At 46.5% G+C, this 121,896-nt stretch overlaps 9 protein-coding genes across 12 annotated transcripts; 6 read left to right on the top strand and 3 right to left on the bottom strand.

Annotated features, from left to right (window-relative positions):
- Positions 1-620: 620 nt before the first annotated feature.
- On the top strand, positions 621-4,592 carry UBC (ubiquitin C). 2 transcript variants are annotated; one of them, XM_054394483.1, is made up of 2 exons: positions 621-702; positions 2,930-4,591. In XM_054394483.1, the coding sequence occupies exon 2, from the start codon at positions 2,936-2,938 to the stop codon at positions 4,307-4,309; it is 1,374 nt and encodes a 457-aa protein (XP_054250458.1). In that variant the 5' UTR covers positions 621-702; positions 2,930-2,935; the 3' UTR covers positions 4,310-4,591. The 2 variants fall into 2 exon arrangements, with proteins under 2 accessions (XP_054250458.1, XP_054250457.1); XM_054394482.1 differs by lacking the exon at positions 621-702 and adding an exon at positions 756-890 and having other exon boundaries at positions 2,930-4,592.
- Positions 4,593-11,429: 6,837 nt separating this feature from the next.
- Positions 11,430-23,279, top strand: LOC128977074 (transient receptor potential cation channel subfamily V member 2-like). The gene is made up of 16 exons (XM_054394543.1): positions 11,430-11,516; positions 12,841-13,130; positions 13,785-13,918; positions 14,267-14,419; positions 15,045-15,185; positions 15,662-15,960; positions 16,394-16,570; positions 16,980-17,138; positions 17,269-17,364; positions 17,899-17,969; positions 19,312-19,477; positions 20,243-20,309; positions 20,397-20,704; positions 21,339-21,457; positions 22,221-22,315; positions 23,076-23,279. The coding sequence occupies exons 1-16, from the start codon at positions 11,430-11,432 to the stop codon at positions 23,204-23,206; spliced, it is 2,493 nt and encodes an 830-aa protein (XP_054250518.1). The 3' UTR covers positions 23,207-23,279.
- A 29,653-nt stretch (positions 23,280-52,932) lies between these two features.
- On the bottom strand, positions 52,933-55,521 carry HASPIN (histone H3 associated protein kinase). Its single transcript, XM_054394542.1, has one exon. The coding sequence runs from the start codon at positions 55,519-55,521 to the stop codon at positions 52,933-52,935; it is 2,589 nt and encodes an 862-aa protein (XP_054250517.1).
- A 9,706-nt stretch (positions 55,522-65,227) lies between these two features.
- P2RX5 (purinergic receptor P2X 5) lies at positions 65,228-76,593 on the top strand. Of its 2 annotated transcripts, XM_054394484.1 has the most exons (10): positions 65,228-65,364; positions 67,557-67,707; positions 69,972-70,043; positions 72,295-72,370; positions 72,704-72,800; positions 73,150-73,230; positions 74,008-74,146; positions 74,957-75,093; positions 75,521-75,614; positions 76,507-76,593. In XM_054394484.1, the coding sequence occupies exons 1-10, from the start codon at positions 65,228-65,230 to the stop codon at positions 76,591-76,593; spliced, it is 1,071 nt and encodes a 356-aa protein (XP_054250459.1). The 2 variants fall into 2 exon arrangements, with proteins under 2 accessions (XP_054250459.1, XP_054250460.1); XM_054394485.1 differs by lacking the exon at positions 69,972-70,043.
- A 3,495-nt stretch (positions 76,594-80,088) lies between these two features.
- Positions 80,089-81,091, bottom strand: EMC6 (ER membrane protein complex subunit 6). Its single transcript, XM_054394489.1, has 3 exons — positions 81,053-81,091; positions 80,910-80,976; positions 80,089-80,647 (listed from the first exon to the last, which is right to left on the bottom strand). Exon 3 carries the CDS (start codon positions 80,603-80,605, stop codon positions 80,273-80,275), a length of 333 nt encoding a protein of 110 aa, XP_054250464.1. The 5' UTR covers positions 80,606-80,647; positions 80,910-80,976; positions 81,053-81,091; the 3' UTR covers positions 80,089-80,272.
- Positions 81,092-81,258: 167 nt separating this feature from the next.
- On the top strand, positions 81,259-84,884 carry TAX1BP3 (Tax1 binding protein 3). Of its 2 annotated transcripts, XM_054394487.1 has the most exons (4): positions 81,259-81,301; positions 82,690-82,809; positions 83,086-83,163; positions 83,388-84,884. In XM_054394487.1, the coding sequence occupies exons 1-4, from the start codon at positions 81,263-81,265 to the stop codon at positions 83,523-83,525; spliced, it is 375 nt and encodes a 124-aa protein (XP_054250462.1). In that variant the 5' UTR covers positions 81,259-81,262; the 3' UTR covers positions 83,526-84,884. The 2 variants fall into 2 exon arrangements, with proteins under 2 accessions (XP_054250462.1, XP_054250463.1); XM_054394488.1 differs by lacking the exon at positions 83,086-83,163.
- Positions 84,885-86,069: 1,185 nt separating this feature from the next.
- Positions 86,070-92,281, bottom strand: CTNS (cystinosin, lysosomal cystine transporter). Its single transcript, XM_054394541.1, is given in 10 exon segments — positions 86,070-86,200; positions 86,508-86,625; positions 86,799-86,969; positions 87,595-87,714; positions 87,806-87,905; positions 88,410-88,541; positions 89,507-89,610; positions 89,699-89,783; positions 91,626-91,699; positions 92,171-92,281. Coding segments are annotated over 10 exon segments (1,146 nt in total).
- Positions 92,282-92,727: 446 nt separating this feature from the next.
- On the top strand, positions 92,728-101,141 carry SHPK (sedoheptulokinase). Its single transcript, XM_054394540.1, has 7 exons — positions 92,728-92,904; positions 94,129-94,270; positions 96,705-96,888; positions 98,090-98,242; positions 99,393-99,568; positions 99,676-99,876; positions 100,747-101,141. The coding sequence occupies exons 1-7, from the start codon at positions 92,728-92,730 to the stop codon at positions 101,139-101,141; spliced, it is 1,428 nt and encodes a 475-aa protein (XP_054250515.1).
- A 4,834-nt stretch (positions 101,142-105,975) lies between these two features.
- TRPV1 (transient receptor potential cation channel subfamily V member 1) lies at positions 105,976-115,401 on the top strand. The gene is made up of 15 exons (XM_054394481.1): positions 105,976-106,277; positions 106,831-106,997; positions 107,315-107,467; positions 107,852-107,992; positions 108,449-108,747; positions 109,362-109,538; positions 109,752-109,916; positions 110,182-110,277; positions 110,828-110,898; positions 111,563-111,728; positions 112,454-112,520; positions 113,297-113,613; positions 114,192-114,319; positions 114,553-114,668; positions 115,235-115,401. The coding sequence occupies exons 1-15, from the start codon at positions 105,976-105,978 to the stop codon at positions 115,399-115,401; spliced, it is 2,532 nt and encodes an 843-aa protein (XP_054250456.1).
- Positions 115,402-121,896: the final 6,495 nt, after the last annotated feature.

Raw genomic sequence — 121,896 nt, 5'->3', positions numbered from 1 at the left:
CCCGTTTCTAAAGGACAGCTTTTTCCTTCCAGCTCTGCCAACTCACTTCTGTGCTTCCCGGCTTTTGCACACAGGCCAGGACTAACCTTGCAGACTATCCCAGGCTCTGCCACAAACGCCTCAGGCCACGGCCCTAGAGGTCAGGCAGCACACCAGTACCAACGCGGGTCAGCGACAAGCTGGCACCGACGGTAATCCCTCCCTCTCCAGGGCATTCTAGCTCATGCCAGGCTGTTGGGCATTGCCTGAGGCTCAGAGAGAGGCTAAATAAGTGCCCCAGCGCCATCGCCATCCCCATGTCCACAGGGGCGGGATGCAGACCCCCAGCCTTCGCCCACCGCGCGCATGCGCATCGCACCCGCCCCACGAAAAATCTGCCTGCGCAAGGCGGCTCCCCCCCAGCAACAGCGCTGACCTCACCGCGCGCCAATCAGCGCCGAGCAGCGCCGAATCTTCCAGAGCTTTCCTCATAACCGCCCTCTCCCCCATGCTCCGCCTTCTCCCCCATCAACCAATCAACGTCCGTCCTTCTTACTGCTGCACCAATCATGCCGGGCTTCCCGACCTTTCTAGTAACTGTACTAACGCACTTCCAGATCCATCCGCACCGTCAGAAATTCCAGATTTTTTAAGGTTTGAGGTCCCACGCTAAGACTCGAGGACCCTTTTGACCCCTGGAAGAGCGAGTGGAGAGGGAGAAAGGCGAGTATTCTCATAACTGTAATCTTTTACTTGGGACTACTTTGCGAGGCGGACGGGCACGTCACAGAATGTGGGCGGGGTCAGCCTATCAGGAATCCTATAAATTGGGCTGGGGTTGCGGCTGTCGGCAGATTTCTGCTGGAGTAGAAGTGTACGTGTGCTCTTTATACCGCGCGGGGCCGAAGGACGTGAGTTGAGCAGCGGGAGCGTCTGGGGAACGGGAAGGGGTGAAACCCGGGAGCTTCTCTGGGCAGAAAGGCAGGGGTGGGCGCTTGCAGGCCGTATATTTTGTCGGGAGTGGGCGAGAAAGAATCGCGCACGGGCTCGGCTTACACCGAGTAGTGCGTCGAGAAGTGGGGCGGGCGGGGCGGAGGGTGGTGGGTGGTGATACCCTGTCCTTAGGACAACGAGGCAGCGTTGCGATCGCAATGGCGGAGGCTGCACTTGCCTTCCGCGGAAGGGGCTTGCTGAGTCACTGCCTGAGGGAAGCAGCTCTGCGCTTGTGTCGCAGTTGGTCACCGGGAGGGCTGCGGTGACGCCTCCCAGAGCCGCAGTGCTGCAGTAGGGATGGGCATCTGGGCTGGTAAGAGGCAATGGCAACCCATAGAATACGGAGCCACAAAAAAACAAGTGAATCAAGAGGGGGGGAACGGTTGTAGAAAATGTTAAAAACGCGAAAATAAAAATTCCAGCTAGTATGTACTTATGTAGTGAGAAATAACAGCAGTAGTCCCTTTATTTATAAGTCGTTCGACTTGTACGTGACTAAGTAGCTGAAACTGGAATTCTTGGGTGTTTTGTACTTCAGTGTGCAGCTCATCCGAAAGATGGCCGTGCCCGCAGGCGCATCACAAGATGGAGGGTTGGTTCCTGGTTGGTGTAGTCAGACAGGGTGCGACCATCTTGCAGCTGCTTGCCATCAGATAGCAGCCGCTGCTGAATTTCCTGTTCTGTATCTTGGCTTTCACATTCTTAATCCTGTTATTTCTATAATCATTCTTCCTCCCTTGACTCACTGATACCTTGTGAGGCTCGGCATTCCGTGGTTCTTTTAAGATTAATCGCATTGTCTCTCAGCAGCCAGCTCACCGCCGCCCGCCCCCCCCCACCCCGCCCCGCCCCAGCACTGCGGCAGTGGGATGGACCCACCGCAGTCTCCGCCCTCCTGCCAGGCTGCCGCAGGACTTCCCGCTGGTTAACTCGGGAAGTGACTCAGCAACCTGCTGCCAGCAAAAAGCTACCTTCTCTGAAGTGCAACCTCCTCGTTAGGAAGCAGTTAGATTTCGCCCTCAATAACATGGTTCAGAGTAAAAACACGCTGCACGATTTTTCTGTGCTGCCTTCCCACCCTTTTTCCCAAATAGTGCTAGAGATGCATCCACTTCAACATTCCAGCCTAGAAAAACTGTTCTTTTCCCGTTCCAACATGTAACTTTCTAATCACTTCCACTGCTTACCTCTGTGTCCATCTGCCTCCCAAAGTAGTTCTGAGCAGCAGGTCACTGCTGTGAAACAGCAGAAGCATCCTCAGTGTCCTAATGTGGGACCTCAGACCCTTATTGGAATTTACTGAGGGTGCGAATGGATGTGGAGGAGGGGTATAGTTGTCTTTAACTGATCTTCTATTTAGGACTCTCTTGGGGACAGATGGAAGTGCCTACTTAGGAGGCTGGGGCTTGTTTGGCAGGAACTGCATAAATAGAGGTGGGGTTATCAGTTGATTGCAGCTGCAGTGGAACAGGGAGGAGGCAGATGAGCAACAAAGTGGAGACAAGCAGTGGGAGTGTGCAGGTGGCTGGAAGCGGGGAGGGGAAGGACAGTTCTGGGCAGGGAGGTATAGGTGGATGAAAGGCTGGGGATTTTTATTTTGGGCAGGGGGTCAGGGAGAAATTGTGCAGGATCTCTGAGCCGTGTTGCTGGGAACTGAGGTGGGAGGGGAAGATGACAGGCTGTGCCTGTCTTCCCCAGAAAGCTGTTTGCTGAGTCACTGTCTGGGACCACAGAACTGTGCTGTTGTCATTGCTGCTGCTGGCAAGTCCTTTGTCGGGTGGAAGAGAGACTGCAGTGATGCAGGGTGTGGGTGGTCTGGGCACTGGCTACTGAGAGGCAATGTCAGGAATGTTATAGGGACGCTTAATACAGAGGCATAAAAAGGGGTTGGTTGATAAAGTGCTAGAGATTATACATCAATAAGCAGCTAAAGCTGGAAGTTTTGTATGTTTTGCAGATCAACATGCAGATCTTTGTGAAGACCCTGACTGGCAAGACCATCACCCTGGAGGTGGAGCCCAGTGACACCATTGAAAATGTGAAGGCCAAGATCCAGGACAAGGAAGGCATTCCCCCAGATCAGCAGAGGCTGATCTTTGCTGGCAAGCAGCTGGAGGATGGTCGCACTCTCTCTGACTACAACATCCAGAAGGAGTCCACCCTGCATCTTGTGCTGCGCTTGAGAGGTGGCATGCAGATTTTTGTGAAGACCCTGACTGGCAAGACCATCACCCTGGAAGTGGAGCCCAGTGACACCATTGAGAATGTGAAGGCCAAGATCCAGGACAAGGAAGGCATTCCCCCAGATCAGCAGAGGCTGATCTTTGCTGGCAAGCAGCTGGAGGATGGTCGCACTCTCTCTGACTACAACATCCAGAAGGAGTCCACCCTGCATCTTGTGCTGCGCTTGAGAGGTGGCATGCAGATTTTTGTGAAGACCCTGACTGGCAAGACCATCACCCTGGAAGTGGAGCCCAGTGACACCATTGAGAATGTGAAGGCCAAGATCCAGGACAAGGAAGGCATTCCCCCAGATCAGCAGAGGCTGATCTTTGCTGGCAAGCAGCTGGAGGATGGTCGCACCCTTTCCGACTACAACATCCAGAAGGAGTCCACCCTGCATCTTGTGCTGCGCTTGAGAGGTGGCATGCAGATTTTTGTGAAGACCCTGACTGGCAAGACCATCACCCTGGAAGTGGAGCCCAGTGACACCATTGAGAATGTGAAGGCCAAGATCCAGGACAAGGAAGGCATTCCTCCAGATCAGCAGAGGCTGATCTTTGCTGGCAAGCAGCTGGAGGATGGTCGCACCCTTTCTGACTACAACATCCAGAAGGAGTCCACCCTCCACCTTGTGCTGCGCCTGAGGGGAGGCATGCAGATCTTTGTGAAGACCCTGACTGGCAAGACCATCACCCTGGAAGTGGAGCCCAGTGACACCATTGAGAATGTGAAGGCCAAGATCCAGGACAAGGAAGGCATTCCCCCAGATCAGCAGAGGCTGATCTTTGCTGGCAAGCAGCTGGAGGATGGTCGCACCCTTTCCGACTACAACATCCAGAAGGAGTCCACCCTCCACCTTGTGCTGCGCCTGAGGGGAGGCATGCAGATCTTTGTGAAGACCCTGACTGGCAAGACCATCACCCTGGAAGTGGAGCCCAGTGACACCATTGAGAATGTGAAGGCCAAGATCCAGGACAAGGAAGGCATTCCCCCAGATCAGCAGAGGCTGATCTTTGCTGGCAAGCAGCTGGAGGATGGTCGCACCCTTTCTGACTACAACATCCAGAAGGAGTCCACCCTGCATCTTGTGCTGCGCCTGAGGGGTGGCTGTTAAGTTGCTGTGTCTTGCTTGAGAAGAATGCTGCCAGCACTCGTGTTTGCACTGTAGCTCTTTGATGTCTTAAGTTAAATGCCAGGTTACTGCAAGCTGGAGCAGCTGCTGAACAGCTCTGTTGAAATGCTAATAAAGTTTTCTGTTGCACATCACAACCTGTGGTTGGTCTCTCTCTTTGAAGTAGTAAATCTGTATTTAAGTGACGTGCTTACTTGGGCTTCTTCTATTGCATTTTAAGCCTCTTTGCATGTATAATGAGGACCTTGTGGATGAAACACATCTGGATTAAAGGCTTAATTTAAGCACTAACACCCTGTGATTTCTTCCTTGACTTTATCACTGCTCCATTCCAGGAAGCATAATATGTTCTCTTAAAAGGCCCCCAGAAAGCCCCAAACTGAGTAAAGGGAGGTGGGATTGTCAGTGCAGTGGGGTGGGCTTTGCTGCAACTTGTCAACTTGAGTGTTGAGATTGACTCCTCTGGTCCTGAGAGGCCAGCGAGGACGGTGTTGCTACCATGAAGTGATGACCTTCACTTAACAGCACCTTCAGGGTGCTTTCAAGGGGCTGTGTAAGCAGAGAGGAGCAGCTCTGTAGTGAAGGGGCTGAGCTGCTGTCCTAATGAATTCTGTCGGTGGGGTTGTTGAGGGTCTGGGTGGCTGCATTATGTTGGGGATGTGTGGGCAGGGATGGGAGGCCTGCTGGTGTGGGTGGGACAGCTCTGGTGAGAACTGCCTTAAACTGGAGAGTTCTTTTCCACAGTCAATGCCAACAGCTGGGGCCTTCCCACTGATGCTTGGGTGTCCTTAATGGGGTGGGTTCAGGACACCTGCCTAAAGAGGAGGGGTTTCAGCTGTGTGGGTGGTTGGTCTTAAGAAGTGGATGTAGTCATTCAGGTTTGATAGCTGCTGAGCTTGAAATGGCCTTCATGTGTAGCTATGTTGTTCTGGTTTTAACTCAGCTGGCAGCTTAGTCCTGGCAGTCCAGTTACAACAGAGGGGTTTCCCTCTTCTACCCTCTGGGTGCAAAAGGAGGAAAGAAGCTGGGAAAGCCAAAATGGCAATTGAGATTAGGACAGTTTCCTACTCTTGGATGGGGATGCAAATTATACAAAGGGAAAACTCTCGAACAGGAAATCATACAAACTATAAATCCCAGCCAACCCCTTTCCTGTCACAGAGAGAGCATGGTGTAGAATATAGGATCCAGCCTGCTCCATACCACTGCATGGGGTGTAGCCCTCTCCCCCATTCCTTGTCCCTCTTAGTGGGGCCACTCAGCTTAAACCATACATTCTCTGCCCCTTACTACCATCTACATCATGCTCAGCAGCAATCAAAACCATACAACATAAATTATTTGCTGTCCTCACCCAAAGTTGAGGGCACCTGATGGGACGCAACAAACTTCTCCATCCTGCATTACCTACCAGGTCCATCCAGGTCCCCAGGCAAAAGCAATCCACAGGTGGGTTTGCCTCGACCTGAAGTACAACCAACACAGACCTTTCTCCCTAGGGTATTCATGTGTATCACCTTCTACAGTGCATGGTAGTTTGGACTGGGCAGGGCCAGCTCAATTAGTAGATCCACTGGTGGTAACCAGCCAAGTGGCTTGTGCTAAATGTGCACCCCAGTTTTTAAACTCCTCCTCCCATTCCACTCAGGGTGGTTTTGAGTAGGCTGTTTTAATGTTTGACTTTCCAAGCAGCTGGTGCGTAATAGGTGTGCTGGTTTGAGGCCAGACAGATCCTCTCTTGCCCCAAGAGGGACAAAGGAATGACACAAATGGATTGGAGAGTGATGGAAAGTTTAAATGGAAAAGCAATTGGTGAAACTACAAAACTACAAGCATAGTGGCAAAGATATCCCAAAGCATGCACATCCTTTAGCTCCCGAAGACCTTCCAAGTCTTCCCTTCTCCGCATCTGAGGGTCTACCCAAAACCCCCAGGGCTCTTTCTTCCTCCCTTCTCCCTCCTCCCCCCCTCCCCTAGGCTAGTCTCAGGCTGGCCAGGTCTGAGACTGCCCCCTCCCCCCCTTCTGCCCCTGGCATTAGGCCTAGACAGATTTAAGAGGCCTTGAGATACTCCCCTCCTGTTACCCGATAGGAAGCATCTCCCACGGGAGCAGAGAGGGAAGAAAGAGAGAATGACTGAGATGGGTTTGTAGGGCACAGGATGTATGGGTAGAAATACGCCCGTTTCCTGTGTCCACCTTACTGGGTTGGACATTCAGGACACCGGAGGGTTAGCTCATGTGGCAGTAACAGGAGGCACCCAGCCTAAACTGCCACACTAGATGTGATGCACCCACTCAGTGCCATTAGGTGTGTCTGTAAGGTTTTTCAAAAATGAGTGCCATTATCTGACTCAGTTCTTTCTGGGGTGCCATGTCACCACAGGACTTGTTTTTCAAGGCCCAGGATGGTGTTCTGAGCAGTGGCATGGGGCACTGGGTATGTTTCCAGCCATCCAGTGGTTGCTTCTACCATTGTAAGCACACAGGGTTTGCCTTGGCAGGTCTGTGGCAGTGATGGAACCAAGCTGCCAGGCTTCCCCATGTTTGTATTGCAGCCAGCCCCCCCTGCCCCGTAGCACAGAGGCTTTACCCACTTGGTCTGTTTGGTTGTAGCAGACATTTCACACTTATGGATAACCTGTGCTACAGTGTCCATGGTTAACACCACCCCTCTATCTTGAGCCCATCCTGCCACATCCCTTCTTTGGTGGCCTGAGGTAGTGGGGACACATTGAGGTAGAAATAATTCACCCTTATGTGGCTGGCCCAGATCCACCTGAGCCACTTGAATCTTAGCAGCTTGATCCACCTGCTGGTTGCTGTGATGTTCTTCAGTGGCTCAACTCTTAGGTACATGGACATCCACATTTGGGGAAGAAACACACACACACAAAAAAAAAAACACAACAGGAAACTTTACAAGCTACAGGATGTATTACAAGGCCCATAAACTCTGGCCAACCCTTTCCTGCCCCACAGTAAGCATGGTGTAGAACATACTACCCAGCCTGCTCTGGTACTCTGTGCCACTGGTGGGGGGAGTAGCCCTGTCCCCCATCCTCCATCCCTTGTCCCTCCTCTTTGGGCCAGTCAGCTTAAACCAGTACACTAACTTTGGATATATTTAGTGTTTTGCACCATTAGCAACTGTCCCCAAATATAATCACAGAGGGAAAGTGAGGGTTAAAGCAGAGAAACTCTGGGAATACTTTAGGGGGTTTGCAGTCTATCCCTGATTCACAGGCCATCACATGGCAGCTGTGGTCACAGCTCCTTGGCTACCCAGTTTTTATATTTATGGAACATTGGTGCATCATCAAACCCAGCCTTATTTGGAACTTGGAATTTTTAAATTAGACGAGTTTCTTTTAACTGAGTGAATGGCTGCAATTCTCACAAGGATTTGCTTGCAACTCTTTTCTTGCAACTGGTTTTGAAGCATTTCCTATTGAAGCTGTTTTCATAGGCAGCAGGAATTCAGGATTCTTTCCTGGCCTCTGCGTGTCGTGGCCACTGGATGTCACTGTTTGTCCACAAAAGTGTTTTTCTGCCATTACCGCTGGATTTCCTATCTTGCTGCTCTTTGATTGTCAGTGGAGCATTCCTTCAGGCTGTAATCCGGCAGAAAGGGATACACCAAGTTGAAAGATATTTCCATTTAAGGAATGAGAGAGCTGGATGGTTCCTTCAAAGGTCTGAGAAGTATATAGATAGGAGCCTTTAAATATTATGATGTAAGGTTAGTAGTTGCAGAAATAGTCATGTAAATTAAATTGAGTCCCCTGGGCTGCCAGATAAGGAGTTATATTTAAGAATATTTGGGGTTTTTCTTAACTATGTGGCTTTTCTGGGGTCTGGTCTGTTGTTTTGGAGAGAATTGTAATGGGTCACCCTTGCATGCTGTGATTACAGTGCTCCCTCCTGCAAAGATGATTTTGAGCTGCTGCTCCTTAGAGTGGATCAATGCTCTAATTTAATTACAGGCACATGTAAGTGGCTTTGATCTTCCATTTACAGCACACAGAAACAGGATATTAATCATAAGACTATTATGTTTTTCAGTACTTGGTAAAAATGGGCACTTAAGGGAAGAGAGAATATGAATTTAAGGAAATGTATTTGTGTTAGTCTTTTCCAAATGCCATCTTCCTCATGCTTACTTTTGCCTTCTGCTTAAGCAGGTTTCAGTCACTGCTTTTTCTGCCATAAATTACTGTGCTGTTTCGTGTATAATCATAATTATGAATAAATTTGATAATAGCATTACATGAAAATTCCTGATTTGAGTTAAAATTTCACTTTATAGGTAAGAATTTGACTTCTCTCTTCCCTGATTTAAGGTTTCCACAAAAGGAGAAGCTTAGCACCATGAGACACATCAAAAAGCAAGAGGATCACATGTTTCTCTTGAAAACTCAGGCTGGCAGAAAGGTGAAATTAAGTTGTTGGTTTTATTCTCCCTGCATGCTGCTTTGGGTGGCTTCCTTCTGAGTCCTAACAGCTGTGAGGGTTTTGAGTTTGGGTGGCAAGATGCTTGTTAAGCATCATAACCAGCTCAGCTGGCGAGGGCACAGCAGTGACATAATCCTGGCACTGCCCTCAGAATGCTGTCACTGGAAATGCACATCTGGGCAGATTCTTGTCTCTTTTTCTTGCCCTGCTGCTCCCTTCTCTGTGATGGAAGCACAAGTGCTTGCCCTGGTGTGCTCTGTGATGCGTGTGCGCATGTGTGTGCACATACCAGTGCCTCTGTGTTCCCCCAGCAGCTCTGTGTTTCTCTTTTGCTGTGGTGACCTCTCAGCTGGCAGCAGTTCCTTTCCCAGCAAGCTGCACATTCTCCTTCCTCTGTGTAAGCTATTGAAACCAGATGTGCAGAAGGAGTTCTGTTATGATGCAGTTCTGCTGACTGAATTCATTCCATGGCTAGAGTGGTCGGGCTGGCTCCCATGAAAGCTGGGGGGACAGCCTAAGAGGATTTAAACCTGCAAATCTGAGCTAACCTGCTGGGCCTGAGTCTATGTCTGTGATACCACAGCAAATTCAGTGAACACAACCAAAGCAAGCCAAAAGAAATCAGTGTGAGGTTGGGATGAGGGACAGGAGAGATGAGATCTAGTCTTACATTTATCTCCAGATGTTTGTTCTTTATAGGCTGTTCTGTGGCTCCTGCTAAATCATTATGCCTGGAAAGAATAAGAAGCTTGGTGTTGTTTCTGCATCAGCTTAATTTTGAAACACAAGAATGTGAGAAATAAGTTTGTGATCTCATGCAAAACCATGAAAGAGGAAAAGGCAGCCTGCCATTTAATGGGTGTATTTATAGGAAGGTCATCTCACAGCCTGCATCTGACTCAAAGCAGAAGCCATCTGGGAATGTTTCTATGGGTGACGATCACATTCCAGGAAGCCTCACATCATCCTGCAGTCCTGTCAGATGGGGATTGCTTTAAGCTCTCTTTTGGCTCCTGGTGGGTTTGGAAGAAGTTCAGTGTGCTAGAGTTCAGTGTGTCATGATGTGACACCCCTTCATGATGTTTATGGACCAATGGTTAACTAAACTTCTGAGATTTCTCATGGAATGTGTGCCTGTTATCAAGCTGTCAGCTAGAAGAGCTCTTTCTGATTTTGTTAGGTTCTCTAGATGACAGAAATGGCTTTGTGAACCTCTGCAGAGTACAGATGAGACTTGCTCTGCAGTAGCTGGAGAAGGCTATTGAGACCATGGGTGCTGGAGGTTATCCTGCAGAGATGCTGTGGGAAATAATTATCATGATGCCTCCTTGGGCCTCAGTTCTGTCAGGAATGGGAGAGAAAGAACTAAGTCACTTGGTGTGAGCTGATGTCCTGTTTCCCAGAGTCCTGTTTTGTGAGTAGTAAGTGGTGTTAGTGTGTGTATGTTCTCAATGAACAGTCAGTTGTTTAGGGATGGCTCCCAGAAGCAGCCTCTCCAAGACTTGCACTCCTTTGGAGAACCAGCCCATTATGAAATGGGCACTATTGGCACATCAAGCAACCAGTGGCCTAAATGTTTTGCAGCTGGGGCTGCTTTGTGCTTGTGATGAGCAGTTGATGTTGTAGGGTAGCATTCAGGTTAGTTTGTTGTCCCATACATTTTGCACTGCCTCCTAACTGGGTGTGTGAAGTTGTGTGAGGAGAGCTGGCTTCCCACAGCAACAGTTGGCTGCAGATGTTTTGATGAGTGCCTGCTTCTCCTGGGGCTAAGTGAGGGAGCCTTGTGACAAACCTCACAACTCAATCACAGGCTCTAGCCCTGTCAGGGTCACATCAGCTGCCTCCCTTGAGATGTGAGTGGGCTGTTGTGGGAAGCCATGAGGTGTTGCCTCTATCCGTGCAGGCAGGGGTTAAGCATTATGAATTTGCAGTAGCCAGCCAGCTTTCCCATATAAGAGCACTGCACTCATTGGCTCTCTCTTTTACTGAGAAATCTATCTAGTCATTTCCTGTGCAAGCCTTTCTTCACTTTGCAAAAAAAACTGTACAGTTGAGTAAATAACAATAATCCGTGGTTATTCCTTCTCACAGGAATCACTTTTGGATTCTCTAATGGACCACCACCAACCAGGAGTTCAACGTTGTGCCATTAACAGGCTGCTAATATGAGTGTGATCTTCTCTGCAGAAGAAGAGGACTCCCACCCATGGATGTAAATAATTTGGGGTCTGCTTTCATGCTTATTGATGCTTGTTGGCATTTGACTTGGTTTCCACCGAGAGATTATTTACCCTCTGAAAGATCGGTTGGGACTCCTTGTCAGATCAGTTCTTGGGTGGAGCTTGCAGCAACTTGGGGTAAGTGCTGAGCTCTTCCTCTTTTGACAGCAGGGCTTTTTTGTGCTGCGCTACTCAAAACGGCTTGGGAGAGTCACAGGAAGAAACAACTCAGTTCTTGAGTAGAGACGTGAAGTTGAGCTGGCAGAGAGTGCTCTCTGTGTTTGCTAGGGACACACAGAGTGCATGTGTGGCTTTTAGGGTCCTTTTTTTGTAAGACCATTTTGCTTTTAAACCAGAAGGTCTGTCTGGACAAGGCTGACAATAAATAAGTCTCTCAGCGCTGTGGAGAGATGGAAACTGCAGCTGAGAAATGATTTTGGGGAAAGGAAGACAGACAAGGAGGAGCAAACTATTGTGGAAGTACAAACAGCCCTGTAAAGGATCGGCAGATGTACCAGTAAGTGTTTTGGGGGAGGAAATAAGCCTGAAAGGGGATTACAGGGTGTGTGCCTGTGTCTGCAGAGGAATGTTTGCCTTTAGAATGCAGACTAAACTGAATGGCTGAATTATCATAATGGTTCAATTTGAAAGCAGCCCTTGGATTACTTGCTGTGAGCTGCATGAAGATGTTTCTTGGCGTTTTCTGCCTGGAACTGTTTCTCTACATCCCAATCTAAGGCAGAATTCTTATGCTATGTCAATTTACCTCTCTGCTGGTACAGGCTATGGAGTCTGGCTGTAGTCCCAGCAAAGGGAGACTTCTCTTCAGAGCAAACCTGTTAACCATTTGGAGGGAGTGCATGTGAATAAGACAGAGTTATTTTAAAAAGCTCTGCCTCAGGTTGGTAATCATGGATGTGCCCTTGCTGCCTCACAAACTGTGTGTGAGTCTGCAGTTATGTGCTGAATACAGATATCTGGATTGGGTGTGGATCTGAGATGCATCCAGGCAGGTATGAAAAGACGTGTCAAAAAGAGTAAGAAAGGAATACAGGACAGATCAGATGAGAGAAGTGGGCTGGATGGGTGCTCTGGTGAATACTGATGAATACTGATGCAGATCTTTATCCAGATTTTCTCTTGGGAGAGCTGTGCCCTGTTCAGGCTCCGAGGGCTGTGAGTGTCCACATGGCAGCTGGGGTGTGTGTTTACCTGAGCTGTGGAGCTGGAAGTTCAAAGCCTGTGCTCACATAGATGACCAACAGCTCCAAACACTGGGGAGATGCCACTCATTTTGCCTCTGGATGAAATGTGAGAGTGCAGCAGGGGAACATAACTGGTGGATGTGTTTTTCCCTGCAGAAGCAGCATAATGCTTACCAACAGCGGACGTGGACAAACCTATCGCTGTTCCCAAGGTGGCCTGCAGTTAGTCTTATCTTTTTGGCCACTTGGTGGGTAGCCTGTATTTGCTGCAGTGAAACAAGAACAATGATCATAGCCTCTTAAAGATCCACTTTCTTTGCCTTTTATGTAAGGAACCTGTGCTGCTGCCAACAGGTGAGGTCATCTCACAAAGGGGCTTCAGATGTTCTGCAGACAAGTTGCCTGTATTTCATGAACTGCTTTTGAACTTCTTCTCCAGTGGTACCTTATTTAAGGCCTTGATCCTTTATTCAAACACTCCTGTTGTGCAGAGTTTTATTGAATCTCTCTCGAGGAAGCCACAGTCAACTGCAGGAATGTTGGAGCTGGAAACACATTTCCTCTCTGTGCCACACCAAACTCATCCTAGGTTTATGAACAAACTGTGGAGATTCTTCCTCTCCCTTGCAGGTTTAGTGTCCCAGTGGGGAACATCTTTGGTGGTCTGCAAAACCATCTCTACTAGAAATGGCTAACTTCACAAATGGGCAGCCCAGCCCAGGTCACAGGAACAGGTTGATGGGATTGCTAGAAACAGATGACAGTATCCAGGAGGATAAACCTGCATCTAGTAAGAAGGAAGAAAGATCAGGACATGGCAAGAAAGGAGAGACACGACCCTTGGAGACGCCTTATCAGAAGGAGAGCAGTGACTTTTCTCCTAAAGTCAAGATTAATCTGAACTACCGGCCAGGACTTGTCAGCAAGTGAGTAACTGTTGGTTGTTTGTTAGAGGTGTGATCCCTGTTGCCCTGTACTGATCCTGCTGGTAGGGACCTATAGACTTTACAAAGTTTAAACTAAAAGTGACCATGTGAGACTATTACAGATGTGTGGGGTGGTGATTAAAAACAGAAAGGAGGTTTGTTAGCCCTTTCCATAGGAGGTGTGTGTATGGGGTGTGTTGTGTGTTGTGGGTATGTCTGAACTAACACTGAAGAAGCCAAGTTGGGTGTAAGAGCAGCTTAGAACTATACAACCAAACTGTTTTTGCCAGGGTGGGGTGTAAACCAGCTCATGGAGTGCTTTACACCATGTGATGGGACTGACTCTGGTCCTGCAGCTATCTTGGGCTTCTCTGTCTTTGTGCTCTGGATACGTTCCAGGGGTACACATCAGACTGGATCTGGGAAGAGCTCCAGCTGATGGAAAGAGCAGACACATAAGAGGATTCTGGGAAATGACTGTCTCTATTTTTCCCTTGACTCAAAAATAAAAGACGTGGTTTTGTTGGGTTTTTTTCCTTTTCCTGACAAACATTTCTGTTTCCCTCCTTTCTCTACACTGTCCCACTGGAACTTATTGCACACTCTTGACTTCCACTCTCCAGAACTTCTTAACACTTTGCATTTCTTCCGTAGCCAAAAGGACCCAAATCGCTTTGACAGGGACAGGCTCTTCAGCGCAGTCTCCAGGGGCAGCCCCGAGGCACTGGATGGTTTACTTGAGTACCTAAGGAGGACCTCCAAATTTCTCACCAATTCTGAGTACACAGGTAGATTCCTGCTCAGCACTCCATGGACAGGCTTGGCAGAGGCAGTGTTTGTTAATGTAGGAGGGAATTTGTTTGTTTGTTAATCTGCTTGAGGGAAGCAGAGCAACCTGCCCATGGTTCTTCACTTTCTCCAGCCTTCTGCCCATTCTTTTATTTTCCTAGTGTCCACCTGAGGATTGTATGATATAATTATACCCTAAGGCTTTTGCCTCTATTGCAGGCTAAAAGTAAGAAAGACCTTTGAAATAATTATTGTATGTGGTCCTACAGTGACAGTTAATTTCTTAATCAGGTAGCACAGATGTGTGCAAAGTACTTGCACAACTCTCAATACTCTTTTTCTACTAGATGCAAAGACTGGCAAGACCTGCTTAATGAAAGCCCTGTTGAACTTAAAAAATGGGAAGAATGACACAATCCCACTTCTGCTGGAAATAGACCGAAAGACACAGAATCCCAGGCCACTTGTCAACGTCTCATGCTCCGACTCTGACTATGGAGGTAAGGTTTCTGTTCTGATGCTGTGGCAGAGCAGCTTCTCCATTAGAAAGGTGAGATGTCCAAATACAAGGGAGAAGAGGAGATCCAGAGCTCATGCAGCACTGCAGCTGCAGAGCTCTGGGGCACTTACAGTAAGTGCTGATTCTGGCACTGCATCTTCTTCAGCCTTGAATTACACAGTCCTGAAACTATGAAACCGAAATAATACATATTTAATGACCCAAGAATATGAGAGGGTTTGCTCAGGAAAGCTTAAAAAGTGTGTCTGAAGGTGACAAAGCAATACTATATTGCTGTTAAAGCATGACTTCTGCTGTTTGGGTTATTTTTTTTAATAGCAGTTGTCTTTATCCTCTCAGAGATGCTTAGAATCTTTGAGCCAGGGAGGGCTAGTTGCCTGGTCTTGTGTTCAATTTCTGATAGTCTTGAGCCTTGTTTTGTGACTCAGTGTTTGCAAGGTGCTTTTCCACTGAAAGTTGTGAAAAGTCATCAGCTGCCACCCACTCCCTGCCCAGCACTGAGAGAGACTGCAGGATTGCTCTGCAGAGCATACAGTGATTGCAGAGTCCTTTGCCTGTCCTCTCTGATAGTGGCACTCAGTGACAGGCTCTGCCTGTTTCCTCAGGACAGACAGCACTCCATATTGCCATAGAGAAAAGGAGCCTGGATTTAGTGAAAATTCTAGTAGAGAATGGAGCTGATGTCCATGCCAGAGCCCATGGGGAATTCTTCAGGAAGAAGAAAGAAGGAGTTTACTTTTATTTTGGTGAGTCAGTGTGGAACATCTTCCTTTGCTTTTTTTTATTGCCTTAGTACTGTGTGTGATGCCACTAATTCTTAGCTGGGTTCACCTCTCTCTGTGTGTTTTGCCATCTCTACTGTGCTGTAATCAGTCTCTCAACTTATTTGAATGGCAGCATCCTGTCACAGCCTGAGGTGTTCAGTGAGCATTTGCCATCATCTTTGAGTTTGTGTTTAATCTCATCTGAGGGGCCTCAGACACAAATACTTGGTTAGTTTAGCCAAGTTAGGAGTCTTGGAAAGTGTTTCAGCTGCCCTCACAGACAAGGAGTAATTGCTTACTGCAGAACACTTTCTGAGTCTAGAGACACTGAGAAATAATTTGTTGTGTTCCAGTGGTAAAACTATGTGCTGTTTTCCTAGAATTGCTTTCTTTTTCTCCCTTTAATTCTTTTTCACCCCTTTATGTTTCTCCTCCACATACTGTCCTAATCTCTTCAGGCGAACTCCCCCTCTCCTTGGCTGCTTGTACCAACCAGTTTAATGTGGTGGAATACCTTCTAAACAATCCTCACCAGAAAGCCAGGATCCAGGAGCAGGATACACAGGGCAACACAGTCCTCCATGCCCTGGTGATGATTGCAGATGACACTGAGGAGAACACCAAGTTTGTGAGCACAACATACGTTGAGATCTTGAAGGCAGGCGTGAAGGTTGACCCAACGTGTAAGCTGGAGGAGATAGTGAATTATGATGGATTAAATCCTCTGCAGCTCGCAGCCAAGACAGGCAAAGTGGAGGTAAAGACAACTAGATGGAGTCTCTGGGGTCACTGAGAAACAAGGAAGGCTGTAATGTGCATTCTCAGCAAAGCAGTGGGGTTTGACAAAGGAGACTCTTGCACCCAACCCTTAATAATGATGCTGAGAGTGGCAGCACCACGGGAGACAATAAAGAAGGCCTTCTCCAGGCCATTCCAGTTAGTGTCCCACAGCCAAGACAGCTGGTCTGGGCCAAAATTGGTTCTACTCCTGGAACTGCTGATACAAAATGTAGTTAGATTGCCTCTTTTTACCCAGATGGTTTGGTGTTTGGCTATATTGAAGTGTGTAATGCAGAAAGGCAAACATCTATTAGAATTGGGTGTGATTTGGGAGTGATTGGGTGTGATTTGGGTGTGCTTGTGTCATCCTACACCTTCATCACATCCACATCTTTCTGGTTTCTCTGCAGATTTTCAGGCACATCATCCAAAGAGAGATCAAAGACCCAGTGTACAGGCACCTGTCACGCAAGTTCACTGAGTGGACCTATGGCCCCATCCATGTGTCTCTCTATGACTTGTCCTCTATAGACAGCTTTGAGGAGAACTCTGTGCTGGAGATTCTGGCATACAGCAGTGACACACCAGTGAGTGCTTTTACTAGAAGTCAGAGACAGCAACATTTCTTTCTGCCTTTCTGTAGTGTTGCTGTGTAATCATGCAAATCACGAATGTGGTGTTTCACCTGATTGTCCTTCTGGGAGAGGAAAGCATGATGGAAGCATTTGCATGTTTTATTGTTTATAGCCTCTGACAAATGGAGAGAAATTTGTGATCCTTTAGTTGTTCTAACCTGGGTGTGTCCAAATTCCATGATGAAGCCAAGCAGAAATAGCTTCTTGTGGGATGGTTGATTTCTTTCACGCTGAAAGGGCTGATGGAATCAACCCTTAGCAATCACCCCACTGAACTCCAACCCTGACAAAGAGAGTCCTCTGGTGAATCTGCATTCTGCTTGACACATAGGTACAGGTTTTATTGTTTGTTTTTCCATAGAATCGTTACAAGATGGTGGTTTTGGAGCCACTGAACAAACTGCTTCAGCAAAAATGGGAAACGTTTGCTTCCAAGAGATTCTACTTCAGTTTTGTCTCATACTTGTCATTCATGATCATCTTTACAGCCATTGCCTACTATCAACCCTTACGGGTCAAGGTAGGGCCAACCTTCTTTTATCTGGGAAGGCCTGGATGGATGGGGCTGAGTTGAAAAGGTGCAGGGTGGTTCTCCTCACTGCCTCTGCCTGTCTAACAGTGAATTTGGGGTTTCTGCTTTTATCTTGCAGCCTTCATTTCCAGTGGAGTTCACAGCTGGAGGCTTCCTGTGGGTCTCTGGACTGATCATTATCTTGCTGGGAGGCATTTATCTAATCTTTGCTCAGGTATGGGGATCTCCTGTCTAGTTTCATTGTAATAAAGGAAGAGAAGGAAACTATCAGTGACATGGAGGCAACAAATTCAGTTCTCCTGACCTTAGGATATGTATGAGTGGATGGCAGGAGGGAATCCTGCTCCAAGACACTGGGAATGTCAGTGGGACCTAGCAGTGAGAGGGGGGAGACACAAGCCAGGTTGCTGGGCAAAAGGAGGAATAGATTCACAACAGCAAATGATTAAGGGAGACTTCTGTGATTTATGGTACTGAAATGCATCCTTGGCATTTAATGCAGCCTATTAATAAAGACATGGGGCTAAGCCATGATTCAGCCTTTGTTTATTCTTTCTTGTTATAACTAAGGCCCTTTTTGAATCTTGGAAGGATGGCTGGCTGAAATTTGGGATCTTAAAAATTAAAGCATGAAGAGGAGCTTATGGAGCAAACCTTTCCCCTGAGCAATAGGCTATGCTGGGCAGGAATCAATCTCTGGCACAGCCTGGGGTTTGATGAATGGCTACCATTGATTTCTCTCTATCAGAGTCTGTACTTGCGGAGGAGACGCCAGTCCCTGAAGACTATGTGTTCTGACAGCTGCATTGAGATCTTGATGTATGTCTCTTGAGCTTTTTACACAATCAAAGCATGGGTGAAATTGGTTCTCCTCTGTGTGCAGCTAAGTTGCCCTAACACTGCTAGAGAGATGGTGAGCAGAAAAGGAAAGACTGATTCTCTGCTGCTGTCTCCTCTTTCCATCCCTTCCCTGCTTGCTTCTCCTACCTGCTGCATATTGTCCTAAACCTACGTTGGGTTTGCTGGGTAGGCTCAGTCCTTGGATTTGTAGCAGGATAGAGTGAAGGTCAGACCCTCACTCATGCCACAGTTAAGAACATGTGCTTGTTAGAAAAGGAACTCTGGTTCATAATCATGCTGCCACTGTGGCTCAGAGCTGGTTGAAAGGAAAAGAACTCGGTTTGCTGAGGGGAAGTGTGTAGAGATCCATCTGTGTGCATGTCTGTGTGCATGTCTGAGTCTGTGTGCATGTCTGCGTGTGCATGTCTGTGTGCGTGTGTGTCCATGTCTGTGTCTGTGTGCATGTGCTTGTCTGTGTGTGCATGTCTGTGCGTGTCTGCCTGTGTGCATGTCTGTATGCATGTGCATGTCTCTATATGTGTGTATCTCTGTGTGTGCATGACTGTGTGTGCACGTCTGTCTGCATGTCTGTTTGCATGTGCATATCTGTATGCATGTGTGTGTGCATGTCTGTGTACACGTGTGTGCATGTCTGTATGCATGTGCTTGTCTGTGCATGTGTGTGTCTGTGTGTGCATCTCTGTATGCATGTGTGTGTGTGCATGTCTGTCTGCATGTGCATATCTGTATGCACGTGTGGGTGCATGTCTGTGTACATGTGTGTGCATGTTTGTATGCATGTGTGTGTGTACATGTCTGTCTGCACGTGCATATCTGTATGCATGTGTGTGCGCATGTGTGTGCTGTGTGCGCATGTCTGTGTGCACATGTGTACATGTCTGTATGCATGTGCTTGTCTGTGTGTGCATGTCTGTGTCTGTGTGCATGTCTGCATGCATGTGTGTGTCTGTGTGTGCATGTCTCTGTGTGTGTGCATGCGTGTGTCTGTGTGCATGTCTGTGTGCACGTGTTCCTAAGTGTTAACGTTTTTTTCCATGTAATACCAGTTAGGTGAGTTGCATCAAGCAGCTCAGAGTTTCCATGCTGTGAGATGAATCTGTTCATAACAAAGCTGCAGCAGTTTGTGTGTCTGGTTACAGCAGGATTTGCTTATATAAACTGTGCCTGATTAACTGCCACTTTACATGCTCCATGTAGCCTCATAAAATGTCTTTGCTTGTCCTTGCAAAACAGAACAGATCTGCAAATGGGCCTTTTTGATGAGGTGAGTCATTGTGTCACTCATTCTATCTCTCTCCAGCTTCATCCAGGCTTTCTCATTGCTGCTGTCAGCAGTCCTGTATGGTGCAAGTTCAGAAAACTACTTGGTGGTGATGGTGGTCTCCCTGCTTTTGGGGTGGGTGAACACACTGTACTACACCCGGGGCTTCCAGCGCACTGGCATCTACAGTGTCATGATACAGAAGGTCAGTACTTGGGTAGAACTGTGTATGAAAAGCTTTTGGGTGTGAGGAAATGTAACAGTGTGACAGTTTTAAACCATCACAGGAAATAACAGAAGTCCTGCAGTTTATTCTCTGAAGACCGTGAAAACCATAAATGGAATCGATGTGCTGACTATGAAAGCAAAGACATTGCAGGAGGATGTTAGATCAGTGTCTTCAAGGGATACAGTTGTGGCACACCACTAGTTTGCTGTCCTTGAATATAGCAAGTGACAGCAGCTGACACCTGTTTGTCATAAAACAACTCATATCTGGAAGTCAAAATCAGTGCCAGTTCTGTTGTTGTGTTTCCAAACCCATAGAGGAGTGTGGGACTAGAAAGCCAAGACAAAGCAGAGGTGAAATGAGGTGCCAGGAAAGAATTCTGCTCACCACTTGTGTGAAACCCAATGGAGGGTGAAAAGGAAGAGATAGGGGTGATGAAACAATTTAAAACCATCCATACTGTTATTTATTATGATATTTCTTTCTTTCCAAGAGCCTATTCATAGAAACATAACATCAAACTTGTTCATGTAGTACTCGCAGATTAAGATACCAATGATGTTACTTACCTGAGAAAGCAATATAACATGTACTAGTAGTTTAAGAAGCTGGATAAAAGCATTTTCCAGCTTCATTTCAGTGCTGTTGCTGGGGGTTGGTTTATGATGTGTACAACAGGAGATCCTCCTGGTGATTTCATGTGAGACAAAGAATGGCAACTCCTCCTCATCTGTGTTTCAGATTATCTTGAGAGATCTGCTGCGTTTCCTCCTGGTTTATATGATCTTCCTCTTTGGCTTTGCTGCAGGTAAGGACCTTCTCAGCATTATGTTGTAGGCTGGGCTGCAAGAATTGCATTTTTCTGAGGAAGATTCAAATCCTGTTTTTCTCCTAGCTCTGGTTACACTGATGGGGGATGCTCCTTCGGTCTCTCACAACAAGTCACTTGCTCATCTGGAAAGCACTGGCAGCCATGCTATGTATGGTGGGCTGCTGAGTGTCTCCCTGGAGCTCTTCAAGATCACCATTGGGATGGGTGACCTGGATTTCCAGGAACACACCAGATTCAGATACTTTGTCACGTTCCTGCTGCTTCTCTTCGTGACCTTCACTTACATTCTTCTGCTCAACATGCTGATTGCGCTGATGAGTGAGACTGTCACAGATATTTCTGGTGACAGCAAAAGTGTCTGGAAGCTGCAGGTGAGGAATGGAGAGGCTCAGCAGTTAGGTCATGGCCCAGGCTCCTACTTGAGTCTCATAGCATAGAATCATTAAGGTTGGAAAAGACCTCTAAGATCAAGGCCAGCCACCAACCCAACACCACTGTGCCCACTAAATCATGTCCCAAGGTGCCATGCCTACATGTTTTTTGAACACCTTCAGGGATGGTGACTGCACCACTTCTCTGGGCAACCTGGTCCAATGCCTGACCACCCTTTCAATAAAGAACTGTTTCCTGATGTCCAGCCTAAACCTCCCCTGGTACAACTCGAGGCCATTTCCTCTTGTCCTAATCAGAGAAGAGAGTGCCTGTCTTGGACCTAAGCCTCAGCTGTACATGAATTTGCCACTCTGGGGGTAAATCTTGACATTGTTTTCAGATGTATTTAAAACTGATGCTGTTTGCATGGCCACCAGCCAGTCCAGACCCACATGCATAAGGAACTTGGGAGGGTAACTGACTGGTGCTATTACACTAAGGAGCACTTTGAGACTGGGTTCCAACATGATTTTCCAAGTCTAAGTAGTTTCTGTCTGGGGCAGATTTAGTCCAAAGAGAGGGTCTGGGCTGTGTGTGCTTTGTTTTCTCCCTGACATGGGCATCTTCTTTCAGAGGGCTATTGCTATCCTAGAAATAGAGAAGGCTTGGCTGTGGCGCCAAGGTGGGAAGAGGAGATCTGGCTGCTTGGTGTCAGTGGGCCTCAATAAGAAAGATGAGAGGTGGTGTTTCAGGTAAGAGGGAGGTACCATTGCCCCTTGTAATGCCTAGTAATCCCAGGATTCACAAGGTGGTATCCCTGGACCACCAGACGGAATTTCAGCAGTGACTCAACAGAGTGACTCGACCACGTGTTGCTGGCTACATGCAAGTTGGTTGGTGACTGCAATGATGGAAGTGTGAGAGCTGGCTGAGCCACTGGCATTGTCACCAAGACATGCTGTCACCAAAAGATGTCCTGTGCAAGTGGTTATGGTGCCAGGGTGTCTGCAATGATGCCTTCTTGCTGCTGCCAGTGTAGCTGTGCCCAGAGCAGGCTGTGGTGGGAGGGATGCAGGCTGGTGGCTCCTATTCTCAGGAACATGCAAGACAAGGGAGCAGCACCCTTCCTCACATACAGGGGCTAGGAGAGCAGGTGAACCTTTCTCCACCCAATGAACCCAGCTAGAGGCAGCACTTCTGTAACTCTAAGATGTTAGGGAGCACATATAGAAAGTAGAACCTAGGAGCCTCCTCTGTGTTAAGCACGTTCCTTGGGAGGAACTGAAGTATTTCAAACAAATAACAGAGACCAGCACACAATATGCAGGAGGTGAAGATACTTAGGCTATAGAAGATCTGTACTCAAAGAAAAGCTCTGTAGGAAGTTGTTGCTGCAGCCAAACCATTAGGATTGTGTTGGCAGGATGAGCTGGGTTGGCATGCTGCAGGACAACGAGGTATGGCCTGAAAAGCTGTGCTCTGTGCATCAATGTCTGTTCCATTTTATCTCTCCAGAGTAGAGGAAATTAAATGGACAAACTGGGCAAAGGACGTGGGAGTTCTTAAGGAAGAGCCTGGAAACACCAATGATTCAGAAATAAATCCAGAAGGTAAATTAAATAAGGGAGATGGAAAAAAATATTCAGGATCCTTTCAGCTTCCTGCTCAGCAACTACTCCTGGCATGTTACTGTGCTTTGGATAACAGAAATTTTAAGCAGGCTAACCTGCAGATGAAATTGCTTCCACACAGCATCCCTCAGTGGTAGCAGCAGCACTTGTGAGCTGAGAAAATAAAGAACCAGAGTAGGTATGGACTTGGTCAGTGTTTGGGAATGACTGATGAGAACAAAGGAGATGCCATTCCTACTTACCTCTGGTAGAAATGGGCAGGAAAAGCTGCTGAGAAAAGCAAGGGCTGTGCTTCCCTGTGACTCAGCAGCACAAGTGCTTGGTGGCTTTTCTAGGAAAAGTGAAATTGAGGCCCACTCATACTGAAAGTGTCAAAACCACAGGGCTTTGCTAGCACAACCAGGGCACTGGCAACTTTGTCAGATCCTGCCTAAGATAATTGTGTTTGCTTCCCTTGTTACACCTGGCAAGGAAATCTGTGGAAAATAGAGAGCTGCTGCTTTCTCTAGAAATACTTTTTCAGCCTGGCAGAGCTTGGGCAGAAGCTCCACCAACTTTAACCACAGCCCTCAGTTCTTCAGCATAGATGGCAGTTTTGTAGGAGTGGGGAGGTTGCAACACTTGAAATACTACCTGTTGTATCTTGGGTTTTCCCTAAACCTGCACCCTTCTGAAAACTGAATCCCTTTGTCAGCTTCCTGCTGACAGGGGGCTGCTGTTTTTATGTCTCCTGCTGCAGAGACAAGATCATGGAAACGGATGCCACAGAAACAACTGAGATCAGCTGCCTCAGAGGAGCAGTCACTATTGCAGTCCCAGCTGTCAGCAACTGAGATGATGCCTCTAGAGGGACAAAGCAGAAATCTTTAGCAGGTTTTCTGAATTGCAGTCTTGCTTCCATCCTCAAAGGAGTAGTTCTTCCTATAGCAGCTGGAAGAATTGAAGGCATTATCAGTATTAAAGTGCATTTCATTGAAGACTCTGGTTCAGCCTGTGGCTTTAAATATTTTCATGCACTTTATTCCTTAATTTCTGCTGAAGAAACTATTTTTACTCAACTTTCTCTGCCTGACACTTTCTTATTAGTATGTCTAAAGGTACAGGAGCAAGATCCCAGGGGCAGTGGGGAGTGGTCTTTGGGAAGGCAGTGCTTTGAGCTGTATAGAAACAATGCTGTTTGCCATAGAGAAGCAAAAGATGGAGTGACCCAGCTAAGAATGGGTCAACCTGTGTTGCTTTTGTCACAAGAGACTGCACTGGAATGCTTTGGAATAAAGAGTGTTGTAGAGGCATCAAAAGTTGCTAAGGATGGAGTTGGCTTCTGGGCAAAACACGTCAGTGAGTGATGGGAGTGGACAAACACTCAGTCTTCAAGAGCCACACTGAGTCTGTCAGCACCTGCAGTGCTGAGTGTTTAGCCCCCATCAGAATTCCCATTTTACACTGTTACAATGAAATCATTTCCACAATGTGCACATTTGCTTAAGAGCACATTAATGATGTGGATTTCCTCGACCTGTAACTTCACATGGTGAAGTTCTGAAGCATCTGCCTCTCACAGGTTACTTTGTAGGGAAGAGCAGCAGAATCCTGCAGGTGGCTTCTGAGAGGCAGATGGGCCAAAATGTGCTTAATGTTTCCTGTCAGCTCTAGTGGGCACCATCCTGTCTTGCTGTAAACAATTGCAAGGAGCTCATTGCTTTGTGTGATGTGCACACTGCCTCAGGCAGGGTGGGGAGCATTCGTTAAACTTTGTGGAAAGAAGATAAAAATGGGTTGTCTGCCTCTCAGCCCATCCTGAAAAATCCCAGCATGCAGCATTTCTCTGAACTGTCAATGCCTCATCTTTCCTTAACTGAAAATCTTCATCCTTGGATATATTTTCGGAGCTTCATCCTCTCTCCAAAAGGAAGAGATGTGATCAGTGTGGAATATAAGATCACATTCCTGATTATATTTCCCCCAGCACTGTGCTGACCTCACTGCTGTGCAAGTTAACTCTCTGCTTTTCATGGCCTCATGTCAGTTTATGCAGCCACATCTGAAAATGTCACAGCTGATGTTGCACTGGGTGCAGCTTTCATGCAGGGAATGGCAAGGGACAACCCTGAGCAAACTGCAGGCTACAGATGTTGACAGCACCTTTCCTTCAGTAAGATAAACTCTGCAACTCAAGATCTCCTGTCTCTGATTTCTGCTCTGAGCTAGTGGAAGTAGGAGGTTTGTCTTTTGGAGACAATCATCTTAGTCCTGTTGCCTACCTCATGCACATGGCTGGCAGCAAAAGCTCTGCTTTTAAAACCTACTCCCTGTCACCTCAGACAGGTTCTTCCCTCGTGCTGGATAATTCCTCTGCAGCCTCTCTGCACTGAGTCTTTGAATTGTAATTAACTTTTCTCACTCTGCTTCTGCTTTGCGAAGCATTCAGCTGCTTTTTCCATCTATGGCTTTGTCCTAAGTGTTCCCAAGATTTGGCAAGGTGCTCATATTGCACAAAGGGATCATCTGGCATATGGTAATCTATTGCTGTGCTTGGTGCTTTGCTGTGGTAGGGACAGTCTGAGATTCTCAAGAAATGCAGAGTCAGATCTGCCATCCCTGCCTGGAATCTTAATACTCAACAAAGGAGAAATCTGGCTTTCCAGAAATGTTTTTGATAGCTGTGACAGCTTGCTTTCAAGATAAACTGCCTCAAGCCATTCCTTGAACCTGCTTCTCTTTAAATCCCTCTCTTAAGCTTGCAGTATTAATTTTATCTTTTGACCTGCATCAAGAATGTTCTTAAACATCTACTGTCTGCTGTAAAGCAGGGCTGTGGCATTCCTGGTGCTTCACAGTCATGGCACAGACCACCAGTCCCAGTCCTCTTTAAGCTCATGAGCAAAGGATGCTGGACACCAGACAGGGAAAAGCACATGCAGCAGACAGATATGTCAGGTTGGTCAGAAGGTTTAGAAGTGGCCATGCTGTTGGACAGCACATTTGATGTGCTATGAAAAAATGGAAACTTTTGAAGAGTTAAAACTTCTGTGCAGTGAGAGGTGAGGCAGCACCATGGAGATTTGTATCAGTAACCTTCCAGGTTTCTCTATCCTTAATGCACGCAAGGCTTCTCTTGGGTGTCCCCATCTGAACCACTTCCCATTTTGGTCATGTTACAAACAGGACATTGGTCTGGGATCTATTCTGAGGGGTGTCTGTGGTTCCTTACAAGACAAAAGACTTAGGTGCTGCTTCATAGCTTTGGAGGCCAAACAGGATTTTTAGGATCTTCATATCCTAATATTTTGTCAGGGAACAGTTCAGTCATTTACTCAAGAAATTATCAGGAGATGAGGTGGCCTCTCCCTTCTGCCTCTTGTGACAGGCAAACTCATCTGCAAGTGAACCCACCCTATGCAAATGGAGAGGCTTTGCAGGACTCTCATCTGAGAGAACAGAAAGCTCGCACAACTGTCAGTGAAGAAGCAGCTGCAGTTTCTGTCCTCTATCTGCTCTGTAAGTATGAGCCACAGAGACTCTGAAGGCCCAGCCATGTCATGAAGAAAAGACAGCAGCAGCTCTGGTTACTTCCCATGCAGAGTTATGGATGCTCAAACCCTCCTCACGGTGGCTGGGTCAAAGCTGCTTGGTTCCTGTTAGGGTTGGGAGATGAATGAAGACCTTGTTGCTTCTAAACTTCTGCTCTAGTCAAGCACACTTTGCTTGGCCATTGCTCCCTGTGGCCTCTCTGCTGGCCTCCAAATGCTTCCTGCTCCACAGTGATCTCTCTCACCACTTAGCTGTGCAGTTCTCTTAATAGAAACTTCATGTGTGGTTTGTGTGGTCCCAAATCCTCTCCAAGACCATTTTCATCATGGGTGTAGGTGGAAGCAAGACTCTCTTGTTGATTGAATGCTTTGCACAGTTTATTGTTGTGGGTTTTTTCCCACTCTGCTTTGTTCAAAGCATGCTCTGGGGCTGAAGGTAGCATGAGAAGTGTGTCTGTGTCTCTCTTGATTCCCTGGGAACTCTCTTCATCTCCTTGTGACCCCACTTGCAACTAAGCATACTTTCCATTGCCTCTGCAGCTAGCAAAAGGAGTCTTTGAAATGTGACAAGCAAAAGGGCTCAGACAGAAAACAGATGCTTTATGTAAGTCCACACAAGCTGCAAAGAGCTATTTCTGAAGCCATGCAGACAGCAGATTTCTTAGCTGGACTGTTTTGGGGCTAGCCTTCAGTTTGATTCTTCTTTGCTGTGTTATCAAATTCCTTTTTTTTTTTTTTTCCCTCTGTGTCTAAAAGAAATATAAAATTGGGGGGGAAAAAGCCATTTAAAAATAAAACTTCCACTTTGCAACCTCACATCTGCTTTAGCAGCAGGAAGGAAGTGGAGCCAGACAGGACTACACAAAGCCTCAGTAAGGTGTGGCTGTGGCTGCTTCAAGGCTGGCACCCAAGTGTTAGTAAAATCTGAGTGTGAAGAGAGTTTTCTTCACTTCCTCTTTTGACATAATATTTGTTTTTCCAGTTTGAATTCATGATGTGTGGGGTGCTACAGCACTTCTGGACTGTGAGGATGGTTCTCAAGTGTTGTTAAACACAGGGACTCTAAAAGAAGCGAGTTTCAGGCAGCTAGGAAGTGCACTCTTTTCTGAGAATGCCTGGGAAATTTACACTTCTAGGCAAAGAATCACATTTCTGGAATGGCTCTCTTCCCTCTCACCACCTTCCAGAAGGATTCTCTGTGCAATTAACTCTTCTGATTGCTCAGCATTTGCTATTTCACCTCATTTAACACTTGTAACCACCCCACACTGCATCTAAAGAGTGCTTGCTACACAGCACTCTGATAGCATGAACTATCTGGGAGTAATCCTGTGCTAGGCTGACCCAGACTGGGGTCAACATTCCAGAGAAACAAGGGATCAACAGAAACCAAGGAATTGTTAGTGGAGGGGAGAAGAGACGTGCAGAGTCCCTGAACATACCCTGGGCATCCTGCCACGAAATGTCAATGTTTCTGACACCAGCAATACACAAAATAAAAGGGGAACACCAAGTGCTCTGTGTGCCTGTGTGTGAGGGCAGGAGGAGAACCTCTTGCATAAAAACATTGCTATGAGGAGCATCTGAGAGCTGACATCTCTCTTAAATCCCTGCTGTGAGTTGACTTGAGTCAAGCTGTTGGCACATCTCAAAGTAATGTGCCATGTCCATGGAGCAGGCACGAAAGGACAGTGTGGACAATGCAAACACAGACCCTGGTGGCTTTTCCAGATAGATCCTGTTGCTCTTGGTGTACTAAAGGTGTTGATGGACAGAAATGGAGATACTGCTAGAAATGCCTTTTAGTAGCAAGAGTTTAGCTTTCAGTGGGTCTTTGCATCTGCAGTTTGATTGAAATGCTCACCTTGAAACCTCAGCTAGGGAATGCACAGCAGAGTCTCAGCAAACACAGAGAAGTGCAGACCTGGGGGAATCAACAGAGGTAGAGAGCAGCTTTTGCCTGGTCCCTCCAGTCCTTCTCCTTCCTTCACCTTGAAGCTGGGAATGATGAGATTGCTGCTGTATCTGCTCTTCCTGATGAGTGAGTCTTTGCTCTCTATTTACATATATTAGAAAATAAAAGCTGTAGGCTGAAAATAAAATAATTTCTGGAGATTCAGATTGGTCCCTTAATGTAGAAGGTTCAGGATGTTGTGGAAAGTCTGCAATGTTTTTTTCTACTGTTTCAGCAGAACTCATATGTGTGGGGTTTTGTGGTTTGGGGGTTTTTTGTTTGTTTGCTTGGTTGGTTTTTTTTGACAGAGTTTTATTGTTCAACCTTAGGAGGAGAAAAGTAGCTGCCAGGTGAAATGAGTCTTCTAAAACATCCCAAAATACTCCCAAGTACAAAATTACAAGATACATTTGGCCTTTTATATTTGTTATTTGTTTATCTGTTTGCTCATAGTTAGGGGATAGTAGACTGTAGGTCAGATTTTTTTATGTTCTTCCCTTTCTAGCATCATATTTCAAACACACCTTGGCTTAAGCCTTGAGCAACCTGGTCTAGTGGGAGGTGCCCTCTCCATGGCAGGGGGGTTGGAACTGGTTGATTTTTGGTGTCCCTTCCAAGCCAAACTATTCCATGTATCTACAAATAAATGCTCCTTTGGTTCCACATGATAGAATTTCTGTTTGCCTATTCCCCTTTCAAAGGTGTCAGTGCTCCATGTGCTTACTCCAGCTGTATGGAAAGAGCATTACCCCTGAAGTATTCATTTCATGCTCTGATCAGCCTCACACACTTCCTGACAAGCTTAGTGCTTCCAGTGTGTTTGGGGAAAACTTGTGATGAATGTTATTCTTTTAATGAGATGCCCATCAAAGTTCTCTGCAGCTTGCTTTGCTGGGATTTTAGGCTTAGCAGCAAGATTTATGCTCTGCTGCTTGCCTTATTTGGTTTTGACTTCTGCATGATGTATGACGATGTCTTACTTCTGCTCCTAGCTTGGTTCTCATGTTTGTCATTCCACTGAGTAACTCCCAGCTTTGTAAACACATAAATAACAATAATAAAGAGTAAATAAATGCCCACAGAAGTTACTGATATGTTTCCAAATCTTGATGGTTCTTGATTTGGCTCATGCAGAACTGAGGTGGAATCATTGCTGAGGCTCCTATCCTTGTGTGCTTCTGTAGAGCTTTCCTAGTGCAGCCTCTTTTTTTTTTTTTTTTTAATTTGTGGGTTTCACTGATGAAAGTGGCAGTGCAGAAAAATGTAGCTGTCTCACCTGGCAGATCTTGATTATTCTTAGAATGAATCTGACAGATCTGTGCTGAGCATCTGAACTCGAGAGGGAATTTATCTGCAGGGTTGGCTGTTGGCTACCCGGCACCATTTGTTTTATTTCTTCTCTCAGTTTAAGTAGAGTGCACTTAATTTCAATAACTAAAGTGCACTCTGAGTCATCTCTGTTGGAAATCCCTGTCAGAAGGGAGCCAGGAGCAAAAAGTTGAGCTAACTGGGCTTTGCAGGGTGGCAGCAGCAGAACTCTGGCAGGGTTGAGCATCCTCTGGTTCCCAGGACAAGCACCTGAGCGAGGTTAGGTCCCTGCCCAGAATTTTGCTTTTTTGCTGCCTGCTTGAGAATTGTCCCTCACTTCCCAACCAGATGAATTTTCCAGGGAGCTTGTTTGGACATATCTGAAATTCTGGTTTTGTTTTAAAGGAAGTTTGCTGGAAGCCTTTATAAACGTGTGTTATGGTTAGGTTGATACAGCAGAGACACACAGAGCACCTCTGAGGGAATTTGGCCATTTGAAGTGGGGAACTGGGATTGGCAAAGCAAGGCAGTAGTGCAGGGTAATCTGCCTACACCCTGAAAGGGCTCCATACCTTGTGCTTGGGTATGGCACATTTCAGGAGTCAGAAGCAAAGACCAAAAGCTCCCACTGTTTGCATGTTTCATGTCATTGCTCCAGTTGTGGCATTTCCCAGCCAGGCTGGGAAAAGACATAGAATCATAGAATCAGTCAGGGTTGGAAGGGACCACAAGGATCATCCAGTTCCAACCCCCCTGCCATGGGCAGGGACACCTCACACTACAGCAGGCTGGCCAGAGCCTCATCCAGCCTGGCCTTAAACACCTCCAGGGATGGGACCCCAACCACCTCCCTGCACAACCCATTCCAGGCTCTCACCACTCTCATGGTGAAGAACTTCTTCCTCACATCCAGTCTGAATCTCCCCACTTCCAGCTTTATTCCATTCCCCCCAGTCCTGTCACTACCTGATAGCCTAAAAAGTCCCTCCCCAGCTTTCTTGTAGCCCCCTTCAGATATTGGAAGGCCACAATAAGGTCACCTCAGAGCCTTCTCTTCTCCAGACTGAACAGCCCCAACTCTCTCAGTCTGTCCTAATAGGAGAGGAGGAACATGGAATTGATTGCATTAAAAACTAGAGTCAGGAAATACTCTGGATGGAACAAGGGCAGAATTGGACCTCCTGTTAGTACATCAGAGGTTATATAAAAATGCTGGACTGTGTGCTTAGATACAGACTCAACCCACAGCTTCTGCAGCTGGACTCTGGGCACTCCAAACAAGGATTTTAGGTTGGAGTAACTCATAAAATCCAGATTTTGTACTTTTTCTAGTTGTTCTAGTTTCCAACAGAGACAAAGTTTGTGATTGGAGTCACTTGGGCTTGCTCCTGAGATCAGTGTGAAGTTGCCAAACTTATAATTTGGTTGTCAGAGGGTTGGTGATGAAGTGGAGCACAGCTCAGTGCTTGGATTTACAGCATTTGTCATAGCTGCTTGCCTTTCGTGCATCCTACTCTGTGACATTTGCAGTCTGTCACTTAGATTCAAGTATATTTATCTTCCCAGCCTGTGCTTTTACTGAAGTGTTAACACATATACAGAAATCAAGAGCTGAGGTGTGAACAGCAATAAGGGCTGGCTTGCCACAGAGTCTTGCCACAGCTAGAGGACCAATACCAGGCCCTGTTTTTGTGGGGCTGCCTTTAAGTGCACCTGTGGCAAAAATGAAGAACTGACCTTTGGGATGCTAATTCAGTTGCAGCTCTGTGAATAATCAATAGAAGTTTTTCCTTTTTTCTTTTTTGATGGCTGTTTTATATCTATTTTGAGAAGTTATTAGATTTGTAGCAAAGCTGCATCCTCAACAGAGTATCCATTGCATTTGGCACCAGTTTGCTCCCTCACTGCCAAGCTTTGAGCTTTTTGTTATCATCCCTCCTATTCAATGTTCTCCTCTTCTTACCAGGTTTATGTCAGTGCTGCTACTGGGGGGAACAATTCCTGCTGCTACCTAAACTGCTGCTTCTTTAACCTAATGGGGTTCAGTGTCCTGGTCTGTCGAGTATCAACTTCACAAGCAGCAAATCCACTGGTGCCACCCTGAAGTGACACACCACTTGCACAAGCCCTGGAGTTTTGTTTCCTCTCCTGCCTAAACACAGGCTTGTGAGCTTCAGCTAGTGGCAATGTTTTGTGATGGCCAGGATGGACTTCCACAACACAACAGCAGGACTTGTGTTACTTGACTTTTCAGTAGGCTGGGCAAGAAAATCCTCTGATAATTGAAATCAGTAAAATCTCCATCTTCCCTCCTGCCAAGTGCTGCTGCTGTTGTGGTGGGTAGGGTTCAGGGGTAGCTGTTGACTGTGACTCTACAGATTAAAATCTGCACTCATTTATTTATTTGTTTTCAGTGGTCAAGTCCTTGAGCAGCTTTAATGTTGACACTGGCAAGACATAGAACACCCCACACACAACCTCTTTGTTGTGCCCACGGGTCATCAGCACTCAGATGGGAACACAACCATGTGAGGAACAGAAGAAAAACATAAACAGCCTTCCCAAGTCTTTCTGAATGTGTGTGGCCAGAGGTCACTTAGCTTCTCACTTTCTACAACTGTTAGCACAGATTCCCTTGTTGGGGACCCAGAATTGTTCCTTGTTTCTCAGGGGCTGATGAGTGGTGTTTGAGCTTCACTGGTGTGAGGTGTACCTTGTCAGCCTGTGATTCTTCACGATGCTTGTCCCCTCACCCACAGCTAGGCTGTGGCACCGTACAGGAAGGATGTTGCTCATTTAACCAGATATCAGAATCAAGTGGCTGGGGTTTTGCAGTACTTCCTGATATTCTGCATCATTTCTGGGGCTGCAGCAGCCATGGTACCCACCAGTTGTCAAGAGTTATGTTGTCAGCTTGGTCTGAAGCCCATAAAGAGCTGGAAACTGCTGTATGCTGACTATTGGGTCTCTAAGGGAAGAGAAATGGATGGCTAGGCTGGTGAACAGAAGGCAACCACCAGTGGTTGCTATAGAGATAACCTACATCATGCTGAGCAGATTGCCCAGGCTGTGTGGCAGACAGTGTATTTTAAGTTTCAGAGTTAAAAAGAAACTTCTCTACCCCCTGAGCAGAAACTCAAAGAACAGTCTCCATTTCATACAGCAGTGCAGCCATTTCCTAGTTTGGTGGTTGGACTGTCTCACTGCACCTCCAGCCTCCCTTTATCTTCAGCATTTTATGGGCAAGTCACTTCCAGATCTCTACCTCAGTCTAGCACATCTCTCCTGAATTCACTATTCAGATAGTGGGAAGGATGGGGATTTGTAGGAGAAAAAAAAGTTGTTCGGAGGCTGATTCAGCTGCAAACCACACTGGAATCCAGCTAATTAGGAGACATTGTGAGAATGGGTGGGTGGCCACCCTGGCACTCAGATAGGGCTTTTGCACTGCCCTGCCAAAGGACTCTGCCTCATTGTGCCACATGTTCAATCTTCCTGTCTGGTGGCTTTTCTGCCTAGATTGGAGAGTTCATCAGCAACCAGTGGGCCCCAGAAGACCTACAGAAAGTTAGAGGTGACTGCCACAGCTGGTTTCCTGAATGAATCTAAAGAAGAAGCCAAAAATGCAAAATACAGTTACCTAGGTAATCAGCTTACCCCTCTCTGTGACCAGCTGCAACCTGACTGCAGTTTTGCTTCAGCATTCAGCTGAAGAAGGCCACCTCCAGCAGCATCTTACTGGATTTTCAATATTTTCTCTAGCAGGGAGAGAAATTCTGATGAAAACACGCTCTGTCTCCTCATTTGGAGGAAAATAGGACTTGTTTTCTCCTCTGAGTTATGGTTCCTTGTGGCATTATTCTGTTAACACATGCCATCTGGTTCCTCTCTGTAAGAATCCTTGCAATGAAGAGAGCTGATAAGGAGGAATATTTCACTTGTTGTAGTGCCTGGAGAAGAAATGGCTTGTGAATCAATACTGTTCTTGGCTTGGTGACAAATGAAGCCTTGCTTATTCACCCCTGTGCTCTGTAGCCTCATGAGCCCTGTATCTCCCACCTGTAGCCTTGGCCATAAAGTCCTACCAGGTGCTGTGGACTGTGTCAAGATAAATCTTCTCCCATTACCTCCCTGATACAAAAGTCTCATAACAGATCTCTTTTTGTTTTTTTCTACAGTGTTTTCTTCACTTCTGAGGAGGGTAATAAACCTTCCAGCTTGAAGACATAATAATTGAAAAGAAAATAGTGTGTATGATGGGAGATCACTCAGGAACTGTGGCAAAGGCTAAGAGAAGTCATCAAGAGTTCAAGCATATTTTTCAGAGCAGTTACACTGCAAGCTGCTAAGAGGGGAAAAGCTCAGCTCTGCTGGCTCTTGTGTCACAAAAGTTACTTGCTGTTTCCTAATCAATATTGTTATGAGAGGCTCTGTAACCAAAACCATGGGCCACAGCATCTAGACATGGTGGGAATTCCTGGATCTCATGGAACAGGTAGGTCTATGTCTCAGATCAAACCCTGTGGGCTTTTCCCCTGAGGTATAGGTATGGTACTGACCATGAATCCTCCTTCTGCTTCTCATGTGAATGCACCAGGGTGCAGTGTGGCAGTGATCCACGCAGAATACAGAGCCTTGTACATGGCTGGAGCTTCGTGGCACAGCATGACAGGGAAGGTGGTGGTGTTTCAGGATGGCCACTTAGAACAAACCCTGCCAGGAGAACAGGCACTGTGCTTCACCCACCCAGGAGCAGCCAGCTTAGGGGGGGCATTTTCTCCTCCAGACACACGTAGAGCCTTACACAAACATCTGATTTAGCCAGATGTGGATTAGAGAGTCTTTGTTCACTTCCTAATCCTTTGGGAACATCAGAAGAAACCATGAAATGTGGAAAAAGACTGGGAAAATTCTAGTGAAGTGGGGTGTGCTATATTTATGTCCTGTTCTCGTGGCTCATGGGGAAGGAGGTCATTGACTGTGATATTCTTTTCCCTCTGTCAAAATGTTGAATAATGGTTTTGTTTCTGCTAAACTGGTTACAGGAGCTGTCCCTGAGGATGGCTGTAATAAAATAAATAATAAGAAATGATCCACATATAAGTAGATATCTGATGTTTTGTTCTAAAAATTGCCTTGCTGCTGCAAAGGACACTAATCCTACAAAGCTATATATAGAGAATTCCAGTGAAAGAGCTGCCTGTCTTTTTCTGGAGCACAGGTTGGATCTTATTTTGGATCTGAGTTCTGCCCACTTGATGTGAACCATGATGGGGTGACAGATCTTCTCCTTGCTGGAGCTCCATCTTTTTCACATCAGGGGGAAGCAGGAAGGGTTTACGTCTATCGCCTGGAGACAGAGGTGAAAACACTGGTAGCGTAAACACTCCATGTTGGGGATTTTCCAACCATGCCTAAGTTGTGACAAATAAAACATTCCTCCTTTGTGCTCACTCAATGTGCTCTCCCTGTATGGTAGAGGACTGCAGGCTGAAGCCAGCAGTCCTGCCTGAGCTGTTAGAATACAAAAGAGAAAGAACTAAAGGCAATAGAACCCTTCTGTACCTAAGACATACCCTTCTCCCAGGGGAATAAAATCCTGCCTCCTGCCTGCACACAGGCAGTCTGTCAGTGCAAACCTTGCTCTGCCAAGCACTGCTCTGTGCAGTGCTTGCAATAAACCTGCACATGGGGAGCTGCTCAAACTTTGCTTCCTGGGACTTGCAGAAAACCAGATGTTTTCCAGGCCTAGCTTCAGGATCTGTCACACTATATACAGGGTGAAAGTTAATCACATCGTTTTGCATCCGAAGTGAACTTTGACAGATCAGGAGAAAACCCTCTTTGGTGCACCGCTGAAATGTGCTGAGGGCGCGCAGAGGATGGTTGGAGGCAGAGAGCAAGGCTGGGCAGGTTAGACTCCAGGTAGCGGCGCCCTCTTGTGGCTCATCCATGCCAAAGCAAGGAGACGAGGGGATGGTGTCTGCCGTGGCACGGGCTGGGGCGGATCAGATCCACCCAAGTGCCATGTCCTGAGGCACTGCTTCTGAGAGAGAACTTGTATGCTCTCCAGCCAGAAAGATCAAACTTTTGTTCCAAGAGTCAGCTTTTGTCTTGAACTTCTTACTGTATTGTTTAGGACTTTATTGCTCACTTTTAACCACTGTTAAGTGTGTAGTGTGATTAATTAATTAATTAATTTAGAAGCTCCTCATGCTACATGTTATACTTAGATTTCCTTTCTTCCAATCTAAGCCATTCTATGATTCTTGGATGTTTTTCAGACTGGTTCATTCACCTTGAAAGGACACTTAAATGTGGAGGTGACCTCTCCTTTTGCAAGGTTTGGTTTTACTGTGGCCAGCATTGGACATGTCAATAGGGATGGATATAAAGATACTGCAGCTGGAGCTCCCCTTGAAGGTCAGCTTTCAAATGATACTTCTTTTGGCAGCGTTTGCATCTTTAGTGGTGATAAAGAAAAGATCAGGAGCTCTTTTTCTCAAGTAGGTGTCTTGTTGGGAATTGGCTGTCTCCTGCAGAGAGGGAAAACTTGGTGCTTTTGTAGCAAGAGGCTGGGAGAGAGGACTTCTACATTTCATTTGCACTGATGGCTGAGAAATCTGCAGGTGTCAGATGGTTTATGTGACTCCACAGGTTTCTGCAGCAGATCTGCTCCTTTACTGTAATTATTCACCTGCCTGCTTAGGCAGAGGAGTTGGATTCAGGTGCTGCCTGTAGAACAGCACAGCCTTTTGCAAGCCTTCCATCACAACAAGTTAAGAGTCAGTATTTTCCGTCTCAGGAGCATTAAAGAATCATCCTCACAGCAGCCTCATGGAAAGTATATTTCCCTAAGGACAGGAGAGAGATCCTGGCCTATATTTGTTGATGTTTCCTCCCCTTACAGAGAGTAAAAGCCTCTGAAATCCCTTCAGAACTCCAGTATTTTGGACAATCCATTGCTGGTGGTTTTGATTCCGCTAATGATGGTCTCCAAGTAGGATCACTGGAGAACGTGGTCTTGCTCTGGTAAGTGCTAAGTGCTATTTTTTGGTGTGCTGGGGAAATGCTTCAAAGACAAAGATAGAATCTGTGTTCCAAGTGCTCTGTAGTGATTCTATTTTTAATTTAGCATCAGAGGGATGTAGAAAAAAAAATCTTTCCCAGTGCTAGAAATTATACAAAATGTAAAGCCTTTAGCTCAAGTTGCAAAAGCTTTTGCCTTTCTATGTCTAAAACTTTGAAGCAGTATGAGATAGTGAATAGGAACTGATTAACAGAGATTAGGTCTAAGACTACCCTGATGTCTGCAATTCAGCACTGATAATCTAGGTCATTTACACCAAAAAAAACCCCAACTTTTTTTCCAAAGCTTATCTCATTTCCAGTCAGACATCTGGTAGCTGAGTGACCCATGCACTTCACAAAGGCTAAAACAGATTTGATTTTGGCTTTGTATTTGAAAACAAATAGTAGATAAAGAGTGAATTTGAATCACTTGATAATGTGTTTATCTAATGGAAACATAAACACCATGTTTAATTCTGATACTCCAGCCCCACTGGCATATTTTGGCTCTCTGTTCCTTCAGACTCTTGGGATTTTTTTGAGTTTTCTGAGTGTTCCCAGCAGAAACTGGAACTTCTGTAAATGGGCCAGCCTGGTCCAGGTGGAATACAATGGAAATACTGAGCAGGTCTTGTTCCTGCTGCCAGGTTTTCTGAAAACATTTTCCCTGTGATGTTTCAGATCAAAAATCCATATTTGATTCTGTTCCTTACCTGTTCTTCACTGACCAGCTTGACACCAGTTGTCCACTTTCTCACCAGCATGAGATTCTTAGTTTTCCATAACAGCATTGTTACTGCAGAACTGTTGCTTTGATGTGACCTCAGCTTTGCCAGTGTCTCAGCCAGGTCATGAATGGGAACTGTGATCAGACTGAAACCTGCAGTCCTATGCTGTCCTCAGAAACTTGGTACTGAGTAGTTGCTGGTACAGCTCACAGAGGATTTGAAAACTCTTGCAGGGTTTTCCCAGTTGTACATTCTCTACAGGGTGGACTTGGTGAAAATGGCAAAGAGCTGAGTTCAGTTTGAAGGCCAGAGCACCACAAGTGGAAAGCTCCTGGTCAGCAGGGAATATGCTCTGAGCTGCACCTTTACATTCTGGTAGGTGAAGTTGGGCAGATCTTATCAATGTCTATAAATAACAGGGGGGTGGGTGTCAAGATGAAGGTCCAGGCTCTTTTTGGTGGTGCCCAGTGATAGGACAAGGAACAGGTACAAGCTGGAACACAGGAGGTTCCACCTCAACATGAGGAGAAACTTCTTCATGGTTAGGGCAATGGAGGACTGGAGCAGGCTGCCCAGAGAGGTTGTGGAGTCTCCTCTGGAGACTTTCAAAACCTGCCTGGAGGTGTTCCTGTGTGACCTGCCCTGGGTGATCCTGCTTTGGCAGGGGGGTTGGTCTTGGATGATCTCTGGAGGTCCCTTCCAACCCCAAGTGTTCTGTGATTCTGTGACTTGCTACAGAAAGAAGGCCTGAGGGGCTAAGATATTTTTAACAGGATCTGCATGATGCTCCTGTCTTTCTTGAAATGCAAAAATAGGCCAGTGGGGTGGGGGCTTCTCACTGTTAGCCCTGCTGAGCATGTCATCTGGAGATTTTTGCCATTTTGGTTTGCATTGCTATAAATCAAACTCATCCTTTCATGCCTATGTAAAGTGTTTCTAATCCCTAGAACTGTAGCAGAGTCATGAAGCGCTGCAGGATTAAAGCAAACATAAGGAAATTGTTTTTCTTAGCATGCAAGTCAATCACCAAACATTATCTAGGGGATATCAGGGGAGCCAAATATATTAAATGATACAAAAAAAACCAAACAAAACAAAACCCAAAAAAAACCCCACACCTTTGACAAGCTTTTGGTCCACTGATGGCTATTAAACTGCCTCCTCTCCTGTAGATTAGTAGCAGGATACCTACAAGCTAATCCAAATTTTATTTCCACACTTAGCCAGAAATCCAAGTCACAGCTTCTGAAAAAAAATCCATAAAGCTCTGTTAAGAGGCAGATTTTTTTTTTTCGCCACTTGGTAGGAGTCTTTACCACAGTTCAATATTTAATTAGCTGTCCATAAAGCAGAGGACAGAGGACAACAGTTAGCCCTGAGCAATAATGGATACTAATGGCTACAGCTGCAGTACTCTTAGGGATGATGGTGTTGATGGTACATTTATTTCCTAACAATAATTCATGAGATTCTTGAGTGTTGGTCAGCATTGCTTAGTTCTCATGCACCCAACATCTAATTATTAATTAGCGTTGAACTTCACCAGAAACATCAGCCACAGACAGTAGGTTTTTATTGGTGAATAAAACTATTACTCAAGAAAGTAACCTCATCTCTACAAGACAGAGTGCCTGGCACAGCATGTGAACAGATTTAATCAAGAAAAAGATATCATCTCTGAAAAAGCAATTAGTATTATTGCCCTGTGACAATACAGGGTTGAACACCTGGCATTTCTTGTACAAGACCTTGTCCCCAGTGAAGACTTTTCAGGTTGTTGCTGAAAGACTTTCTCCTGGGATTTACATTACAAAACATCAATTTAAGACTGACTTATCACCAGAGAGTCTCTTATTTCCAACTTCTTACTGAGGTCATGGAAATTTGGGGGTTCAGAGAATGTATATGTAAAGATATTCTGACTCTGCTACCTTAGAAAAATCAGGACTGTTAAAAATCTGAATTGATCTGTCTTTGCTTTCAGTTGCCTTACAAGGACTGCAACAAGACCATCTGTACTGCTCAGTTAACTCTGACAAGTCAGATTCAGTGAGTCACAGTAGTTGTATTGTCCAGATTTTGCATCTAGCATTCATACAAAATGTCATCTTTGTGCATAAAATGATTCAGTCACACTCTGACAAGGTTTGCTGTCCCCTTGTTGATTTTCCTTTCCATCCCATTCATCCTTTCCATCCCATCACATCCATTCAGTAACTCTGTGCCCCTGTGAGCACTGCTGGGCTGCTCCAGGAAATCTCAGAGGAAAGGCCAAGGTTTAAGCAACTGTAGCCATCCTCAAATCACAGTTCTGGGATTTAGTTGTGGACAGAAGGATTTGTTTTAGGCTGATGCACAGCATGGCACTGCAGCAGAGTTGCTGAGTTTACAACCCTTAGACAAAAGAGAAGGCATCACTTCCTTGTAAAAATTGACCCTGCAGAGTCGCTGAAGAGCTAATCAAGTGGAACAATGTTTAAAGTCCATCTTGATGTAAACCAGAAATGATAAAATGTTACATAAAGTTTGGAGATGACTGCCTTTGATATTGAGAATTAAACATTTTCCTACACACCCTAAAAAAATACTAAATAATTAATTGGGCTATTGCCATTATCCTGAGTGTGAAAGCATTTGGAGGCAGTAATTACCAGAAGCAGAATGCTTCAGGCCTCTTATTGAATAACAGCCCTTAGAAATGACACATCTCTTAGGTCATTTTTCTGTCTGCTTCTAGAAATGAACTAGTGATGGGACACACTCCACAAGTGACCATTAGTGTTTCACTGATGAACAGAGGACATGACAGCTATCTTTAAAAACCTGCATTTTAAGAAGGTGGCTGTTGAGGTAAGGTTGTAGAATAACTCTTCAGCTAGCAGCAGACTGCTGAAAGAAAACCCAGCCCAGAGTCCTATTCATTTACTACCTAAATAAATCTTGAAGTAAGGGAGGGAGCATTACAGCTGTTAGGACTAGAGCCTGAATACTGCCTTTATCTGATTTAAGACTCTCAAGCTTTTATTGAGCTATTTGTACCTAATTGGTTTTATGAGAGCAGACACAGAGTTGAATTTCCCAGTCTGTTTTTATTCAACATTAAAGACCATTCCTGCTCTGTTGGCAGCCACCCTCTCCTGCTGTGCAGTGTGGCCAACCAACACCATTAACTTCTGCAGTCTTATCCTGTAACTGCAGAACTGGGCATCCAGTACTCAAGAAGACAACTGTGAGTAGAAATCATTATTTCCACTTCTTCCCTACCTCTAAATGATACTTTGAGTAGCTGCTCTTTCCCCTCTATCTTTTCAACTAGGCCAGAGATGCTACTTGTTCTAATTCGGCTTGTAGCTGCTGTGCATTTTCCTCAAGGCCAGAGAAAATTTTCATGATCCTGCACTTCACTCAAATTTCTCCAGAAGGGAATGATGAGCAGGAAATACATTAGCTGTCATGTTTAAGCAGTAGCCTGATGAGTTAAAAAGTATTTACAAGGAAATCAGTATTTTGTTCTATTTACAGGGTAATCAATGTTTTGTTGTGTGTTTCTCTTCCCTCAAAATAGACAAAGTTTGCAGTGATTTGGCAATTAGCTGAAGCATATTCCAAAATAAGTCTGCAATCAGCATTAACGTCACCAAGTGAGGATTGCTGTTTCCTCCACAAAATACACTGTGGACTAGAAAGGATATACCAGAATTCCTACTCTGTCCATTCTGTTTATCAGTCACAGGTTACACAGAGTTATAGTTGCTCTTTAACTGCCACTGCTTCTATCCCTCTTGTACAACCCAACACTGGCAGTTCCCAAACCACAGAAATAAAAGACCAGGGCAGGCAGATAATGTTGTCTCATCCACTTTTTCTTTTTAAGCATAAATAAAAATAGCACCACTCTGAAGAACACATTCTTGATGTCAGATATGCAGTAAGGACAGCAGAGAAGGCATAAGTCTTAAGAAAATTCAATTATATTGCATTACTTTGGTCAATTAGAGGGGTAAAAAAAAAAAAAAAAGATTGAAAGGATGCTTGGTACAATTTCCACCTTACCATTTTCAAGCACTGCAGATTGCCAAGTCACTTTCTGTGGTATTATCCAGCAAGAGTCTGGAAGAGACAACAATAAAACCGTATCACCGGCAGGGGGGTACCTAGGGTCTCTAACTCCCTAGCTCCTAAGAAGCAGACTTCAAGATAGGCCCAAAGATGCATCTGGCAGACTGCAGACAGTATTCCAGTTAGGACAAACCAGCCATTTTGGCTGGTGAGCTGATCGGGATCGACACCGGGTCCGCTGTGCCTGCTTTGGGTTCTCCCTCTTTTCGTTTCTTTTCGGGGTTTGCGGGGCGGAAGGACCCTGGCAGAGAGCGACAACCAGCGGTCGTCCTCTCGCGTGCCTGCTCGGGATTGTGACGTCAGCCGCGGGAATGTTTAAAACCCGGCGGGGCTGAGCGCGCGACGCCATTGTGGCTGGTGAGCTGTAGGCTTCTTGCCTGCTTGCACGTGCCAGGGCAGCTGACAGGGTACAGGGGGGGGGGGGGGGAAACAACTCTCAATAAAATCTCCGATCTCAAGATCTCTTGCCAGCAGGTACCTACCATGGTAACAACTCGGACAAAGGGTGTTAAACATGCAGTAGGTTCTCAGACTGAGTCTCTCTACAAGCATGCTGGTGTTCAGGCTTCTGGCTGCAGTGAGTGTTCGAGCCTGGCACTTGGTGTGGAGGGTGAAGGAGACACCTGTGTCAGGTGTGACCAGGTGAATTGTCTCTTAAATTTGGTAGCTGAGCTGAAGGATGAAGTGGCTGAGCTGAAAGTGGAGGTAGCAAGGCTCAGGACCATAAGAGAATGTGAAAGTGAGTTGGATATGTGGGAACAGGCTTTGAAACCCCCTCCAGTTGAGGGGAGCAGTGGAGGGTGGATATGGGTCCCTGTCAGGGGAAGCAAAGAGAATGCACCCTGACCCTCCTCCCCTCCCCTGCTGCCCTTGAGCAATAACTATGAGACTCTGCAGGCTGAGGGCAATGTGGATGAGAGTATTGTAGAGGAACCGATCAAGGAGATGCCAAAGACGAAGCAGCCCCCCCAAACCTTAAGGACCAGTGCTACAAAGAAAAAGAGAAAGGCTATCGTTATTGGAGACTCTCTCTTGAGGGGAACAGAGGGACCCATATGTCTCCCGACCCATCCCATGGGGAGGTGTGCTGCCTACCTGGGGCCCAGGTGAGGGACATCACCCAAAGATTACCTAAACTAATCCAGCCCTCTGACTATTACCCATTGCTGGTAATCCAGGCTGGAAGTGAAGAAATTGAAAAGAGCAGCACCAGGAAGATTAAAAAGTAATTTAAGGCCCTTGGGAAATCGATTGACGGGGCAGGAGCTCAAGTGGTGTTCTGCTCAGTTCCCTCAGCAGCAGTGGTGTACACTGAGAGGAACAGGAAAACCCACACCATCAACAGTTGGCTTAGGAGATGGTGCCAGCAGCAGAATTTTGGCTTTGATCACGGGGCAACTCTTACTGCACCCGACCTGCTGGACCAAGTTGGGTTGAATTTATCTAGAAAGGGTAAGAGGGTGCTGGCACTGGGGTTGGCAGGACTCATTGGGAGGGCTTTAAATTAGGTCTGAAGGGGGGTTGTGTCGGTGTGAGCTGAAATTCCCCCCCCACCAACAATAACCAGGCTAGCTCAGTCTGGAAGCAAATGAAAAGCTGTATTTACAAGCAGAGTCTAAAATCTACAATGAAATGCAATGAATATGTACAAATATACAAAATTCACAACATTCACAAATATATACAATCAACAGAAAAAGCACAATCGATCTCCCTTTGCTTCCCCCCAAGGGGACCCTCCCAAAGGGGCCTCTCTCTCCCAGGAGCTTCCCCCCCAGACCCTCCTGGACAGAGAAGCAGAGTTAGTTAAGCAGAAAGTTGTTAACTTAGCTGCCAAGGTCAGTGTGTTATCTTCAGCCAGAAGAGAAGAAGAAACAGCAGCCAGACAGCCCAGCAACTGCCCCCACTGCCGAACGCAGAATGTGCAGAGTGCCTACTTTGTTTTGGGTAATAGTTCTTAAACATTTCTATCTATCCAATGGAAGTGTTTAGAACAATCGTTATTTTGCTTTCTTACACCCAATAGTGACTTATTTACATTCTTTCACTTTCTCTGTTCTGAACTTTGCAAGGAAAAATTAAAAAGACAGTTTCAAACCATCACAGTCCACCCCTTCTAAACAATTCCATTGGCTGCTACTATCATTTATCTAATCTAAAATAATATCTACAACAATAGGTGAATAAAGACCATAGTCCATTCCGGCTATCTCAGATGTAGATGATTCAAAAGAGTCAAATCACAGGAAGAACAGCAAACAGTTTGTTTCCTCGCAGATGGAGCGAAGGAAGGAACAGGGACTCTCAGGTGACTCAGGGCTCTCAGGGTTCGTGCACCGTAGATCTCATGGACTCTCCTCTTGGGCGCGATGCTGTATCTGCGCAACACTCTGAATTTAACCTCTCTCAGCCAAAGTTAGATTTCTTTGTGGAATACACTGAATTTCACCATTTTCTTGCATCACCCAATAGGTGTGACCAGGACCTTCAGCAGAAACCACCCCTCGGACAGGTTTGGCCTCTCCTGAAGGAGAAAATACCCAAACAGTTTTGCCTAACAGATTCTTTTCTCTGATAACAGGAACTCTATCACCTTCCTCCTTTCGTAACAAATCTGATTGGGCAGGTCCAGCTCGATTCACTGAACCTCTACTATTCACCAACCAGGTCGCTCGTGCTAAATGTTTCTCCCAGTTTTTCAAAGATCCACCCCCCATGGCTTTGAGAGTGGTTTTCAGCAAACCGTTGTAGCGTTCGATCTTCCCTGCAGCTGGTGCATAGTAGGGAATGTGGAATATCCACTCGATGCCGTGCTCTTTGGCCCAGTTTTTTACAAGATTGTTCTTGAAATGAGTTCCGTTGTCCGACTCAATCCTCTCTGGAGTTCCGTGTCTCCACAGGATTTGTCTTTCCAGACCAAGAATGGTGTTACGTGCAGTTGCATGAGGAACTGGATAAGTTTCCAGCCATCCAGTGCTCGCCTCTACCATAGTCAGCACATACTGCTTACCAGATGGAGAACGAGGTAGAGTGATGTAGTCAATCTGCCAGGCTTCACCATACTTGTACTTGGACCATCGGTCACCGTACCACAAGGGCTTGATCCGCTTTGCCTGCTTAATAGCAGCACAAATGTCACAGTCATGGATGACTTGTGTGATAGCATCCATGGAAATGTCAATGGATCTGTCACGAGCCCATCGGTAGGTTGCATCTCTGCCTTGATGTCCTGACGAGTCATGGGCCCACCGAGCTAAGAACAGCTCACCTCGGTGTTTCCAGTCAAGATCAGGATCAGGATCAGAGTTTGTGTCCACCTGGGAAACTCTTGCAGCTAGATCTGCCTGATGGTTGTGTTGTTGTTCTTCAGTAGCTTTGCTCTTAGGAATGTGAGCATCGATGTGTCTCACTTTCACTGGGATTCTCTCAATGTGAGCAGCAATGTCTTGCCACAGATCTGCAGCCCAGATTGGCTTTCCTTTGCTCTGCCAGCCATTCTTCTTCCAGTCTTTCAGCCAACCCCACAAGGCATTGGCTACCATCCACGAGTCGGTGTAGAGATAAAGCTTTGGCCATCTCTCACGTTCAGCTATGTTAAGAGTTAGCTGGACAGCTTTTACCTCTGCAAATTGACTGGATTCTCCTTCTCCATCTCTCGCTTCTGCAACTCTGCGTGTTGGGCTCCACACTGCAGATTTCCATCTCCGCTTGTTCCCAACAAGACGACAGGAACCGTCTGTGAACAAAGCATATCTCTTTTCATCATCAGACAGATCACTGTAAGGAGGAGCTTCCTCAGCACGAGTTACTCTCTCCTCTGGAGGTTTAGCACAGCTTGTGCCTTCTGGCCAGTTTGTGATCACCTCCACCAAACCAGGCCTTTCGAGATTTCCCATTCGAGCTCGCTGTGTTATCAGAGCCATCCACTTAGACCAGGTAGCATCTGTTGCATGATGTGGTGAAGAACCTTTGCCTTTGAACATCCAATTCAGAACTGGCAATCTAGGAGCTAGAAGAAGTTGTGACTCAGTTCCAATCACTTCAGAAGCAGCTTTCACTCCTTCATAAGCAGCTAAAATCTCTTTCTCTGTTGGAGTGCAGTTTGCCTCTGAGCCTCTGTAGCCACGACCCCAGAAACCAAGAGGACGTCCTCGTGTCTCCCCTGGAGCTCTTTGCCATAAGCACCAGGTTGGACCATTGTCACTCGCGGCCGTGTACAGAATGTTCTTAATGTCTGGACCAGTTCGGACAGGTCCCAGACCCATCGCTTGGACTACCTCTCGCTTGATCTGGTCAAAGGCTGCTTGTTGCTCAGGACCCCATTGGAAACTGTTTCTCTTTCGAGTCACATCATAGAGAGGTTTCACAATCTGACTGTATCCAGGAATGTGCAGTCTCCAAAATCCCACTATGCCTAAGAAACGCAGAGTTTCTTTCTTGTTGATGGGATTTGCCATGGTGGAGACTCTGTTTATCACATCCATTGGGATGTGACGGCGACCATCTTGCCACCGCACTCCCAGAAACTGGATTTCTCTGGCAGGTCCTTTCACCTTGTCTCGCTTGATAGCGAAACCAGCTTGCAAGAGAATGTCAATGATTTTATTACCTTTCTCGAAGACTTCTTCAGCAGTCTCACCCCAGACGATGATGTCATCGATGAACTGAATGTGTTCTGGAGCTCCACCTTTCTCCAAAGCATCATGGATCACTGCATGGCAGATGGTTGAACTGTGAATCCACCCCTGGGGCAAACGATTGAATGTGTACTGAATGCCTCTCCAGGTGAAAGCAAACTGAGGCCTGCATTCCTCTGCTATGGGAATAGAGAAGAAAGCATTATCAATGTCTATGGTAGCATACCATTTGGCCTCCTTGGATTCCAGCTCATATTGGAGTTCCATCATGTCTGGTACAGCTGCACTCATGGGCAGAGTTACTTCATTCAAGGCACGGAAATCAACTGTCAGACGCCACTCTCCATTCTGCTTTTGCACAGGCCAGACTGGACTGTTGAAAGGTGAATGAGTTTTGCTGATGACTTTTGACTCTCCAACTGACGAATCAAGTTTTGAATGGGCACCAAAGAGTCACGGTTGGTTCTGTATTGTCTGTGATGCACAGTTTGAGAAGCAACCGGCAGCTTTACATCCTCTATCTCATGTTGTCCCACAACTGCAGATTCATCTGAAAGCTCAGGTCTAATGGACAACTTCAATTTTCCTCCATCAATTTCTACAGTTGCTATTCCAAAAGCCCATTTGTAACCCTTAGGGTCTTTAAAACGCCCTTCTCTCAGAAAGTCAATTCCCAAAATACAAGGTGCATTAGGACCTGTTACAATAGTATGTTTCTTCCACTGCTTCCCAGTTAAACTTATGTCAACCTCTATCTTAAACAACTCTTGAGATCCACCAGTGACTCCCTGAATAGTTATAGATTCTCCCCCTTGATAATTTGATGGTATTATGGTGCACTGAGCTCCTGTGTCAACCAAGGCCCTGTACTTCTGAAATTTTGAAGTGCCAGGCCACTGGATGTACACATCCCAATAGATTCTGTTATCTCCATTATCCCTTACCTCCCCCTTGCGGAAGGCAGGGCACCCCTAATGGTGGGGATTACCTCCACATGTACAGCTGGCACAACGTCCAGCACCAGAATTAGGATCACTGTTGGAGCTATCAGAGTTGTTCTGGGAAACTGAGGAAGCGACAGCTACCCTCCTGGTATTGCTACCTCGGGATCTGCCCCTCTGCAGCTCCATAACCTCTTGAAAAGATCAGAAGTTGGTTGACCATCCCATCTGTTCATGTTCTCACCAAACTGATCACGCAGAGTTATCCAGATACTGCCACGTGATTGCCTCTGCTGTCTGTTTTGGTTTGGCCTGTTTTGGAATGGCCTTCTTGGAGCACGTCTGTTCCTAACAGCTGAAACTTGTATCCATCTGGAGGAAGAGGAATCAGAATCATCCCCCTTCATCAAGTTGGATATGGAGGTTTTAAGTTCCTCCTTCAGCTCTTTCATGCAATTCTTCATTTCTCCAGACAAAGTTTCAATGGCTGAAACCAAAGAAGTACGTGCAAGACTATCCTCCAATTGCCTCATTTGGTCAGTGAAATGGCCAACAGTAGGAGGTGCTCCACCATAATTTCTTGCCACAATCCTGCTTGCCAGAATAGTAGCATAATTAGGAGGAGCAAGCTTAATGAGCTTTTTGGCAAGGCCTGTTCCAACAGGAATTTCATCAGGATTCAGGGTCTTATGATCTCCATACATTACTTCTCTCACAGCAAACTCTCTCAGACGCTTGATTCCCTCAGCTATTGTGGTCCAAGGCTTAGGGTTCCATGGTAAATCATCTCTGCTGGGGTACCTCAGCGAGACTGCCAGTAGGAGGCGTGCCCACAGAGAAACTTTACCAATGCACTTGCCTAGGTGCCTGTCTATGCCTGTATCCTTTGAGAGCATCCCCAACTGAGAGGCCGACTTGTCACCTACCACCAATGCTGGGGCTCCCATATCAAAACACCTGGCTAGCCAAGACAGGACTGGCTCGTTATCTCCTCTGATGTAATCCTTCCTCACATGTCTAATTTCCTGTCTGGGTGCATTAGCTGACTGTATGTCATCCTCATCATCATCATCATCATCATCATCATCCTGAGGTCGCTGTCCCCATAATCCTATTTTAATCCTCCGTTGAATTTCTTTGAGTTCAGAGGCACTACCAGCAGTTGCTAATCTACCAGGGTCTACATCCTGACCTACATCTCCATCATCCATGTGGGGTCTCAAGAGGTCTACCAGAGTTTTAAGGCTAACCCTCTCTTCCTCACCAGAAGGATCTTTCTTAACAGAGGGACCCTGAGTAGAAGGACCCTCATCTCCATCTGCACCATCTCCTGCAGCATCTGCATCTCCTCCTGCAGCTCCTTTGCGCTTTCTGGTGATAGTGGCAACCAAATTTACTGGCTTGGTTTTCACATTCACAGCAGAGTTGGAAGAGCAAGTAGCCTTATGTCTTTCTTGATACAGTGCTATCAGTAGCCATATGATTATTCCAAGAAGCAACAAAATTAAGATTAAGGCTAGTACAAGATATCTAGGGTACCACTGGTTACAAAGACCCTCTGTAGTTGTAAGAGGAGTAACAAACTCATATGTGTCTGCTAGCAGATCCATAGCTGAGTTACCATAGCTTCTTAGCCCAATAAGACCACAACAGAATTCACCAACATTCAGTAACTTGTTCTTAACCCAAAGAAACGACTTATATGCCACATATCTCACAATCTTGTCTATCATGCAAGAAATGGCCCATCTGTAAACAATCACACCGATAATAGATGAAATAAAATTACTCAAAATCCAAAACAGCTTCATTTTGCTTCCTAATCTGAGCAGAAATAAATCACAAGCAATCGAGCCCCACGTTGGGCGCCAAAAATAAAAAGTGTGTCGGTGTGAGCTGAAATTCCCCCCCCACCAACAATAACCAGGCTAGCTCAGTCTGGAAGCAAATGAAAAGCTTTATTTACAAGCAGAGTCTAAAATCTACAATGAAATGCAATGAATATGTACAAATATACAAAATTCACAACATTCACAAATATATACAATCAACAGAAAAAGCACAATCGATCTCCCTTTGCTTCCCCCCAAGGGGACCCTCCCAAAGGGGCCTCTCTCTCCCAGGAGCTTCCCCCCCAGAACCCCCTGGACAGAGAAGCAGAGTTAGTTAAGCAGAAAGTTGTTAACTTAGCTGCCAAGGTCAGTGTGTTATCTTCAGCCAGAAGAGAAGAAGAAACAGCAGCCAGACAGCCCAGCAACTGCCCCCACTGCCGAACGCAGAATGTGCAGAATGCCTACTTTGTTTTGGGTAATAGTTCTTAAACATTTCTATCTATCCAATGGAAGTGTTTAGAACAATCGTTATTTTGCTTTCTTACACCCAATAGTGACTTATTTACATTCTTTCACTTTCTCTGTTCTGAACTTTGCAAGGAAAAATTAAAAAGACAGTTTCAAACCATCACAGGGGTGGATGTGGAAACCAGTCTCCCTGGAGAGGAGGGAGGACCACATAAACTGGTGAAATCAGCAGCCTAGCTGAAGTGCATGTACACCAATGCACGCAGTATGGGCAACAAACAAGAGGAACTGGAACTCTTGGTTCACCAGGAAGACTATGATGTAGTTGCCATCACAGAAACGTGGTGGGACGATTCTCACAATTGGAGTACCGCACTGGGGGGTTATAAGCTCTTTAGGAGAGACAGGCAAGGGAGAAGAGGAGGAGGGGTGGCCCTGTATATTAGGGAATCCTTTGATGCCTCAGAACTTGAGGTTGCAGAAGAAAGGGTTGAATGCTTGTGGGTTAAAATCAGAGGGAGGCCGCACAAAACTGACATCCTGGTTGGAGTCTGTTATAGACCACCCAACCAGGACGAGCAGGCCGATGAGATATTCTATAAGCAGCTGGAAGCTGTCTCAAGATCATCAGACCTTGTCCTTGTGGGGGACTTTAACCTACCAGACATCTGCTGGGAACTTAATTCAGCAGAGAGGAGACAGTCCAGAAGGTTCCTAGAGTGCATGGATGACAACTTCCTGATGCAGCTCTTAGGTGAACCTACCAGGGGTAAGGCTCTGCTTGATCTGCTCTTCTCAAATAGAGAAGGGCTGGTGGGAGATGTGATGGTTGGAGGCTGCCTAGGGTGCAGTGACCATGAGATAGTGGAGTTTTCAATATGCAGGGAGATAGGGAGGAGCAGTAACAGAACCCTCACTTTGGACTTCCGGAGGGCAAACTTCAGGTTGTTCAGGCAACTTATTCGGAAAGCTCCCTGGGTAAAATCCCTTAAGAAGAAAGGGGTCCAGGATGGTTGGACCTACTTCAAACAGGAGCTCCTAAAGGCACAGGAACTGGCAGTTCCCACATGCTGTAAGACGAGCCGGCGGGGAAGACGACCGGCCTGGATGAGCAAGCAGCTCCTGAAGGATTTAAGGGAAAAAAAGAGGGTTTATCGCCTTTGGAAAGGGGGGGAGGCAACTAGTGATATGTTTAAGGATGTTGCTAGATCATGTAGGAGAAAAATTAGAGAGGCAAAAGCACAGTTAGAAATTAAACTGGCCACTTCCGTGAAGGACAACAAAAAGCATTTTTATAAATATATTAATGCTAAAAAGAGGGGCAAGAGGAACCTCCACTCTTTATTGGACGTGGAGGGTAACATTGTAACTAAGGATGAGGAGAAGGCTGAGATTCTAAATACCTTCTTTGCCTCCATTTTCAACAGTAAGGCAGGAGGACTTCAGGATAACTGGCCTCCTGAGCTGGTTGATGGGGTCAAGGAGCAGTGCTGTACTCCTGAAATCCATGTGGAATTAGTTCGAGACTTGTTGAGTCACTTGGATATTCACAAGTCCATGGGACCTGATGGGATTCATCCTAGGGTGCTGAAAGAGCTGGCAGATGAGCTGGCCAAGCCTCTCTCCATCATTTTCCACCAGTCCTGGCTCACTGGAGAGGTCCCAGAAGACTGGAAACTGGCCAATGTGACACCCATCCACAAGAAGGGACGAACAGAAGAACCTGGGAACTACAGGCCTGTCAGCCTGACCTCAGTGCCAGGGAAAATCATGGAGCAGATTGTCTTGGGGGCAATCACTGCGCACCTGAAGGATAGCCAAGGAATCAGGCCCAGCCAACATGGATTTAGGAAGGGCAGGTCCTGCCTCACCAACCTGATCTCCTTCTATGATCAGGTGACCAGCCTGGTGGACGTGGGAAAGGCTGTGGATGTAGTCCACCTGGACTTCAGCAAGGCCTTTGACACTGTCCCCCACAGCAAACTCCTGACCAAGCTGGCAGCCTGTGGCTTGGACAGCAGCACTCTGCGCTGGGTTAGGAACTGGCTGGAGGGCCGAGCCCAGAGAGTGGTGGTGAATGGTGCCACATCCAGCTGGCAGCCTGTCACTAGTGGTGTCCCCCAGGGATCAGTGCTGGGCCCCATCCTGTTCAATATCTTTATTGATGATCTGGATGAGGGGATTGAGTCCATCATCAGTAGGTTTGCAGATGACACCAAGCTGGGAGCAGGTGTTGATCTGTTAGAAGGTAGAAGGGCTCTGCAGAGGGACCTTGACAGGCTGGACAGATGGGCAGAGTCCAACAGGATGGCATTCAACAAGTCCAAGTGCTGGGTGCTTCACTTCAGCCACAACAACCCCATGCAGAGCTACAGGCTGGGGTCAGAGTGGCTGGAGAGCAGCCAGGCAGAAAGGGACCTGGGGGTGCTGGGTGACAGCAGCTGAACATGAGCCAGCAGTGTGCCCAGGTGGCCAAGAGAGCCAATGGCATCCTGGCCTGCATCAGGAATAGTGTGGCCAGCAGGAGCAGGGAGGTCATTGTACCCCTGTACACAGCACTGGTTAGGCCACACCTTGAGTACTGTGTCCAGTTCTGGGCTCCTCAGTTTAGGAAAGATGTTGAATTGCTGGAGCATGTCCAGAGAAGGGCAACGAGGCTGGGGAGAGGCCTTGAGCACAAGCCCTATGAGGAGAGGCTGAGGGAGCTGGGACTGTTTAGCCTGGAGAAGAGGAGGCTCAGGGCAGACCTCATTGCTGTCTACAACTACCTGAAGGGAGGTTGTAGCCAGGAGGGGTTTGGTCTCTTCTCCCAGGCAACCAGCACCAGAACAAGAGGACACAGTCTCAAGCTGCGCCAGAGGAGGTTTAGGCTCGAGGTGAGGAGAAAGTTCTTCACAGAGAGAGTGGTTGGCCATTGGAATGTGCTGCCCAGGGAGGTGGTGGAGTCACCATCCCTGGAGGTGTTCAAGAGGGGATTGGACGTGGCACTTGGTGCCATGGTTTAGGTAGTCATGAGGTGTAGGGTGACAGGTTGGACTCGATGATCCTTGAGGTCTCTTCCAACCTTCTTGATTCTATGATTCTATGGTGCTACCCCTTCATGCAGCTGCATGGATATGCTAATGTTTTAAGATTACTATAAATTTCTTTTCACTTAAGTTTGATTTATCATTCTCTTTAGACCTGATTCTTCAATGTACATGCATATTAGTGATGGACTTCTTGAAGACAAAGAATTCGGATTTAATGTAAGTATATCTGATGTACCTGCAGTTAAGGCTGAATAACATTTTATCTTCTGCCTTTTCTTCTGTAGATAAATGGAGAAAATCCCTTCAATGCTACTATCAAGCTCCAGATTTGGGTTCTGTCAGGATACAAGGGTCACAACCTAATCGCAATCAAAAATGCAGCAGGAACACAGGTGGTACTTCTTTTTTTCCCCCCAATAATTAAACACATCTTCACTGGTCCTTGAGGGAAAAACCAAAAAAATCCAAAATGTATTATTGCAGATTTGTGTGTTTTTCAAACCTAAGCTACAGAAACTTTACATATTTACATTTTGTAGCATCATTCCAGGTTCAGTTTTAAAACTCAAGTCAAAAGATGGGTTTTCCCCTCTATCCCCAACTGCATTTACCTTTGTCCTCACTGTCAAGAACTGCATTTTTTTCTTTTTGAATCCATAAGAAAGACAATATAGCAAGAAAAACACTTTTCATAATCTAAAAAAGGTAAGAACTCATTGAGCCCAAAGTAATATATATATTTTTTTTCTCTCTTCTCAAACACCAACTCTGTCTTTCCCCACATCACCTGGAAACAATTTAAACCAGAAGGCTCTATTTTTCATGTACCTAGACATTTTCAATAACATATCCTACATGTTGGTAGCCAACACCACTTCTTTCTTGTGGCAGTGTTTATTAAGATCATACATAAAAAACAGCAAAGGAGAAAGGCAGCATCAGTGACGTCGTTCTTGGAGACATTGCAGTCCCTTGCTCACTGGAAGAAGCTGCTGTTCTGTAAAACATCATTGGCAGACTTAAAGGTCAGGAGTTCTCTGTGGAACTGAAGGAGCTTCTGCTTTAATCTCTTCATGGGAAGAGTTAATTTGACTTTCTTATAGGACACGTCTTTCAAAAGTTTGCCTGACAAGTAGTGCAGCCAGAGGACATTGCTGTGTGGGTGATAGTCAGTCCAGCAGTTGGAGTTTTCTGCTTTCATTTGCCTGTAGATATCAAACTGGTAGTCCCCTGTGCCTTGAAACAGTTCTTCTTCAGTGGAAAGGTCACAAAACACAGTTAGCCCATCCTTCTCCAGCCGGGATAAGGTATAATCTATGATGTTGATGTGGACCCCTGCTGTGGGGATCGTGCACGTTGTCCCATTCAGCACATAACTGAGCTCTTTGGCATCCGTCTTCTTTACCAGCACGTTCCCCCAGTGCAAGTCTCTGTGCTCAAACTGCAGCTCCTGTTCTGCCACAGCCAGGGAAGCAGTGACCTGGTGCAAAATACTTTTTGCTGTAAGCACCGAACTAAGATTCTTTCTCATATGCTCCAAGTCACTGCCTCCAAATTCAAACTCCAGAATCATAAAGAGCTGCTTGTCCCCAAAAAAATCTGGCCGATCATTTTCTGATCCTGTTACTTTGTGGTATTTGTCCCAGGCTTCCAGGAGATACTTAGGATAAGCCCCTTGGACACAGTGCACAGAGTACAAGCTGATGAATCCAAAAGTCCTATTCACAGACTCCTCAGACAAAAGACTGAGTTCTTTTGAAATTATTATCTCAGGCAGAATCTCTCCAAAGCTCTTTTGAGCTTCACCGTTTACTCTTTCAGTCCCCTCAATGGGAATTATTTTTAAGGCCACAGGTCCTCTTTCACTCTTTATCTGGAAGACCTCTCCAAACACCCCTTCTCCAATTTTCTTGCAATTTTTCATTTTATCTAAAGGAATGCATTCCTCAAAAGTGATAGGCCCCTCTTGGTGGCACTCCCCAAATACCTTCTCTGCATCTGTTACCTCCAGGTCAGAACAGTAATTTGTAGGAGCCAGCAGTAACATGGAGGAAGCAGACCAAACTGAGTACTGAGCTGTACCAGTAGATAGGTTTGCCTGGTGGTCTGCAAGCTGGGATTTCACAGCAGGGGTACCAGGGATGCTGTTGTAGGAAATCTCTTCTGTGCTAACTTTCTTCTTCTTGTGGAAGGACAAAGATGCTCGAATTCTGTGCCAGGAGTAATAGTTATTGAGGAGTGAATTGTCATTGTTAGTCATCTCTACAGACAACTCCAGGGCGTTCTTCTTCATTCCTTTTTTCCTCATTTGTGAGCTGAAAAAGGAGTTATTAGGCTGCTGCAGTGTCTTATTTTTCCTCCTTATTGGCCAGGGCCTTATTTTTCCCTTTCCCCAGCGTTTGGCACTGAAGCCACTGATGCAAGCTTTCCTGCAGGTACTTTCCGCTCCAGGAACAGCTTTGGTACCTCCATAGCTATTCTCCATGATTCTTTGAAGGCCCAAAGGAGATCCTGACTGCTGGCAGGCAGTTTGAACATCTGCCTTTTTGCGGAGCTTCATGCTCGACAGCCACGCTGACACTTCTTGAGGGTCCAAGACCACCACTGGCATATGCAAGTTATTGATTTGGCCTCTCTGACAGCTGAAGCTTCCTGGAGTTGGATCTCTCTTTAGATCCTCACAGGGTTCCTCAGAAGTGGCACTCTTATTGCGAGCTGAGCACCGTGGTCCCCTGGTAATGGGAGAGGGAGATAGCTCTGCTTGAACATTGCTTGTGCCTTCCTGTGGGGACATGGAAGATTGTGACTGGCAGCACCCCTCCACCGATGACCTCAGAACCCTGTCGGATTTTTGCACCTTGTCTTGGATTGCCTTAGGGCTTGTCTTAGGGCGACTACCTTTGCTTTCTGGCTGGGCAGGTCCAGCCTCCTGCTTCCTGACGTTGCCAGACTTCGGCAGTGGCGGCAGCTGCTCCGAGTCTCCGTGAGGTGACTCCAGCGAGCTCTGGGCGCTGCCGGTCAAGGCGGGGCTCTGCTCGCACAGCGGGGAGAAGAGCTCCAGGCTGTCATCCAGCGCCGAGCTGCTCTGCGCGGTGGTGCCGAGAACCGGGGACCCGAGCTTGGCGGACCGGGACCGGGGGACCGCGGACGAGCACTGGGGGGTGCTGCACAGCAGGGGGCTCCGCGCCCCGTAGGGCCTCTGGGGGCGGTTGGCGGCGCGGCACGGGGAGGAGAAGAGAAGCGGCGAGGGGCAGGAGGCGTCCGCCGGCTCTGGCGGGCGGTTTTCCTTCTGCGTTGTGCCGCCTCCGCGGCGGGTCCGCAGGCGCATGGAGCGGGCTGAGAGCTTACCCAGCGCTTGGCGGTGGTGCTTTTTGGGCGGCGAGAAGTCAGCGTCCTCCGAGGCGGCCGAGAGGACGCTGGATCCGGCCGAGGCGGTGCTGGAACTGGCTGAGGTAGAGCTGAACCACTGTTTACGGTCCACGGGCGGCGAAACCCACTGGTCGGGAGGCGGCAGCAGGCGGAGGTACCCGCCGCGCCGCGAGTAGGTGCGGAGCTGGAGCGGCATCGCGGCGGCCTTCTCGGGCTAGGCCTCACCGAGGAGAGCGGCTGCTGGGTCCCGCCACCGTTCAAACGAAATCTCGCGATAGCTGGGCTGAGCAACGGGAGGCGGTGTAGCGAAAAGCACCGCCGCCAGGCGTCGCCCCGTCCGGTGCCGCTGCCACCGCGGGTTGTGCTTCAGGGGTTACGCGGGGCCGGGTCAGGGAGGAGCTGCTGCCGGTCTTCTGGGAGTGTTCCGGCGGCGGAGAACCGGAGGTGAGCGGTGCTGGCACCGGCTGGTGCCGGGGTCGGTGCACAGGCCAGCGGGCGCCCCTGGCAGCCGGGGCTGAGCCGCTCGCTTGCGTTACAGGAGGTGCGGTACCAGTGCGTGCGCTGCTCACCCGCACCGACCGGGACAGCGTCACCGTGACGGCAGAACTGCCCTTAAGCAGCTCGCACCAGGTATGCACCAAGCACCGCGCTCCCTTTCCTGCTAAAATCAGAGGTGCAGCCTGAGAAGGGTTCGTTCGGTAGCGCGGTGGAGGCGTTGCGCTTCCACGCGTGGTGCTGTTTGGTCACCCTGCAGACGCAGAGAGATGTTGTGCTCATGGCAGTGTCTCCCAGCAGCAGTTAAGACAAGTTGCTGATGTCCTTTCTTTCAGGAACTGCCTCCTGTAAAACACCTCTACAATACCACAAGCTTTCATCACTCAAGAAAGTTTCTCCTCAGGATCATAGAATCATTAAACTTGGGAAAGAGGTCTAAAATCAAATCCAGTCATCAACCCAACACCACCATGCTCACTGAAACGTGTCCCAAAGTGCCATGTCTACGAATTTTAAACAGGGATGGCAACTCCACCACCTCTCTGGGCAGCCTCTTCCAATGCCTGACCACTCTTGCAGTGAAGACACTTTCGTAATGTCCAACCTAAACCACCCCCAGCAAAACTTGAGGCCATTTCCTCTTGTTGTGTCACTTGATAATAGGTAGAAGAGACTGACCCCCACCTGGTGCCAACCTCCTTTCAGGTAGTTGTAGAGAAGGAGAAGGTCTCCCCTCAGCCTCCTCCAGACTAAACAGTTCTTCCAGCATCTCCTCACAAGACTTGTGCTTTAGACCCTGCAGCAGCTTTGTTGCCCTTCTCTGGACACAGTGAGGGGCCCAAAACTGAACCCAGTATTCGAGGTGTGGGTTCTCCTGTGCCAAGTACAGGGGCGGGATCACTTCCCTACCTCTGCTGACCACACTATTCCTGATCCAGGCTGGGATGCTGTTTGGTTTCTTGGCCACCTGGGCACGCTGCTGGCTCGTGTTCAGCCAGCTGTCAAACACCACCTCCAGGTCCTTTTCCACCAGGCAGTTTGCAGCCACTCTGCCCCTGGTGCATCCATAGGGTTGTGACCCGAGTGCAGGTCCCAAAGCTTGACCTTGTTGAGCCTCATACAACTGTCCTTGGCTTATCGATCCAGCCTGGCCAGATCCCTCTGCAGAGCCTTCCTACCTTTGAGCAGATCAACAGTCCCACCCAATTTGGCCATCTGCAAATTTACTGAGGGAGTACTCAATCACCTCATCTAGGTCGTTGATAAAGATCATTGAACAGGACTGGAAGGTTATAAGCACAAGACACAGCTTGGTGGCAGCACAGTTCAGGGTGTTTCTTACAGTCTGAGTAAAGGATTGCTGTTGCAACCTGCTTTTTTTTTTTTTTTTTTTTGCCTGAAAAGCAACTGACATTTTGTTCCTTTTATTTTTTGTCTCCATGGTTCTTTAAAAGCAGAACTGTTCTACTGGTCGCTGGAAAAATCAGCAGAGAACTGTACCTGAAAGGAGAATCATAACACTGATGGTTGACAGCCGCCTGAACATGAGCCAGCAGTGTGCCCAGGTGGCTAAGAGAGCCAATGGCATCCTGGCCTGCATCAGGCATAGTTTGGCCAGCAGGAGCAGGGAGGTCATTGTACCCCTGTACACAGCACTGGTTAGGTCACACCTTGAGTCCTGTGTCCAGTTCTGGGCCCCTCAGTTTAGGAAAGATGTTGAATTGCTGGAGCATGTCCAGAGAAGGGCAACGAGGCTGGGGAGAGGCCTTGAGCACAAGCCCTATGAGGAGAGGCTGAGGGAGCTGGGACTGTTTAGCCTGGAGAAGAGGAGGCTCAGGGCAGACCTCATTGCTGTCTACAACTACCTGAAGGGAGGTTGTAGCCAGGAGGGGTTTGGTCTCTTCTCCCAGGCAACCAGCACCAGAACAAGAGGACACAGTCTCAAGCTGCGCCAGGGGAGGTTTAGGCTGGAGGTGAGGAGAAAGTTCTTCACAGAGAGAGTGGTTGGCCATTGGAATGTGCTGCCCAGGGAGGTGGTGGAGTCACCATCCCTGGAGGTGTTCAAGAGGGGATTGGACGTGGCACTTGGTGCCATGGTTTAGGTAGTCATGAGGTTTAGGGTGACAGGTTGGACTCGATGATCCTTGAGGTCTCTTCCAGCCTTCTTGATTCTATGATTCTATGATTCTATGTATCAGCATCATGTAGGCTTGGTCCTACTCTTGGGGCAGAAACAAGTGAGACATCCAGAGGTTTTTGCTGAATCTAGAGAACCAAGCAAGTTCCCAGAGCTAAATTCTGGATGTTCTGCCACTGCATTAGTAAAATCACGTTTTGATTATAGGATAAAAGCTGATAAAATAACTGAGCTTCAGTATATGCTGAGTTGGCCTCGGTTCTGTTCCAGATTACTCTTGTCTTCCTGAAAGGTGAGGTGGTTGATCTCTTGCCTGTTATCACAGGAAGCTGTGTTGGTGGACTTCTCTTGCTGGCATTGGTTACTCTGCTCCCCTGGAAAGTGGGTACCATTAATGCACACACAGCAAAACAGAAATATTTTGTTAGATATTTTAAAGTTCTGTTAATGTTTCTCCAAGTGTAAAAGTGATATTTTGAAACATGCATTGAAGGACATCTGCAGCTTGCTTCTGTAGAACTCAGTTGGACATTTTAAGCTGTTCTGAGCATTGCAGTGTAACCCCTCAAGTCCTGTATTGAAGTGCTTTGTGGAACAGTTGAGCATTTGGGAGTGTTTCTAGACATTCTGAAGAGTTTGAACAAAACAGGCCTTCAGGCTTACAGCTCTGCCAGGAGACTTACCTGGGTTGCATAGAATCATAGAATTGTTTCTGTTGAAAAAGATCTTTAAGATCATGAAATCCAACCATAATCTAACTCTACTAAGTCTGGTGCTAAACCATATCCCTCAGCACCACATCTCTGCATCTTTTAAACACCTCATCCTGCATTCACTCATTCATTTACTGCAACTATGAGAAGGAAAAAGGTGAAATTTACTCTTTGCATTGCTTTAAGAAAACACAAAGGCTTAATAAGGTCTTTATTTTTTTTCCCTCCATGTGGCTTTTTCAAAAGAAACTGTAAAATCCTGATGGAGCAAGAAGGTACCTTCTGAAGACTAAGCTGGCCAAAGCAGAAAGCTCTGCATTCCTTCACCACCTGCTTGGAAAAAAAAAAGAGTGAGTGTCTCTTTGGTAGAGTCAAAGTCTGGCTAAGATGCAGAACCATTCTTATTCCCTGGTAGAGCTATGGCATTCTGGATCTTGGGACTCCCCAGTTGCTGTTTTGACCATAGGAGCCCAGGGACTGCAACTTACCACTGGCTGTGCTCTTGCTGCCCATCCTCTCTCCCAAACCTTCTCCATTTCACACTGAGGTCCTACCTGTTCTGAAACACCTGAACATCCCTACAGCCAGATCATACTTGGCAAGTGTGGGCACAATAGAGCTGTTGGTAGTTTTCCCATTACTTTCCTAGGGGAAGGATTGTTAATTGTAGAAGCCTGTGCTAAGGATAAGGAGTTGCAAGGAACATTTTCTCTTCTCAAGGCTGAACAAGCTCCTCTCCTGCAGCCCATCTTGTTATTCTCTGCTTTCCTTTTTTTTTTTCTTCTAGTTTCTTCTCTGAATTAAGTTTTCCTCATTAGTTAGCTGCCTTTCCTTGTCCCTTATGGCTCTCAAGGAGGTCAGATCTTGCAGTGGGTAATGCTATTTTCCTTTTAGATGTTGATTTTTTTTTTCTCTCAGATGCATTACAGGCTTCTGTGACTTGTAATTTCCGATGAGTGTCATCTGACCATTTAATTCTTTGCAATTGCTGTAGGAGATGCCAAACACATTTGCAGTAATTGGATGGCACTTAAGGGATTAGTCAAGACTGCCAAGCCTCAGAGTCATCCAAACCACAGCTGAGATTCTGTGCTGTTTCCATGGAAGCCTTGCTGTGTCTGCTTCTAAATTTATTTGCAATCTGCATTTTGAATAAAATCCCCTGTGCAGAAAGCCTTGTCAATATTTGTGGCCTTGCTGTGTGGCCCTGACTTTTGTGCCCTCTGGCAGGGTCACAGTTATGCCAGCTCCCTGCATGACAGAAGATCTGCACAGGGCTTGTTCAGAGTCATCTGAACATCTGACCCCAGCCAGGCTAACGTGTTGGCAGGCTGTCTGGGATCCAGGTGTCACAGGCAGAGAAGCTGCTGCAGATATCCTAGAGGTCTCTGAGCTGTTAAGGGTCATTCCTGATCCTTATGCACCATGCAGAGGTGGCAGAGTGTCTGCAGACCCACAGCTTCTTGCAGGAGAGGGGATCTCTCTGCTCTTGAGTAGGAGCTACAGGCTGGTGTGGATTGTATCCTAGACTCCTTTCCATCCAAGTCTGCTCATGAAGCTGGTGGGATCTGGTTTTCTGCCCTTGTCTTGCTCTGCTGAAGAGAGACAACTCTCAGTGCTGCTGGTAGCCCAGGAGAGCAAGAACAGATGTTTGTTCACTACCCATTGACTGGTGCTGATCATCCATCAGCTGCCTCAGCTCTGAGTCCTGGTTTGGCTTCCTCAGGATTGATATTTGGATATTAGTTTCTGGTGGGTGAGTTTGGCCTGGGTAGGTAGATTTTGGCTATTTTTGCCATGATCTGACCAAGGAGAGGGGGGTATGAAGGTGGGTGGTGACTGACAAGAGCTGATGTATCTGAGATAGCTTTTTATTTGTATCCTTGAAGGGGGGGAGGCCAGGATGCCTTTTGAGATGCTATTTTAATCAGGGGTGATATCAGCTGCTTGTGTCTTTCTCATATGCCAGGAAGGTTCACTAAAACCTTAGTGCCCTTGGCATGTTCAGATGCTGACAGGTTCGTGTGTTGAACTGTGGGAGTGTGGTAACCTGGTGGTTAGCAGAAGAATGTGAAGTGGAAGTCTGCTGCTCAGGAAAGCTGCTCAGGGAAAGGACATAAGTGGTTCTTCATGAAGTGCAAGGTGCTGACGTAAAAGCATCAGATAAGGAGCCAGGAAGTGCTTTGCTGGGCTTGAGAGCCCACTGGGGCAGCTTTATTTGGAGGCTAATTGGATTGCAGCTCAAAAGAGAAATTTCCTCTCTTCTTATGACAGGATGAGCAAGCTGGAATGGAGCTGTGCTGCTGCAAGCAGGGTGCTTGGACTGTCTGCCAGCTTGGCTAAACTGGCTCCACTATGTCTGTGTGGCATAGCTGGGACACATCCACCTCTCACCAGTGGCTCAGAGCATCCCCAGCCTGCAGAGCCCAGGCAAAGTCAGCTGCCGGGTGTTGTTCATGAAGCCTTCACCTCTGAGAAGCATGAATGTTCTCCTGTGGCTGGAAAGAGTTCCCAGTTGGGAATTCTAGGGAGGAAAGGGTAGAGGCTTCAGTCTAGACTTTCCTGCTGTTTAAGTGAGGAGAGTGAAGGAAGAGGAGGAAGATGACTCCTCAACACTTAGAGCAAGATAAGCTGTGACAGAACTATCCACCCAGGACCAGTTTCATGTCTTTCCAGGTCAGGAATGATAAATGCTGACAAGGAAGTAGAAAACTGATCTGTCAGGTTTCTTCAAGAGCAGGGTTTCACCTTTGAGTTAGAGGTTAATGTGAACACAGCCCTGTCCAGCCCTCAGACTTTGGTCTCACAGTGATGCTTTTATTGGCTGCCTTCAGAAGGTGAAAATGTTGTGGTCCAGCACTGCGTGAGGCGACTGTGCCAGCTCCCGTTGCACTCAATCTCTGAGCAGTGCTTTATGTGCTTAATTTCATTTCTGTTACCTGTTTCAGAGTGCCAGCTCTCACAAAATAGGGCATGATGGATTAGTTTCATTAGATGTGCAGCGTTTTTCTTTCCTCTCTGGTCCTCTTCCTCAGGCACTTTCACTTCTTAGGTTGAAGGAAGGAAGTGGATACACCTTGGCTGATGACAACAAGACCTTGTGCACCCTGTACAGGAGATTCAGGACTTGAGGGAGCAACCTGGAACTCATTCAAAGGCTGAAAATAGCCCTCCTGGAAATGATGAACTGAGTCAAAGAGAGAATAAATTCTGGACCTTCAGCATGCTTCCTTTCTCACTCTTACAGACAGGTTTGGATGCTCCTGTGGATAATGACAGAAAAACTTTTTTCACAGATTCCCTTTCTAGACAAAAAAAAAAAAATCTGAATATTTTTTCTAACAGCTCCTGAAAGAAAGATTTCCTTTTGCATTGTGGCTGGGTGTGCAGCAGTGCTGGTTAGAAGCACAAATACTGATTTCCATGTGTGCAATCTGAGGTCTAAAAGCAACTTCTTTCAACTTGTCCAGCTCTTCCCCTTGGTTTCTTTTAGATGCTGACTTACAAGTATGACACTATGGAGAGAGCTGACTTCTGCCTCTTCCCCTGTTCATTTCCTTGCCAAAAGACTTTATCTCCTATTTACATCCTTTCTATTTCAGTAGCTGGTCTGGTGCCTAATTCTAAAGGGATGATGCATCTGCATCACTCAGGCATTTGCTGCAGGAGCATTTCCAGTGCTTTAGCAATGTCTCAGCATCTTCTAAGTCAGTAGTCATACATTTGGGAGCTGGTGTTTTCTGTTGCTCTGATAGCTCACTAAAGGGGGGAGTGGGGATCACTGGGGGTGACAGTTTGGAACTGAAAGGGAACAGGACAAGTGTCTGAAATGGGCACTTCCAGCAGTCTGTACTGGCCAGGGCTGTCTGCTGTTGCCTGGAAAACACGTGGTTTCTCTGGGATGATATTGAAATATTTCTATGCTGCAGTGCCAGAGAGAGGCTTGACCTTGCTCTGTTTCAAATGCCACTGTGTCAGAGCAAGGAGCTAAAGTTTAGAGTCCACAGTCCCTCAATGTGGCATTTATGGCTTATGACTGGGCTGAGTTCAGCTTTACACCACAGAGCTACTGTCAGGTGGGGGGAATGCAGATGAGGAGCAGTCTGGGCAGACAGGGATGTGTCCTGTGACTGTGTGTGAGTGATGGGAAGGCACTAACTGTGAACAGTGTGAGGGATTAAGTGTAGGTGTAACATGTCAGGAATAACAAGAGAGAGAGAGAAAGGGAGAGGTTTGGTGCCAGAGGAGAAATTCTCCCTGTGAGAATTTCCAGATTGAGCAAACAGGCCTCATGGGAAAGGAGCAGAACTGTTTTTTTTCCATGGAAAATTCAAAATATTGGGCTCAAGAGGGGAGATACCTTGTAGAAGAGAGCCAGCTTCAGTCCCTTGAGAAGAACTAAGAGAAACTGATTATTACATTTTGTAAGGTTATTTACTTTCCCCTGGGAATGAAACCACTCATGTTTGAAGAGCCCACAGGTACTCTGAGAAACATACCAGGAATCCCCATTCCAGGCAAGGGAGAAACAGCAAAGAAGGTTGTGAGAACTAAAAGGTGATAAGAACAATACCTTCAAAATATGGTAGCAGCACTGCTGTCAGCATGAACCTAGCCTGTGCTGAGCAGCATTCAGAGTATTCTGAGGAATTTGATCCAAATTGAACCTTTTTATTCAAAACCAACTTCACCAATTGCCCCACGCCAGTCAAAGACCAGAGAGAGGTGTTGCTTGTGGTCTTGGGAACAGAAGTAAGACCCCAAATGGAGTCAAGTGCCAAGTAACTTTATTGGCTTGACAACAAGTTTGCAAATGCAAAGGAGAGAGAAAGAGCAAGAGAGGAAGAAAAGAAAAGGTTGGTTGTGATAGCTGCCACCATGGACCTGCAGCATCCCAGCAGTCTGATTTGCCTTCCAGTTCAGTGGGAGAATGTCCTGCCTGAAGCTGGTCCTTTCTCTTCTTTCATTGAGTTGTCTTATTATAGATTCATTTTTCTTCTGAGAATTACTTAGCATATTCCAAGAGCTGTTTTGCTTGCCCAGTACCATCACTAGGGGGTCTCAAGTAGTCTTAGGTGGTCTTCAGGGGTCTCTGAGCCCCTCTGTCTTCCAGACCCTGGGTTTGGGTGCATGTGCAGGGGTTAGGTTGAATTTCTTAGAACCAGCTCTACATTCAGGTTTGTAAGAAGACAGGAAGCCTCTAGTCTTGTGGTCTGGTTGATGCTCTGTTGCCATGGTAGTGATGGTCAGTTGTTGGTTTTACTTTCCAGCAATGCTGAGACAGACAACTGACACAGTGTCTGACACAACCCTGCTTCTGCTTGAGGGTTCTGCTAAACCAAGGAAAAGTATCACTGTACAGAGTGTTGTGTTTTTGTTTAGTGATCAAACCTGGTAGGGATGTTCAGGTCACACCTGTAACAGGGACACTTCTCACTCTAAGGGACACTTTTTATAACCTGTGCAAATCCTTTCTCACATTAACTGACCTGGAAAATAATTACAGAAGCTCCTAGCAGACCTGTGTCTATGCCACTGAGTAGAACCAGGTCAGGAGGAAACACATCACTGTTAGCAAGCTTCCTGCTCTGGTTTTAGCCTGTGCAGTCACCCAGGCAGGTGAGAAAGACAGAGATGGAGAGGGGGAGTCTGTAGACACCACCAAGGGCTGACTTGTTGTGAGCTTATTGGGTGCTCATGCATGAACACAGCAGACACTGCACTTTATGCCTGATGTATCACCGCACGGCTCTGCTAGACTCTCTCTAATAGATTCAGCCTATGGGCAGTCCCATCCCAGAGGAACCCCCTGAGAGACATCTCCCCTCAGTGCACAGGTATGGGATCCCCCCAGGAAGGACACACTCCAGTTTGGATCCCAGCTTGGTGAGGAACACCAGCTCCCTTTGGTCAGGCTGCTGGAGGGTCCTGACATTATTTTCTCCCCATCTGAGCTCATCCTGTTCCCTCCTTAGCCGGGAGACAGTGCCACCCTTCCTGGTTTAAGTAATGCTTGTACCATGTCCTTGCACATGCAGATGCCTCTCTCAGACTGTGAGTTGTCTCTTGCAGTGCTGGCTAATAAACAACTCTTTTATCTCAGTTAAACTGTTCCTCTCCCTCGGGTATGAAATTAAATTTAAAAATTCAGCAGGTGCTTTGCATCGTGTAAGGGCTAAAGAAAGGCTTTGACACTCAACAGGGAGGCTGTAGCTGTGTTCCCTTGGATGCTGTACCAGGGCTCCAATGCCACGACGTGTTTCATTCTAAACGTGCTGTGACTCTGGGGGAGAGAATGAAGCTGGGGAGCAAAACTGGGGCGGGGGCTGCCCCAGAGGATGAATTAGCTGAAGAGCAGCTCAGGAAGGATCTCGTGTTGGTGCAGCTGCCGCTTTCCAACTGGAGAGCTGCCGGCAGCGAGCAGCTGACGGGAGGGAGGAGATCAGCCTATCTGGAAGGGGTTGGTGTGTCAGGTTTCCATGCAGAGCACGTGTGGATAACGAGAGCTGCAAACGCTGCTGCCTGCTCCAGCCAGCGCTACACAGCCAGCCGGGAGCATGGGGCAGGTGGCTTGGAAGGGTTTATTTCTGTCCTTTTTTGATTATAAAACAGAGAAATACGTCATTGCAAAGAACAAGAAGGTGGGGATCCTCTATCGCGTGGTGCAGCTCACCATCCTGGCTTACCTGGTCGGGTAAGGATCACCCTGCATTTCCCCTCCTGCTGCAGCTGGGTCTGCTTGCTGTGCCGTGCTGAGCTGAAGACTAGTGCATGGAACTCTGCATGCAGTGACAGCTTGCTGAGCCTTGGTGACTGGAGTGCAGCTAGCTCTGTGTGTTCAGACAGCTGGGGGTTGTGGTGTCTGAGAGCTTCTAGCTGATGTTCTGTCACCTGCTAGGGTCCCTCGATTCAGCTCTAGCTTCCAGGTTATCGCTGGGGTAAAAATAGATCAGGTGCAGCCTGGCTTTGCTCTGCATGATTAACACCTTTCTTTCTGGTTTTGGTGGGAGTGGAGCCAAGCCTGAATACCTGGCACAGGACAAACGGTAACATTGCTGGCCACTGTTGCTGAGCCCTGGGGCAGACCTGGCTCATCTGCATGACACAGTCGAGCCTACACGGGAGGGACCCAAGCACAGGGTGGCAGATTCTTAGCTGAGTGGGCTGCAGCAGCTGGGATTGTGGAGGCTGAGGCAGCCTGAAAGTCAGCTGCTTTGCCTTGATTCCAGAGCAGGGTGAGTTGGCATGGAGATAGCTTGAGCACCTCTCAGCAAAGGCCCAGTTCTGCAGGAGGCTGTGTCATCAGCACAGCAATGCCGCTTGCAGCTAGCAGGCTCAGACCTGGAATTATCCAGCCTGTGTGATCCCTGTGCCATTGCTTCCTGAGTTTCTGAGGCTGTGCAGAACGTGATCCATAGGGCTTTACCCTCACTGCCTGCGATTCTCAGTCTCTTCACCTTTCTCACACTTCCTGTATTCACTAATTAAATATAGCAGAGTCAATTTTGTGTGCTGGGTTTATTTTTAGAGGGGTGTACAGTTGCAGAGCCTGCTTTGGGTAGCAGGGCAGAGCTGAAGTCACAGCAGTCTGGCATGTTTGAGCTGCTGAAGGAGGGATCCTGTAGATCCTCTGTCCAAGAGGGCCATGACCAGAGACCATGAGTGTTCAGAGACTGTCTGGCCCACGTTGGTTATTTTCTTCCCTAGGCAGCTACTGCCTTCTGCAGACCTTTGGTACTGTCACCAGTGATGTTGTAGTGACTGTTTGGTGGCAGGGGGGCTCACAGCATATCCCAGCAGTGGCTGGCCTTGGTCTGACCTCTGACTGCTCCATAACCTGCCTGTACCTGTGTGGGGGCTGTGACCATCAAACCCCTTGTGGGTAGCTGCTGTTCCTTCCCAACTCCCTGCAGAAAGTGTCAGGGTCTGCTCTGAGCCCTGCTGGCAGAGAAAGGCAGTGCTCTTGAGAGAGCAGGAGCTTCGCCGGGGTGGGGAATGCCACTGCTTGGGTTTGTCCCAGGAAGCAGGTGAAGGGCAGCCTGTGTCAGTGCTGCTCCACCCCAGAGATGGCTGCTGACCCTCTCTGCTTGCAGCAGGGCACTCCAGGTCAGTGTGCTGCAGAGGGGACCTGTGCCAGCAGTCACAGCCCATGTCCCTCCCCAAACCCTGCCCCAGCACCCAGAGCTTCTGCAAGTCTGTGTGGCTCATTGCCTTGGCAGGTGACTCTGGCAGTATGTGGAGAAGCTGGAGGCATTTAATTTAACCCAGAGAGCTTTTTCCCCACTGACAGGGAGCTCTTGATGCTTCCAGTGGGAAGTGAAGCCTTTCCCTGGACCACTTAGCAAGGAAGCTGGGCTTTAGGTGTGCCAGTGAGAAGCCTGAAGCCCAGCACAGGGGTCAGGGTGTATCCAGCTGAGAATGTTCCCTACAGATTTGTGCTCATGAGGTGCAGTTCACCTGCTGGATTTGCCTCTCTCCAGCCATGGTCTGCTGCTGGACTGCTAGCCTAATGGCAGGCTGCTAAAATGGGAGTGAGTCAAGTATTTGTGAAACCAACCACACTCATCACTGCAAATTGCAAAAGCTTCTACTGTTCATCTGGAGGAGTTCTCCCTCCCCTCTTTCCATCTTACAGCATGCAGGAGCTTTGGGGTTTTACCCTGGGATGAATTGTACCTTTCCCTGCTTTTTGTCCTGACCTCTCCTCTGGTGCTGTAGCTAAGCACAGATTGGGTCAAAGGTTTATTGAGTGTGCAGCATTAACTGCAGAGGCTTTGGTGTCATGTTTTGATTTGCCTTGAACAGTGCTTGGCCACGGTGTAAATCTTTGACTGCCTTGTTCCCTTACCCCACTTGCTAATGCTGCTGCCTGCTGTGTGTTCACAGGTGGGTGTTTGTTGTCAAGAAAGGCTATCAGGACACAGACACATCTCTCCAGAGCTCTGTCATCACCAAGCTGAAAGGGGTGGCCTTCACCAACACCTCAGAGCTGGGGGAGAGGCTGTGGGATGTTGCAGACTACGTCATCCCTCCACAGGTGGGCACCACCCTGCCATGATCACCTCTGATGTTCAGCTAAAGGCATCTTCCAGCATGGTTGCAGGTGGGAAGGCTCAAATGATGTTTCCAGGTCTTTGCTGGTGGGCTACAAGAAGGCACTGCTGTGTCTTCTCTTAGGTCATGCCAGTGAAAGTAGCCTTGTCCCTCTTGCAAAGGTGCATGATTCTTGGCAAACAGAACCTTGCAAGCAGAAGTTCTGTGGACGTCAGTGGGACTGCTCTGCTGAGCAAAGTGTCTGCTTGCCTCTGGGCTAGAGCAGGCATGCATGGGGCAGCTCAGAGCAAGTGGGAGATGGAAAGAAAACGTGGTGCAGTTTGAGTGAGGAGGGTTGCCTGACCTGTGTCTGCCTAAACCTGCCTTGCTGCTTCCCTGGCTTGGACAGGGTGAGATACAGAGCTGATGCTGGAGGAGAAAAGATGGCAGCAGATGTTGCCTGACACCCAGCTGTGCTTGCCAGGGGCTGTTTGTGCTTTCTGGGCAAGTGTCCATCATGTGCATGGAAAGCTGTGAGGGGAGACTGGGGTCTTGTGCTGACAAGGAGTAGAAAGCTGCAGACTGAACAATTTACTTGTCTGTACATAACAATAAAACTTCACTTTCCTCCTTCTGCAGCCTGCATTTCCTCAGGATCTGTGCTCTGCATTGCAGCCATTCCAGTGCAGAGCCTGAGTGTCAGCCCAGCACATGCTGCTGCTTGTGGCTCAGGCTGTGTGGACACTTAGCAGGGGGCTGCTGTGCACAGGTGACCAGTATTGCAGCTTGTCACCTGTGACTTCAGGCTCTTGTCACTGTGTGTTGGTTTGCTGGGGGGCCTTGTGGTGTGCTGTCCTGGGTGAACACAGCCAGCTCTGCCTCTGGGCTGGTGTCAGACAGGGCTGTGCAATCAGGCACTGCAGTCTGCCTCCAGCAGCCACGGTGGTGTTAGACCCTGGGCTCCCCGTGGGACTCAGCCACTTCTGTGGGCTGTGGGTACAGATGTAGACATCTCTTGAGCTTTCCTGCTCCAAGTGCTGATTGCTGTTTGTGTGCTGTAAGATGTGTCCCATGGGGGTTTGTATCTGAATGCCTGCTGCCAGTGCATTAAGTGACTTGCATGCACTAACTGCTTCATAAGCTCTGATTTCTCTTCAAAGGAAGAGCCCTGTGCTGTGCTGGTGGCTCTGGGTGGGCTCCTTTGTCCTGGAGAGATCCAGGTAGTGGGGCAAGAGACAGTGAGGGCTAGGAAGAGCTCTGCCTCCTCCACAGAGCAGGGGCAGCTCCCACCAGTGTGGCTGCTGACCAACATGTGCCTGCTGCTGAGGACAGATGTACCTGTGTCCCACAGTGCTGGTGGGATGTGGGGTCAGATCCCAGGGGGGGAGGGAGAGCAAGCTGTGAGCTCTGCTCTGGTGGATGGGAACCTGAGATCTGTGTTTTCCTGTGCAACAGGCAGGGCTGTGTGTCAGGGGGTTAGAGAGACTCTGGGTAAACAGTGGGCACTCAGCTCACTGAGGTTCATCACTGAGGGCTGAGAATGCCCTTGGACAGGGTGAACCAGTGGCACTTTGAGGTTAGGCTTAATGTAGAGCAGGGAATCACCTGGTGAATCCTTCCCTTGTGGCTTTCTTGGGCTTGTTCTCTGACAGGTCTGCAGAAAGATCTTGTTCCCTGTTGTGGTTTGGGTCAGGCCAGGGGTCACAGATACTTTATCAGCAGGTGCTTGCCCACACAAGCAGCCAATGTTGCATGTGGCAGGGCTTCACACACTGTGGCTTCCTGAGGAGCTCAGGGCTGCCCTGCCCCACCAGCTGATGTGTCCCCTCAGTGTGACAAGGGTCAGGCTCCCTGCTGCCAGGAGACAACCTCAGTGTCTGTAGCACAGCTGGGGCAGCCAGCCTGGCCCTGCCTGGCAACAGGCTACCCACAGCTCTGCAGTGGCATGGGGCCTTGGATCCCTGACCAGGTGCCACCTATGTCCCTATGAAAGGAGGGCAAGTGCTTGCTGAGCAGCCAGCAAGGCAAGGCTCAGCAGTGCTGCTCACCAGAGTAGCACAGTCTCTGCAGCAGAGCCCCTTGTGCCACAGAGCCCTGCCTGTCTCAGCCAAGCAAATACACAAAGGGTCCTCTTATATCTGAGCCTGACAAGCAGCAGGGGAGAGAGAGATGGTAACTGTTCTGCAGAGAACTGCACCTTCCTTCTGACACCTACCTTAAGAGGAAACCACTTTCCTAACTCCTCCTACCTCACTTTGTTCATTCTAGGGTGAAAATGTCTTCTTTGTCATGACGAATCTGATTGTGACCCCAAACCAGAGGCAAGCCACCTGTCCTGAGGTAGGAAGAACTGAGCCCCTTGGCTCCCAGACCCCTACAAAACTGGGGGTAAGAACTGACAGAGGACTCCTGGGGAGCAAGGAATGCAGAAAGAAGGAGAAGCAAATGGTTTTTCTGTAGTGTAATAAATAGGGGTTGGGGAAATTGGGCTGGTTGCTGCAAACCTGGGAGGTTCATCTCCCTTACCCAGAGGCACTGATCATGTAGAGTCTTGCTGACTTTAGCTGAAGGTGTTGGACATCTGCCCAGCTGGAGATGAGACCAGGGCAGTGATTGCTCAGGGTCAGGAAAGGCCATGGGAAAACAGCTGAGAGGTGACTCAGTCTGGTTATGGGTAGAGGAGATTTCTAGGAGCCCCATTCTGGGAAGGGCTGAACACTGAGGCTTTCCTTACCTTCAGGACATGAGAGGGTGCTTAGTACCTTCCAGAAGGTGCCTTAGGGGCCAGAGCCAGGAGGTGTTTCTGTGCCATGTTTAGATGCCCTCTGTGGAGATGTGTTTTAGAGTGGGCTGGAGCCAGGGGTGGGGGAGGGTGCTGGCCATGCTGGGAATGTTGTCCCTGTGTAGCAGAGATTAATTTTGCCTGTCAGAGGCAGGGGGGCAGCCGAGGCCGGGAGCACAGCTTGCTTCTTCAGGACATGGCTGTCCTCTAGTGGCTGTGTGAGCGCGGGCTGCAGCTGAGAGAGGGGTCACAGCTCAGAGAGCTTGTAGCTTGCATCAAAGGTAGGTGCAGTACTGTGGCCCCCTGCTTGGTTTTGGTGGGTGGTAGGTGATATCTGAGTGTCTTCCACAGCCTGTTCCTTTCCAGACTGAGCAGAACTCCAAAGCAGGATGCTCTGCCATGAGCCATGGTGTTGGAGCTGGAGTGTTGGTGCTGGAGTGTTGGTGCTGGAGTGTTGGTGCTGGAGTGTTGCTGTTGGAGTGTTGCTGTTGGAGTGTTGCTGTTGGAGTGTTGCTGTTGGAGTGTTGGTGCTGGAGTGTTGCTGTTGGAGTGTTGGTGCTGGAGTGTTGGTGCTGGAGTGTTGGTGCTGGAGTGTTGGTGCTGGAGTGTTGGTGCTGGAGTGTTGGTGCTGGAGTGTTGCTGTTGGAGTGTTGGTGCTGGAGTGTTGCTGTTGGAGTGTTGGTGCTGGAGTGTTGGTGCTGGAGTGTTGCTGTTGGAGTGTTGGTGCTGGAGTGTTGCTGTTGGAGTGTTGGTGCTGGAGTGTTGGTGCTGGAGTGTTGGTGCTGGAGTGTTGGTGCTGGAGTGTTGCTGTTGGAGTGTTGGTGCTGGAGTGTTGGTGGTGGAGTGTTGGTGCTGGAGTGTTGGTGTTGGAGTGTTGGTGCTGGAGTGTTGGTGCTGGAGTGTTGCTGTTGGAGTGTTGGTGCTGGAGTGTTGGTGCTGGAGTGTTGGTGCTGGAGTGTTGGTGTTGGAGTGTTGGTGCTGGAGTGTTGCTGTTGGAGTGTTGGTGTTGGAGTGTTGGTGTTGGAGTGTTGGTGCTGGAGTGTTGGTGTTGGAGTGTTGGTGCTGGAGTGTTGGTGTTGGAGTGTTGGTGCTGGAGTGTTGGTGCTGGAGTGTTGGTGTTGGAGTGTTGGTGCTGGAGTGTTGGTGCTGGAGTGTTGGTGCTGGAGTGTTGCTGTTGGAGTGTTGCTGTTGGAGTGTTGGTGCTGGAGTGTTGGTGCTGGAGTGTTGGTGCTGGAGTGTTGGTGCTGGAGTGTTGGTGCTGGAGTGTTGGTGCTGGAGTGTTGGTGCTGGAGTGTTGCTGTTGGAGTGTTGGTGCTGGAGTGTTGGTGCTGGAGTGTTGGTGCTGGAGTGTTGCTGCTGGAGTGTTGGTGCTGGAGTGTTGGTGCTGGAGTGTTGGTGCTGGAGTGTTGCTGTTGGAGTGTTGGTGCTGGAGTGTTGCTGTTGGAGTGTTGGTGCTGGAGTGTTGGTGCTGAAGTGTTGGTGCTGGAGTGTTGCTGTTGGAGTATTGCTGTTGGAGTGTTGGTGCTGGAGTGTTGCAGTTGGAGTGTTGGTGCTGGAGTGTTGCAGTTGGAGTGTTGCAGTTGGAGTGTTGCAGTTGGTGTGTTGGTGTTGGAGTGTTGCTGCTGGAGTGTTGCTGCTGGAGTGTTGCTGCTGAGCTATTCACACATCACCTGCAGTTACCACTTCAGCTGCACGTTCTCAGTGTTCACCATCCTGCAGAGGACTCACCCCACATCAGCAGCACTTTCTTACCCCCCTGAGTCTTGTGTCCTGTCACAGGTCTCACTTCTATCCTTTTCTACCTCATAGAGTGACAGCATTCCTGATGCCCTTTGTAACCAGGATGAGGACTGCCCAGCTGGGGAAGCAGTGGTGGCTGGCAATGGTAAGGGAAGGGTCCCTCTTCCTTTCCTGTTCCTGGCAGAGGCAGGTTCCTTCAGAGGCATCAGCCTGGGGTCCAACCCCAGAGGTCTCTGGTTACAGAGAGACAAGGACATTCTTTTCTTTACCATCTTGTATTAAGATTGCTGCCTTGCTTCAGCTCTGTGGTGGCTGAGCCAGAGCACCCTGGGGCTGCTCAGAGAAGCAACAAGAGAGTGGTTGTTCCAGGAGGGGGGCTTAGGGTGGCAGTGAAAAGCATCTGATTTGTCTGTGCCCTGCAGGCAAGGAGAGGAGGTGGCTGCTCTCTGTGACCTTCTCTGTGCTGTCTGTGCTGCAGGGGTTAAGACTGGCCGTTGTTTGAAAGACAGGGACAGTATCAGAGGGACTTGTGAGATACTGGCCTGGTGCCCAGTGGAGAAAAGATCCAAGCCCAAGTACGTAGCCATCCTATGCCATTCCCATGCTTGTGTGTCACTAGGAGCAATTTCTGGTTTCCCTCTGCTTGGACACTTACTTGAATGTTGGCTCCAGTGCAGGAGGAGGCTCTGCATGGACCCTGCTTGGCTCACTGGCTCTGCTCACCCCTGCTTGGCTCACTGGCTGTTCCAGGGATGTTTTCAGCCCTCAGGGCTTCCCCTCAGCCCACGTGCTCCTCACCAACTCCTTGCTGGCAGCGTGGGGTCTAGCATGGCTGGTCTAGCAGTGGTTCTAAAACAGTAATTCAAGTTTTGGCATGTGGGCAGGGTGCAAAGGTAGAGCAGATCACAAACCCTTCTCTTCCAGGACCCCGCTTCTTGCCAGCGCAGAGAACTTCACTGTTTACATCAAGAACTCCATTCGCTTCCCCAAGTTTAAGTTCTCCAAGTAAGTGCAGGTGCTCAGAGATTCCTCTGTCCTCTCCATCACAGAACCAATACCCCCAGTTTGCTCCACTGTCCTTCTCCTGCCTGAAGCATGAGGTAGGGAGGTGAATATTCCTTCTTCTAAGGTGTAGGGGCAGGCCTTTAGCTGCAGGCTGTGCAGGAAGAAGGAGATAATGAGGGCTTGGAGCTTCTCAGAAAGCAGCTGGGTTTAGTCTGTCTTTTCCCAGATGAGGCCTGTGATGGCTTCTACAGAAGGGATGCCCCGGAGCTCCTGAGGCAGGTGGATCTGTCACCAGCCAGTGCATAGGTTGCTAAGCAGTTTCGGCTCCCAAATACTCCTCCTATTCCATAAAAGGCTGGGGAAAAGCAAATTTAAAATATCTGCTCACATTTGCTGCTGCAGTTCTGGCTTCAATGTGAGCAAAGTGTAGGAAGAAGCACAGAAGGCCAGGCTCAGACAGACATTTCTAGCATCTTTATTTTCTTTATCACTAAGAAAACTAATTGGCTTTGGAGCACTGTGGAAACTCGCTCTATTCAAGTCCCTCCTTGAGCCTAGTCCCTGCCTGGCCTGGAGGTCACTTTTGTGTGGGTACACTGCTGTCTCTGGGCCAGCAGTGGAGAGGCTCACTAGGTCATGAGGCTGGTGGCAAGGTGCCATTTCTCTTGTGCACAGAGGGTGTTGGAGAAGTCTCTTGTCTCTGCAGTTATGGTGGTGGAGACTCTGCAGACAAGCAGATTGGGAGACAAAGTGGATTTCCCTCTTGCCTACACACAGGGTGAATGTGCTGGCAACCAACAATGAGTCCTACCTGAAGAGCTGCCGCTACAGCACGGAGCATCCCTACTGCCCCATCTTCCTGCTGGGGAGCATCGTCCGGTGGGCTGGGAGCGACTTCCAGGAGATGGCCTTGGCGGTAGGAGTGCCCCTTGGCCTTGTGTGGCTTCCCAGCTGGCTCTGCTGGGGACTGCCCAGGGCACTGCCTCGTGTCCAGGCTGCAGTGGAGAGATGTTGATGTTTAAAGTCAAGCCAGTCCCCATTTATCCTGTCCCCAGGGAACATGAGGCAGGGCAGTGTGGGTCCTCTGAAAGAGAAGGTCAGGTCAGCTCTCTGCCCTTCGGGGCTGCCCAAACGGCTGCTCTGCCAGCAGGGTTTCTTTGTTTAATTTCAGCATTACTACATCACCAGTTTAAATCCAGAACTCTGGAAGGCCAGTGGGGCTGTCCTGGTCAGAGAACACCCTGGGAGGTTTTCCCTGTAGGAAATGGACACATTTCTGCATGGAGTCATGGGGCTGCAGCACTAAACAGGCTGTGACTCAGTGCATGCAGCCCCAGGGGAAGATGGAGCCAGTCTGGAGCATCCCAGGAAGCACAATGAGAAGAGTGCAGGCTTTGTGCTGGCTTCTGCACTTGTGAAACCTCATCCCTGCATAAAAGAGCCTCCTCTCTGCTGAAGTATGTTGCAGCCACTGAAATCAATGAAATCAGTGTCTTCGGATGAAAAACCTCCTCCTTGAATGCCAGCAGAGGGAAAGCTGGGGTTGTGTAATGGGATCAATGTCACAAGCATGAAGTTCACCCATCTAGAAATGTGTGCTTGGGTCTGTGACCAGATGTGAAGCTGCTCTTGGCCCTGGGGAAAGCTTGCCCAAGGAGCTGACAAATTTGAAGACGTGAATTGAACTAAGCTTACCAAACTCACACTGTCTCTCTCTTTCATTAAGGGTGGTGTGATAGGAATTCAGATTGAATGGAACTGTGATCTTGATAAAGCCCCTTCTGAATGTAACCCTCACTATTCTTTTAGCCGACTGGACAACAAGTTCTCAGAAAAGTCCATCTCCTCTGGCTACAACTTCAGGTAAGTCAAGAGGAGAACCAGTGCAGTGCTGCAGCTGGGCTGAGCTGGTTTGACTCAAAGGTGCTCTGGGAGGTTGGCAGTGAAGTGATTCAACCCTGGAAGTATTCAGAGCCAGGTTAGATGTGGCCTTGAGCAACCTGGTCTAGTGGGAGGTGTCCCTGCCCATGGCAGGGATTTGGAGCTAGATGATCTCTAAGGTCCCTTCCAACCCGAACCATTCTGTGATTCTGTGAAGTGGTACCAGACCTTGCCAGGCACTGGCCTAGCCAAGCACATTGCTTTGCAGAGGGGAGGGAGTCATGTTCATGGCAAACTAGTGCTGGTTTGGTAGGGGAAGAGATCTGTTTGAAGAGAGAGGTGTATTCAGGTGGGTTCTTGTGTGTGGGGAGCAGATGACAGAGTTCCAACCAGCACTGTTGTGTTCCAGGTTTGCCAAGTATTACCGGGATGCTGAGGGGGTCGACTACCGCACGCTCATTAAAGCGTATGGAATCCGCTTTGATGTGATGGTGAACGGCAAGGTGAGGGCCCAGGCCAGAATATTTCAGAGCCTAGAGAGAAGACAGGTGGCTGACATTCTCAGTGGGAGGAAGCTCTGGGATGAGCAGAGCCTCCCTGGTCTGCTGTGGGAAAGAGCTCTTGTCATTCATCCCTGTGGAGCTAAGCCAGCATGAGAACGGAGACGACCTAGAGTGCAGATGTGTCTGCATCTCTTCTACCTAGAAACACACTCATGTAGTCTGACAGGAGGAAACACCCCAGAGACTCATTTTCCATGTGTTTGTGCTGCAGAAAAAAGGTTAATCCAGGGATGATGCAAGGTCTGAAATGGAGCCATGGACAGTTGGGTCTGAGACACACACAGACCTTTAGCCTCCAAGAGTGATGATTGCAAATCTGCTGTGGTTGTGCCTGCTCATTGCTGACAAAACACACCCACGGGCACTAGGAGCTTCCCCTGGGTAACAGCACACCCTTAAGTTTGGGATTTGGGTTGTTCTTTGCCAGAGTACTTCATGACCTTTTTTCTTTCAGGCAGGGAAGTTTAACATCATCCCCACCATTATCAACGTTGGCTCGGGGCTGGCTCTCATGGGAGCGGTAAGCAAATGTGTTTTACTCGAGTGACAGCCTGGGACCCAGCTGCTCCTTCAGCTGTCAGGAGGGTAAAGGTGGGGGGTGGCTTAGATCTGCTCCAGCAGAGCTTTTGCTGCTCTGACTGCTTAGTCAGTCTGTGTCCTGCCTTAAAGGCATTTGTTAATGTGCCCTGTAGTCTAAACACCCCTAAATTGCCTGGGTTATGAAGGAAAATACAGCTCCTACACACTCCTCTAATTAATGCTCATTGCTAATTAGAGCAGAACTCTTCCTCTTCTACTCTAAAGATAAAACAGAAGTCCTTTCTCTTTGCAGGGAGCTTTCTTTTGTGACCTCGTGCTGCTGTATCTGATTAAAAAGAGTAATTTCTATCGAGGCAAAAAGTATGAGGAAGTCAAGTAAGTGAGCTTGGCTTTTATGTTCCAAGGCAGTGGCTTTATTGCTGTGACTAACAGAAACAGAAGATATGGGAACACAGCAAACATTAATGGCAAACAAAGGCCAGTTCCAGGAAATTATATTTCTCCAAATTAGTGTAGCCAAATTACCCCCTCCCTCCATAATTCCTTGCTGCAGTTAGCTGGGGAGCAGAGGAAGCTGCTGTGTCATGACTGGGTATAAATGGCCTTGCACTGCAGGCTCATAATGACTGAGGATGGAACTGGGACAGCTCCAGAGCCTCATGACATTGAGAACTGGGGATTTAACTCTCCAGAGGGTGATAGCTGTTGTGATGTGGGGTGACAGGCCTGTCTGGGAACCTCTTGCCCACATCCTGAACAGAAATAACCTTGCTTGCCTTGTCCATCATTGTGCTTGCTCCGTCAGGTCCAGCACCAGGAAATCATTATCCAGCCCTACGCTGAATGGGAACCAGAGCCCTGAGCAGCTCGGAGGGCTCTAGGCACAGCAGCAGGTCTGCCAGCTGGACTCAGGATCCAGGACAGCCAGGCCAGGACTGGGAGGTGGACATACCCCGGATCAGATCTACTGTCTATTATTGGGATTTCCAGAGGAAAAAAAAAAGTCCTTTAAGGAACACCCTCTTTCCCTGAGATGTTCTCTGGTGTCATGAGCTTACAACAGCATGTCCTGGCCACGGATTTATAAAAGCAAAAAGAAGGCACCGAGCAACTGGTTTGGTATCTCTTGATAGAAGTATCTGTACCTGCACTACTCTGTGGCTGTGCTTTGCTTCCATGTGTGGAGAACTGTGATGTGAACCATGGCTGCCACTGAGGAGGGCTGAGGCTGAGATTCAACCTGTCTCCTGCTCTGCTGGCTGGTGGCCACCACTTCCAGCTCTTGTGTTCTGTGCAGGATGAGATGTCAAGCAGCAGGACTGCTCTTATCAGGAAGTGTGATGAAATGCACCATTCCAGCAGCTCTTGGAGCCCAGGGGAAAGGGGCTTGTTGTCCTACAAAGCCTGAGCTGGGCCTGTGTCACAGTGGGGGCACCACTCCTATTGCAGTGTGTGTATAACCATTAGGGCTAGAAGCAGTGCTCCTCCAGGAACAGCCTGCTGCTCTGCTCGGCTCAGGAACAGCAGGAGGTCCTGGCACATCTCTGAATGGAGAAGCAGTTGAACCACATCTGGATCCCAGCTACCTCACCTGCCACCCACCACTTCCATGTGTAGTTGGGACAGAGATTCAGCATTTCAAAGCACAGAACAGGTAACAGCAGGCAGTGTTCTGAAGCAAGGCAGGGACAGATGTTTGCATGGCTGTCAGTGGGGGAAGGGGGTTAGTGTCCTGGGAGGATCTGCACAGGGGTTGGTCTTAGGCTCTCTCTCCTTTCTTCAGTGCCTGTTTCATTTGCTTGTTGTCCTTTCTGTGCCACTGCTTATGGTGATGATCTGGATGGGAGATTAAATGCTTCTGCTGGTTTTCATAGTACCCTGAATTGTACTGCAGAGGCTGAAAAAGGTGAAAGAGCCTTTGCCAGGTTCTTCCAAACAGACCAGCGGGAGGGACATGTACAAGACAGCTGTTTGCTACTTCAGCACTCAGGTAATTTCCAAAGAACAGGAGTGCTTGTTTCTCAGCAGAGAAAAAGTCTCATTGCTGCCTATTTTGTAAATCTGTGCTCACGTGGGGCTGCAACTTACCTCTGAAAAGTGCTCAGTTTAAAGCTTGCATTTCCTGGAGCTGATGGGAACCAACTCACCAGCTCCTGAAGGCAGTAGGTGAATATTCCTGCCTCAGAGCTTCTCCACCCTGGCTTGGTACCAGCTGATCTGTGTTCTGTAAATGCTGCCATAGAGCCAACCATCAGGAGAAGTTTCTGTGCACTCTCAAGATTTAAAGGACTCCTGCTGCAGCATCCACACACACTGCCGGGACAGCAGTGGAGAGGTTGGTGTTGGAGAGCTGCTGTGACAGTGTTACACAGATGGGAAGAGAAGCTGCACTCACCTCTGCTTTGACTCTCTTAAGGTGGTTATGCTCAAGTACAGGCTGATTCTAAATTAAAACTCACCTTTGCTAGCAGTAGCAAACCCCAAAGCCAATCACCAACAGCTAACCCCACCCAGTGCAGTCTGCTACTTCTGCTTCTGTTCAGAGGCAATTACTGAGTCAAACACTCAGCTAGAAACCAGAATAATTTAGGGTAAGCCATATAACCCTGCTGCTCTAATCACATCCAAAGATTCATGGCAGGGGAGGTTGGAACTAGATGATCCTTGTGGTCCCTTCTAACCCTGACTGATTCTATGGTTCTATGCCTCTCATGCCAGCAGTCTCTCCTGAGAGAGAGAAGTTGAGGTAGGTGGATACCAGAGAGGCTGCACTGGCCAGGCCCATTGGAATTGCTCTGCCCATAGAACAGCACAGGCTTTAGACTGTCAAAGCATAATTCTCTTCAAAGGGTTTCTAGGTGGTGGAAGCCAGGGTGAAGCCCCCATGTGACATCAAGCCAAGGCACATCTCGTGGAGACCAAGAGGCTTATCACAACATGTAAAGCAGCTGACCAATGTTTCAGCCTGACAAAACACCAACTTGTTAGATGACCAAAGCCATTTCAGGGGCTTCAGGCCCCCCCAAGTCCCTGGAATATTTCCCTTCTTTACACCCGTTTAACGCAATTCCCACAGCCACTGCTGTTGATAAAACATAACCAGATTCCTTCTCAGCAGTTTCTTTGTTGTTTTTCCTTTTTTTTCTCTTTGTATTTAATGTACAGCAATAAACTTTGTCACTTTAGGGCAAGACTCTTCTGTACAGTGTGGTTTTTAGGTTGCACAACCCCTTTGTGCTGCGATACATAGCAAGTCAACACTGAGCTATTGCCTGTATGCTGGGGGAACAGATTTTCCTTCCTGTTCCTGCCAAGGACATACAGAAGCACAGCACCAGACTCTTCAGTAACAGAAGATGCTGACAGTCTCACAAGTGTGAGTACAGACTGAACTGGCAGGTAGTAAGACACTGCACTTGGCTGTGTTTCATGGTACACAACGATACTAAAAAGGAGCAAAGTGCCTTGTGGGAGCATCATTTAGTGACTTTTGCATGTGCCAGTGAAGAGCACCCCTGCCAATGTCATTCACTGACAGCATGTACATACAGCAGCTGTGGAAATAACATTTGCACTAGCAACTCAGTCACATTTCTGTATCCAACCTTTACATACACTTAATGATGTTCTACTGTGCAGCATTTCCTTGTGTCAGTGGATTATTTTTAAGAACACTGCATCACACATTCCTTTCAGCAGTATTTGTGTGGGGGGACAGGCAGCAAATGCAGAGAGGGTTGTGGTCAGTGTCTTATCCAAAACACAATACAAGGGGCTACATTAACCCAAACCCACAGCTGTGCCTGCCATTAGGGACAGAAGTTATTAATCAGCCACCAAACAAATATTCATGGGAGGCATCCATGTGGTGCTTCACATTCAGTTTAATTAGAACAGTGCTACCGAGTCATTTGTACTGGGACATAATTTATCAATGGTAGTAACAATACAAGCAATGAACAAAGGTTTAAAGGTAAGCTGGCCTAGTTGTGTAGATGACTTTTGGCAACAGTCCTGCTTCATTAAAAATCACTGCAGCAAGGTGGCTCCTAGTTGGTTTAGTAGACATGAACCATGCCGTACAGGAAAGTCCAGAACAGGACATATGTGAAGAGCCCTCCTATAAGCCCCCCCGTGAAAAGTGGCCTTCGGGATTTAAAGTACTTATTCCATCGCCGTCCGGCTTTTAACACCAATAGCACGGAGAGAAGGACGGATGCCAGGAAGTAGAAGATGAAGCCGTGCAGGCCAGTTAGGCCAAGGATCCCTGCCGTGGCGCCCGACAGGGCCGAGACCGACGTCCTGCAATAGTCCAGGATGGCAGCGTTCCCCCGCACTGCTGCTTCGCTGATGAACTGTGGCCCCTCGCGCTTGGCCACCACCGCGGCCATGGCTCCCAGCCGGGCTCGGGGACCTCCTCTCTCCTAACGAGACTGGGTGAAAGGAAACACACTCTAGAAAGGCCGAAGGAGCGGACTGGCGCGGCGCTACCCCCGTCCGCGTTGAAGAGATGCCTCCCGCGGAGCGTCGTACACGCCGCACAGACCCGGCGAGTCCGCTCGGCGCCGGGGCGCCGTTCCGGCGGCAGCAGGAGCTCAACGGCCTTCGGCGCCCGCCCAAAGGCCCCTCCCGGCACCGCCCGCCCTCTCACCCGCCTGCTGCCGCGGGGCCCTCCCGCCTTTCCCCAGCGCGTACCTCTCATCCACGGCGGCGCGCTGTTCTGCGGGACCTTCGGCTGGCCCCTATCGTCACGCCTCACACCCTGCCAAGGGACACCACACACCACCCGTCACCGCGGGAGCCGAGGCCACTGCACCTCCCCGCCAGGCCCAACCTACCGCCAGAGCGGAGCCTCTCGCCTCCCCGCCGGAAGCTCCTGTCGGGCATCTTGGGCGCGGGGGCCGCCGGGAAAGAGACCAAACTTCCGGCACCCTTCGCCTCCGCCACGGGCGGGGCGGCACTCGATTGGCTGGCGGAGCGGAGAGGCGGGGCAGGGCGCGGCGCTTTTGTTCGGGCGCGGCAGCAGCGGCGGCAGCAGCAGTGGGATCATGTCGTACGTGCCGGGGCAGCCGGTCACTGCCGTGGTGGTGAGACGGGGCCGCGACTGGGGCACGGTGTACCGCCACCGTGCTGGGGAGGGAGATGTCGAACGCAGGAAGGACAGAGGCGGTAGTGCCGGTGGCGCCTGGCAGTGCCCTGTGGGCTGTCAGTAGGCAGAGGGGCTCGGTTGGGGCGGAGGTGTCGCGGAAGCGTCCTAGAAGCGTCCTAGAGCAGCTGCGGACCACGGGTGCCTGGAAGGAGCGGTCTGCAGAGCCGCCAGCTCTGGTTGCCGCCCGCGGCCGCTCCCCGCCTGCCTAGGCGGCGGCTCTCCGCCGTGGAAGCTGTCAGTGCCTGTGGCGGGCTCGGCCCGCCCCGTTTTGGCTTTGCCTCGGGTGCTGTGTAAGAAGCTGGGCTCGCAAAGTGTGTTAATTGCGTTAATCAGTGAAGTCAACGGGCTCTGTCGTTTCTTCTGCTGGTTAGAACGTTGACTTGAACTGGTGGTAGTAGTGGTGTGGCCGCTGCTCCCAGCTGCGTTAGAGCAGAACACCCCGGGGAGGGAGAAGCTGTCTGGGGGCAGGCAGAGTGACCGTATCCTAGCGAGGGGGCACGGTGGCAAGCCTAGTGGCTGACAGTGCTCTTCAAGAAGAATCAGAATAGTCTGAACTGGAAGGGGCCTTTAAAGGTCATCAATTCCACGCCCTCTGCAGTGAGTAGAGGCATCTTAAACTAGAGCAAGCTGAAGAATGTTTTAAGCGGCTGTAGTTTTAGGTAAGACTGTGGATTTTTATTGTGGCTGAGGTTGGTATTTACACAGTGCTTAAAACTTTGTCAGATGCCTGTTCATGAGACAGCGAGGAACTTACCACTAGATTACTAAAGTGTGCTGATAAGTTTTATCTTGAAAAGAGCTATCCTAATAATAGACTATTGCCACTGATAGGGCTCAGCAGGAACCTGAGGGATGCGGGTAAAGAGCAAGTAGAGTCTGGCCATGAGTGACAGTCTGTGGCTGCCAGCTATCAAGATGTGACTCATGGTTAAAGTGACCTGCTCCGCTTTGGGGCTTTCCTCTTTTATCTCTGGGCAGTGTTAAAGCACTGAGGAGTGACAGAGCTTGGCTGTGTCATGGCATGAGCTTACAGATTGTTTCCTATGCTGCTGCTCTGTGATAGGGCTGAGAACAGTTCAGAGCCAGCTGCTGTCAACACGCAGGCTGCATGTGACTGACTGACTGGCAGCAAGCACCACAGGACAGTTGGGTGCTGCCCAGGGGTTCAGAGCTGCCTGTTACAATAGGTAAGATGTGGTGCAGCCTGCCCTGGTGGCTTTATGGTAGCTCTGGGAAGGAGTCTAACTTGGTCTTAAGTATCTGAAACACTTGAAATTTCTTCCAGAGATCCCAACACGCTGCTGCTTTATCTGTTTCTCTTTCCAGCAAAGAATTGAAATACACAAGCTTCGACAAGGTGACAAGTTGATTCTGGGATTCAGCATTGGAGGTGGCATTGATCAGGATCCTACTCAGAATCCTTTCTCTGAAGACAAGACTGACAAGGTCAGAAGCTCTTTCTTTTCTATAGCAGCTCACCTAGCAAGCTCCATTCAGTTCCATCTGAATTCTGTCCTCTCATTGCTGACTGCTAAGGTTGCTCTTGCCAAGTTACCATTTGCAGACTAAGCTGGTTTCAGGTTTTCTGTCATCTCTATTTTTCCAACATCACACAAACCTGTTTTGAGCTGCCATCCCTTAATGAACCACAAACACTTTTTGCACTATAGAATGGTCCTCTTTTATCTGCTGTATTAGTAAATGAACACTTCTTTTTCCTAGGGTATCTATGTAACAAGGGTGACAGAAGGAGGCCCAGCAGAAGTTGCAGGACTTCAGATTGGAGATAAGATCATGCAGGTAAACACTTGAGCTAAGGCAAGCACTAATGCAGTGCTAGGTGCACACTACAGAGCAGTTTCTGCTGAAGGTAATGCTGTCTTCTGGGTACTTTTCCAGCACAGTTTGTGTGGCTTAGTAATAAACTAAGTTGTAGTGTAAGCATAATCTGCTACATCATTCTGATAGAACAGTTAGAGGACACCTGAAATCCATGCACTCACCTCATTTTGGGTTTTTTCTAGGTGAATGGCTGGGACATGACCATGGTGACCCATGACCAAGCTAGGAAGAGGCTCACAAAAAGGAATGAAGAAGTGGTACGGCTGCTGGTGACCAGGAAATCTCTGCAGAAGGCTGTGCAACAATCCATGATGTCCTAATCAATCACTAGGCAGGGGAAGGGTTGGGGAGGGAGATGTATAGACTGCTACCAAGGAAGCAGATGCTAGAGCTGAATGGGTTGTCTGGAAGGAGTGCATGTTCCTAACTGTGGTAAACACTACTTTTATTATTATTTTTTCCCCCCTTCCTCTGGTGTAACTAGCAATAGTAAACCTCTAGTGTCTTCAGCAGAGTGCTTCTCTAACACCTTCCCTGCAGGGATATGGTAAGACTGTGTTGTAGTCAGGGCTTTCAGGAGGACAGGACAAACCCTCATTACTTAAGGAAGCAACTGGAAAAGCCTTAACTTTTGACAAGATTCTTTTGCAGCACAAAAGCTTTTTATTTTAAGGGGAAAGGTGGTTTCTGCTATGGAAGCTAAGGGTTTGCTGTGCTTAAGCTTTTTAAAAAGTGAGCTGTCCTGTCCCTCCCCAGAATTAAAAGGCCAGAATTGAGTTGCATCCTGCTGTGGGGAGGAGCACTACACTACTCTCACATTGTGTGCTAGCTAGACAGTGTGCTGAAGGGTTTGGGGCATTGTGCTTTACTGCAAAGATTCCCTGTACAAAGCAGCCTCTTCAGACAAAAACCTAACAGCTAGTTAATTAGTGCCTGTGAAGTACACTAAAAGTTCATCAGCACTACAGTTCAGCTTCACAGAGAAAAAAAAAAACCTTAATTCTCCTTATTCCCAAGTAATTTGCAACATCAAATGAATCAAGTTTAAATTAAAGGAGTATGAAGCAGGAAAGATAATGGTGTTGCTGAACTTACCAAAAGAGCTGCTCATAGCTGTGGAGTCTTTAGTTCTTCATCCCACTTCTGTCAGACTTGGGAGGGGTACATTTTGGTCTGTTCTAGAACACTGATGAAATCACTGATTTGTTGGATGGAAGAGCTGAAGATGCCATCAATTTGCAAAAGTGCCTCTTGACCAGATTGAAGATGCTAAGTTGTTTAACACACCACAGGATTTCAGATTCTTGCTGCAACACTAAGTTAATTCCCTAGCATCCTAGTGGGTTGCTAACCAGTTGGCTTTACAGTTATCCAAAAACTGGAGTTGATTTATACTTCTACACTTTCCTTAAGCAGTCTTCAGGTAAGCTGTTGTAAATAGAACAGGAGAAGGTGGCAGACTTAACTTATTCAGTACATTACTGCTGTGCCATGTAGGTTTGTTGTGATGAATGCATCTCAGACTGTTCTGTACACACCAGCTGTGCCTAGTGACCATTTTTATACCTATGGCATTCCTACAATCCTGCTTTTAAATTTTGTAACTTAAGTCAGTGGTAAATTTTAAGGCTTTCAGGTTGAAGTTATTTTTGTTACTATAAAGATACACTGCTATTTGTACTGCTATTTCACTTGTTTTTACACACAATAAAACAAAGTTGGATTTCCTGAGCTGTTTCTCCTTATGTTTAAGAATGCCACATCACTTGAATGCTTCTAGCTAAGACCTTTTGCCCTCATTCCAAGTGGATTGTGGATTATATCAACACAGTGCAGCCTGAGGTCAGTAAGGTCTGATGTCACTGGTGGGTGTTTGCAGTGTAAAATGAGGTCTTAAACCTTGCCTGGTCTCTACTAGGGGGCAAATGGGTTCTTTTTTTTAGGTTGACACCTAGTAAGATGTATTAGTTCTTGAGCATTCAAGTATTGCTGAAGTCCAAACACGGATTCCCTTCTAGTTCTTTTCAAGGGTATAATGCTTACCCTCAAGTAACTCAAGATCTTGATCTCCACCTAGAACATACTACATGTAGTCAGAAAGTTGCCCAGGAATGAAGACATACATTTAAACTTCAGTCTTAGGGTTGTTAACACAATCCACAGAAATAATCTCTTTGATAAATCTTTAATCTTTACCCTCCACCATTTAGAATTCAAGGCATGTGTCAGCAGAACTGAGCAAAATTCTTTAGTTAGTGCACTTGAAGTAGTCAGATAAATGAGCACTTGTCTTGGCACCTTTGAAAGAGCTTCACTGAAAGTGAAGTAAGAATACAGCTTCTCCTTCTTCCCTGTATTTAAAATAAGGAGTTCAGGTTCTAATATTTGTATTACCTACCAACCTCATTCTTTCATTCAGCAAATGAGTGGTGTTCTAGTGTGATCTGTGAGGTGTCAGCAGCACGTAGATCCACAGTCTTTGGTCATTGCATTATATCAAGTGGTTCTGAAATTATCTCAGACTCTGCTCTTTGTGCTTCACTTCTACTCAAAGACACTCTGGTCTTTCTCTTTCCTGTTACTGGAAACAAGAGCCACACATTGCTTGGCAGCTCACACTAAGCTGTCTGCATCTTCAGCAGGCTTTGGGCTTCCATTTACAACTGGTGGTTAGCTTGCTGTCCTTTAAGGCATCTGGCAATCAGCATTTGGCAAGGCAACAGCTTGTATTCCATACCAGAGAGGATTAAAGTATACAGAGAGATCTGAGTCAGTATTTCTGGTGACTGGCAGCAGGCATCCCAAAAGCCCTCAGCCAGGGTGGGAACAAGTTCAATGTAAAGTTTTCATTGTCACAAGTGGTATTATTCACAAGGTTCATATCCTTGTCTCCTATAAAGGCAGTAGTGCTGGACCATAAAAACAATATCAAAGATGATGGAGAAGACACCCAGGCCAAATTTGGTTGGATCTCCAAAGATTAACTTCCACTGATCTGTCAAACACAAAATTGAGAGGTAAGACTAACTCAAGGACAGTCTTGTCTCAAGGCTACAAGGTTATGCTGCACAATAGAGAAGTCTGTGGTTATTAACTCTTCCTGGGGGGTTTTTCAGAATACCTATTTCATTTTTTATCTTGAAGGGAAGTGAACAGATCCTTTGTTCTTGGTATAAGAGCAGCTACACATGATGTAGCACAAACATCATTCTCCTAAGATAACCTGCCTGTCTACATCTGCTCTGTAACAGGAGTTTCCCACTCCATTAAGAAAGGTCCAATCGCCTCAGTTCCAGCCTTACCATTATTGTATGACTGTAGAAACATCTGGAGAAGGCTGAAGGTTCCACCAGTGAAGTCCAGTAATACATTTCCAATGCTCCATCCCTCGGTACTCTTCCGGCAGAAGTTCAGGTATGCCTGAGTGCAACATGGAGCTGGTCAGCAGCATTTCTGAGACCACCAGTTAAGAATATGCTGGCTTTGTCATTAAAAGACTTAAATCTCACTGCTAGTTTAGTGCAGTCAGACTTCCCAGAGCATACACTACAGGCTCAGGGATCTGGTATATAAGCAGAAAAGTTCCGTTTTACCTGTGGAAAATACTTTATCAGTGTGACTGCTAACTTAATGTAAGAGAAGCAGAAGAGGAACTGTAGCCATGTCATCTCCTCAGCTGCAGCAAGAAACAGTGTTGTGAAGGTGAAGATCCATGCAAGTGCCAGGAGTCCAACCACCACCTTGGATACTTTCTGAGCTGCTCTCTGAAACAAACGCAGATACATGTAAGAGACCTTGGTCATACATCCTCAGATGCACTGCAAGATACAGAATGGGCTCAGGACTATGCAAGGTCATGGTCCCAACCTGTTGTTGTACCAGTAGGCTCATGCCACAAGGGAATTTTAAGACTGAGTGCTACAGCAACCAGCTGAAGGTTTGCAAGAGCTGAAGGTTTTAGAGAAAGGAAGCTGAAAAAAAAGCTGAAAGTTTGAATTGCAGGGAACCCCTCAGGACCTGTCCTACCCTGAAGAAATAATGCCTCAAGTAGTGAGGAAACAGCCAAGCACATGCCAGCTTTGTAGTGTGCAGAGCTGTAATCTATGTGCTGGCTGGAGATTTGTTTGGGAGCTTCATGAACCTGGCTGTTTACCTTAATTGTTTTGAGTCCCTAAGCAGTATACTTAGAAGATCAAATATCCATGAGGCTGAAGTGGCCAAGCCTGCTGGAGTTGCTACTAGCTTTGAAAGATAAAAGCAGTCTGACTTCTTGAGAGGCCAATAGCTGTGCAATGAAGAGGACCTCGAAGCCCAAAAGCAGTGGATGGTGAGTGGTGATGTGTCCGGTAGAGGGAGCTGGGCCAGAGTCAGGCCAGCACTGAGGCTTACCTCATAGATACAGCACTGAATGATGATGAGGAGAGTGAGAGCTACTGCGTGGAGACTGAAGAAAACATCATTGATAGCCACAGGGTTCACCCCACTGGGGTAGCTGACTAGGAATTCCTCCTAAATGCAAGAGAAATCAAAACCAGCCAAATGCCTTAACTCCCTTTTGTAGACCACCCCCTCCAGAAAGCATTAAGAAATAATTACTTACCTTAATCAAGGGAATCCAGAAGAGTCCCACATTAAACACACTATATGCTATAAAGCCAGTAAGGTTTAATGCTATAAAGTCAAAGCTTAGTCCAACTACACTAGAGAAGGGAAAAAAAAATAAGGATGAGAAATGCAGGGACAACATGATCCTAGAATACTGATTGATAGGCAATTTTTTGATGTAAGTCAAAGCTGCAGCTATTGTGACAACAGGAAGCATAAATCAATTACCCCTCATAGGCCATATGGTGATACTCACAACAGCTCTTACTGTGTCCCTCCACCCTTCCAAGAGCTCAGCTAGTCTGATAAAAACCATTCCAACCCAAATCCAAAGAAGCAGGAGTACATCTTTGCCCAAACAAATGCTTTAGTTTTCAGATATAATATTTCTACTTGCAGTCACTTCTTTTAGTTTTTCTAACCAACAGGCATAAAAGCTTACTGGGGCTGCATTTATTCAGACCCTGCCTTTGCCTTACTTTTTCCTCCCTGTCTTTCCAGGCATCATTCACAATAACCAAGCTGGATGTAACTGAAGCTAGGAATGTGATTTGCAGAGGTGCTTAAGTGACTTGCAAACACATCTTAAGTGCCTTTACCTTTTCCGTCGCCAGTTCTCAAAGAGTTGAGGATAAAAGGAGATGGACCAAGCCAGGAAATAGATCCAGCCAATCACCTCATCAGCATATCTCACTATGATGCTGTGAATCACCTGAAACTGGATCCTAGGTCTGATGGTAAATACAAGCAGAATTAATTAGTTAGTCTGTTCACACTTTTTTTCAGCAGATTTTGCCTTGTTCTACTTTGAGAGAGAAAACAGAGTTCAGGCATGGAGATAAGACAATAAAGATCTGAAGTTGGTTTCAGCAGGAGCTACTCCCATTTTCTTTAGTGTCCTTGTCTTACTCTCCCCTATCCTTCTTGTCTCACTTTTTAATGTTCTTTTACTACAGAAATCTTCCAAAAGGTCATCCTGTGCCAATGGCTTCCACTCTCTTGGCACAAGGTCTGTTATGCAAGAGCAGAGTTTCACTTTTCACACTATCAGCAGAGCCTCATGATCATGCCTGTCCTGTGGAGCATTTCACGTGCTTACCTCTGCCTTTGCTTTGGGTCTTAAAAGCAGAAGCAAAATGAGGAAGTAAAACAGGAGTATCCTGTTGGGCAACAAGCAAACACAGGCCAGCTTTTTCCATCTTACTAGATTGTTTTCCTGCTAGGGAGGGCTGGCATCTGTGAAAAGAGGGTTTGTCTAACTAGAAAGCAAACCACCTGTTTCCTTCTGGTAGTGACATAGGCTCACAGCTGCATCAGGCTGTTAGCACTTCAGAACAAGTTCTGCACAGGCAAAGTAGGATTCCCCTGGACATTTACAACTCCACCAGGGGGGAAAAAAAAAAAAAAAAAGCTGATATGTAGTTTTGGTGCTTTTGGGAGGGGCTATTCAGACCAGTCTAAGGAACCATGAGAACTGAGAGTCATCTAGTAATGAAGTCTAAGATACTAAGGCTATCATTCTGCTTCCATACCCTGTATTTATCTGAATACCTTAGGGACTGCTGCAGGGTCACCACATCTTCTCAACTACATGCTACCCACATCCCATTAACCATTTAACTATAAGGAGCAAAGAGTAACCCCAAAGTTCAAGAAGCTGTAGGATAGCAAGAGGATATAAAAACCAGTTTCTCACCCAGTTAAGTTGGAATTAATGGTGTAAAGATAAACTGTTACTTGTCCCACATCATCTGCTTTCACTTTGAAGTCTGTTTTAGTGTGACCTGCAGGCAACTGTACCTGCAAGGCAAAGTGGAGAAGAGAGGAGAGTTGCACCACACTAGTGACAGGCTTTTGCAGAAGGTCAGAAGTCTGTTCTGTCACTTACCTCATCAGGCAGTTCGACAATAGTGCTGTGTTTTGACAAGTGTGTAATATTAAAATTTATCACCAGTGTCTCATTTAGTGGAGCCCTGTGAAGGGAGAAGCAACAAATTACACTGGTGCCAGAGCTCACAATTGCTTCAAGGCAGCAGGAGAGTTTTGCTATTTTCCTCTTTATTACAATTCTTACATTTTCATTTGCCTGTTCCCTTTAATCAAACTTTTAAGATCCCAAGAGGGAGTGCTGTGTGTGTTTAACACTCCTTTCCTGGGAAGAGGCTGACACATCAAAACCATGGGTAAACAATGCCTTGTACTGAACAATGAGACTAAGGTGCAACAGCCCCCATTGGAGTAGCTGCACTTCCTTTCAAGAAATGGCAAGTTCTGTTTGGGGATCCTTCTAGGAAATACAAGTTTCTTTGAAGCATCAATTTTTAGAAACTATGTGTCTAGAACTGTAAGTTCACTTATGGAAGACACTTTGGTAAGCTAATATAGGGCAAACAACATAAACCATCTTTTCCTGCTCAACATCCCATACAAACAGCCTGGGATCTTGTCAGAGGCCAGCTACACAAGGCTGTTTATGAGAATGCTGCACTACCTTAGTCCATACTAGTGCTAAGAGATGCAATAGGCTAGAAGCAGCCAGTCACACGAGTAAGATCTGCTCCACATGAAAAATTAACTGAATCTTAATTCTTAAGTATAAAGGCAGGTCCTACCTGTTTGCTCATCCCTTTGTTCCAAGTAGAAAGATGCAATTTACCTTAGAGAGAGAGTGACATTGGTTGAACTTCCACTTTCTAACGAAACCACTTTAGGGACAGACAATACAATGACTCCATCTGGGAGGGAAAAACCAAACACAACGAAACCAAGCAATCAAAAAAAGCTCCACAAACCTCAATTACTATGAATGATGAATAGCTCTGTCAGAACTACTGTTCTGTTTTGTGATAGAGGCACTTTGTACCATTGGTACTACCTGCAGCGTTGGATTAATTAAAGCAGTACCCATGCAGAACAGCAAAGGGAGAACAGCTTATGAAAAAGGCAACCAAACAGCTTAAAAGGAGAAGTAAATAACTGCCACTTCAATATGCTACAAGGAAGTAATTTCAATATTTGAAGTGCAGCAAGAGTTCATGTCAAGAGAAAGCTATAGGATACTTCAAACCCACACTAATTCCTTCCTGATGTTATCCTAGTAACTTAGGAGTCATAAATGCCAAAAATTCAGTTTAAAATTCCTTCCTGGGTCACACACTCAAACCAGGCACCTCGGTGTTCAAGAGAATTACAAGAACTATCTTAACACTCCAGGAATGACAAGCACCTTACTATAGTGCTCTGAAATACTGCTATTAAGGTATACAATTTACAACAAACCAGCTACATTGTACCACATCATTCTTTAAGAGGCTAAGATTCCTAGTGGCAATACCCAGAACCTGGGCACGTTCAACAACTCTGATATTTGGTACCTGTTTTATTCCTTGTATGTTTAAAGGACACAAGAGACAAGAGGAAGAAAAAGAGCTACATTAAAATAAGACCAGAAATAGAGATAAACACCTTCTTTTTTTTTTTTCCTGTTGCTATGTATTGCACACAGTTCTTAAAAAGTTATTTCAGTGCAGGAGAGCTCCCTGGATGCACCACTGATGGTATTTAATCTGTTTCTGCAGAGAGGAGTTTGGCACACGAGGTGAGTGCTCCACCGCATCAGTGCCTCAGCATAGCACTGTGCGTATGAGCACACCAGGTCAAAGGCAATGTGTGAAAGAAGAGCTGACGGCACAGGTCTAGACACAGAGATATGAGAGAGATGCTGCAGAGCAGCTCTCTTCCACCTCTGACCGCTCTGACCCTGGCCTCTGCGTAGGCAAGCCCGGCGGGCCCACGCCGGGATGACCAACACTCACCGCCAGGCCCCAGCAGCACAAGCGAGAGGTACAGCAGAGTGGGGAGCAGGGATTTCATCCTCACGGTGGAAAAGCTGCAGAAAAAGTGAGAAGGCTTTGATCAGGACCTACACGTTTTGAGGGGCCACGAGCCCATCTCCTCAGCTGACACACGGCTCCCCGCGCAGTACCGCTGCCCCCAGACCAGCCTAGGACCCTCAGCAACGTCGAAAGAGCACCAACCTTTCAGTCCCTCTGTGGGCACAGGCTCCCCGGGGACATCTTTACTTCGTAGCTTACCCCGCTCCCTCCACATACAAGTCCTGTTCCCCGAGAGAATCCCCCTGCCCGGGCGGGACTACAGCTCTCAGCAGCCACCGCGCCTCCTCCAGCCCCCCGCCTCTGGTAGCGCGGCGCGGTGCACACCGGGACTTGTAGTCCCCGCCGCGCTCCCCTCAGGAGGCGGCAAAGCGGGGCCGTCCTGCACTTTAGGCCGTGCTAACGCTGAGGAGGCAGCGCTGAAGAGGGGGCACCTACCTCCTTCCAGCACCACAGCTCCGGCCCGCACACCCCCGGCGCTTCCCTTTTCAGCTCCTCACGTGAGGCAGCCGTCTGTGAACTCCCCGCCCAGCGCCCATCGTGCATGTTGAGCCGGGGCGGACACCCCCGGGCGCCATCTTGGGTGTGGCGGAGCGGGCTGGGCTCTGGGCTGGGGCCGGGAGTCTGTGAGGGGCAGAGCTGCTGGCTGAGGGAGGGCTCGTGGGCTGTGCTTGTTTGCTGAAGTTTCGTCTAAAGCTGCTCAGGTCACCGGGGAGGGCTGGGGAAGGATTGGTTTGCCACGCTCAAGATGGAGGGGTAGTGGCAGTGGCCAGGCATTGCTGAAGGGAGATACCTTCAGCCGAAGAGCAAAGTCCAGGCTGCTCTGCCAGCCCAAGTCTGCCCAGTCCCTTCGCGCTGCTGGGGTAGGAGCCCGCACTACCTCTGCCCTCGGCACCCTTGATCTTTGGCTCAGAGGCAGCAAGGAGCAGTGTGGGGCTCAGCATAGCGGGTGTCGGTCCTGGCACCACCTAGAGACACCTGTGCGTGGTGGTGAAGGTGAAAGCAATCCTCTCTCCTGGTGGCCATGGCGGGCAGCGAGGCCGCAGGCAGTTCTGTTCCTGTCTGCGTGCTGGGCATAGACCTGGGCACCACGTCGGTTAAGGCTGCCCTGTTGGTAGGGGCAGAGAGAGGGCAGGTGGTGGTAGAGAGCTGCTCCCGGGAGACGCAGGCACACACCAGTAGCCTGGAAGCTGGACCGCAGGTAAGGGGTGGCAGATGGCACTGCCGGCAGTTTCAGTGTGCCGGCCTTGCCTTGTCGTGGCCAGGTGGTGTTGCTGCGTTACACAGGTTTCAGTGGCTTTCCTGGGTTGATTTTCTGCCTAGAACGATGGAGCATGTGCCTGGATGTCTGAAAGAAGAATTAAAATGCTCTCTCTTTGCTGTTCAAGAAAGTCAAGTGAAGCTGCTTGTTTTAAGAGAGCTCCAGGTTTTACAAAATTACATAAGACAACCTAAAAATATTCTCCCATGAACCATCACCTTGTCTTTGATGCTTCCAATCAGGAAACAGCAGCCACCTGCCAACTGGAAGGGTATTATGAGATGGAAACATATGTGGAAATTCCCTGTGGAAATATGGAATGTGTACTCCTGTGAAATATCTTCACCTTCATTGTGTTGGTCAAATTAAGAAAGGTTAAATCAGAACTGTAAAAACTTCTCCAGCCTGGTATTGCAATGAATCCAGGGGCTAGTTTCTGTGCAAAGATACCAAACAGCCCAGCCTCCTCCCTACAGACAGTCATGTTTATTCAGTGTGTATGCACAGAATAGTTTACATCTGTATGTAGACTATTTGAATATTTTGTTTATAATCTTCATACTGGTCTGTCACAAAGTAATCTGAATCTTCAAAAGTGTGAAAGCTGGAATACAGCCTCTCATGTGGCACACTTCGGTTGTTTTGCCAGGTAGATCAGTTTGCTGGGTAGTTCCAGGAACAGAATATCCAAATTGAGATATCAGCATCATCAAAATCAACAGTGAGTAGATATGGAGAAGCTTTAGGAAGATGTAGGGCAGGCTGCATGCCATTCAGAACACAGATAGTCCTCTCTGTGGGGAAAAAGAAGAAAAATGTGTAAGTTGAACTAATGAAAGCATGTTGTGAGTGTTAACCACCTTTTTTTTTTTTTTTTACCCAAAAGGTATAGTTGACTATGGTAACTTAAGAAATTAAGAATTTTTTGGCCTTCAGTGTAAGAGGCTCTTAGCTCATTCTCAACGTGGTAGTATTAGATTTTAGTTTTTGTGGTTTGTGGAGGTTTTTGCATTTTTTTCTTCTCCAATTTCTTAGTGAATGTTATTCATGATGTTAAGCTCAGTGAATTCTGTGCTTCTCTTCTGACTAGAGTAGCTTTGTTTGATAAATACACTGAGTGAATCCTAATGGTTTCATGCTCAGAATAATGCTTTATGATTGCAGGGAATGGAGCAGAATGTCCAGAGGATAATAGAAGCACTGAATGAATGCCTTGCTGCTCTACCTCAGCAGCAGCTTCAGAAAGTCAGTCACATTGGCATTTCAGGACAAATGCATGGGATTGTGTTTTGGAAGAGAGATAAAGGTAACATTAATGCATAGGCATTCCTGCTCAGAGTATTATGATGCTGAAAATGAAATTTTAATACTGAACTGCTCTGTAGGAAACTAAAGCATGTTCCTTTTGGTCTTCCCTAGAACAGAATTAGCCAAAGATACTGTTCTGTGAAAATTTTGCTTCAATTACTGGAATTTCAGCTACTAACTATAGTTAACAATGGTGGGTTTTTTTTCCACACAGATTAGCTAAAGGATTTAGAGTTATGATATCGCAGTAGAGTCAACACAATGATTAATGTGAAGGAGGAATAACATGTTAGTGGCTTGGTCTTTTTTTGTCCATCATATGCTATCAGCTACCAGCTGAAAGAACTTCTGCTGCCAGCAGAAAGAGCTTCTGCATCATTTGAATGACTTAGGGGGAGGGGAATGTTGTTCACCTCATAACACACTGAATTAACTGTTGCCCTTCTAATACCAATACCTTCTAATGTCTCTACAGTAGTAGTGTTGACAGTGCTATGTCTTGAAAAATTAGCAATGCTTGATCTTCATGTTAGAATGTGCATAGCTGTAGCTATCCAACAGCATCACTATGCTTTTTTGAAGTGCTGTTTGAATGTACCAGAGAAAAAGTAAAGTTCAGTAAATGTTTTCAGGGCTTTTTTCCTCCAAAAAGAAATCTCAAGGCATTTTATTTCCCAGCAAATCAGACTGTCATGTTCCATTCATCTTGCTGCTTATGTTTCTGTTAGCAGGAGAAAAAATCGTGGTCACAATTCTGAATACTCAGCTTGTAGAATAAAGAGCTAGGACCCTAGAAACAAAGTCAACCAAAGTGAGGCTTGATTGCACAAATACTCAAATAATCTTTGTAACAGAGAGGATGCCTGAAAAATTCAGGGCTTGGATTGCCAGCCCTGTGTGATAGGGCTGGATGAACTTCTTGGCTAACATCCTATAAACCTGCTGAAGTCCAAGGCTTTCAGAAGGTGATTCCTTGTCTTCTTTACCTTATGTTCTGCACATCTGAACAATTGTACAAGTCTTATAGTAATGAGAGTCACACGGATTAAGCAAAGATTTATTGTAAAACACGGAATAAATTTCCCAAAAGTGCTTATCACTGCTACTATGCTATTAATTACTGGCTTTAATTTTACATTAAATAGTACTAAAATGGTGATGAAGAAAGAAATCCAAAGGCTGATGGACTGAAGGAGCTGTTGCTTGCTTTCTATCTGTCCCAAGGGCTGCATAACAGTGCCTCATGGGTTGATGATAGACATAGGTTCTTATGTCACATTGGTTAATATTTTATTTTCCAAAGCCACACACAGCTTGTTTTTTTTTCATATCTATCAAGCAGAAGGGAGTGTTTGCTTTCATTTGTTTGGAGCAGACTAAGTGAATCTGTGCACTTTTGGGCACAAATTACATTTTTAATAGCATCCTTTAGGGTCAGATTTATGGTTAATAATGTTTCTTAGAATCCATTTAAAACTAGAAAAGTAAACCAATTGGAAATTCAGTCAAATAGGCTTGCTGCTAGAACAGGGAATTAAAGGAACAAGAAAATGTAAGTGTTTGCTTTGAGTGTCTCACGTAGTACTTCCCAGCCTCTGCTCAGTCTGCTGCTCTTAGCAGGCCTGTGAGGGCTGCCTGTGCAGGACTGCTTCTGTTGTGCGTGTCAGGGCAGTGCACTGGAGCAATAGTAGCTGTTGCTGATAAGGCTCTGAGCAGCTCTGAGAACTTGCCATAATTTAGCTGAGGCCTTCACATGGAGGAATGTGAAGGTTTCATCAAAGGTGCAGTGTTTTCTGCTCAAAAGGAACATGCTGGTAAAGATGAATTAACCTCTGTTCCACCTTGGGTGAAGTTTTGTTGTATAGCATGGGAGAGTGATCCTCTTTAGTACTTTGCAGTCCATTTTTAATACCTATTGATCCAGTTTTCCTGTTGCTTTGGCTCAAAAGGAGATGAAACTACATGTTCTCCAACACTGGTTGTGTTTGTTACTAACCAAACATTCTCTAGGTCATGATGTGGCAGATCCCAGTTAAGGTTTATCTGTGGAGCTGTCAGGTCAGTTCATTACCTCCCACAGCAGAACTGCCTTTTGTTTGGTTGGGTTTTTTTGCAAGGGGGAGGGCGGGGTGTATCACCAAATTGAAGTTGTTTCATTAATATCTCCAGGTGCAAGTTGCTTGTTCCTGTAGGTGCAAGGAGTGCTTATAGAGAAGGAAGTCCTTGGATACCATTCTCTGTTTTAGCAAAGGTTGACTGGCATAATGGCATCATCTAGGGCAGGAAACTATGACTGATGAATCTGATTGCACTCACTACTGCCTCTGTTTCCAATACATTTGACAAATTATCAAGAGTGTCCAGAAATCATGACTGCCAGGCAGACTATGCTACAGGGAATCACCAGACTTCTCAGACACGGTGTGTTTCAGGTTGCAAGTGGACAGAGGGTGGTACAGGCCCTGCCTTTGAGCCAGAAGAGGTCAGTCATCTGGTTACTTGGCAAGACGGCCGCTGCAGTCCCACACTTCTCTCTTCTCTTCCTCTGCCACAATCACATATCAGCCTGGCTACAGGATTTGGATGTGCCACAGTCTACTGGTATTTAAAGAAGAGGTATGTTTTTTCTCAAAAGGGCTTCTGTTTCAGGCTGTTTCACTGGAAGTTTCTCACCTTGAATTTGTGTGACAATGGTATTCCTGTAGCATGTTAATGCCACTACAGGCTGAGGGGCTGCATTTCTCTGTAACTGTAATATTAATTCACTAGTCAAAGAATATTTTAAATGGCAGTATTCAATATAAACTCTGTGCAGCTAAGCACACAAGAGTCTCTGACCTCATAAAAACACTACAGATCTCATTAATAAAGATTAAAAACTTTGCTCATAGAGTAACAGAAACCTTAAAAGTATCACAGAACAGCTCTAGTCCATCCCACCGCTCAGAGGAGCTCTGCTAATGCAGTTTGAAGGCTGTAATTTTGCCCTGTGCAAATCTTGAAAAGTACAAACATGCCTAAAACAGTAACAGAGTTGCTTTGTCAGGTTGCTGCCAGATGCTAAACCAAACAGTCTCTAAATTAATTTCAGTTCTTTCCTTCATTAGACACTGAGATCCTTATGAGGTGTTAGGAGTGGTCTGCTTTGTTGTGGCATGTTTGCAGAGGGTATAATTTTTCACTTATGACTTGGCATCAGCAAGATTTGTTCTTCAGTTTCGTCTGCAGTCTGCTATGCCTCTCAAAGAGCCAAGGTCTTCCTCCACAGTGAGCTCAGGTTCATTAAATGGGGAAAGACAAAACAGATCTTGATTTCTTTCAGTGTGTGTCCAGCAAATATATTACATGGAGCATGGCATAATCATGCTTTAGAGCTGTATAGCTCATGACTCCAGCTGCTTTGTTCTGTTCCTGTTTTGTTTCACCATTTGGTACATTTCCACTCATGCAGTTCCTGGATCCTAGAGCAACTGCAGGTATTTGCCTATTATTTTTTTTTCTAGTGCTCTGAAATCAACAAAGTGGCATTTTTTTGTGCAAACAATTAGTCCCTTCCTGGTGGCCTGCTTTGGGACCTAGACAACTCATTACCTAAAGCCACTGTCTCTACATCTTCCTTCAGGAGATAGGTGTTGCTGCTGTGGTAGCAGCTTGGAAAACAAATTCCATTTAAAAAACCAAGCCAATGAAATGCAGGTTGATCACTGAGATGGCTGTTTCATTTTTAGATGGGGGTGTGCATGTCTACAAAGTTCTCTGTACCAGCAGAAGTAATCTTGCTCCCAGTGCTTTGTTTTTAAAATGTTTTGTTTAAAAGGCCAGATTTTCTGAAGTCTTATGATGCTGCTGGCACTATCCAGGACTACGTGGTTGCCATGTTGTGTGACCTGAAGAAGCCACTCATGTCCATCCAGAATGCTGCCAGCTGGGGATATTTTAATTCCAGAAGCAAGAGCTGGAATACTGACATGTAAGTGCTAAGGTCATTCAGTGCATTGCTTGTGTCAGGCAATGGGAGCACCTCTTTGGGCCCTAAGTATGGATGTGCTGCAGATAAAAAGTGATTGAAAGTTACTCCTAATCAATTGGCCTGTGCTGAAGAACTGCTCTGGTTTGCAAGGTGTATGTGTTTAAATTCTATAAAATCTGACACATTATTTTTAGAACTGCCTAAGACAGCAGAGCTGAGAGACTCATCAGTGAGGCCTTGTGTACCGAACTGTTCTCTCCCTTTCTGTGGTGGGGTGGTGGGATGGGATGAACAGGTGCATACTGCAGCCAAGGTGTTGCCTCTGAGATGGTAGAAGACAGTTTTACTCTCTAGTCTTTCAGCTGAGCCCCTTCATAACTACTAAGACTTACTTTTGATAATACCTAAGAGTTACTAGGCTACAGGAAGTCTTCTAGGGAATCTTGTTTATTTATTTACCTTTTTTTTTTTTTTTAATGATTTGCTTTTCCAGGGCTGAGTGCTAAGGCCTTATATATTTCAGGGCTTAGGTTAGGCCAGGACTCCCAAGATGAAAAGAGCAGCTCATGAAGGTATGAAAGTGACAAAAACTTGCATTTGGCCTTCTGAACTTTATTAATGTGATGGTGTTGCTGTAGCAGTGTGGTGCATCTTGCAGTTGATTGTATTAGGAGTTAACTCTTTGTGATTTGGTTTTGAACCACTAACTGCATGACAGCTTAAAGTTCTTTCAAACTTAAAAGTTGCATTCTGTTGCTGGTTTTGTGTTTGCCCCTTTACCCTGGTACTGCTTGTCCATATGACATCAGTAGGTTAAACTTGCTGAACATGCACTGCTGTGTTATCACAGGTGATCTCCAAAGCACATTTATCAGCTACTAGGAAGAAATTGTCTCTATCCCAGCCAAAACCAGGACAATCAGATTGCATATAAAAGAAAGCTATTTATTCTTCTAGACTATTCTAATTTATCCAGCCCACTGGAATGTTTCCCCTGTCCAAGACAAAGCTTTCTAAGTAGGTGAAAGCATCCATAAATCTAGCAGCCACAAATGTATGGCCAGGTTCATCTGTGATTTCAAAGAGGACTTTGTAGTCATGCTGCACATTCCCATCCTGCCCTCCTGCAATAACACTGTTCTGATTGCAGACTGAAAAAATCTGGCTTTCCTCTTCACCTGCTTCCAGAGGTGGGAGACCCTGGCAGTGCTGCAGGCAGGACAATCTCTGTGTGGCATGGAATACCCAAAGGAGCAAAAGTAGGGATTGCTCTAGGAGATTTCCAGTGCTCTGTTTATTCCTGTCTGATTGAGAGGACTGATGCAGGTATCATCATTTTGGTATCTTGATTTTTCTCATTGTCCACCTTCAGGGTAGCCTTGTGAAACATTGGTTTTTGGGGTTTTTTTCCTTTTTTTGTTTTCTCCTTCTAGTTCTTAATATCAGTACCTCTGCTCAGCTGACTGTCTCAATGCCTCTGGGTTTCCAGCCTCCAGAGACACCAGATCCTTCCTCAGCTGTTGCTTATTTTCCTTACTTCAATGGTGAATACTTGGCAGTGGCAGCATCACTGAATGGAGGCAATGTGCTAGCAACATTTGTGGACATGGTGGCACGGTGGACAGAAGAGCTAGGTAAGCAATTTCAAGGCCAGTTTCAGCTTTAAGCTGAGGTTGATCGGCAAGGTAAAAGGAAGCTAAGGCAAAGGAACAAGCCTAGAGCTGTTCCGTCATGTCATGTAAGGAACAAGGATGTAACTCTTGGGTCACACTTCCTAGAACTCTGGAATTTCCCACTGAAGCTTATGAACATGCTGGGACAATCATGCTTGGATTCCACATTCACATTGCCTCTAGGGTTTGGGTTTTCTTTTGCTTCAAGAACACAAGAGAATTATTTATTAAGTTGCTTTTGAAAAGCAGAGGTCAGCAAATTTGAGCATAGCCTCTAATTTTGCATGACTGGAGTCCAGATGAGTCCCCTGGTTAGTTCAGGTGCCTTTTGCTGCGTATTTTGCAGCACTGAAATGGATTTTAAGACTCAAACTCAAGTAGCATCTTCTAAGTGCTTTAAACATGGTCTTTACGGGTTGGATTTTTTTTTAATAATCTATTGGGGTTTGCAATAGAGAAGTAAGCTCTGAAATTGTTCTTTTAGTGAGTTCTTGAAGTGAACTTTGCCTCCATGTGCAATCCAGCCACTGAAGGTGCAGTCTGCTGTTACTACATTTGTATAACTTAGCACAGTGCAGGAGGAGGAGTAGCTGTGTTACCAGGAAAGGCAGATTCTGCAATAAGAAAAAAATATTTTTAGTCTCTCAGATTCTAGACACAATTGGATGGGAGAACTGTGGTTCATAGTCTTGGAAAAACGATCACCTCTGGAATATGGCAAAAGCTATCTAATATTGTAGTGAACAGGTGGATCAGCCTTCATTTTAGGTCTCCACATATAAGATACACCAGACCCCTTGAGGTCAGCAACGTGATATTTCCCATCTGCAGGACTTCAGGTTGAGGAGTCTACCATCTACACAAAGATAATCACAGCAGCCTTGGCCCAAAACGACAGCAAGCTCTCAGTCCACCCAACTGTCTTTGGAGAGAGACACATTCCTGAGCAGCTGGCATCAGTGACCAATATTGCTGCTTCTGACCTCTCCCTGGGTCATGTCACCAGAGCTCTGTGCCGTGGCATCATTGAAAACCTCAGTTCCATGTTACCTGTGCAGTGCCTGCTGGAGATGGGCGTGAGGAGAATCTTGGGCAGTGGGAGTGCCCTTGCCAGGAATGAAGTGCTGCGGCAGGAAGTGGAGAGGATTTTTCCATTCCCTGTGGTTTATGGGAAGGATGTTGATGCTGCTGTGGGGGCTGCCATGGTGATGTTCCACAGAAAATAAAGTCATTGTTTGAAATGGCCTGAGATGCAAGCTCCTTGGATGTTTCCTTGCTGTACAGTGTTGCCATTCACACAGAATCAGAGAATCACAGAATGTTAGGGGTTGGAAGGGACCTCCAAAGATCATCCAGTCCAACCTCCGTGCCGGAGCAGGATCACCTAGGACAGGTCGCACAGGATCACATCCAGGCAGGTTTTGAATGTCTCCAGAGGAGACTGCACAACCTATAGTATATAGTTACCTGGGTCCTCCTTGCCCTTTTTGAAGATGAGTGACATTTGCTTTCCTCCAGTCCTCAGGTACCTCTCCTGTTCCTTGTGACTTACCAAACATGATGGAGAGGGGCCTAGCAATGATTTGTGCTGGCTCCCTCAGCACCCACAGGTGCATCCCATCAGGACCCTGTCCCATGGGATTTCCCCTAACAATTGCTTGAAAAGGCCAGAGTTGGCTCTGCTGAAGTCCAGGGTTGTGGTCCTGCATGGTATTTTGTTCCTACTGCACAAGATCCTGAACTTCATCATCTCACAGTTGCTGCAGCCAAGACTACCCTCAACCTTCACTGCTTTAACCAGACCCTCCTTGTTAGTTGAGTTATAAGATCTAGCAGCACTCCTCTCCTAGTTGGCTCATCCACCGTTTTTGCCAAGAAGTTATCATCAGTGCACTGGAGGAACCTCTTGGGCTGCGAATGGCTGGCTGAGGAGGCCTTCCAGCAAATATCTGGGTAATCAAAATCCCCTATGACAACCAGTGCCTGTAATTGCAAGGATGCTATCAGCTGCCTGTAGAAGGCCTCATCAACTTCCTTGTCCTGATCAGGTGGCCTTGTAATAGCCACCCACAACAGTGTCACCCATGCCAGCCTGACCCTTAATTCACACCTTCAAACTCTCAACTTGCTCCTCATCTGCCCCTGGACAGAACTCAATACATTCTAGTTGCTCTGTCATGTAAAGAACCTGGTAGCCCTCCAGCAGGGCCTCAGATCTGTTTTTCAGGGGGGCCTGGGGAGGTGAGGTGGGCAAGGACGGTGCTTGCCTTCTGCCATAGCCCTTCACTGTTTCTAGAGATGTTTTCAACATGCCAGCTCACTCATTACAGTAGAAGGAAAACAACTTGCATTTCATGTCCACTTCTGCTCCTGTGTGTACACATTTTGTTGCTCTGTCATTCCCATTTGTGAGATGAGGAGTAATTATCACATCACATCGGACTGACTGACTAGGAAAGATCCATTAACTTTCTGCATAAAATGATCCTTCATGAGAGACTCATTTTCCTGGTAGGAAATGTTTAGAAGGGCTAGGAGAGATGAGCAGCTGTCTGAAACTTAGTCTGGTGCTTTCATTAGTAACTTGTCCTTAAGCTGTCTCACAATATACATACATACAGGCACTTGTCTGGGGAGTTTGGTGGCTCTTGCACTGAATGACTGCCAGTTTTCACACATTACATGTTGTCTCTGTAAAAGATGGAATACACCTTGGCATGAACATGAAGGGTTACTTCTGTGGTTGCCCAGCTCTGGTGTCAAACACATGGCTAGGCCTGTACCATGACTGGAGATGCCTGGAATGCAGGGGTTATATCCAAATGTAAAATACATTTATAAGGTGGGAGGTAACTATTTTGCATTTGGCTTTTGGGTGATAAAGTGGATTGAAGCCCTTCTGAAACAGTCAGAATGTGTGATAAACTGGAGGAGCTGGTAAACTCAGAGTTACAAAGGTCCTATCTTCATCTCTCTCAGCTTTGATTTCTCTTTCAAGACCAAACACAGTTAACATTTTGAGAGATGGTTCACAAAAATCATTCGTTTTTGTAATGTAGTAGTATGCTGTTAACCATGAAAACCAGTTGTATTTGTTCCCTGCTTTTAGGTTCTGTTAGTGAAGGAAGGACTCTAACATGAGACCAGCTTTGCATACATCTTTAAGATCTCTGCCACATCTGCTGGTGTTTTTCCATTTGCAGTGATGGAGAGGGCTCTTAGTAAAATCACTTTCAAGCACAGATGTCATTCAAAGCCTGAGCAGGATGTTGGATGCAGGCCCAAGAAAAAGGAATAAATTCCTTCTTGCTTATTACTGGGCTGTTTTGATAAACATTCACATCTTGTGAGCTTACACCTTTCAGCTAGGTCCCTGCCCAGATGGAATATGATGTATCCAACCACTGTTCCAAAAAGCAACGAGTGCTGCTGGTGAGAAGGAAATAACATCTCCAGTGGAAATGCAGGTCAGTGAGACTGATGGAGGCATCAGAAAACAGCAGAAAGCTTCCAAAGTGTGTGCATCAGAGCACAGTAAGACTGAAAGCTGCTGGTGCCTGGATGGGAGCAGAGTGAGAAGGAGTATCTCTCAAAAGGGACTGTCAAGAAGGTAGAGACTGAATAAAGGACAGCCTCTGGTGCTCCGTGCAGTTTTTCTGCTGAGTCTCTGCTTTGCCAATGGAGGAATTAATTGTGGCACTGAGTGAGATGCTCTGCTCAGCACAGCTCCAGGAGCACCAGTTAAGGACCTGTCTTATTGATAATCTATACTTATGCATTAATAAATAGGCATTTTATTTCTTTCAATCCTGTACAAGTACAATCCTGTAGAGTGTTTTAAGTAGTATAATTAGTTTGCTATTAAATAAACAAATATGTTATTCTTTTTTATATATGTGGGTAGACTCAATCTTGGAGGTCTTTTCCAACTTGAATGATGTTATGGTTCTATATAAGCTGGCAAGACTAGAAAAAATAGGCACCTTCTGCAAAACATACACCAAATAACTTCACTGAACCATTTCATAATCTAACTCAAAATCTCTGAAGCCAGAAGTCTGAAGATTGCTTCCGTCCTAACAGCTACAGCCTATTAGCTCAACTTGCTGGAAAAGCTATTTTTGTGGACTGCTTCTTGGCAGAAGGATCTTCTGTAAATTACATATTTATCAATATCTGATACAGTTCTTTATTTTTAAGGCTGTTAGATCCATCCTGGATTAGATAAGAATATTTTTCCCCGAATTGCATTAATATTTAAAAGCTGACTGTTGCATATATATGTTGTTGAAGTAAAACAGAGTAGGAGTAGGGAATGATGGAAAGGCCTTAGGGCTGCCTTTCATTATCCCTCAACTGTGTTCAGGATCAGCTTGTCTTTAATTTTACTTAGTGGAGCTTTAGAGCAGCCACCCAAGAAAGAAGTGCAGAAAGATGACTGGTCTCAGAGAAGTGCTGTGGCACATTTTACAAAGTTTTGTAAATTGAAATGAAACTGTGAGCCACAGAAATAAATGTTTGGTGGTTTGGGGGGTTTTTGCAAGCTTGAGAGTACTTATGAAGAGGAAATCTGGAGATGAGCATCCATTACTAAATGCAATTAAAGGGAAAAACAACAGCAACTTACTGCAATTCTTGTAAAGAGCTTTGCTGAACTCCTGGGAATAGAAGCCACTGATGCTTCTCTTGCCAGAATTGTTCTTAATTATCTTCTTGCTCTATTCTCTGTTTTTCTAGTGATTTTCCCTTGATTCTAAAAATCAGCAGGCACATAAAACACTTTTGCAGACAAGTGAAGTGGAGAAGCAAACTGAGGGCTTCTCAGTCCAGCCACATTGGAGGAGGAGTATCTGGCACCAAATTTCTGTAGACCAGAGGGGGTTTACTGAGACTGGACTGTTTTGCAGAAGACAGGATTTTTTGCACTATCTGTAAGTTCTGCATATATGTTTGAATAGAATGGTTGTGAGTGATTTGTAAACTCTCTTTATTACTTATTTGAAGCTGTGATGTGGTTAGACAAAAAATATTTCCTTGTCTCATTTATTGTATCAAACGTCAGTGTTGCAGGATTCAAAGAGCTCACACAGGTTATGCATTTTTTAGGGTAGATGATATTTTTATTATTTTCTCTTTTTTTTTCTTTTTTTTCTCTTTTTTTTTTTTTTTTTGAGAATCCTTCCACACAGCTTTGAAGGTTATTTCCCTTGCAGGTTCTTACTTGTGAGGAAATGCACTTTTGTCTTCATTATATTCCTAACAAGGTTTAGAAATGAAAACACATATAATGACTAAACTAGGCTTGAGCAATTTGCCAGAGAGACAGGATTGAGGCTATTTTGCAGATTTTAATATTGCACCTAGTCTGTGGAAAATAAATTATTGCATTTTCCATAGCCCTTCTCTGATGTTTTTGGTTCAATCCAAAATCTAAATAAAACCACACATGGCTGTATTCCTAGTGTATTTTTTTACTATGTTTTATAACACTATTTTAAGAACATTTTCACTGGTGTAATTGTTATTCTGTACTTTTAATATCCTGTTCCAAACGGAATTATTTTTCTCTGTACAATTTTCTATAGAACAATGACATTAATAAGATACTGTGTTATTCTTTCAGAGTGATTCTAAGGAGACAAAGAATTTGCCAGGTGGGCTCAGAGGACTTAGTAAGTTAAACTGCATCCATTAGTACCTTGTCTTCACCTTGCTGTTTTCCTTCCAGTAACCCTAAATGTGCAATTTTGTCAACTGATATTTTCTTTACCTGTATATTGTGCAAAGTTATAGAAAATGCAAATGCCTGACCAAACTTTCTTCCCTATTCTGCTTGCACAAAACTGAAAAATCTAGCTTTAATGTACCAAGTAGGTTTGCAGACAACCCCTCAGAATGTTTGTGTGAAGAGAACCAGCCTTGAAGCGTGTTCATGATGTTGTTTTCACACTGAATGTGTGAAGAATATTACTGACTACTGTAATTTGGTTTGTAGCGGAAGGCCTTCTAAAGATTTTGTAACACTCCTGTGTTCAAAGCCTCACAGACTACCTGCTCATCATGTCTTCCATTCTTGAGAAGATGAAGAAATTTGGCAGTTCTGACATGGAGGAGTCTGAAGTGACAGATGAATACACGGATGGGGAGGACTCCATGCTGGAAACACCTGACAGCCTCCAGGGAACGCTCAGCACCAAGGTGCAGCCACCCAAAAGCAACATCTTTGCAAGACGTGGGCGGTTTGTGATGGGGGACAGTGACAAGGACATGGCTCCCATGGACTCCCTTTACCAGATGGATCATCTGGTGGCACCTTCTGTCATCAAGTTTCATGCCAATTTGGAGAGGGGGAAACTTCACAAGTAAGTTTGCTGTGTAAGATTTGGTTGTACTGAACAGTTTGACAGCTGCAGACTGCTTTTTGAGCAGCAGTTGTTCTCTCCACATGAGCATGCCTGGTTTTTCAGTTTCAGTGTTTTCTTTGCCAAAATAAGGAATGTTGCATTTGAAAGTGACAACAGCTGTTGTCTCTTGGCATCTCTGAAAATTCAGTCCATGGGTGTTTTGCCCAAAATTAGCTGTAGACCTTAATTGACTTGCTTGAGACTGTTCTTTGAATGGACATCAGTGGGAATGAGAAGATGGAATTGCCTGGCTCCCAGGCCTGCAGTTAGCCTGCCATCTTCCATGCCTCTTTTATGTCCTGTTACCAACCTTTCAGCAACAGATATATAACTTTATCAGGACAGTTGCTTGCAGATTTTTTTTTTTTGATCTTGTAGACTTTGCAGATCCATCTATACTAATCTATAGTACTTACCTCTTTCCGCAAGCAAAAGAAAAATAGTATTCTGGTAGCTTACAAAAAGTTTGCTAAATATCTGACTTTAAGTAACTGAACTTTATCCTCGATAGGCTTCTATCTACAGATTCCATCACAGGCTGCTCAGAAAAAGCCTTTAAATTTTATGACCGCAGAAGGATCTTTGATGCTGTAGCCCAAGGCAACACAAAGGACCTAGATGACCTACTGCTCTACCTTAACAGAACCTTGAAGCATCTCACAGATGATGAGTTCAAAGGTACCCTTTTAGTATCACATAGTTTAAGTTGCCACCTTCTTCTAGTAGTGCTCCTGAGATGAAAACAGAATCTGTAATTGTATGAAGTATCTGCAGGAGGCCCTCTAACAGCCAGTACTTCCCTATTGGTTGGGCAGCTCAGTGATTAAAAGGTTACAGCAGAATTCAGAAATTCACTAACATTTGCTGTGAGACCCTGAATGGGTTTTCCTGTCTGTTCAAAGGAACCTCACTGATTTCTGCATCCCTGGGAGTAGATGGCAGGTTTGTAATCACTTTTATACAGCTGTAATTTGTTTTGTTTTGTTTTGTTTTAGAGCCAGAAACTGGGAAAACCTGCCTACTGAAAGCTATGCTGAATCTGCATGATGGGAAAAATGATACCATTCCCCTGCTGCTGGATATTGCAAGGAAAACTGGAACTCTGAAAGAGTTTGTTAATGCAGAGTATACTGACAACTACTACAAGGGTAAGGGAGACAGCTGATGCGGTGAATACTCTTGGTGATAAGACTGAAGGTTAGGTGGGGCTCTCAAGCTCTCCTCTGCATGAGATCTTACGCCTGAGGACACAGCATCCCAAAGTTCCAGTGTGTGATTAACAAACTGTATTTGAACTAGGGCAGTGTTTTGTGAGGTGCAATATTCTGCCATCTTTGATCTGCATTAATTTAATAGCAAATTCAGGGGACTTGGATTTGCTGTCTGTGCCATCTTTGTTCAGTTCTAGAGGTTTTTAGTCTGCAAAGCTCTCCATTCCACCCTCATACATGGAGCTGAATGAATTGTAGTGCCTGAATGCTCTCAGTCTGTATTAAATGTTGAAGATTTCTGTCTGATGAGTGTCTCTGTAGGCCAGACTGCACTTCACATTGCCATTGAGAGAAGGAACATGTACCTGGTGAAGCTCTTGGTCCAGAATGGAGCAGATGTTCATGCAAGAGCCTGCGGGGAGTTCTTCAGGAAAATCAAAGGAAAACCTGGCTTTTATTTTGGTAGGGGTGAGCACAGTATGGGCTTTATTGATTGAGTTATCCTAGCAGTATCCCAAGTGCAAGCTGTTAAATAATCCTATGCATGTGAGACTGGAGGCTCAGAATTACCAGATGGGCTATTCCACCACTTGGTCCAAATATTTACTCCCAAAGGCTGACATTATAAAGAAACACAGCTGGTAGTTGATGGTGTTCATTGTGAGCTTGGTGGCTACATCACTTTGGTTTCTGAGCACTGTATGCTTTGAAAGGTGATAACCTTCTGCTAGCTCTCCCTTCACTGCTCTTTTTGTATGCAGTTAAACTACAGAGTGATTCTAACAGCTGTCACAAGAACTGGTAGTATATCAGACAAATTCATTTCTTGTCCTCATGGTGACAGATGAAAACAACATGATCTTCTTTCACATGTGGTAGTGGGCTTTCTGACCACTCATTCCCATTCCTTGCCCACAGGGGAGCTGCCTTTGTCCCTGGCTGCCTGCACCAACCAGCTCTGCATTGTGAAATTCCTCCTGGAGAACCCCTACCAGGCAGCCAGTATTGCTGCTGAGGACTCCATGGGCAACATGGTCCTGCACACGCTGGTGGAGATTGCAGATAATACTAAGGATAACACCAAGTTTGTTACCAAGATGTACAATAACATATTGATCCTTGGTGCCAAAATTAATCCAATGCTGAAGCTAGAAGAACTCACCAACAAGAAAGGGCTGACTCCATTAACTCTGGCAGCCAAAACAGGGAAGATAGGGGTAGGTGAGCAAAGGTGTTTAGCTGTCCCATTATGTACCAAGTTATACATAGAATGTGCTAAATATTTATGCAGGACAGATTTTTATCACTGCTTACTGTTGGAACCTTTTAGTTAAGAGGAATTCATGCTGTAGTTTAAGATGCAAAACTGCACAGTCTTTAAAAGCTGTGAAGTGTTTGTGTGTCTGTGCCCAGCTGGCATTATTCATAAACCACAGGTATGCAAAGCAGCCCAAGAGGAAGCAGTGGGTCTCTGTTATCATCTGAACTACTAGAGGCCTTCTGCTTCTGCCTGGCTGCTAGAACTCATCTTCTGGCAGTCCCCATTAGAAGTGGCTGCTCAGAGATCTGTGACATCCATCTCTGATTTTCTCTTGCAGTTTTGAAACAGATAATGACAAGTTGTAAGCGATATTTGTGTTTCTCATCTCTCAGCATCCCTTGAGAAAATTAACTGTGTTTTCTTCAGACTTTGATCCCTGAAGTGCTGGAGAGGTTGGAGTTCAACACAGTTAAACCAGGGAGAAATTAGCCATTCTGTCTTGTGGAGATTCTGAGGAACTAGAAGTCCATTAGCACTGAAATGTTGGTTGTATTGTTCTTTTGCAATTAGATTTTCGCTTACATCCTCAGACGAGAGATCAAGGATCCTGAGTGCAGACACTTGTCTAGGAAGTTCACTGAATGGGCTTATGGACCTGTCCACTCCTCTCTGTATGACCTCTCCTGTATAGACACGTGTGAGAAAAATTCAGTGCTTGAGATTATTGCCTACAGCAGTGAAACGCCAGTGAGTATGAGCCTCCTTGGCATGTTGTGTGCAAGCTGGGGGACTGCTGGGTAAGAGCTCCACAATTCACACAGCTCATCTTTAGCCTCATTTCTGTAAACAGCTATAAAGGCAGTAGAGGGAACATGTGCTGAAGATTAATATAATTTGCTGCTTTCAAAGTCCAGTAGATACTGGTCCCATCAAGGTTCTCCTCTTTCTCTTTCCACTCAGAACCGTCATGAGATGCTGCTGGTGGAACCCCTTAACAGGCTGCTGCAAGACAAGTGGGACCGGTTTGTCAAACACTTATTTTACTTCAACTTCTTTGTCTATGCCATGCATATCATCATCCTCACTGCAGCTGCCTACTACAGACCTGTAGCAAAGAAGGAAAAGGTATGTTACTCTTGTCATATAGCAGGGAACCACCCAGTGCATGATAACCCAGATGCTTCCCATCTGGAATGTGCTCCAAACATCAGAATTTACCTCTTTCCTGAAGGCACAGGGAGATTTTGACCCTCCTTGCTTCCCAGTCTTGCCCCCTTACTGCAACTCATTCAGAAATTTAACCTGTGTCCCAGAAATGTTTTCAGCTGCTGTCAAGGCCAGGTCTTTCCCATCTCCAGTTCTGCTGAATATATCTTCCTGTCTTATACAGCCTCCCTTCACATTTGGTCACAGCACTGGGGAGTATTTTCGAGCGACTGGAGAGATCCTGAGTGTACTGGGAGGTCTCTATTTCTTTCTCAGAGGGGTAAGATATTTGAAACTTCTCCTTTGTGCTGTCTGGGTAGATGCAGGAATCAGACATGCCTTTCCCATTTGTTAGCACTGGCTGCTAAGAAAATGCATGTTCTAGTCAAGTCACAAATATTTTCCCTTGGCCTGATGCATACCTCTTGTATAAAAAAGGAAGATTCTTAGAAGTCAGTGTGCAGCTCACCAGTTAGCCTGGCCAAAGCTTCAGAATGGGGTATTGCAATTTTTGCCTCTGTTAAAGCTGACCTGTCTCAGCATAAAGTCCCCCTGCTTCCTCTTGGCAGCCAGTGGAGAGTGTGCAGTGAATCACAGGCCCTCAAACCAGGTGGTTGTCTTCAAAGGAGACACCAGGCGTAAGAGAAGCAAGTGTTACTGGGAGAGTAACTCCCCAGATCTCATGTCAGTGCTGCTTTTGAGCTTCTTGTGAGAAACTTTATAGCTGCCAGCTCCCTGGTGTAGGTATCAGTGCTTAGTTGAAGCATTCACATGGGATCCTTAATCCCTCCTCAGATGCAAACCTGGTCTTATTCCCTTTTGTTTTTCAGATACAGTATTTTGTGCAGAGGCGCCCTTCATTCAAGTCGCTGATAGTTGACAGCTACAGTGAGGTTCTTTTGTAAGCTCCAACATCTTTGTTTGCATTTCAGTATGAAACAGATGAATGTGTGAGATGCGTAGCTTTGGCTGAAGCCACCTGTCGTAGGTAGATGCTTTGCTGTTATTTCCTGGGTCCTTACAAAATGCTTGCCAGTGGACATCACAGAACTTGGATCAGTAACCTCCTTTGGAGGTAAAGCAAATGAAGTCTGTAGAAGTTCAAGTGACTGTGACGTGCAGCAGAGTTAGGAATAGATCTCCAAGTTGGACTTGAAATTTAGTGTATGTATTGGATGTGCAGAAATCCTCCATTCCTAAAGGAAACTTTACCTCTTCATAATTTGAGCCCTTTCCCAGCTGGAGTACTCCTAAACAGGCAATTTCTTGGGTCTGTGGAAAGAGACAGGGGGCTGAAGAAATTCTTGTTTTCAAGGTCTTTTCTTCCCTGTAGCCACAAGGAAGAGCAGGGATGAGACTATAGAGGTTCATATGTGGGGAAACTGAGGAGTTTGCAAGAGGAACTGTAGGATTTGAGAAGGGAAGGAATGAAGGGAAGAGAGCAAATGTCTGCCAAACTTCCTTTGTGTTCTAAAGAATCCCTCATTCTGATGAATACCTTATGGGGCTCCTCTGTTGCCACCACCTGTGCCCAACTCTGCGTTCAGACCGTGCTTGTCTTTCAGCTTTGTTCACTCCTTGCTCCTCCTGAGCTCTGTGGTGCTGTACTTCTGTGGCCAGGAACTGTATGTGGCTTCCATGGTCTTCTCCTTGGCGCTGGGCTGGGCTAACATGCTCTACTACACCCGTGGCTTCCAGCAGATGGGCATTTACTCTGTCATGATTGCCAAGGTCAGTCCAATAAGTAGATGATGAGGGCAGCAGAGTGTTCAGTTCAGGACACTGCTGCCAACAGCCCCATTTCCAGGACAGAAGTCACCATATCTACCTCCATGATGCCAGTGGGAAATCTCATACCACTCTGCTCATACCACTTGGCCATTATTTTCTGAGTGAAGAGACACAATTAAAGTTTTGTAGGAAAGCCTTCTGCTCCTCATCCATACATTTTATAGCAGTCTTGATATTATTTCACTACCTGCCATGCTTCAAAGCAACTACAGTTGGATAGGCATAGACGAAAGTAGACTGAAAACAGTGCAGAATGGTCTGGTGTAGAATGTTACAGATTTCTACCAGCTGAAAACGTCTTTAGGTATAGCTTAGGTGTTACCAAACAGTAACTGCCTGATTAAACCTCTCTATATGATGTAGACAGCTAGCCCAAGAGGGGAAGAAAGATGCAACTGTCTTAATGTGGTTTATACTTACAAAGCTGAAACTGTTTGGCATGCATATGACTGGCACATGTGTGTGAGCTGTTGCATGAAGAACAGAGTAAAAATGTTTTCTTTATTAAAGTTCATCATCTCAGCAGGATAAACTCCCATTTAATGCAAAAAGGGGCAGTTCACAGCAAATAGCTCCTTGAGATGAAGCAGTGTTTTCTACCAAGTTTTGTTGCAGTTTATATTCAAGTTTTAGCAATATAAAAATATTCTGTTTCCATGTTACAGATGATCCTTAGAGATTTATGTCGCTTCATGTTTGTCTATCTAGTATTCCTCTTGGGATTTTCTACAGGTAATATCATACATGGAGTTAGTTTCTGTTATCTTCCAACACCTCAGCAAAATTTATTTTTCAAATGTCTTGAACTTTTTTTGTTTCCAGCTATAAAACAACAAATTAACCTAATAAAAAAAGAAAAGTCTCTTCAGAATAACAATAATGTACAGTAATTTAGTACAGCTTTCCAGCCCTGGATCTCAAACTGTTTGGCAAACCAAATGGAAAACCAGTGATCCTGTTCTTTATAGCTAAAACTGAGATTCACAGATTCATAGAATGGTTTGGGTTGGAAGGGACCTTTAAGATCATCTAGTTCCAACCCCCTGCCATGGCCAGGGATACCTTCCTCTAGACCAGGTTGCTCAAGGTCTCATCCAACCTGGCTTTGAACACCTTCAGGGAAGAGGCATCCATGACCTCCCCAGGCAACCGGTTCCAGTGTCTCACCACCCTCACTGTCAAGAATTTCTCCCTAATCTCCAGTCTAAATCTGCCCTCCTCAAGATTCAATCCATTCCCTCTCATCCTCTCACTACAAGCCCTTGTAAAAAGTCTCTTCCCAGCTTTTTTGCATGCCCCCTTCAGGTACTGGAAGGTCCCTCTAAGGTCTCTCCCAGGCTTTCTTTTCTCCAGGCTGATATCAGTTATGGAGAGTTATAGAGCAGTGTCACTGGGGGCAATGCACCATGCAAATAACATGTCTTACCTCTATACTCCTTTCCATTGCTTGCAATTATGATCTCCACTTGTATCTTCACCCTGTAAATGTGATTCCTCTTTTGCAACAGCTGTGGTGACTTTAATTGAAGATGACAATGAGGGGCAAGACACAAACAGCTCAGAATATGCTCGATGCTGCCCTGTGAAGCGAGGCCGCACGTCCTACAACAGTCTGTATTATACCTGCTTGGAGCTTTTCAAGTTCACTATTGGGATGGGGGACCTGGAGTTCACAGAGAACTACAGGTTCAAGTCTGTGTTTGTCAGCCTTTTGGTTCTCTATGTCATCCTTACATACATCCTCCTGCTCAACATGCTTATTGCACTGATGGGGGAAACTGTGAGCAAAATTGCACAGGAGAGCAAGAGCATCTGGAAACTCCAGGTACATTGGTTCTGAGGCTGCTGTCCAACAAAGAGGGTGTGGGGAACCATAAGGAATTTCAGAATCTTTAGGAGCTGACATTTTTCTAAATAATGGGTCACTGCTGCTTTCTGATTCCCCTGAACAATTCCTGAAAAAAAGTATCCTAGTTCCTTTTCCAGGCACATTTGATGTTTTGCCTGAGCAGATGTTCCCAGTGTTCCACAGATGTTCAGAATTTATGAGGTATTTTGTAATTAGGTAGACTTATTTTGGCTTTTCATGATGGAAAATCCTGATCAGACTATGAAGACAGGGATTATGCAAGGGGCAAACCAATCTGTACGGGAATCTCAAAAGGCACACGAGTTTTTGTTTGAGGTAAGGAAGGGAACTTTGTAGTTGTAATCACAGAGCAGTAATTCAGCACTTTTAATGACATATTAACAGAGGGTGATGTTTAAGAGATGGTCACAGTGCCAGCTCTAAGATGGTGAGAATGATGAAAGCTCAAGGTTTTTAAAATAAAGGCAGGATTGGGGATTTGGATGACTTTGAAAGAGCAGCCTCTCAGTGGTCTGCTTTCTTTTACCTGGTAGAGAGCCATCACAATCCTGGATATTGAGAACAGCTACTTGAACTGCATGAGGCGCTCCTTCCGGTCTGGGAAGCAAGTCTTGGTGGGGGTCACACCTGATGGCCAGGATGATTACAGATGGTGCTTTAGGTAACCTGTTTATGTGTCAAATGAACAATCTCTTACAGATAAACAACATTAAGGTATTTGGTGTATGGGAAGCACTCTGAAAAGTAGTGCATGGGCACTGCCTACAGCAGTCAGTTTAATCTGATTTCTGGGTAGATCTGAGGCTTGAGAAATAACAGTTTGTGATATAAACTCATCTTGGAGTTGTCTGGTGATCCTTTGACTAGATACTGGTTTTGGTTTTCCCTTCCCAGGGTTGATGAAGTGAACTGGTCCATGTGGAATACTCATCTGGGCATAATCAACGAAGACCCTGGCTACTCGGGGGACCTGAGACGAAATCCCAGTTACACTATTAAGCGTGGTAGAGGTGAGGGTTTCAGGGACCTGAAACCTAATATGAATTCTAGTATGGGCTACACACTGGTGGCAGAAGCAGCATCGATTAATTGTTAGAGGGCAGTCAGTTTATGCACTTAATGATAATGACAGTAGCAAAGTTAATGGTATTTTCAGTCAGCAAAAACTGTAAAGGATTAAGTGGGCTCATTATTCACATAGCACTTTCACTGTCTGGAATAGAAAGAAGCCCCAGGGAGTCATCATTCTGACTCTAGGTTTTAGAAGGCAGGTAATGCACAGTGTATGATGGCAGCCAGATAGCCATGGAGATACTTTGGAGGTCCAAGCCCATATAGTTTGGGAGCTCGGCATCCAGCACAGAAGTATTTAACTGTGCAATCAGTCTCTGCTGTACTTGCCAGCTGTACTTGCCAGCTGTAATATGGAAAACTCATGGAACAGTATGGGGAAGAAAACCACAAAACCCTTTCTTCCTGCTTCATTCTTCTTTCATCAGCTTCCTATTTAAACCACTTGTGTATTTTCTTCTGTTTCTGTAGAGGGGAATAAATTAACCATTGCGTTCCTATTTAGTTTCAGGGAAAAATTGGAAAACGTTGGTTCCACTTTTAAGAGATGGAAGCAGGAGAGAAGAAACACAAAAGGTACCAGAAGAAGTAAAATTAAAACCTATTTTGGAACCTTATTATGAGCCAGAAGAACCTGAGACATTGAAGGAGTCACTTCCAAAGTCAGTCTAATCTTATTTCTAAGCAGCAGCTTAATTCTAGTTGCCTGTGTTAGTCCTCACAAGTGGGACAATTTAAGCACTTGACTGATAGGAGCAGGGAAAGGGGTCAGAGGAGTGAGGAAATGCCATGTGCAAAGATTTATTAAGTATGCTAAATAAATTATTTGTTGTTTAAGCTCATGTCTTCATGGTTATTTGTAATATAAATCAGCAAGAAACTGTCTGTACTAATTGGTTTATAGTTACTGGGCTAGACATTGGATCTAGGCAGTCTCAGAAAGCGTTAGAAACAGTTCCTAGAGGAGGGGATTTGTTTTATAAATAAACACACTGAGAATTCCTCACACTTCAGAGCTCTCTGGAAGGTAGCTAGCCCTTTTTTAGTGCAGAGTTTGTTTCCAGTCTTCTCTGTTTCTTTTGCTGTTTGGAAGTGCTCTCATGCATTTGTGAGATCTGAGCTACCTTTTGGATTTTTAGCTAACAGAAGCTTCACTAAGTTCTGCAGGTTGGTGGCCATGGCCAGCCATGGATATTCTGCTGACAGTATGAAAATAACAACCCCGCCTCAAATACTGCGTCCAGTCCTGGTGGCCCCATCACAGGAAGGACACAGAGCTGTTGGTGTGAGTCCAGAGGAGGGCCACAAAAGTGATCCAAAGGCTGGAACACCTCTGCTATGAGGACAGACTGAGGGAGCTGGGATTGTTCAGCCTAGACAAGAGAAAGCTCTGGGGGCACCTTAGAGCTGCCTTCCAATACCTGAAGGGATCCTACGAGAAGGCTGGAGAGGGAATTTTCATAAGGGTGTCTAGCAACAGTACAAGGGGCAATGGTTTGAAACTGAGGGAGAGTAGGTTTAGGCTGGATCTTAGGAAGAGGTTCTTCAGTACAAGGGTGGTGAGACTCTGCAATAGGCTGCCAAGGGAGGCTGTGGATGCCTCCTTCCTGGGGGTCTTCAAGGCCAGGTTGGACAAGGCCTCAGGCAACCAAGACTAGTTGAGAGGTAGAGTAGATGATCATCATTGGAGTAGATGATCTCTGAGGTCCCTTCCATCCTAAGCCATTCTATGAACAAAAGCACCTATAGAAAAATTGTTACCACTCAACACCCTGAACACAGTGGATCTCACACCTTCTGTCTGCTTTCAGATTCTCTTTCTTTTAAAACAGTATTTTTGTGAGCAGCTACAGTCCCTGGTTTTTGTGGCTTTTCAGCCTTAAAAGCTAACCAACCAATTATGAAACTAAGGAAGTACTGATAAAAGAGCAGTAAAATCACCAAGAGCCCAGAGGTATGTTCCTATGGGAATAGTTTCTTGGAAAGCAGATAAATAAATGGGAACACAGGAAAAGAATGCAAAATGATGAATGATCTAGAGGTGATGTTACTCTTTTCTCTCTTAACACAAGAATAAATATACTCTGTGAAATTTTAAAGGTTGGATAGTCAAAAATCAATGGAATAAATGTTTCTCTTACAGTGTCTGAGTAAAGTCCAGAATTCACAGTTATTGTTACTGAGGCTAAAGGCTTAACAAGATCCCAAATTTGACATTTATTTAGATCACAGATGAACTTTGCACAAAGTAAGAGATAGTGGTTATAGAGAATATATGTTTCAAAGGTCAGATGTATAATAATGTATAACAATAATCTTGAAATTAGGAAGTTTTTGTTCTTGACTTCAACAGCAACAACAGGAGAAATCTGGTGGTGAAAATCCGCCTGGCTGGATTTATGAAAAGAATCAGGAGAAATTTCTGGGAGACAAACAGGCAGATGTGCTGAACCTGCAGATTGGAGCCCTGGATAGAGAGGAAAGAATAGGAGAAACCTTGGCATCCTCTTGAGAAGTGGCTGGACAGAAAGGAACTAAGGATAAGAGAATTTGTCTTATGGACAGCTGGCATCATATTTCAGCTGGGCAAGAAAATTGATAGATTCATAGAATGGTTTGGGTTGGAAGGGACCTTGAAGATCATCTAGTTCCAAGCTCCCTACCAGGGACAGAGACACCTACTAGAGCAGGTTGCTCACCAACCTGGCCTAGAAAGCCTCCAGGGAGGGGACATCCATGACCTCCCTTGGGCAGTCTGTTCCAGTGTCTCACCCAAAGGTAAATTGTTTTACTTTATTCCCTTGTTATGTATCACTAAGACACTTAGAGTCAACAGCCCTCAGTGCCCAAGGACAGTGTGCACATATAAGTATCCTTAATCCAACAAGGGGTTTCAGTTTGAGCGTGTGCACTGTTTCTGTGTCTGCACTTGAAGTTCAGTTGTGCTGAAGCACTCCTGTGAAACTGGGCCAGAGTGCAGCACCTTTTAGCCAGGGAAAGCCCATCATGGTTGGCCTGGGACAGCTCCAGAGCCCATGGTCACAGAACATTGGTGTGAGTCACTGGTGTTGCAAAGTGGTTTGCTGCAGGGATCAGCTGCAAATTACTGCGAAAATTTGGAATCAAAGATACAGAAAATGGAGCCAGCCTTTGAAAGATACATCCTATAATTTTTTCTGCATTTTAGTACTGAAACATTCACTATTCTTAGAGGCTCTTAGTGTATTTAGATAGAGACTGCCCTTCACTGCTGTTAGATGAAGACTTGGTTTGCTTGGTATCAGTTCTTTTACTGGTGTCAGGATTTCTCACAGTCTTCCTTTCTATACAGCAAGAGATTTCCACAGATTCCTCTTGTTGAGGAATTTGTGGAAATCCAACTGCTTTATTTGAAATAGTAGCACCATCTAGAGGACCAGTAATTCTTGTTTCTTTGATTAATGTCATTCAGGACAAATGTAATTTTGTTTTCAGAGAGTTTGTAGGGTACAACCAAAGACACTTGCCAAAGGATTTGAAGGAATTGCTTGAAGTTAAACCAAGCAAGTTTTGTCTCTGGTGGACAGGGAAACAACAAAAGCTGTTTAAGGTAGGTGTGTGTTCAGTGTCATACCATTGGTAGCAGTCCATATAGGTTCCACTCAAGACTTCATTATGCTCTGTGCTGAACATGGCCAGAGACAGTCCACATGTGAAACAAGTACAGCTGAGCAGACAGGACAGGCTGAGGGAGTGAAATAATTTATTTTTAAAACTATTAAGAATAAATGTAGAAAGGGGCTGAACAGAACTCCCTGGTTGATTGTCTCCATGCCTTTATGTGCCAGGGCACATTTATGCTTGAAAGCACACTAGGGTGATGATATAGCTGGAAAGCATCCATGAAATTTTTGTATTTCCTGTGAGGGATCCATTTATCATAATTATCAGCCTGGGCAAAGACCTAATCTACTCCTTACATTCCATCTTGATTTCCATCAAGTGCCTGTCCAGAAAGATTGATCAGCTGCCTTGGGTAACCTGCACAGAGCACAGATCTCTGCCTTCTTTTCCCTTGCTGCTTCCAAAAAGACTACAAAGACTGCAGGGGACTTCTTCATGAAAAACCTGAAAGGCTAGAATTCAGAGTGAAAACATACATCAGTATAATGTGTGGTTAAAAATGTTAATGCCCTGCATTTGTGGGATAGGGTGGTGCTGGTGGGGTTTTTTGGTTGTATTTTTTAAATCCCTGAGTCTTCTCTGGGAAGCAAACAAAATTATTCTGCTTTTCTAGAGTGAGTTATTATCACCTCTCAGAATTTCCAGCTGTATCATCACTCAGTTGTTGCAATGGGCAGAAATTTGTTTCCTGCAGATGGGAAGGTACAGCCTGGCAGTGACTCCAACCTTCTGTTGCACACATTTATTCAGACTCAGCTGGCCAGAGCTCTTTGCCACCACTCACTTCATCTTCATTCCACCAAGGCCCTGAGAATTGCCTTTGGAAATGAAGGTGTGTCTCTGTCAGGCAGACTGGGTGGGATCCCTGTGAGGGTTGTACTTACTCTGAAAGGACAGAGAGCACAAAAACTCACTCTCGGGGTGGAGAGCTGCAGCTAACCCCCAGGGAAGAGAGGTGGCTTGCCAGGAAGTCTTTGTGCTTTAAGAAAGCTTTGCTAGGACCAGCACCTTTCTGTTCTTCCTGCTAGACACATCTAGCTGGCTGAGGGCGAGTGTGGCTTTGCAGTACATTATCTTTACTTAGGTTGTTCTGTAGAACTTCTGCTCACCTTGGCAGACATACTTTGTGTGGTCTCACAGAATCCATGTCTTGAGCACCTTGGGGAATTCTTTAGTTTGTGTTTGCATAATTACTTCATGCTGATGGTGATTAGAAACAGTGCTTGGTTCCCATGCTATTCCTTAAGGCTTGCAGGTAAAAATACGTCCTCTTGCAGTGATTAGTCATATTAATTTGTGTCCACATTAAGTGCTCCCTGTGAGATGATCAGGTTCAACAGCTGTGTATATCCACCAGCTCTCATGAACCACACTGGCATAAAGGCAAAAGAAATGAAGGGTGTTGAAGTGCTCATCTCCTGCCTCTGGGTGATCACTGTAATTAGCAATGACTGCAACTGTGTGTGGGATGGGAGAGAGCAAGAAGAGGTGAGCTGGACAAAGGTGAGTTGGGAGTTGAAAATGGGCTGATGAACATGTGGTAAAATCCTGATCTCACTACTTTACAGCTTTGCTGTACCTGGGATGCCACTTGTCTAGTCAGCCATGTAAACTGAACTGTTGTGTCTTTCAAACACCAATAACTTCTGAATTAGCTGAGAAAAAGACACATCTTACCTGAAAAAGCCACCCAGCCTGCTGTTTGTGTGCTTATTGTGTCCCCTGCAACAGCTGCCATTGGAGTCTGAATAGCCCTTGTCCTAATTAAACAGAAATGTTAATCCTTCCTCAGGCGGCGCATCGGTGGTTTTTAATGGGGTCCATGGGCCACACCAGGGCCCACAAGAGGGCCCCCAAGCCATGTGGAGGGATGCTGCCTGGTCCCTCTGGGGTACCCCATAACTGACTTCCCCAGGAAAGCTCCTCTCTCTGACACCACTGTCTTGCTTTGCTGCCTCTAATCAAATCATATTTATCTTTGCCAAATGCCAGCTAATTTTGTCACTCCTCTGTGGCATCTGTATCACACTAGCACATTGCTTCACCATGCATCTGTGCTGGAGTCCTTGGTACCCAAAAATCCACAAGGTGTGTGCCCAGCAAGTGCTGCTGTACTACAAAACACAGGGGATCCTGCCAACCCCATAGCCTTAGGAGCTAATGCAGGTGGACTTGGGTTCTGATGCCTGAGGTTTTCTGAGCCCCAACAATAGGAATTTTATAAAATGTTTTTGAGCCAAATCTTGTAGTAAATCTTCCAAACTCAAAAAAATCCATGTGCATTATCAATCCCAGGTAATCTGATGTGCAGAGCAACCCACTGTCAGCCAGCATCTTGGATATTTAACACCAGCTGCCATGTTTTGGTGCATTAGAGAGACTCCTCTTGCAGTGAAGGATACTTCTTACAAGTTTTTCTTGCTTCATCAGGCAGCAGGCATGGATTTACTAAGGTCTGGGAGGAAGAGGTCTTGATTGACACTGCCAGATGCAGCATAGACATCCTGAGTCTTCTTCATGTGGTTACAGGGCTCTGAAGTATTTTCCATCACCCACACCATGCAGACCAGGATAACTTCTGGCTCTGGAACAGTTTCCAGAGGGAAAATACGGAGCTAATTTCTCTTACACCAGATGTTAAACTGTAAAAAGCACTTCAAAATACAGGGTGAGGAGAAATCAACCAAATGACCCTCCCCAGGCTTCTCTCTCTGGTGTGTTTGTGGTACCGTGGCAGGGATGCATCACTATTAGTCTATTAGTAACACTTCCTGTCTCAGTGTGCAGGCAGTGAGTGGGCATGAGGAGATGTGAACAGCTTCAGAATCACTGAGGTTTTCAGACTTCTTGGTTATTGTTGTGATCAGCCTTTAAAATCAACAGTCCAGTTACCCAACTGTTGGTATGAAAACTCATGTCACCTGGAATTGCCATGTCAGCTGGCTGCTCCACAGCCAGTGAGAGCAACTCCCAATTACAGGAACTGGAAGGAAGTTTCTTACTCACTTGGCCAGTAAGAGCAGTTCTAAGCCATGTCACTAAATCAAAGTCATTTGCTTCCAAGCTGGCAATAGTAGGTTTGGCCCAGGCAGTTGCTCTTATTCCAAAGGAGAATGTGGAACCACCTAGGTAAAAGGGATCATCTCCACAGTCCCTGTTAGAGGGGGAAAACCAGGAGTGTTTAATTGGCAGAGGAAGACACAAGGAAGACAATGTCCCTTGTTACCAGAAGGATACAGAAGAGTGGAGTTCAGGGCTGGAACTAGGTAGAGGTTTCTCAAGACTGATGTCCAAGGACAAACAGAAGCAGCTGTATCTTAGCTGAGCACTAAGTAACAGAAAACTGAAGCATTAACAAAGAGATGAGATGATTTCCATAATAACAGGGGTTAATTAGAATAATAGCTTGAAATTAAGACAGGGAAAATGTATCCTGGAAAGACTCTCTTTCTGTGGGGCACAAACAGTGTGTGCCTGCCCAAAGAACTCCCTTGGGAAAACACT

Source organism: Indicator indicator, chromosome 30, assembly GCF_027791375.1.
Source record: "Indicator indicator isolate 239-I01 chromosome 30, UM_Iind_1.1, whole genome shotgun sequence".
In the NCBI taxonomy this organism is placed as follows: Eukaryota; Metazoa; Chordata; class Aves; order Piciformes; family Indicatoridae; genus Indicator; species Indicator indicator.
This window is presented reverse-complemented; position numbering and strand designations above follow the sequence as displayed.

Bases quoted from the DNA above. Each gene is read 5' to 3' on its own strand.
- UBC (XM_054394482.1), top strand. From the start codon at position 771: ATGTGGGCGGGGTCAGCCTATCAGGAATCCTATAAATTGGGCTGGGGT. The intron at 891-2,929 runs GTGAGTTGAGCA...TATGTTTTGCAG, and splicing joins ACCGCGCGGGGCCGAAGGAC to ATCAACATGCAGATCTTTGT.
- HASPIN (XM_054394542.1), bottom strand. From the start codon at position 55,521: ATGCCGCTCCAGCTCCGCACCTACTCGCGGCGCGGCGGGTACCTCCGC.
- TAX1BP3 (XM_054394487.1), top strand. From the start codon at position 81,263: ATGTCGTACGTGCCGGGGCAGCCGGTCACTGCCGTGGTG. The intron at 82,810-83,085 runs GTCAGAAGCTCT...TCTTTTTCCTAG, and splicing joins CTGAAGACAAGACTGACAAG to GGTATCTATGTAACAAGGGT. The intron at 83,164-83,387 runs GTAAACACTTGA...GGTTTTTTCTAG, and splicing joins TTGGAGATAAGATCATGCAG to GTGAATGGCTGGGACATGAC.
- LOC128977074 (XM_054394543.1), top strand. From the start codon at position 11,430: ATGATTTTGGGGAAAGGAAGACAGACAAGGAGGAGCAAACTATTGTGG. The intron at 16,571-16,979 runs GTGAGTGCTTTT...GTTTTTCCATAG, and splicing joins CATACAGCAGTGACACACCA to AATCGTTACAAGATGGTGGT. The intron at 17,365-17,898 runs GTATGGGGATCT...TCTCTCTATCAG, and splicing joins TTTATCTAATCTTTGCTCAG to AGTCTGTACTTGCGGAGGAG.
- EMC6 (XM_054394489.1), bottom strand. From the start codon at position 80,605: ATGGCCGCGGTGGTGGCCAAGCGCGAGGGGCCACAGTTCATCAGCGAA.
- TRPV1 (XM_054394481.1), top strand. From the start codon at position 105,976: ATGTCTTCCATTCTTGAGAAGATGAAGAAATTTGGCAGTTCTGACATG. The intron at 112,521-113,296 runs GTAATATCATAC...CTTTTGCAACAG, and splicing joins CCTCTTGGGATTTTCTACAG to CTGTGGTGACTTTAATTGAA. The intron at 114,669-115,234 runs GTGAGGGTTTCA...GTTCCTATTTAG, and splicing joins CACTATTAAGCGTGGTAGAG to TTTCAGGGAAAAATTGGAAA.
- P2RX5 (XM_054394484.1), top strand. From the start codon at position 65,228: ATGGGGCAGGTGGCTTGGAAGGGTTTATTTCTGTCCTTTTTTGATTAT. The intron at 67,708-69,971 runs GTGGGCACCACC...TGTTCATTCTAG, and splicing joins ACTACGTCATCCCTCCACAG to GGTGAAAATGTCTTCTTTGT. The intron at 73,231-74,007 runs GTAAGTGCAGGT...GCCTACACACAG, and splicing joins CCCAAGTTTAAGTTCTCCAA to GGTGAATGTGCTGGCAACCA.
- SHPK (XM_054394540.1), top strand. From the start codon at position 92,728: ATGGCGGGCAGCGAGGCCGCAGGCAGTTCTGTTCCTGTCTGCGTGCTG. The intron at 92,905-94,128 runs GTAAGGGGTGGC...TTATGATTGCAG, and splicing joins GCCTGGAAGCTGGACCGCAG to GGAATGGAGCAGAATGTCCA. The intron at 99,877-100,746 runs GTAAGCAATTTC...TCCCATCTGCAG, and splicing joins ACGGTGGACAGAAGAGCTAG to GACTTCAGGTTGAGGAGTCT.